Source organism: Oryctolagus cuniculus, chromosome 13 (genome assembly GCF_051225735.1).
Source record: "Oryctolagus cuniculus isolate XC-2025 breed Fujian yellow rabbit chromosome 13, ASM5122573v1, whole genome shotgun sequence".
NCBI lineage: Eukaryota > Metazoa > Chordata > Mammalia > Lagomorpha > Leporidae > Oryctolagus > Oryctolagus cuniculus.
Window position 1 is genome coordinate 113,309,241 of NC_142879.1, and position 144,179 is coordinate 113,453,419.

Below are 144,179 nucleotides of genomic sequence, written 5' to 3' on the forward strand. Positions count from 1 at the left end.
GCTGGCCACAGTGGCCATTGGAGGGTGAACCAATGGCAAAGGAAGACCTTTCTCTCTGTCTCTCTCTCTCACTGTCCATTCTGCCTGTCAAAAAAAAAATGATCTTGAGAAAAAAATAGAACTCTGTAACTCAATTTTCAATAAGGAAGCAAGGAAATGAATATTCCAACTGAGGAAGCAAACCACACATTTAACTGTATTAATGAGAGAGAGAACTATATGGGTGTATAATGAAAGGATAAAAGTTGATATTTCTTACTTACTGGATATTATGTTTAGTGATGCATTAAGCCTGTGATTATAGAGTGCACTAAAATTACATTTTTGCAAAAATTTAAAAAATAAAGAAAACAAAAGGGAGGAGTTGAGCAGGGGAAAAGAGGGTTGGAATTAGGCTTATGTTCTTAGAATTATGCATGAAAATACAAGAAATCTGTTCTCCTTATATTATTAAAATTTAAACAAATGCATTTTTAAAAAGTTAATTGATTTTAATAAAAATGAAGGGGGATCGTGTTTGTGGTTTACTGGTTAAAGTGGCCACCTGCAGTGCCGGCATCCCACATGGGCACCAGTTCAATTCCTGGCTGCTCCACTTCTGATCTAGCTCTCTGCTGTGGCCTGGTAAAATAGTAGAGGATGGCCAAAGTTCTTGGGCCTGTGCACCCATGTAGGAGACACAGAAGAAGTGCCTGGCTCCTGGTTTCATGTTGGCAAATCCTCAGCCATTATAGCCAACTGGGGAGTGAACCAATGGATAGAAGACCTCTCTCTCTCTCTCTCTTTCTTTCTGTCTCTCTCTCTCTTTCTCTCTCACTCTCTCTCATTCTGTCTTCATCTCCTTCTTTCTGTGTAACTCTTTCAAATAAATGAATCAATCTTTAAGCAATGACAATGAATTCTATTATTAAAAATTGTTGAGAAATAGATTTAAGGAATTCTAACTTAAAATATATGCAAGGTGATCAGTATGTAGTTGGTGCTTTTGGTTCCTTTGAAGAAATTCTTAGAAATGAAATTACTTTGTCAAAAGGTGTGATAAGTCTAATTCTTCATCACACAGGAAATATTGTCCTTAAAAGTCATGGTTCTTCATCTCTGGGATTTGAGGAAAGGTAAATTAGTAATTAATTATTTTGGGAGCAGTGATCTTACTTTTCTTTTGATTAAGAACCACTGTTTGGCTGGTGCCATGGCTCACTAGGCTAATCCTCCACCTGTGGCACCGGCACTCCAGGTTCTAGTCCCTGTGGGGGCAACAGATTCTGTCCCGGTTGCTCCTCTTCCAGTCCAGCTCTCTGCTGTGGCCCAGGAAGGAAGTGGAGGATGGCCCAAGTGCTTGGGTCCTGCACCCCATGAGAGACCAAGAGAAAGCACCTGGCTCCTGCCTTCAGATCGGTGCAGCACACCGGCTGTAGCGGCCATTTGGAGGGTGAAGCAACGGAAGGAAGACCTTTTTCTCTGTCTCTCTTTCTCACTGTCTAACTCTGCCTGTCAAAAAAAAAAAAAAAAAAAAAGAAAAAAGAACCACTGTTTGAGCATTAGTAATAGCCACAGCTGACAAGGGAAATTTTTCTTTTCAGAGATTGTTACAAAGATGATGTGAAAGGATAGAGTTATAAGTGAAGTACTTTAAAGCCTAAGCATATATGTACTACACCATAGTAAGAATAATTAATTGCTCAGATAGTTAATTGGTTTATGGAAGTGAAACTTTACACAGCATCAAAGTAACCTCACACACTTGGTTACAAGGGAGGAATAACAATAATGATACGGTATTGGCAGCAGTTTGTCATCATTACTTTGGTTAATTAGAGAAGCTTTTATATGTCATTTGAATAAAGTAGTAAGCTTTAGAAGGAAGGATGGAACCCTTGGTTAAATTTGAATTTCAGTTAAACAACATCAATTTTAGTTTGAGAGGCCATCACTGTGGCAGAGGAGGTTATGCCACCATCTGCAGTGTGAACAAGTGTGTGGAAGATTATCCCTTTTTCTCTCCCTCTCCCTCTCCTTTTCTCTTTCTTACTCTCCCTTTCCCTTCCACCCTCTCTCCTCTGGGTCTCCTCTGTAATTCTGGCTTTCAAATAAATAAATAAATAAATATTTAAAAAGATAAAATTAGCTTGATCACATTCCAGGCAGTATTAGAGTGCCCTGTATTTTATCTGGCAGAAACACTTTTATAGCAATGTAATGTGTAATACTACAATGCATATACACATTGTCTTCCAGTCAACATGTTACACATCAAATAAATACTTAGCTTTAAATTTGTATTCCTGAAGGATTTTCAGAGCATAGAATAAAAATATTTAAGGACAATCTAAAAGAACTGAGACAAAAAGATGATGATGAGGTAGAGTTTTAGGCAACTGGCCTTTATTTCCATTAGGTCAATGAAATGTTAAAGGGAATGTGTAAGACTAAATGAAAGAAATGGGCCAAGAACATATCCAGTCATTTGCACTGCTTTGTTACTTGGACATGTCTGTATCATCCATTCATTGCACTGGAAACTGACAAGAAATAGATGTGTTTCAATTGGGTTAAAATTTTGCAGGAAACAAATTTTGCAGGATAAAATTAACCATCCAGGTCATGGAGCTGAAATAGGTATTTAGTTGAAACACATGAATTTGACTTTTTTGTGGGTCAAAATAATTTGAATTATGTAATTCCTTAAGGTTCAACCCAATAATACTCCTAACATAATTTTTCTAGTCTCCCTCCTGCCATGAGAACCTGCTGTCAGTAGTAGGGACTCACTGGTCTGGAAAGCCCATTGCTTACTGTGCAAGCATTTCCTCCTACAGTTTTTTTTTTTTAATTTCCATCTCTCTTCAGGTGGTTGCAAATAATTTTTGCACTTCTGTTAAGCCCTTGTTGACATATACATGGTCATCCTAGTTCTTGAACGGAACTCTAAATATCAAGTCAGTATCTGCACCTGGGGAGGAAGAAGTGGATTCAGTGTCCAGGTATCCCTAACAATATCCATTCTGCTGGTTTCCTTGACCTTGATAAGATCCCACTGGTAGGACCACTTCATGGGCAATGTACTCAGCATTCAACAGCATTCATCTGTTGTAACAATCAGGCTAGGTAAAATAGTTTACCCAGAGCCAATAAATTTGAAAAGTCAAGTCCACTTTACAGTGAATACACTTACTTCTTTTCATCAACCAATAGTCCAATTTAATCACTATAAATATTGAAGTTTCACTTGACCATGGTGGCAGAACTTTGATCAAATCCTCATGAGTTTGAGTTCCCAAACATAGAAAGCAACTTTGCAAAGATTGTAAATACAAAATGTTTTAACACAGATTTCTGTGGTGGTGTTTTTTTTTTTTTTTAATCAGTATAGGGAATACTTTCTAGTAGATTTAAGGTCAAAGAAACAAGTAAGAGACTGTCCATGATGTAGGAGAAAGAACACTGAGTTTGGGAGTTTCGTTTCCTGGGTTCAAGACCCAACTCCACCATTTAAAAGCTGTGCTAACTCAGACATACTTCTTAATCTATAGATTGGAGATTACTCAAGTGCAACTTGAGTTGACATATGCAGTCTGAGGCCCCTACAATTTTAGAAATGCAAGGCATCCAATAATATTATTCTCATATATTTAATTGCAGAGTACAAATAGCTGATCACAGTGAGAGCTATTAATTATTATATTAGTATTTCATAGTGATTAAGTAATTAGCCACTAGATCACCATAGATCTTGAAGATACAAAGAAATAAAATCTCTCTGCTGACAATACTAATTGGTGTGGTATTCCTCAATCAGTCCTAATTTATGCCTGTAATTCCAACGTAATTACTATCATTTATCTCTTTCATTCTTAAAATAGTTGCAGTGAAAATGATAAATTATGTGGCCACTTTAAGTAAAATGTAAGTAGAACCTGATGTTCAAAAAAACAGTATGATTAAAATCCTTTATTAGTACATACTGTTGATTTTATGTGTACTAGAAAATAAATTGTCCTGCCCTTATTATCACTTTACAGTTGCACAAAAGATGATTGAAAATGTTATTAGCCTAAGGTCAAGAGTCTGTGGGTCATAATAGGATACAGAGTTATTCTCCCAATATTGAGATATTGTTTTAGTCATTAGGCTACTTTTACTTGCCAAGTGTAATAGGGTCACTGTATTTTTTAGTCAAACTCAGCAGATGTTTGTTCTTTTTTCTCTTTGTTCTTTGTTGCCTCTGGGATGAATAACTCTAGAAGAAACAGCCTGCTTTTGTTGCTTCCCTGAATTGGAAAGACTAACTCGAAATGAAATTGGCTGGTTTTACTCAAAATTTTATTAATTATATTTAAGATTAATATGTTGAGTGTCCTTGCTGTATATTTATATAAGAATTCTGAATATCCAGGTTTCTGAGGAATCTCCAGACAGACTTCCATAGTGGCTTAACCCATTTGCATTCCCACCAACAGTGGGTTAGTGTCCCTTTTTACCCACATCCTCTCTAGCATCTATTGTTGGTAGATTTCTGAATGTGAGCCCTTCTAACCAGGATGAGGTGCTGAAACTTAACTGAAAATTGATCGCTGTTAAATATGAGAGTGGGAATAAGAGAGGGAAGAGATGTGCAATTCGGGACATGCTCAAGCTGACTTACTTCAAACGGTAGAGTTAGAAACATACCAGGGGATTCCAATTCAATCCCATCAAGGTGGCATGTACCAATGCCATCTCACTAGTCCCAGTGATCAATTTCTGTTCACAATTGGTCATAATGATAGGACTAAGAGCCAAAGGGATCACATAAACAAGACTAGTGTCTGCAAATACTAGCTGATAGAATAAAAAATGGAGAGAATGATCCAACATGGGAAGTGAGATACACAGCAGACCCATAGAATGGCAGATGTCCTAAAGAGCACTCTGGCCTCAGAATCAGCCCTTAAGGCATTTGGATCCAGCTGAAAAGCCCATGAGAGTATTTCAGGCATGGAAAGCCAAGACACTCTGGGGGAGAAAAAAAAAAAAACTAAATGAAAGATCTCTGCGAGTGAGATCCCAGTGGAAAGAACAGGTCGTCAAAGAAGGAGGTACCTTTCTCTGAAGGGAGGAGAGAACTTCCACTTTGACCATGGCCTTATCTAAATATGATCAGATTCAGTGAACTCAGGGGGCTTCCATAGCCTTGGCAGCTCATGACAAGAGCCTAGGGTGATTACTGATGCCATAAACAAGAGTGTCAATTTGTTAAGTCAACAACAGGAGTCACTGTGCACTTACTCCTCATGTAGGATCTTTGTCCTTAGTGTGCTGTAGATTGAGATTTAATGCTATAACTAGTACTCAAACAGTATTTTTCACTTTATGTTTCTGTGTGGGAGTAAACTGTTGAAATCTTTACTTAATGTATGCTAAACTGATCTGTATATAAAGAGAAAGGAAAATGAATCTTGATGTGAATGGAAGGGGAGAGGGAGCAGGAAAGGGGAATGTTGCGGGTGGGAGGGACGTTATGGGGGGGAAGCCATTGTAATCTATAAGCTGTACTTTGGAAAGTTATATTCATTAAATAAAAGTCAAAAAAAAAGAAAAAAATTGCCAGGTATGATGTAATTGGGTTCATACATTTAATATAGTGACATCTTCCTGTTGAACTGATCTGTTAATCATTACATACTGCCGTCTTTGTCTCTTTTAACAATTTTTGCGTTAAAGTCTATTTTGTCTGATATTAGGATGGCTTGACCCGCTCTTTTTGTTTTCTGTTAGCATGGAATAACTTTTCAGTCTTTGTGTATATATTGTTGGTGATATGTGTTCGTTTTAAGCAGCAAATAAAGAGCTCTTGTTTTTTAATCAATTCAGCCAGTCTGAATCTTTTAACTGGAGAGTTGAAGTCATTTACATTCAAGGTTACTATTGATATGTAACAACTTGACCCTGCCATTTTTCCATAAATATTACTATTGTTTACTTTGTATTTCTATTACTTTTTGGAGATTTATTTATTTATTTGAAAGGCACAGTACAGAGAGGCAGAAGCAGAGAGAGTGAGGTCTTCCATCCACTGACTCCTTGGATGGCCACAATTGCCAGAGCTGCACCAATTTGAAGCCAGGAGCCAGGACCTTTTAGCAGGTCTCCATGCAGTTGCAGGGGCCCAAGGACTTGGGCCATCTTCTCTTTTATAGCCAGCTCCTGAAACAAGTTCTGATATTCGTGAGATACAAATAACCACTACAATTGGATCATGCCTGGTTACTGGGAACTTTTTGGTCAGGTCTGTTTCTGAAGCTGCTATATAGCTGGATTTGGCTACTTTACATTAATTTATACAATAAGTGCCTTTTATAAAAAGATATAGTATGATGAAATAAAAATAAAAATAACTAAGAAGTACACAGGAAATATCTTATATATTTTAAAGTTATATATTATGTAAGCTTATAGAATAAGAACTCCCTTACCACAGTCTAAACCTTAACTCATTAATGCATGACTTAATTGTCTGTAAGACTAACAAGTCACCTGTTAATCACATCAAGACCTTATGTGGGAGGAACACTCAGAATGTATGGCATAGTCATTATTTTCTTGGTGAGTTAAATATTTCTTACCAGGTATACATGGAATGCTGTCTGGAAATGACTTAAGTCATAATTTTTTAGAAGAAAAGTATTCAATATTTCAAAGGTTTGAATAATATAAAATATATCATCTGGTGATTACAAGTGAAACTAGAGACAAATAACAGCACAAAACTTGGAATATCTGTAAATATGCAGAAAGCAAATAACAATCTTTATTTAAAAATATTTTATTCTTTTCTGAGCTGCAAACCAGTTTCTGGAAAAACAAATATGCAAGGGTTTTAATAAATAATGCTATTATAATTACCTTCTGGCATCTTTTGTTATAGAAAATAAAGTTATAGCAAAGTACATATATAAGTAGAGAACCATTTTCTTGCAATGCAGCAGATATATAGAAAGATGCTCAATATCACTAACATACCAGGTAAATGCAAGTCAAATATACAATAATATTTCACCTTCTTTTACAGTGCCTTTTGTCAAAAGGATAGGAGATGACAAGTGTAGTCAGCGATGTGGATAAATAAGAACCCATCTATATAATTAGTGGAAATGTACATGGGTACAGCCAGTATGAAGACAATATGAAAGTTCCTCAAAAAGTAAAAATAGAATAACTATAGGACTCATCAATTACTCTACTGGGTGTATATGCAAAGAAATCAGTCAGTCATCACCTGGTAGAGATATCTGTGCTCCCATGTTTATTGCAGTGTTTTTACAGTAACCAAGAAAGGAAAAAACACTCTAAGTAATCTCTGATGGATGAAGAAATATTATAAATAAAGAAATGGAGAATCAAATATTTTATAATGGAATGCTATTGAGAGAAAATTATTTAGCCATTTGCTACAGCACAGATGAATCTGGAGTATAAACCAGATATAGAAAAAAATGTTTAAATTGCTTTATGGTCTTGATTATATGTAGAATTTTTAGGATCCAAATGCTGTACATAGAAACAGTGCAGAACATTGGTTACTGGGATAGGATTGAATGATGTAGAAAGGGTAGAAATTGTTTTTAATCATTATTGATTTGAAAGGCAGTGACAGAAATTTATCCTTTTAGTTTATTATCCAAATTACCACAATACCTAGGGCTAGGCCAAGTCAAAACAGGAGCCAGGGACTCAATCCAAGTTTCCCCTGTGGTGACAGACCTACAACTTCAACCATCACCTGCTGCCTCCAAACATGTATTAGCATGACTCCAGAATTTAGTGCAGAGCCAGGGCTCAAACCCAGACCCTCCAATAAGGGATGTGAGCCTCTCATGTGGCATCTTAACTGCTCCACCAAATGCCTGGTCTATGTATAAAGTTTTAATTCTGTAAGGTTAATCAGTTTAGAGATCTGGTGAACAGCATGAGAACTCTAGAGAATTATATTATAATCTCCTAGAAATAAATTCTCAGTGTTCTTACCATGTACTTTAAAAATTTAATGTGAGATAAACATTGATATCATATTTTGTCAACATACCACAAAACATGAATTGCAGTGGTATAAATCCATTTTACTCTCAAATATAATTTGCTTAACTTTAAGAAAGATACATATACATGAGGACCTACATGCACATAAATGCACATTCTTCTAATTCTCTCAAAAAATCATTAATAGAAATTATTTGAAAATGCTACCAAGCTTTTAAGAAAATCATACAGTTTTACATTAAATATTTATGTTCATTGTGTTATCAAGACTTTAAAAATATGTTAAAGTGTTGTACCTCTCTTGTAAACACTAGCAAATTATCTATTATGTGGTGATCATATAGAATGAAAATAGATAATTCAGTGTTCCAAAATAAATATAGAATGATTACATGCAGTGGAATGCATTACAGTTTTATGCTTTTAACAGTTCTCAGATTTTCATGAGAAACATGTGTGTTTTTTAATTGTAATTTTAATTTTAAGTTTTCACACATCATATAACATATCCAAATCTTGAATATACTATTCAGTGGTAGCTATAAATAATCCAGAGTTTAGGAAATGAGTTAGTTTTCATCTATATTATGAGTGCTTTTGCAGGGCCATAAACAAAACACACTTAAAGGGAGAGGACATTTCTAAATGGAATTATCTCTACAGGCAAATGTCTTGGGAAGAAAATGTGAGAAACAGAAAATAGTAATCAGAGAAGGCCTTATAAATGTGCTGACAGTAAAACCCTTCCAACTCTAAGAGGTATATCATCAATTTATTTGGGTTTCTAAGACCTGGAGTGTTTTTAGTTCTAGTATGATAGAAGCAACACTAGTATCCCTAACTTGATGCAGGCCTATGCAGCAGCTCTGGGCTGCTTTTCTGTTGTATGTGCAGATGTGCCTATCTGAGGTTGTGCCTATGTGTCCGTGCTCCTATTTTTCTCACCTCCCCAAAAAGTTCTTCTTAATTTTATCACCTGCTCTCAGTTGCTTGTGGGAAGTAATGTCAATAGCACCAGCTATTCTGATGACTGGGATCACAGTGTGTCAACCAATCACAGAAACCCCGTGGTCACAGTTGGTGTCATCCAGGACAGGGCGAGGGACAGCAGTAGTCACTAACAAGGTGTTAGTCCTTGTTGTCCATTTATCATGAGCAATTATAAGTTCCAGAGTATTCTGCTGCCCAGTCTTCAGTGTTACCATTATACAATAGCTCATTTCACACTCAATGGCTAACTCAAAGAATGCTGAGAGTACAGCAAAATGAAATAAGGGCTCAGAATATTCTAGGGGACTGGCGCCATAGTACAATAGGATAATCCTCTGCCTGTGGCACTGGCATCTCATTGGGCACCGATTCTAGTCCTGGCTGCTCCTCTTCCAATCCAGCTCTCTTCTATGGCCTGGAAATGCAGTAGAAGATGGCCCAAGTCTTTGGGCTCCTGCACCCACGTGGGAGACCAGGAAGAAGTATCTGGTTCTTGGCTTCAGATCAGTGCAGCTCCAGCCATTGCAACCATTTGGAGAGTGAACCAACGGGAGGAAGACCTTTCTCTCTGTCTCTCCCTCTCACTGTCTGTAATTCTACCTCTCAAATAAATTAATAAAATCTTTTAAAAAATCTTAAAAAACAATATTCTATACAAAATTCCCACTGAAAAATATTAAAAATTAAATATTTATTTTTTAAATGTATATATTTTTCTGAAAGGTAGAGGCAGATTTTCCATCTAGTGGTTTATTTCCCAAATGCTCCCAACATCTGAGATTGGACCAGGCTGAACCTAGTATCCAGAGACTCCATATGAGTCTTCAATGAGGGTGGCTAGGGGCCAAGTACTTGGGCCATAATTTGCTGCCTTCCTGAGGATATCTGGGGAGGGGGACAAGTGCCTGTGGGCCTCTTAGACACAGAAAGAATTTCTGACATAATCAGGTTGCAAATGTGCAAGCAGGCTGCAAGCTGTGGCTGGAAAGCTTGTTTTACCTGCTGGCATCTCCCCCATGATAACCTCCTGTTCAGTGTATGTGAGCCTGTAGTTCTAACCACAACGTCAATCCTCTACCCAGAGCTAGTACAGGAGAGGCCTGAGCCCCTAAGGGGAATCTGGCTGACTTCATGAGACCCCCACTATCTCCTTGGGTGGCCCCAGTTCAATCAACATAGACTATGTGAAGCCCCTGTCCAATGGGCATCCCCATAGATTGACCCAATTAAAATGCAGTAATGCCATAAAAACCCTGGGCACTTCCTGAAAGCCATTGTCCTGCTCTGGCATTCCATCTGGTCTCCTGTTGGGCTAGATGCTTTACTGTTGCTTTGCAAACTAAATAAAGATTTTGCATCTTATTTGCAAATTGTTTCCCATGTTTTTATTTCTATGCTAAGCTGAGGAAAAGCACACATGGAGCTTGCTCAGGTAACCACCCTCCCCTCCATGACCCATAACACTTCCCAGGAACACTAGCCAAAGTGGATCAGAAGTAAAGCAACTGGGACTTGAACCAATGCTCTGATATGGGATACTGGCATCACAAGCAGTGACTTATCTTACTATACCATAATGTTGGCCTCTAAGAATATTTAAGTAAACTTGTTAAGTAAAATTATTTAAATAAAATTCTAGATTTACACTATGAGAAAATATTGAAAACATAGATTTTAATTGATTTTTACTACTAGTTTAGGAGTTACTTTTGGTCCAGATAGTATCACAAATTGATATATTTATAATAATGTATAAATACATATATATTCTGCACAACTTCTGTTATTTGAATATTTAACCAAAAATGCACCACATAGAATCCAGATGAAAGATAAAATAGACCTATTAGCCTTAGAAATCATACGTTGCATACACAGAATACATATGTTATGAAATCATTTACATATCTGATGCACCTTCCTGTAAATAATAATGTGAATAATATATTCTTCCTCTCTTGAGTGTGTACTTTCATAATTCAGTCTTCTTCCAGATGAGACTCAGTCTTATCAGCTTAAATTGGAAAAGCAGAATTGAATGTTAGAATATCTGACTTTAATAAATCACAGCATATTTTTCATCTACCAATACATTTTAGAAAATGACATATTCAAAACACATACAGAGTTATATATTTCCTGACATTTTCTAAAGCATTTATTTTCAATGCCACTATAAGAAACTATTATAGAGGCCGGCGCCGCGGCTCACTAGGATAATCCTCCGCTAGCGGCGCCGGCACACCGGGTTCTAGTCCCGGTAAGGGCACCGGATTCTGTCCTGGTTGCCCCTCTTCCAGGCCAGCCCTCTGCTGTGGCCAGGGAGTGCAATGGAGGATGGCCCAGGTGCTTGGGCCCTGCACCCCCTGGGAGACCAGGAAAAGCACCTGGCTCCTGGCTCCTGCCATCGGATCAGCGTGGTGTGCCGGCTGCAGCGGCGGCCATTGGAGGGTGAACCAGCGGCAAAGGAAGACCTTTCTCTCTGTCTCTCTCTCTCACTGTCCACTCTGCCTGTCAAAAAAAAAAAAAAAAGAAACTATTATAGAGAGAAGAAAAATTGCTCATCCAAAATCCAAAATATAGAAATCTGTACAACTTTGCCACAATCTGTACAAATTTATACCAGTTCCTAATTTACACAACAAAACATGACTAACAAAGTTAATGAAATAGATGGTGATTTGTGGAAAAGACTTTTAAATAATTAAGTCCAAGGAGAGTTACAAACCAGACCTACACTTTCTAAAATTAAGTTGTTTATTCAGTCTTAGAAAACTACAAACTAAGAAATATACAGAGAGCTGGCTGGTGCCTGGTATTTTCTAAAGAGTCTTTTTTTTTTTTTTAAATCCTGTGGCCATGGAAGATTCTGGTCACTTGCTACTTTCAAGGCAAAAAAAAAAAAAAAAAAAAAAAAAAACAAGAGCTGACCATTTCCCCAGGTCATGCTTACTGGTCTGTATTTGTGTACATTTATAGATATTTAAGTGCTAGCTAAAAGTCTTGTCATAAAATTCCCAGTACTACCATTTTAAAGACATTTATATTTCCTATTGAGATACCAAAAATTAATGCTAATTTTCAAGCATTAATAGTGAAAACTTATCTGCAAGATATACTGCAGAGAAAGATTCATTGAAATATTGATTTTCATAAAGTGACTGATATAAAACTTTAGGTTTAATGCCTTGGAGAAACTGAAACATAGGACTTCACTCCCTAGGAAATAAAATGATCATTTACTTGGTCTCAAAGGCTACTAAGTCATTGAAATGGACTGTACAAACCATGGCTTTTGACACTTAAAATTATTTTACCATTCTATTTTGTGCAAGATCTTCAAAGCTGTGACATGTTTTAAGTTCCATAATGTATCCTCAAGAAAGCTCACCCAAAGCAAAAATCAAATTTGTCCATCCATTATAAGACATCTTTCCATAGCCTATATCTTAGCCTGATAGGCATTATCTTATAATTTTTAGAAGGTTTTTTTTCTACTTAAGAGAACCCTCCTTTGAGCAGATTCTTCTGTCTACCATTTGCACCTTGGTGCTGTTCTGAGTGCTTCCTCCTGTTGGTGAGACTTCCTATAGCATGCTGGTGGAGCCATCCTGTCCTACTCTGTAGGACACTTCATAGGCATCAGCCCAGAGTGCAAGTTAGTGTTCAGGGAGAAGCCTGAATAGCTCTTGACTGCTCAGTGCAATCAGAGGGTCCAGTTTCTGGTTGATGCTCACAGGAATATGATGTAACGTGATCCCTTGCACAGCTTCTCTGGGAGCCAGTGGAGTGTGTAATGCTCTGCCCACGTCTCCTGCAGGCTGTGACTGAAGGTCTGCAGCTATCACTTGATCATGAGCCTCTTGGTGTGGAGGAACATGGAGATGATGAACTTGGTGGTGGCGATCTCGCCTATCATGGGGGTGGCCCAGGTGTAAAAGGGATGCATGGGGTTGCATCCAGGTGGCTGAGACTTCCCCTGGGATCCCTCCCAGGTGAGAGAGCTAAGAGGGAGTGAAGCACTGATGGCTACTGCCCTTGCCACTTCTTTGGAGTAAAAAAGTTATTTTCAAGACAAGAGGTGATGGGAGAGAAGAGAGAAGCGACAGCAGCCTGGTTACAGTTCTGGGAGCCTCCCAGCCACCTATGCCTCCAGCTCTTTAACCTTCAAAACCTCAACAGTGGTGTTTCCACCTCTGAGTGGGAACAGCCTGATTTGTAGAGTGAAAGACACCTTCAGAGAAGTAGGACTCGAGTATCCCATCTTATTAAAAATAGGCCTGTCTAGTGATATATAATGTTCTTGAGATGGCAAGATCATTTTATGGAGATAATTTCATTTTATGAATATTTGAGCTCCTTTACTTGTAGATATTTCTGAAGGGAAGCAAGCACATTAGTTGTAACTTTTGGATCCTATAAGGGCTTCAAAGTGATCATGAAATAAAAACACAAATAAAGGGGTTTCATACAGTATAGATTTCTGAGTATGTTAATAAGTTATAAAAGCATGTCTAGTTGTTGAGAAATATAAAACATAAACAGTATGTACTTAGGGTCTGTCCTGAATGACTTCCATCTGCCCAGCTGAGTCAGTGAAATATCTCATGGCTGCCAAGTGTTAGTGCTCTCCCAATGCACAGCTGACATTGGAAAAAATTCTAACCACACAGGGTACTGTTTCACAGTTTGCATTTGTCAAGAAGAGCAACAAAATAAAATATTTGCATTTATTATTAAAGTAGACATGTCATAATTTTATGTCCAGAAATGCATTTATAAATTATTAATACAATATATAGATTCTGAAATGTAGGTGTAAGCCAGAGAAGCATCAACCTCAGTTAGAAAACAAAGAAAATGTTGAAATTACTACCTTGTACTTTAAAAATATTATTATTTAAATATAGATAAATTATGAGTCATGGAAAATATAATATAATTATGGGCATACAGTATGATAATACATCATAACCAGAATCTATTGTTAAACTGACAGCTTCCTTTGCAGATGCTTTCTATTCATAGTCATTTTTTATGTAACTGGGTTTATATTAATGAAACATTTTATCATTCACACAGTATCGGTCAATAAATGGTGTTAGAACTATAAAAAATAAGAGTTATATGATTAGATTTATTATTATTTGGATAGCTTTAGATCATGTTATTCATGCATCATTATGAATTATAGCAAAAATGCAGGAGTTTAAGTGTCAAAATATTCACAATTAGCTATATACATATATTTCCATCTTGTGGTATAATTTGTATGTGATTTTATTCATTGAAAAATTACACTATGTACAAGGGATCCAACCATCACTATGTTTCTCTATGTGTTTGGAATTCAGAGAGCATGCTAAATTATCACGTGCCTTTAATCAATCTGTAATTCATAGATATTGTGATTCATATTTACTTTGTTTACATTTGTAGGCATAATAAATAAATTTTCATACTGAAACTCAAGATGGTTAACTTTCAATGATTCCAAGTATTTCTTATGTTTTCCAGAGTATATGCATTTAGCTTCCAGTTTGTTTGCAACTCTTTTATTTCCTTTCCTATTGCTTTTTATAGAAAATGCTAGAGAACATGGATTAGTCAGAATTCTAAGTGTGTCATTCAAATTAGAATTTTGAAAAAATATGCAAAATTCTTTTTAAGTAAAATATGAATTTGATTCAAATTCTCAGAGTTAAAATCAAACCGTAAGGAAAAATACTATTTGCTTGATTATGAACATTAGTGTTAAGGAAGTGTTAAGTGGAAATATGCACAACATATATGTGTAACAGGTGGTAAAAATTCATGTTGCTGAATATAACTGAGATGGACAAACTATCTTGAATTCAACAAAAATGTATCTGAGATACTTATTCTAATTGATGCCATTATTTAGACAGAAAGAAAGTTGTGATTATAAAAATCAGATTTCCAGGTAATAGATGAACAACAATTCATGGAAATATGACAGATCTGAATAATTAGAAGGCATGCTTGAGGAGAGAAATAGTAACAAGTTTATTGACTATGTCTAAATAACTCAGTGTCATTGAATTCTACAATTCAATGGTGATGGGTTTAGAACCTAAATGTTCTCTAACAAATAATAGACAGTCTGAACCAGAAAAATTATAATTCCTTTAATTCTTCTGGAAAAAGGGATCCGCCAGGTTCCTGTTGTTCTATGATTTCAGTCATACTGAGTTCTCAGACTATATAAGGAAGGGCTGCATAAGTAACCATCAATGAATAAAGTGAACTAGATGGTCATTGTGGCAGCTTGTCCATGCTTAATGTGGGCAGCTGTGGACTGCAACTGGGATTCTTAGTTGAAATTTCCTTAAGCTTAAATGTAGATGAGTGTATTTCTCAAAACACTGCAAAAATCTAACAGCAGCTGCCTGTTAGCTACACAGTTCATGTATTTGATTACCAAAGGCACAATGGCAACTAATTTCAGATATAGGAATTCATATACATTTTCATCATTCATGCCTCTGAAATTGTCTTATTTATCACTTAAGAAACACCCCACATAATTTCATGATTTGGTTTCTGTTTCAGGATTTCACCTGGCATATTCCTCCCATTGCCAGTAGCAGAGAGTAGTGTTCGTCACAAAGTAGCTCCTTGCTGTAGATTATATTTAATTCCTAGTTGTGTGGCATCTCTTACAATTTCTCAGAGAAAAGTCGTCTCCATTTTGGAGATGGAGGGACTTAAATACTGGCTAGAAATCTAAAGTATGGAAACATTTATTCTCTTTTTTTATCCTTATATAGTCAATAAGAAATTAATCTTACTGAAAATGCTTTTGTATATCACCCTTTAAAATGCCCACAAAATGCTGGAAGTTGTAGGCACAATACAGTGGGGATATTGCAAAGGTACTATCCTCATAACTTGTAGGATTGCAAGACAGCTGAAATGAAAAGAGATGTACTGCTTTAGGCAAGGACAAAATAGCAGAAAAAAATGGAGGGATTGCATTCCCAGGAGAGAGTTGGAGACAAAACTGCAGTTGAAATTCTACAGATGTAAGAGTGACACTATGAGATAGTGCAGAAGATACAGCAATGAGTACAAACACAATATAGGATCCCACAACCAGGAGCAACAGGACACTGCCAGCTTTGGAGAGTGAGGTGAGAGCAGCCTGCATGCAGCAGCCTATGCCTCTTGTGATATTGCCAGAGGGAGAGCCTGGCAGACCACACTGTCTTTGATTCCATCCTGGGGTCCTAATAGGAGCAGGGTACCATCTAACACAGTGAAGACAAAGGACATTTCTTTCTCCCTTACCCCAACCAAGGCACCTGGTGGAAGGAGCCATTTTGACAACAGCGTGGATGTAGCAGTACTTGTATGTGCTTGTGAGCCAGGGATGTTACCAGAGGGAAAAATCCATGTTCCCCACAGACTTTTAGTCTGGCTGGGGGCTAAGCACCCATACAGGATTGTGAGGTGCCCCCAGCCTCTCAACATATTACAGGTTCCAATGCTCAGTATGCCAAGGAGGAGCACCCTCAGGTAGCTGGCTCTGGGAACATCTCTACTTTCACTGTGGATGGGAAATGAAGAACATATTTTTTGAAAAAAGTAAACAAAATTGATACACACACCATTGGCCCAACTAACCAAAACAAAGGAGAAGACACAAATCAATGGAATCAGAAGTGAAAAAGGGGGTGTAACAACAAACACCACAGAAATAAAAAGAATCATCAGGAATTAACTACAAAATGTTATATGCCAGCAAATTGGAAAATATAGAAGACTTGGATAGATTCCTGGACACATGCAATTTACCAAAATTGAGTCATGTGGACATAGAAAATCTAACAGAATAATAACCAACATTGAGATTCAATCCATAATAAAGACCCTCACAACAAAGAAAAGTCCAGGACCAGTTGGCTTCACTGCTGAATTCTACCAGATGTTTAAAGAACAGCGTTTAATTCTTCTCAAGCTATTCAAAACATTTGAAAGGGATGTAATCCTCTCAAACTCCTTTTATGAAGCCAGTATCACCTTATTTCATAATCAGAAAAAGATATAACAGAGGAGAACTACAGACATCCCTGATGAACATAGACACAAAAATCCTCAAAACATACTAGCTGATCAAATCCAAGAACACATCAGAAAGATCATTCACCTGAACCAAGTAGAACTAAAGGCTGATATGCAAGGAAGGTTCAACATTCACAAATCAATGTGATCAATCACATTAACAAACTGAAGAACAAAAAAAAGAGATTATCTTAACAGTGACAGAGAAAGCATTTGATAAAATACAACATCATTTCATGATGAAAACCCTAAGCCAATTGTGTATAGAAGGAACATTCCTTAAGATAGTCAAGGCAATTTATGACAAACCCACAGCCAGCATCCTAATGAATGGGGAAATGCTGGAAGCATTCCCCCTAAGATACAGAACCAAACAAGGATGCTCACTCTCACCATTGCTATTCAATATAGCCCTGGATGTATTAGCTACATCCAATAGGCAAGAAAAAAAAATCAAGGGTCCAGTGCTATGGCTCAGTCAGTTAACACCCTGTTCTGAAGTGCTGGCATACCATATGGGTGCCAGTTCGAGACCTGGCTGCTCCACCTCTGATCCATCTCTCTGCTATGACCTGGAATAGAAGTAGAAGATGGCCCAAGTCCTTGGGCCCCTGCACCCACGTGGGAGACTTGAAAGAATCTCCTGGCTCCTGGCTTTGGATCAGCACAGCTCTGGCCATTGTAGCCAATTGAGGAGTGAACCAGTGGATGGAAGACCTCTCTCTCTACCTCTCTCTGTAACTCTGTCTTTCAAATGAATAAAATAAATATTTTTTTAAAAGTGGCAGTATATAAAATTAACACACAGAAGTCAATAGCCTTTGTATAGAAAAATAATGTCATGGCTGAGAAAGACGTCTTAAGTTCACTCCCATTCAAAGAGACACAAAATAATTTAAATGCCTTGGAATAAATTTAACCAAGGATGTGAGCGATTATATGATGAAACTTTTTAAAAAATGAATAAAATAGAAGAAGACACAAAAAATTGAAACATTTTCTATGTTCATGGATTGGAAGAATCAATATCATCAGAATGTCCATTCTACCAAAAGCAAATTACAGATTCAATGAGATCCCAATCAAAATACCAATGACATTCTTCTCTAATGTAGAAAAAAAATGATACTAAAATCATATGGAAACATTAGACACCCTGAAAAGCTAATGCAATCTTATACATAAAACCAAAGTTGGAGGCATTATGATGTCAGATTTCAAGACATACTACAGGGCAGTTATAATCAAAAAACCTGGAACTGGCAAAAAAAAAAAAATATGAGTAGACCAATGGAACAGCACAGAAACTCGATTAATCCATGCATCCACAACCAACTTATTTTTGACAAAGGAGCTAAAATCAATCCCTGGAGCAAGGACAGTCTCTTCATCAAATGGTGCTGGTAAAGCTAGATTTCCACATGTTTAAGAATGAAACTAGAACCCTACTTACACCTTACACAAAAATCCACTCAAATGGATCAAAGACCTATCTATGACCGAATACTATCAAATTATTATAGAACAAACTTGGATAAACTTTGCAAGCCTTTAATATAGGCAAAGACTTTTTTGGAAAATATCCCCAGAAGCAGAGGAAATCAAAACCAAAATTGACAACGGGATTACTTCAAGCTGAGAAGCTTTACATTGAAAAAAAAATTCAGCAATGTAAAGAGGCAACTGACAGAATTGAAGAAAATATTTTCAAATTACACAGTTGACAAAGGGCTAATACCAAGGCTGTATAAAGTGTTTGAGAGATTCAACAACAACAACAAAAAATACACTTGAGAAATGGGCAAAGGGCTTTAGCAGGCATTTTCCAAGAGAGAAAATTCAAATGGCCAACATATACTTAAAAAATGTTCAGGATCACTAGCCATCAGGGAAATGCAAATCAAAACCACAATGAGGTTTCACATCACATCAGTTAGAATGGATGTCATACAGAAATCAGCAAATGACAAATGCTGGTGAAGATGTGGGGCAAAAGGTACCCTGGTCGACTGTTGGTGGGAATATAAGCTGGTTCAAACACTGTGGTAGACAGTGTGGAGACACCTTGGAAGCCTGAATATAGACCTAGGATATGACTCAGCCATCCTACTGCTGGGAATTTACCCAAAAGAGAAGTCAGTATAAGAAAGAGTTATCTGTAACCCCATGTTCATTGCAGCTCAGTTCACAATGCTGTAAATGTTCAAACCAAATTACCCAATCAAATGTCCATCAACCATTGACTGGATAAAGAAATCATTGTATATATACACTATGGAATACTATTCAGCTATTTAAAAAATCAAAATCTGTCATTTGCAACAAACTGGATGCAACTGAAAACCATTATTTAGTGAAACAAGTCAATCCCAGTAAGAGAGATACCATATGTTTTCCCTGATCTGACATAACTAATAGAGTACCTAAAATGTAATGTATTAGAGTGAAAAGGGCATTATAAGATTTGATGATTGTTTACAGCCCTTATCTCTTCTAGGTTTTTTTTTTTTTTGCTCTCCATACTATTTGTTGAACTCTTTTATTAGTGTAGGATTAACCTTATGGTGATTAAGTAAATTGAAAGCAGATCTTTGTAAAAACTAAGAGTAGGAATAGGAGAGGGAGGAGGAAGAAGGTTTGAACAATGGGTGGGAGAGATGGTGGTGTGAGAAGTATCACTATGTTCCTTAAACCTTATATATGAACTACATGAAACTTGTATAACTTAAATACATTTAAAAATATATGAAAATTAAAGAAAACCCAAAATAAATAAATCTTAACAGATAAATATTTTATAGAGTATGCAATAATTTAAATATTTTGTTTTTCATTTGGTTTAACATTAATATGTGTATATATGTGGATGAATATTTAGTAAAATTGTATTGATTCTTTAATAGGCATCTTTGACACTTCTTTTCCCCTTAGCCCTAAATAAGCCTAATAGCTCTGCCTCATGAATATTTCTCAAATACACTATTATTTCTGTTTCTACCCATTACTATTAACCCCAAATTATTTTTCCTTATAAATATTAGAAAACTCCAAACTAATTTCTGATGATGTGAAAAATGACTTTCCTAGCAAATAGGCTAAAGGAGAGGGGGACTTAGAATTGAATGTAAATCACAATTTTTAAAGCATTTCTATGTATCACAAAAGAGATGAATTTTCCTGACATGCAAGAAACATAAGAGTATAAACATAAGAACATAAACAAAAGAGCAATAAACTTTTTAAATGCCCATATATCAATATTAATACATCTGTTAAATCAAACAGTAATCTGGCACTGGGTTATATGTTCTAAAGATAAAAGAAAACTTGAATACTTCACCAAATTGCTTACTAAACAATGATGATCTGACCCTGACAAAACTGTGTGACTTTATCCTCCAAAGCCTCCAAATCCTGAGATGTAACTTCTGAAATGTTCATGGTTCTGCAGGCTGCTTTCTATCTTGTAAGAGTAGAACGCCAAACTTTATTGTCAATGTGACTGTTAATCTTTCTTCCATGGTCTTTAACATGTTTAGGGAGGTACCAACACAATTTGGCAACACTTTCAATGCTAGGGACCAGAGCTCTTCACTTAGTGATTCTGATTAATTTTTTGAGTAAAGGATGCTCAGGGAGGTGGTGAAGCATTATTTCCAAGTATATCTGAGGGTATTTCCAGAAGTGCCTAACATTTGGATCAGTATGCGTAAAGATTCACCATCATTATTGTGGGCTAGTGTTGTACAAACCACTGAAGGTCCACACAGAACAAAATAGGAAAGGGAAAGCCAATTCCATCTCATTACTCTTGTGCTGAGACATCCCTGTTCTGTCCACTGACACCAGAGTTCCTGGTCCTTGAGCTTTGGCAATCTCATTCTGTTGAATGAGACTATGACTATAATTGGATAAATCATGAATTTGAATTGTGGTAATAAAATTAATGGCTAATAATTTTGGACTTGGCAGGTATACCAATAACACTGTAAGGCAGAAACTATAATTTTTTTGTTTTGCAAAAAGAAACTAGACCCAGGGAGTTTAAGTAGCATGTGAAGGTCAAAAATGCTTTTCTTTTCTTCTCCAGAGAGAAACTATTGTACATAATGCATTTGAGCATGGGGTTTAGAGGCTTACAGATCTGGAATTATGCCTTATCCCTCTAAGTGCAGCAACAGTCATTTCTCATTTGTTTTCCACAAATGGTGGAGAAATAGAAATTTAAAGAAGTATATACCTCTTCCTTATCTACTCTGAAAACATTTTGACTTACTGGAAGTTTAGGTAGTGATTAATGGATAGATACAGACACATGGGTGAGTGAATAAAGACCTTTAGCTTTGTTATTTTCTGTCACTAGATGACACAAAAATGCCTAAACAAGTTTAAAGTCTTCTTTCTGGGACTCACAAGCATACATAATAGTAAATAATCATTAGACTTTAATCCTAACCACTGAAGATTACAAGGGGATTCTACATTTCACAAATATGATGGAAAGACTAATTTGATTTCCTATTCTGTCTTTTTCTATGTATTCAGTATAATTTTAAAATTTTCCCTTCATTATTTCAAAATATTTTTTCAATTCTTTTTGATTTTCATTAATGTAAAAAGAACAGATTTAATATATTTCTGAGGTACAATTAGTGAGATAACCATACTTCACTCCCTTCCTTCTCTCCATCAACCAATGCTCCTCCTTCCGTTCTTTTTTTATTTAATCTTTGCAAAAGCACAATTTCAATCCATTGTATATTCACAGATTTAATATACCACTAACAATAATAAGGTAGAAAGACCATAGTTCCACAGAAGTATGAACAAAGGCTAAATACATCAAATTGTAAGATGTCCATTTCATTCCTATACATCTTTCATGCTTTATAATAACTACAATATATTAGAGAAACCATGTATCTGTTTTTGGGATACTGGCTGATTTCACTAAGCATAATGTTTCTAGTTGCATCCATTTCTTTCAAAAAGCAGGATTTCATTAATTTTTAAGGCTGAGTAGTATGCAATCATGTACATGTACTAAAAAATCTTTTTGAAGATTTATTTATTTATTTGAAAGGCAGAATTATAAAGGGTGAGAGAGAGAGAGAGAGAGAGAGATATCTTCCTTCTGTTGGTTCACTCCTCAAATGGCCACAGAAGCCAAGGCTGGGCCAGAATGGAGCCAGAAGTTTCTTACAAGTCTCCCACATGGGTTCTAGATGCCAAGAACACAGGACATTTTTAACTATTTGGCCATGTGCATTAGGAAGGAGCTGGATCAGAAGTGGAGCATCAAGGACTTGAATGGGTGCTCATATGGGATGCCAGCACTGCAGATGCCAGTTTAACCTGCTGCAGAACATCTGTGGCCCACATGTTTTCTTCATAGAGTCATCAATTGATGGATATCTGGGTGGATTCCATGTGTTAGCTATTTGTGAATTCATCTGCAATGAACATAAGGTTCATTTATATGATGATTTCATTTCATTTGGGTAAATTCCCAGGAGATGCATGACTGGATCATATGATAGATCTGTTTTCAGATTTCTGAGTAATCTCCCTATTGTCTTCAATACGATTGTGCTAGTTTACATTACCACCAAAAGCGTATTAAGGTAACGTCCCTGCGTCCTCACCAGCATTTATTATTTTTCTGATTTTTGGATTATTAACATTGTAACTGGGTGAGGAAAAACCTAATGTGGTTTTTATTTAAATTTTTCTGATGGCTACTGATCCTGAGCATTTTTTTCATTTGTTGTTATATTTCCTCCTTTGAAAAAATGCCTGTTCATGTCCTTTACCAATTTCTTAACTGTATCTTGTTTTATTGTTGTTGAGATTTTGAGCTCTTTATAGATTCTGAAAATTAACTATCAGTTTCATAGTTCACAAATATTTTCTTTCATTCTGTTGGTTGTGTCTTCACTGTGTCAAGTTTTTATTTTATATCGCAAAGGCTTCTTAGCTTGATGTAATCCCATCTGTCTATGAGTTTTGATTGCCAGTGCTTATGGGTTTTTTTCCAAGAGTTCTTTGCCTATGTTAATGTGCAGAATTTCCACATTGTTTTCCTCTAGTAATTTGATGGTATCAGGTCATAGATGTAGATCATTGATCTACTTTGAGTTGACTTTTGTGTAAGATGTAAGGTAAATGTCTTATACTTCTGTGTGTGGAGATCCAATTTTCCCAGCACCATTTGTTGAAGAGACTGTCCTTTCTCCAGGGATTGATTTTAGCTCCTTTGTCAAAGTTAGTTTAGATACATGGATTAATTATGGATTAATTTCTGGGGTTTCTATTGTGTTCCATTGGACTGCATGTCAATTTTTTTTGCCAGCACCTAGCTATTTGATTGTAACTGCCCAGTAGTATGTCTCAATCTAGTATTCTGATGCCTCTGGCCTTTTTGTTTGTTTGTTTGTTTAAGATTGCATTAGCTGTTCCAGGTGTTTTGTGTTTCCATGTGAATTTTAGCATCATTTTTTTCTAGATCTGAGAATATTATTGGTATTTTGATTGGGATTGCATTGAAGTCTGTAAATTGTTTTGGGTAATATGGACATTTTGAATATCTTAGTTCTTCCAACTCACAAACATGGATGAATTTTAAATATATTTTTGTGCTTTCTTCATTTCCTTTTTAATGTTTTGTAATTTTGATTGTAGAGATCTTTCAAAACTATAATTTATTCCAAGGTAGTTAAATTTTTTGTAGTTATTATGAGTTGTACTGAACTTACAAATTGTTTCTCAGCTATGGCATTGTCTAGGTATAAGAAGGCTACTAATTTTTTGTTTTGCTTTTATACCGTTCAACTTTACCAAACTCTCTTATGAGTTCCAATATTCTTCAGTGGACTCTTTTGGTTCCTTTATATATAAGATCATGACATCTACAAACAGGGATAATCAGATTTCCTCCTTTACAAATTGTATATCTTTGATTTCTTTCTTTCTACTTTTTTTTTTTCCTAATGGCTCTGGTTAAAACTTCCAGGACTATATTGAATAGCACTTGTGAAAGTGGACATCCTTATCTGGTTCTGGATCCCAGTGCAAATGCTTGCAACTTTTCCTCATTCAGTGCATTGCTGGCTGTAGATTTGTCATATAGTTCCTTGATTGTGTTGAGGAATGAATGTTCCTCTATATCCAATGTGCTTAAGATTTTTATAATGATAAAATGTTATATTTTATCAAATGCTTCATTTGCATGTATTGAAATAACCATGGTTTTATTCTTCAGCTTAATGTGATGTATCCCATTTATTTGCATATGTTGAAACATAAATCTCACTTGGTCCAGGGCAAGTGAGATTTATGACCATTCTGATGTGTTGTTGGATTCAATTAGCTAATATTTTATAGAAGATTTTTGCATCTGTGTTCATCAGGGATAGTGGTTTATAGTTCTCTTTCTTTGCTGTATCTTTTTCTTGTTTTTGACTTAAGGTGATGTTGGCTTCATAGTAGGAACTTGGGAGGAATCCCTCCCTTTCAATTGTGAAAATTTCAGAATTAGAATTAGAATTAGTTATTCTTTAAAAGTCTTGTGGAATTCGAGTGTAGCCATCTGGTCCTGGACTTTTCTTTGTTGAGAGAGTCTTTGTTACTAATTCAGTCTCCATCCTGCTTACTGTCCTATTTAACTTTTCTGTGTCTTCATGACTCAAGTTTGATAGATTGTAAGCTTCTAGAAATCTATGCATTTCTTGTAGATTTTCCAATCTGTTGGCATATAGCTGTTTGCAGTAATTCCTGATGATTCTTTATTTTTGTGGTTGTTGTAACATTTCTTTTTTCTTTTTTTAAAGTTTTTTTTTTTTAATTTATTTGAAAGTCAGAATTACACCGAGAAAGAAGGAGAGGCAGCGATAAAGAGAGTTGTCTTCCTCTGGTTCACTCCCCAATTGGCTGCATTGGCTGGAGTTGTTCTGATCTGAAGCCAGGAGCCAGGAGATTTTTATGTCTCTCATGCAGGTGGAGCGGCCCAAGGATTTGGGCTACCTTCTAATGCTTTCCCAGGCCACAGCAAAGAGCTGGATCATAAGTGGAGCATCCGGGTCTCAAACCAGCAACCCTATGGGATGCCAGCACTTTAGGCAGCGGCTTTTTCATCTTTGATTTTGGTAATTTTGGCCTGCTCCAACCAAGGAGGTATGAATTTTATTTATTTTTCAAAGCACTATTTCTTCATTTCATTGATTTTTTGCATTTTTACATAATGACCTTATTTTGTCTTTTTTGATGGTTTCTTTTTGAAAAAGGATTTATTTATTTAGTTGAAAGTCAGAATTACACAGGCGGGGGAGATTGGCTGCAACAGCCACAGCTGCACCAATCTGAAGCCAGGAGCAAGGAGCCAGGAGCCTCTTCCTGGCCTCCCATGTGGGTGCAGGGTCCCAAGGACTTGGGCCATATTCTACTGCTTTCCCAGGACATAGCAGAGAGCTGGATTGGAAGTGGAGCAGCCGGGCCTTGAACCAGCACCCATATGCTGGCACTTTAGGCTAGGGCATTAACCCGCTGCACCACAGCACTGGTCCTTCTTTTTCTTAAGATTTATTCATTTATTTGAAAGTCAGAGTTACACTGAGAAAGGAGAGGCAGAGAGGTCTTCCATATGCTGGTTCACTCTCCATTGGCTGCAATGGCCAGAACTGCACCAATCCAAAGCCAGGAGTCAGGAGCTTCTTCTTGGTCTCCCATTTGGGTGCAGGTCTACAAGGACTTGGGCTCCAAGGACTTCTACTGCTTTCCCAGGCCATAGCAGAGAGCTGGATCAGAAATGGAGCAGCTGGGACATGAACCGGCACCCATATGGGATGCCAGCACTGCTGGCAGTGGCCTTACCCTCTTTGCCACAGCATTGGCCTTGACAGTTTCTGTATTAAAGTCTATTTTCTCTGGCTTGGCACCCACACAACTGAGCATACTCCAAGTAGGGCTCTGGTGACTCACTGCTGGCAGACCCTTGGGCTGAGGCCAGACACTCTTCATCCCTTCCACCTCTGACATGCTGTTGGCTTAGTCTGTGTATGTGTGGTAATACCATGCCTGCTCCACTGTAAGCCATAGTGCCTTGCACCAGGAAGGATGCCACTGTGGTAATTTTCCTTCATGATTGGAAGATCCTGGACATGGATGGGCAGAAGCCTTTGCAGGTAGCACAAGTTCACATGCCAGATGTATCAGCCTGCATGTACCCATTGTGCCTGTTGCATTAAATATAAACATGGCTATGCCTTTTTGGTTTGATAATATTGGACTTTCACCAGACTCACCGGAGGATGAATCTAGAATTAAACAAGCAACAGAAAATGTAAAGGCTTTGATAGATCAAGAGGTGACGAGTAGCATTGCTTCTAACAGAATTATTTTGGGAGGATTTCCTCAGGGAGGAGCTTTATATACTGCTCTTACCACATAGCAGAAACTGGTGGTGTCACTGCACTCAGTTGCTGGCTTCCACTTCGGGCTTCATTTCCACAGGGTCCTATCAGTGGTGCTAATAGAGATGTTTCTATTCTCCAGTGCCATGGAGATTGCAACTCTTTAGTTCCACTCATGTTTGGTTCTCTTACTGTGGAAAAACTAAAGACATTGCTAAATCTGGCCAGTGTAACCTTTAAGGCCTATGAAGGCATGAGTTACAGTTCCTGTCAGCAGGAAATGATGGATGTCAAGCAATTCATTGGTAAAATCCTACCTCCAATTGATTGAGTCATTAAGAGGACTGTGTAGAAGTACACCAGTATCACTGACTCTGATAATTTTTAGACAAGGCCATGGTCAAAGTGGAAGTTCTCTCCTCCCTTCAGAGAAAGGTACCTCCTTCTTTGATGACCCATTCTTTCCACTGTACTCAAACAGTATTTTTCACTTTATGTTTCTGTGTGGGAGCAAACTGTTGAAATCTTTACTTAATGTATGCTAAACTGATCTTCTGTACATAAAGAGAATCGAAAATGAATCTTGATGTGAATGGAAGGGGAGAGGGAGTGGGAAAGGGGAGGGTTGCGGGTGGGAGGGACGTTATGGGGGGGGGAAGCCATTGTAATCCATAAGCTGTACTTTGGAAATTTATATTCATTAAATAAAAGTTTTAAAAAAAAGAAGTACACCAGTATCATTGTTATACAGTATAATCCTTTTCCTGTGCTCAGCCTTGAAACTTCTGTTTGCAGTGTTAAAATGTTTCACAATTAAACACCTATGACACTGACTAAATAACGTCTCCTCATAGGAAACTTGTGATATATCAGTTTCTACACGTGTATTTGTAAAATATGATCCAAAATACCTGTTATTAATATAGGTGAAGCAGCTAGCTTCTTTTTCTTAACTGGAATTTAGAAAAATAATTAAGCATTTCAGTCAGATTTTTTATTATATTATTTGAAATTTAACAGTATGCTTAAGAAAAATTTATGTAGGTATGAATGAACAGTTAAGAAATGAGATTTTTGCATGGTGTGACTTAGTCTATAAATTTGTTCCAAAGTTGCTTAGTCACCATGCACTCTTTGGTGTTTTTATATATGCTCTCATGTGTAATGATTGTAATGCATAAGAGGGAGAAGGTATTACATTATTCCTAATAGTGGGGATAATGCTTTTAAGTGTCAGTAAAGAGTAATATTCTTCTCTTCAAGTAATGGCCCTTTTATTTTGGGGAACAGACTTTTCCCTGGGTATCAAGAAAAAAATGTTCTTGCCTGATTGTCCTTCATCGCAGACCAAATACTGCTTTCCTGCCATAGAATGTGTGTCAGTAATGCTGTAATTTGACATTCTGAATCATAGATATATGGTATTGAAAATCTATTTGCACTTTAAGAGAAAGAAACTATTACTTAAAACTTTCTGTATAATATTTCAAGTAGCTGTACATTAATCTAAACTTGGACCCATTCAGTGATTAGAATCTTCAATCCAGGTAATAAGTCATTCTGTGTTTTTATTTTTCTGTATATAATTAAAAGAATAATTAGATCACATTCTAGTGTGTTCTGAAATAATTAAGACCAATCTTAAAAACTAATTTCTGGGGGCTGGTGCTGTGGCGCTGTGGGTTGATGCCCTGTCCTGAGGCACTGGCATCCCATATGGGTGCTGGTTCAAAACCCAGCTGCTCCACTTCCCATCCAGCTCTCTGCTGTGGCCTGGGATAGAGGTAAGAATATGGCCCAAGTCCTTGGACCCCTGCACCCACCTGGGAGACTTGGAGGAGGTTCCTGGATCCTGGTTTTGGATCAGCACAGCTCCAGCCCATGCGGTCAGGTGGGGCATGAACCATCAGATGGAAGACCTTTCTCTCTCTCTGTGACTCTCTCTCTGTGTAACTCTGACTTTCAAATAAATGAATAAATCTTTAAAAACAAACTAATTTCTGAGATGATTTCATCTCCTGGTAGTATAGATTCTCTTTTCTGTACATTTGTTTCAAACCAGCTACTGTAGGAAATAAACATTCCATTAGAAAAATGTTTTTTGTTTGGGCCGGTGCCATGGCTCACTTGGCTAGTCCTCCACCTACAGCACCAGCATCCCATATGGGCACTGGGTTCTAGTCCCAGTTGCTCCTCTTCCAGTCCAGCTCTCTGCTGTGGCCCAGGAGGGCAGTGGAGGATGGCCCAAGTGCCTGGGCCCCTGCACCTGCATGGGAGACCAGGAGGAAGCACCTGGCTCCTGGCTTCAGATCGGCCCAGCAATGACTGTAGCAGCTATTTGGGGGTAAACCAATGGAAGGAAGACCTTTCTCTCTGTCTCTCTCTTTCTCACTGTCTATAACTCTACCTCTCAAAAAAAAAAGTGTTTTTTTATGCCAGTGAACTTAAGTTTTCATTTAGCAAAATGAGTTTTAACGATTAGCTTTCTGTTCTGACATAAAAATAGTGATCATTCAACTATAAATAGTCAGAATTCCCAGATTACTGGAATAATTTTTGAAAACAAGTTTATGGATAATAAACATTAATCAGAACTATGTACTGTGGTCTAGTTACCACAGTTTAATATGTAGCAAAAATGGATGCTTAATATTTCTGAAGTGTTTTAATTTTTCTGCTGTATTCCAACAGACCAAACAATGTTAAGAATGCATCTTTATAAATGGGTGCTAATTGGTAATGCAAATAATTTAATACAGTATTCTAGCCTGACAGTTTTGTTTTTCTTTGAGGACTTGGACTATGTCTCTCTGTTCTACCCTCTTCTGTAGAGTTTTTGATGAGAAATCTGTCAAAATAGAGCTCTTTTAAAGATAATCTGGCATTTCTGCTTGTACTTTTTAGCATCTTTTCCTTGTGTTTTACATTTGAAAGTTTGAATATTCTATATTGTGATTAAGACCTTTGCCAATCATGTCTATCTGGGATTCTATGTGCTTCCTGTACTTGAATGTTCATATCTTTGTCCAAATTTCAGAAATTTTCTTCTATTATTTCACAGTAAGTTTTCTAAGTTACTTTGTTTTTCCATTCCTTCGGGAATGTCTAAGACATGTGTAGTTTGGCCTTGATGGTATCTCATAGACTAAACACTATTTTCATTTTTCTGAATTTATTTTCTTTTTTTGTCAGACTATGATATTTCTTTTTTTTAAAGATTTATTTATGTATTTGAAAGTCAAAGTTACATAGAGAGAGGAGAGGCAGAGAGAGAGAGAGAGAGAGAGGTCTTCCATCTGAGAGTTCACTCCCCAGTTGGACATAATGGCCAGAACTGTGCCAATCCAAAGTCAGTAGCCAGGAGCTTCTTCTGGTTCTCCCACATGGGTGCAATGACCCAAGGACTTGGGCCATCTTCTGCTGCTGTCCCAGGCCATAGTGGAGAGCTGGATTGGAAGTGGAACAGCCAGGACTTGAGCCAGGACCCATATGGGATGCTGGTGCTTCAGGCCGGGGCATTAACCCACTGAGCCACAGCTCTGGCCCCAAGACTGTGATATTTCAAAACCTTAGTCTCTCACCATGGATATTCTTTCTTTGGCACCACTGAGAATGGTGTTCAGGCTTTTCACTGTATTTTTTACTTGACGTATTGAATTCTTCATTTCTTAATATTTCAATTTGGTTATTCTTTAATATTTCTATTTCTTGGATGAATTTCTAATCTGTGGCATGCATCAGTTTCTTTAACTCATGTAATTGTTTTTCTGTATTTTTGAGTAATCTTACAATAAGTCTTTTGAATGCCTTTTCAGGCATTTTGTCAAGATCCTCATCTTCACAGTCCAATATTGAAGTATTATTGTGTTCTCTTTGGTGTTTCATATTGTCTTCCTTGTTAATATATCTCATATTTATGATTTTTACACATCTGGAGAAGCACTTGTGGATATCTCCTTTGAAGTCTTTGTTATTAGGAATGTGCCCCTAAGAATAGGGAGATGCCTGCACCTTCAGTGGATATCTAGAGGTGTGTGCTGAGTGGGATCTGGAAGCTCTGGTCAGCATTTGTGTGTGAGGTCAAAGTCCAGGGTAACACCCAAAATATGCATGGTAGCTCTCCTCTGTATTCAGCAGAAGAGAGTGGATGATCCCCCTGGTTGTTGTGGTCACTGCCTCCACCCTTCTCTGTGCCAAGATGAACTTCTCTGTGCCTGCACCCTGCCCCCAACTCACTCAGGTGCATAAACTGCACAAAAATCTGTCCACTATGTAGCCTGAACATGGAGTCCTCCTGGCTTATAGCATAAGACCTCCATTCCCAGTCACAGAGTGTAGGGTTCCTGCAGTCAGACTGTAGGGTATCCACTCTCTGCCCTTGGAGCCTTTCTACCCAGAGACCTATTCTCTCCCTGACCTTGGGATAGGGCAGGAAGGCAACATACTCTCCATTCCCTGAGCTAAATGGGTGCCCTGCCCCCACCAGCTCCTCTTTCTGGACTCAAAGTCAGTGGAGATTGTAGATTTCTCTCTGTGATAAAAACCCCAGACATTCACTAGCTGTGGCAGCCTCTACTCCCATTACTATGAGAAGGTGGCACTTTCCCCCCTGGTGGGGGAAGGGGCAATGTGCCCTCCATTCACAAAGTTAAGTGGACACTGTCCCTGGATAACTCACCTCACCAGAATGAGAGTCAGCAGGGACCACAAATCTCGTCTCCAGACAGGATCATCAATGATGCACAGGCTTGTACAGAATCCTCTCAACTTACTCTGGGAAGATGGCCTCACTGCCAGATAAGGCCTGCAGGAGCTGCAGCCATAGGAGTAGCTGGTGGTGTCCCCTGAGCTGCTGTGTGTCGGTGCAATCCTTGCTGCTCCACAGAGTGTCTCTTCTTACTGTATGCATTTTATTTCTATTTCTTACTTTACTGCATTGGCTAGGACTTTCAGTAACATGTTGAAAATTGGTTGTGAAGACACACGCTTATTTTATTCCTCATTTTAGTGGAAAAACTTGGGGCTTTCTATCATTCTCTATAATGTGAGCTGAGAGGTCTGTGTAAATGTACTGTATCAACCTGAGGACATCCTGGGCTGGAGGCTCTTACTTAATTTTTGATCCATTTGTTTCATCACTCATGGTGTTAGACTTTGTCAGGATTTTCTGTATTCATCAAATTGATAAAATTGTGCTTTTCTTTTTTTCCATTGATTTAGGAAATTAAATTGCCACCAGTTTGACCTGCCTTAAATATCTGGAACTAATTCCATACATTTATCAAACATCACTCTTATAATACTTTATTGAATTTTATGAAAAATTTTAAAATATGTGCATCTATGTATAAGAAAGACACTGGCCTTTAAATTATTTTCCTGTACCCTTTCTGTATGGTTTGGATAGGGGAGCATTTCTTCAAGTTCTATCTTCCAGAAAACTTCATAAATAATTACAGCAATTTTTTCTTAGATGTTACATAGAATTTCTCAGCAAACCCATCAGGGCCTGGTGCTTTCTGTTTTAGGAGATTGTTACTGAATTAATTTATCTTTAAATTTTGTTTATATTTATTTTTTATCTATTTATGTGAAAATCATAAAGAGAGGTCTCTTCTCTTGCAGTTCAATTCACCAAATGACCACAACAGCTGAAACTCAGGAAGCCTGCAGTTTGGAGACATAAACACAACCCAGGTCTCTCCATATTAGTATAATCCAGATCTTTGATGTGAGTGATAGAGACACAGAAATTTTAGACATTGGCTTTTACCTACCAGTGTGCATGTCAGTAGAGAGTCTGAATTGGGAGTGGAGCTGTTACTTGAACCAAGGTAGTCCACTGTTGGTTGCAGGCATATCAAGCAGCAACTGCTGTGAAAACATCTTTTAACTGAATTTCTTTAATAGATATAGAAACTTTTAGGATATTTATTTCTTCTGATGCAAGTTGAGGCAGATTGTGTATTTTAGCTGGTCCATTTCTTCTAGATTAAAACTCCAATATTTTTGCAAGGGCAATTTGAAAGCCATGAATTCAGCATTTTATATGATTTCAGTGAGGAGATTGGTCAATGTTATTTCATTATTTCACCAGGTAACAGTTTTATTTGACTCCTATGTTCATATTTGTACTAATAGGTAGCCTAATTACTGGCTTGTCACCTTGAATTTGTTTAGTCTTGGTTTTTCAGCTTTTCTATAGTAGGCCTGACTATATGTCAAGTTTTCCATAAACACTATTAGCTTTGAAGGTCTTGACCTCCAACATTTTATTTCCCTTAACATCAAACCAGGGCTATTTAACATACTTTTTTTGTAGAGTGGTCTAAAATAAGCATTATTGTAGTGTGTGGTTCTTACTTATAAAGTACAGCCTTTAGGTATTTCACTTACATGCCTGTGAAGTTAATAATATGTCAACAAGGTCTTACTTGGGTTAGAACTTAGATACCCTCCAAACCAAATAATCTGAAATATATTTTTACACTCCCACCTCAGGATCAGTTACTCTCTGGTGAACCTCATATAGTTTCACTTCATTGATGCTCAAATTATCTCATGCTCAAGGGCTTGTGGGGACTTTACATATCCAGCTCTCAAGTTTTCATCTGTTCAGTTATATTCATTCCAGTTTCTTCTTTGGAAAGTTCTTGCTGTCCTCAGATATGGTAACTACTGCATCTCAATAGCAACAGGTATTGACTGGAATCCAGCTCATTGTATTGTTGAAAAGTCATTTTTCCCAGCAGGAACCCATATAGCTGTACTGACTGCTTGTCAAATTTTCTTTTCTTGGTGATCTCAATGTTTTATTGCCTGTTGTTTGCCTTACATCTTCTCACAAACTTTCCTCAATGCTTTTTGTTGTGTTTTTTAGTGTCAAGAGATTTTAACCAGGTATTGAAAGTAAAATCACCTTATTTCATTTCTACATTCATGTTTTTTGTCCACTGAGAATATTTCCTGATATTTCATATGAGAAAAATGCATTTTAGTAACTCCTTTTGATACAATGTTAAATTTTGAAAGTCTGTCACATTTTCAGATTTATTTGAAAGGCAGAACAACAGAGAGAAGGGAGAGGTGAAGAGATTTTACTTCTACTGGCTCACTGCTCAAACAGCCACAACATGCATGTGTGGGCCAGGCTGAAGCCAGGAGCCAGAAACTACATCCTGGTCTCCTACATGGGTGGCAGAGGCCAAGTATATGGGTCATCTTCCACTGCTTTCTCAAGCACAATAGCAAGACACTATATTGGAAGCAGAACAATCAGAACTTGAAGAGGCATTCCAGTGCAGGATACTGCTGCCACAAACAGGGCTTAACCTGCTGTGGCACAATGCCAGACCTTCTTTTAAAATTAAGATTCAGTTAAGTGGAAGCCAAAGTAAGAGAGAGCAAGCTATCACTTTTATTAGTTTTTCCTAAATAGTTGCTTATCACAGAATAATAAAACAACATTTCTATTACTTATTTTTCTATTTTTATATTTTATATAACTCACAAAATAATGATTGTATAAAAACTGACACCAAGTTAGCAAAGCATACGATTTCCAAAAATGTCCTGAGTTTTTGGTACATTCAGTTTCCAAAGGATGCCCTCAACTCAATAGTTAAAATGCAGACATTATGCGGTATTTCATTACCTTTGGTAAAAAATATCCTCATTAGTCTGTCTCCTCACAGTATTAACTCTGGGATCCACTTGATGCACAATCTGCTAGTACTAGAATGTCAGAAAAGTTTAAGCCTGGAATGACAAGAGGCAGATATTGTCAAGAAGCAGTGTCAGCCTTGGGCCACACTGCTACATTAGTGTCATATGTCTACACAGATGGGCAAGCTGAGAGCTCAGGGGCCTCCATCCTGGTGTCTACAGAGGCTCTCATTTGGGCAAGAAGCAAATTTTGGGGGGTAAAATGGAAACAAAGGCCATCTCTAAGGAACCCAAGTTGCTGTGCTGTGGTGTGGTTGGACTAGTGACACCAACAAAAGAGCCAGTGTGGGTGCCGGTGCTGTGGCATAGCAGGTAAGGCTACTGCCTGCAGTGCTGGCATCCCATATGGGCTCTGGTTTGAGTCCTGGATGCTTCACTTCCAATCCAGCTCTCTGCTATGGCCTGGGAAAGCAGTAGAAGATGGCCCAAGTCCTTGGACCCCTGCATCCATGTTGGAGGGCTCTGGAAGAAGCTTCTGGCTCCTGGCTTTGGAAGAGCACAACTCTGTCCATTGTGGCCAATTGGGGAGTGGAGGTAAACCCTGCTGAAACACCCATACAGGCCCTAACTACGGCCATTAACAAACAACACAAAGAAGTCTAATGACCCTCCAGTTTGTTGGGGATGCCAGGAAATAGGACACCTACAGTGAAATTGCCCAAATGCTGACAGATAGGGCAAGCCCAAAATGCTGTGTCCCAGATGTAAAAAAAGCTTCAATTGGACACCTAGAAGAAGTCCGTATTCTACACCAAAAATTTCATGTCAGCAAGCAACATAAAATTGCTTTTCCCAGAGCTAAAAATGAGCCAATGCAAACACCTAGTGCACTCTTGCAAGAATTGTGCACCCGTTGCCCTATTAGGCCCACTGCAACAAGCAGGAGTGAACACGCGAGGCCTTGCTCCTCATAAGCTCTGGCAAGTGGACATCACACACATTAACTCCTTTGGCAAACTTAAGTTTGCCCATGTGGTGGTAGATACTTATTCAAAGGCTGTATTTGCAACAGCCCAATCTGGAGAAAAGGCTAGTAATGTGATAAAGGCAGTTAAATCAGCCATGCTGGTCCTTGGTGTCTCCTGGACCATAAAGACTGACAATGGGCCAGCATATACATCACAAGAATTTAATTCCTTCCTGAAATACTGGGACATACAGTCTGCCAGAGGTATCCCATACAACCCACAGGGACAGGCAATCATTGAAAGAACTCATAGGATGATTAAAGATCTCTTACAAAGACAGAAAAACAATCATATGCCCCCAGACCCACAGCTTGCTTTGACTGAGGTCCTTTTCACTATCAATTTTCTTACTTTTGATTCCCAAGCGAAGAGCCCAGCTTACAAACACTGGGGATCCTTTCCATCCCAGACCCCAGCCCCTATGGTTAGGTGGAAAGACCCCCTGACAGGAGAATGGGAAGGACCACACCTTCTGCTAACCAGGGGTTGAGGATATGCTTGTGTCTTTCCAGAGAATGCAGGACAGCCCATTTGGGTACCAGCCAGAAACATCAAGCCTGCAACTGACAGCCAACCAGAACCAGCTGAACAAGACTGAGAATCTGCCTTGTTAGCAGACATACCTGCCCTATCATCCTACCCTGAGAAATTGCCCATAGCCATCTGTTACTATTTTATACGCCACTAGCTCTGGTCAGCCACTTGAATGGCCCACAGCCTGCATGTGGTCATGCCATTCCTGATAACAATTGTTCCTCATTCCTAACCCTATCTGAGCAAGCACTCTTGTGGTCTCTCATTTTGAGTGCTGGTTAGTCAATGATGGGAAAGATCCCCTGGGGGACAACCTAAGACAGACACAGCTGTGTATGGAGACCACCTGGAAATGGGGTCAACAATGGTATGGCCAAGAATCATGCCTCCAGTTGCTCAATAATAAATGAAAAGGGGGAAATGTGGTGGAATGAGAAGGTGAGAAGGTCATGAGCAGGTGAGAAGGTCATGCCAAGATGGCCACTGACAACAGAAACTGCCTGGCAACAGGCCATGATTGGATGGCTTTGGAAACCACATGACAACAGAGATGGACTTACAACAGGCCATGATTGGATGGTTTCAGAAACTGCCTGGCAACAGAGCCTGACTGGCAACAAGCTGTGATTGGATGGCTTTGGAAACTGCCTGGCAACAGGCTGTGATTGGTTAGGGCATAGACTGCCCCTTGACTGGATTGGATGCCTTGGCTATATAAGCAGCTGTAGCAACTGAAATAAACGAGTCTGCAAGCTGCTTGCCTCAGGCCTGCTTTCATCCAACTCCCAGGGTCTATGTGGTGACCCTGTGCCTCTTTCCTCCACCATGCTCCTCCTTTTAGAAACGAATCCACAGCAACAGCAGATGGAAGACCTTTCTGTCTCTCTGCCTTTCCTCCTCTTTGTGTGTAACTCTGACTTTCAAATAAATAAATTAATTAAAAAAATAAAAGATCCAGGGTATCCCCACTCTCTGGTTTCTTATTGCTGCTGATGTGATGCCCCTCCTGAAAACTTGAAAGGGAGGTTTGGGGCCAATGCCCAAAAGGTAGGGGGACATTAGCACTTGTGAAACTAAACAGGACTTTATTCCCTGTAATATGTTTGTTATGTAGACAACACATGAAATGAAGCAGGATTTGAACGCTTAGTGCATTCATGACTATCTTCATACATTCTTCAAAACTTACTGGGCCTGGCACCATTATACAGTAGGTTAATTCTCTGCCTGTGGCACTGGCATCCCATGTGGGCACTGGTTCCAGTCCTAGCTGCTCTTCTTCCAATCCAGCTCTCTGCTGTGGCCTGGGGGAGCAGTGCAGGATGGCAAAAGTACTTGGGCCCTGCACCCGCAAAGAGACCAGGAAGAAGCACCTGGCTCCTGGCTTCAGTTTGGCATAGCTCTGGCACAGCTCCAGCCATTGTGGCCATTTGGGGATTGAACCAATGGAAGGAAGACCTTTCTCTCTGTCTCTTCCTCTCACTGTCTTTAACTCTTTCAAAAGTTACTAACAGAAAAGGATGAATACTATCACATACTGTGACTTAGTGTTTTACTCAATGTCAAGTTGTGTGCTACTTCTTTAATCCTCAAGATAACAAGGCAAAGACAAAAGGAAAAAAATAGTGAAAACCAAAGAACTAGATGAGTCAAGGATGGGGGTTGCCAACAAATTTCTGGAACACAGTAAATTTTGAAAAAATGAAGTATTTTATACTTTTGCTGCTTCATGTGAAATACACATACACACACCACCAGCATCATGACCACTGTCACCACCACCCCTCACTGGAGCTGCCTGTGTGTTGGAGAATTGAGGACATCATACAGGCAGGACACAGGAGCTGCAGGCATTGTCTGACAGTAAGGAGGCCATGAGACAGCTCTCAGAGCAGACCCATCTCTCTTTACTGAACATAGCTGTGGGATTGGGGGAGCAGAAGCCCTGTACAAGGAAAGTGTTGAAGAAATCACCAAAATAGTTTGCAAAAGTTTACCATGATCTAAGTTACAGAGAGATGGTCTTAATTTCTATAAACTGTTGGTTTTGTCTAATGTGAGTAGTCAGGAAATTTTAAAAAAAATGATTTATCAATGGATTATGCTGCAGAAGTTCAGGGTCACAGTCTACCTGTGAGAACAGGATAGTTTTCTCATGGCTTGGAATCCTGTCAGATGCATTCAAGTCACTAGAACATATTCCACAGGATGCCTCACTGGTAGGGCTACTTGGAGAGAGCTGTAGCTGTCTTTGGGTAGGGCCCATGCATGTGTGTTGGTGCACAAGTGTGCATTCATGTGTTAAGGAGGCCAATGTAGTGAGGAGAGTCTCCCAGGTGCTCCAGTCCCTTCTTCCCAGGCACACAAAAAGGTGAAATCACTATCCATGCAGGTCTGGTTCATCTCACTTAAGTTTTCGACTAACAACAAATGTGTGTATATGTATGTGTGTGTTTTTGTGTGGTTGACAGTGTGAGTGTCTCCTTGTGCATTTCAAAATCCCTATAACTTAGGCTTGAAGCTTCAACAAAATAACCGGCAATGGTGTTTACAATAACCACACATTGCTCAAAATCCAGGCTCACAGAAGAAAAACACCTACTGTGTGTAGGCAGAATTATGACATACAGCCCCTAGAATACAGTGCATATCAGGGATATGAAGAAAACTCACAGGCTAGTTCTAGTACTTCTGCATTTTAAAAGTTATTTTATCTGAAATGCAGAGTTACAGATAGAAGCAGTGAAAAAGGGAGAGAGAGAGAGAGAGAGAGAGAGATAGAGAGAGAGATCCTCCAGCCACTGATTCTGTCTCCAAATGGCCAAAATGGCTGGGCTGGACCAGGTCAAAGCCAGAAGCCAGGAGCTTTATCTGGGTCTCTAATGTGGGTGGCAGGGGCCCAAATACTTGGACTGTCCTCCACTACTTTTCCAAGGAGATGGATTGGAAATGAAGCAGTCAGGACTTGAACTGGCACTCATATGGGTTGCTGTTATGGCACGTGACATCTTAACCAGTTATGCCACAATGCCAGGCCTTAGTATTTGCAATTTAATACTGTAAACTATTAAGCCATGAAGTTAGTAAATCTGTAGCCTCCCACAAGGGTTTTAGGACTACACTCTGTGGATCAGTTAATGTCCCAGGCATCTGGGACTCCTTACTAAGTTAGGGTTTCACTGTTTCCTCTCCCTCTTAGGCCAGGCATGTGGCCCCCAGGGCAGGTTGGGCAAAACTATTGTTTTTCCAGACTTGGCCTGATGGGGAAGTTTCCTGTTCCAACTCCTGAAGAGCAAGCTGCCAGCCAGGCACAGTGTGGCTTTCCCAATCAGTAAGGAGGGAAGAGACACATGCTCGAAAATAAGAAATGGGGTAGGGGTGGGCCAACAGGGCCTAAACATTTTTTTTAACTTTTATTTAATGAATATAGATTTCCAAAGTACAGCTTATGGACTACATTGGCTTCCCCCCCCCCCCGATGACTTCCCTCCCACCTGTAACCCTCCCCTTTCCCACTCTCTCTCCCCTTCCATTCATATCATGATTCATTTTCAATTTTCTATATATACAGAAGATCAGTTTAGTATACATTAAGTAAAGATTTCAACATTTGCACCCACATAGAAACACAAAGTGAAAAATACTGTTTGAGTACTCGTTATAGCATTAAATCTCAATGTACAGCACATTAAGGACAGAGATCCTACATGAGGAGTAAGTGCACAGTGACTCCTGTTGTTGACTTAAACATTCCTGAGCAGACCGTGGAAAGAACACAGGAGCCTTTCTGAAACCACCTATATCCTTCCAATGTCAGGTCTCCCAGTGGGCCCTAGCTCACGCCTGGCCCTGGGGAACAAGGATGCATTGCTGCCTGGAGGAGTTAACACTTGAGTCTGGGGAAGTCAGTACACAGCTCCCAGAGCTTGATTTTGTACAAATACATACAGAGAGATTAAACAGTTCTCAGTGAGCCCAGAGAGGCTCAACCCTTAAATCAAACAAGAATCAAATGCCCATAGACATTCCTTTCCAAGGAAATATGTCTGCCCCTCCAACCAGCACCATGTATGGGGAGAGAATGGGGGTCATGAGAGACACAATTCACATCCATCTACATTCATGTTAGCATCAGCATTAGCCAGTGTTCTCTGGAGTGTGCATAACATTCTAACCCAGATGGCACTGGAAGACAGACTAGGACGCGTGCAACCTTCCTGGGCACTACAGCAGAGAGGCAACTCAGACACGACATCCTCCCTACTGCTGTGCAAGGGGGCAGCTTGACCCTTCTCAACCCAGTAGGAAAAGACAAATCTCTTAAGCCACCTGGAGCCATCATGTGTGAACATGGCACTTCTGAATGTTCCATAAATCATAAATCATGAAACATATTTTTTTTAAAAATCTCAGTAACTGAAGTCATCTTATGGTACTTCATCTCAAGTATTTAAAATTTTGTTTTCTAAATAAATTGTACCCTTAAACCTCAGGAATTTGTTTTCAAAAATTAATTTCATTTTAATTAAAACATAGGTAAAATGGAGCATGCAAAATGTGGGCAGAAGAACAAGACAATTGCTGATTTGCATTTTGAACTGCCAGGGGTGGGCAGGACACAGCCAGGAAGAGAGGACCCCATTCCTCTTGCCCCTCAATCCCACAGTTCAACTCCCCCCAACCTCAGCTGCACCATCAGGGAACACAGGCAAGAAGTCAGAATCACAAGACACCAAATTCAAGATTTGTTTTCTGTACTCCGTAGGTGTTTACATCTGCAAATGCAGGGAGCCATGCTCCAGAATACAAGGTACCAGTGTGTGGACATCATACACTCTAGAACAGTGCTCAACCCTAACAGCAACCACTGCTCAGCCTAACATCTCCTAAATCAGGAAGTAGATGGGTTCAGTGCCACTCACTGGCCCCTATGCTACTTCAATCCTGCTTCTGGGGCTTGCTGATGAGAGTGGGAGTGGCTGTTCCTGGGGTTTGCCATCAGGAGCTCATTGGTGCAGAGCAGGTTCCAGAGAGTGGATTCTTTGTTTCCAGGAGCTTGTGTGAGATGCCATACAAAGAAGCAGCAGTCAAATTGTGTCTTTGTTGGGCTCCTCCTTGTCTGACCTCTCCAAGCCCAAGCTCATGCTGGGCTGTGCTCCCTTGCTGCAGTGGGGTGAGCTGTTCTCCAGGTTCCTCCTGCCAGCCACCTCCTCCCATGCAGCTGCCCACTACTGCTGGCTTCTCCTGTCAGCTGGAATACTGGAGGGCAGTCCAGGGCAGCATCTTCAGCCTCCGTCTTCACCTTCATGGTGTTATTGCTTAGAACTTTCACATCTTCACTAAGTTCAGTTGAGTCCATCTTCTACTCCATTGGGACGCCAAGTTCTGGGGTTTGCAGGGAGGATGCGGGTCAGCAGTGGAGCCTGCACGTAGGGCCTGTCTGAGGCCCCTGAGTATTTTCCCCATTGGGGGTCCATGAACTGCACTAGTGCACAACGTGGCAGGACTTTTGAGTGTCACTTCCCCACAAGGACACAGGAGCTCCTCACTGCAGTACAACCACATGTCTGCTGCCCTTGGCCTAGTGGGGCACATGCGGGACCATGGTGGGGGCTCACTGTGGGGGCCAGGGCAGATACCACTCCACAGGCCTGGTGTGGGCCTGCATTCATGAGAAGGTGGGGGCTGCAGCTGTGCACGCAGGGCATATGGGGTGGCACCCTGTGCTCCCTGGAAGTCACTTCTGGAAAATGTGGCTTCTCAGACTTGGGAGTGTGGCCCCAAGTGATGTAGGCAGGCACATGGGTTAAAATTGATTAGATTTGTGAGCTGGAAGACCATGCCTCACCACACCCCTGTGTGACCTCATGCCCTACCTGGCCACACCTGTGCACACAATGGCCAGTCAGGTTAATTAACCATTCCCCTTTGAAAATAGTTTAAAAGCCTGGTACATGGTGTGTCCAACCTTTCCTATTCCTTGGCATCTTGCCAGTACAGGGCCTGTGTGGCCCTGAACCTCCAGGGTGCATTGCCTTTGGGCCACCTTCCCCATGCTTCCTGGCCCAGATGCTCTTACATGTGTCTGGTTCCTGGTACTTGGTATGAGCCCAGATTTACCTCTCTTCTTTAGGCAGGGCCCTCACTCTCCTATGCATCTTTCACACTGAATCACTGAATACAAGTTTAAAATGCACCAGGCTGCCTCATTCATTTATGCCAGTATTCAGAATTCTTCTCTAAATATTAGGCAAGAACCCTCATGGGCTTATTAATATTGGGAATTTATCAATAAGCATTCAGTGATATTGTATGGCACTCCAAATTCTGGTTACATAAGGACCTCCTTTTCTTCCTCTGGTCCTCCCCCTCCTCCCCCTGCTCCTCCTTTCCCCTCCTCTCACCTCACCACCTCCTACACATCCTCCTACACCTCCTCCTACACCTCCTCCTCTGCCTCAGTTTTTTGCCTTTGCTAGAAACATGTTGCTTTTTTTATTTTTTCCATGCATATTTGAATCAATATATACATCTTATTTTGTTCCTTTATGCACTAGTGTCACACTGTGTGAACATTATTACAGAGCCATTTCTCATTGCTCTTCTTTTTTGCAGGGATTTTTTTTTTTTTTTACTATTTTCAGCTTGAGTGTTCTAAACATGCCTATAATAATTTTCTGCAGAAAATAAAATATTCAGGGATTTTTAAATTAATAATTTATAATTTATAAATCATAAATAAATTTTATAAAAATGCACCTTCCATATTTACATATTTAAAATTAATGTGGAGTAAAAAAGTTTTTATATTAAGCCAATATTCAAAAACATGATATTTTCCCCTTTTACAATGATACATATGTATAAGCTTCTAACATTTTATCTTATTTAAAATTGTTTTTAGTAAAAATGGGATCTTCTATTCCATCATATCTTGTAATTGGTGTATGTTGAAAAGCACAAAGACTATTGTGATTTGGATATTGATTTTATAAACTGATTCATTAAGTTATCTTGCTAATTTTAGCTTTTCCAAGATTCTTTTAATTTTTTTCTATAACCAAATAATTTTCAATAAAATACTTTCTTCTTCTTCTGAAGTTATCATGATTCTAACTTGATTTTTTCTTCCCTATTTCCATGGTTAATAACCTAATAACAATGAAAACGGTAGCATCTATGTCCAACTCCTAAGTGCAATACACTTCTGTTTCAAAATTCTTAGTGTATCAATGCCATTATAAAGATAACTTATTTCAGAATACTTTACATTTATAAAGCAAAAATTACAAAATAACCACACAGTTCCCATATATCCCACTCTCAGAATCCTTACTGCTAACATCTTATACTAGTACGATATATTTGTCACAATCAATGAGCCACTCATAGATTTCTCTATTTTTATCTCACTAGTGATAGTCTGTCACAATTAGTGAACCATGCCAGTTTTGCCAATTGTTTACCCAACTCCCTCTATCCAACCCACCACTTTCAGATTCTAACACTAACAGTTATTTGTTGAGATTGAGGGATTTTGGGGGTCCTACATCTGAGAAAGATTTTGTTAACACATAATCTGCCTCTAATTATCGATGCCAACAAAATATCTGATGTTCTTTATTTGAGATTGAGTCTGCATTCTCTTCCTCTGACTCTAAGCTACTATGTGAGTGCCTTGACATGAGATTCCACTATAAATGATGTCATGCCAGTTTCTAGACCTGGCCTTCAATGCAATGCAGCTCTAGGCCTTACTGAAATCAGTAGAACTACTCTATTATGGGCAATGCCTGGAGAAACCAAGAGAGGAAAGTGTGCCCAGCTGATTCCTAGCACCCTAGCCTCCTCAATGACAACACACCAGTTATGTGTATAAATTGTCTTAAACATTCTAGATCAGCTGATACCCAACATGAGTATCCCAGCATGATCTCAATCAATGTCATGAGAAATGGACATATTTGCCAATGAATTAGTGCCTGTATTTTTGACTGACAAGATCGTGAGATAATAAAATATACACTGTACTCTATTGAATACTGTACAGCAGTCAAAAAAAAACAAAACCCCGTCATTTGCAAAAAGATGGAGGAATTTGGAAAACATCATGTTGAGTGAATTAAGCCAGTCGCAAAGGGACAAATATCATAGGTTCTCCCTGATTGGCGACAACTAACTGAGCACCAAAGGGGAAACTTATTGAAGTAAAATGGACACTGTGAGAAACAGTGACTTGATCAGCTCTTGTCCTGACGTTTGATGTACAATGTAATACTTTATCCATTTTAGTATTTTTTTTGTTCTAGTACCATTGGTTGAACTCTGTAATTAACACACAATTGTTCTTAGGTGTTTAAATTTTAACTGAAACGTGATCCCTGTTAGGAATTTGGAAAACATTATGTTGAGTGAAATAAGCCAATCCCAAAGGGACAAATACCACTTGTTCTCCTTGATAGGTGACAACTAACTGAGCACCAAAAAGGAAACCTGTTAAAGTGAAATGAACACTATGAGAAACGGTGACTTGATCAGCCCTCACCCTGACTGTTGATGAGCAGCTTAATATGTTATCCCTCTTAGTATTTTTTGTTTGTTCTACTTAATACTTTTAGTTGAATACTGTAATCAATACACAATTCTTCTTAACTGCTGAAACTTAACTGAAAAGTGATCGCTGTTAAATATAAGAGTGGGAATAAGAGAGGGAAGAAATGTGCAATTCAGGACATACTCAAGCTGACTTGCCTGAAACGGTGGAGTTAGAAACATACCAGGGGATTCCAATTCAATCCCATCAAGGTGGCATGTACCAATGCCATCTCACTAGTCCCAGTGATCAATTTCTGTTCACAATTGATCATTATAGGACTAAGAACCAAAGGGATCACATAAACAAGAATAGTGTCTGCAAATACTAGCTGATAGAATCAAAAAGGGAGAGAATGATCCAACATGGGAAGTGAGATACACAGTAGACCCATAGAATGGCAAATGTCCTAACAGCACTCTGGCCTCATAATCAGCCCTTAAGGCATGCAGATCCGGCTGAAATGCCCATGAGAGTATTTCAGGCATGGAAAGCCAAGACACTCTGGGAGAAAAAAAAAAAAAACCTAAATGAAAGATCTCTGCGAGTGAGATCCCAGTGGAAAGAACGGGTCGTCAAAGAAGGAGGTACCTTTCTCTGAAGGGAGGAGAGATCTTCCACTTTGACCATGGCCTTGTCTAAATATGATCAGAGTCAGTGAACTCAGGGGGCTTCCATAGCCTTGGCAGCTCATGACAAGAGCCTAGGGTGATTACTGATGCCATAAACAAGAGTGTCAATTTGTTAAGTCAACAACAGGAGTCACTGTGCACTTACTCCTCATGTAGGATCTTTGTCCTTAGTGTGCTGTACATTGAGATTTAATGCTATAACTAGTACTCAAACAGTATTTTTCACTTTATGTTTCTGTGTGGGAGCAAACTGTTGAAATCTTTACTTAATGTATGCTAAGCTGATCTTCTATATATAAAGATAATCAAAAATGAATCTTGATGTGAATGGAAGGGGAGAGGGAGTGGATAAGGGGAGGGTTGTGGGTTGGAGGGACGTTATGGTGGGGAAGCCATTGTAATCAATATTCTGTACTTTGGAAATTTATATTCATTAATAAAAGTTAAAACACACACACACACACACACACAAAAGAACCTAAATGTCTCCCACCGAAGCTGGGCGGCACCAGCTGGCATGAACAGAGAAATCAAAAAAAAAAAAAACTCAAATAACCTATATAATCTATGGATGAAAAAATCACAAAGAAAATTATAATTTATGTTGGACAAAACTAAAATACAAAATTACAATCACATTTCTGGTAGATACATGGAGGCCAGAATGTCTTTACAACTCTAACATCTGAGGTGGAAATTACTGCCCTTTGAATGTAGCCTGGCCTTTGCCTACTGAGTCAACACAGCTTGGCATGTTTAAAACACTGAAAAAGATATCTACAGAGCTTTTCATCCCACAGTAGCAGAACACACATTCTTTTCACCAGTGCATGGAACTTTCTCTAGCATAGACCATATGCTACACTGTACTGAAACCCTACCATGAATCTTCTATGGCCACAGTGGAATTAACCTGGAAATCAACAATTCAAGAATCTCTAGGACATATGCAGACAAATGGAGACTGAACAACATGCTCCTGAATGAACAGTAGGTCATAGAAGAAATCTAAATATTTCTGGAAAGAAACAGTACAATACATCATACCAAAATTACATCATACAAAAAAGGAAGTGCTGAGAGGGACATTTATAGCAATGGGTACCTCCATAAGAAATTGAAAGACACCAAATAAGTGAGCTGTCAATGCATCTCAAGGACCTAGAAAAAAAAAAAACCAAAGTAGTAGAAGAAAAAAATACTTAATATTAGAGAAGAAATACACAAAAACAAAAATACAAAATATCATGAAATGAGGAGCTGCTTTATTTGAAAAAATACATAAAATTAATACACTACTGGCCCAACTAAGAATAATGAAGGAAAATATCCACATCAATAAAATTAGAAATGAAAAAGGAAATATAATAATAGATACCATAGAAATAAAAAAGAATCATCAGGAAATACTACAAAGAGCTATATGCCAATAAATTGGGAAACCCTGAAGAAATGCATAGATTTCTGTACACATATAATCTAACATAATTGAGTATGACGACAGAAAAACTAACAGACCAATAACCAAGACAGAAACCGAAGCAGTAATTAAACTCTCCCAATATAGAAAATCCCAGGACTGGATGGTTTCACTACTCAATTCTACAAGATATTTAAAGAAGAATTAATTCCATTCTTCTCAAGCTATTCAAAACAACTGAAAGAAAGGAAAACCTCCCAAACTCCTATGAAGCCAGCATAATCTTAATTCCTAAACCAGCAAAAGAAACAACAGAGAAAGAACACTATATACTAATATCCCTGCCGAACATAGATGCAAAAATCCCCAACAAAAAATTAGCTAATTGAGCAACACATCATAAAGATCATTCACCCAGACCAACTGGGGTTTATCTTTTATATGTAGGGATGTTTCAACATTCCCAAATGAATAAATGTGATACATCATATTAACAAACTGAAAAACAAAAACCATGTGGTTATCTCAATGGATGAAGAGAAAGCATTTGATAAAATACAACATCCTTTCATGACTAAAACTTTAAACAAATTGGGTATAGAAGGAACATTCTTCAACACAATCAAGACAATTTATGACAAACCCATAGCCAGATCCTACTGAATGGGGAAATGCTGTAAGCATTCCCCCTAAGATCCAGAACCATACAAAGATCCCCACTCTCACCATTGTTACTTAATATAGAAGTTTCAGCAGTCTATCAAATTTGGGTTCAATGTCAGCAAACTGGGCTTGCTTTCTGGAAAAATTCTAAGTACACCTTTACTTACCTTGGCACCCCAGTCTTTATTAATATATACAAGTCACACATCTCCCAGCTCATTTTGGATTATCAACATACCACACGTAACCTGTTCCATTGCCTGGATAACAACCATGGCTTTCCTCCGGCCAATCATTTTGTAGTTGCCCAGCTTCTCGTTACAGTGGTGGATCAGGTCGTCCATGCTGCTCATCAGCAACCCAGCGGTTTCACAGCTGGCTGGCTGTGAACTTGCCTGTGCAGTGCAGGGCGCACATCTCGTCGCATATCTTGTCCAGGAAGTCATCCACTACCCAGATGCCACGCTTGTTCATGCAAGGCAGTGCGGAACTGGCTTCATCTGCCCTTTGGGCTGCAGACCACAGCTATGGCTCAGTCCCTCGCAGGGCGTGTTTCTAGGCGGGTACTGGTTCGCTTGCTCCTGATACGGCGATGGGCGGCTCAGCAGTTCCTCCTTCCCTGGCTCCACCTCTGCCACTGCCGGCCCTGGAGGCCAGGGTTCTTGTTTATGGCAGGGTGGGCCATGGACTTGGCCTTTGCCTTGGCCGCATCTCCTGCAGCCGGCCCGAATCCCTGGAGGCAGTGGAGGTGCTGTAGGGACTAGGGATGAGCAGCTCCTTTCCTGGCCTATTGGGCTCTGGCCCCACGGCCCTGGGCCGTGGTGTGGTGGGAAAGGCCAGGGTGCTGGTGCGGGCCTTCCCCGTGGCCAGAGGCGCCCTCCCTGCCCTGGCACAGGAGCTCCTGCTCCTTCCAGTTCTGGCGCTGGTGCGGCCGCAGCACAGCAGGCTCTCCATCTCCCCACAGGGCTCACAGTACCGCTGGTCCCGCTTGCTCTGGCCCTGCCCCCCAGGCCCGCCACTGTCATTGCCCATGGTGGAGGCATTGGTGGTCCAGTAGGAGAGGTGGGGGCTGGACTGCCTAGTTCGGGGCCAGGGAGCAGAGAGCGGCAGAGAATGTTTCTGCGCCATGCACTCGCTGCCCCTCTATTCAAGCAGGCCGGCGCCAACGTCCTCAGCCAGGCCACTTTCTCATCCTTGGGGACAGCCCCGCAGCGCCAGCGGCTGCTTCGGTGCCTCATCACGCAAGGGTTGAGGGTGTATGGCCTGCGTGGGACCAAGATCTCCGCTCTGGGCGCGCTAGACCATCAGCCTTCCAGGCCGCCGCCTCTCCATCCCGGGTGGCCTGGCCCAGCTTGTGCAGTAGCGCAGGGCGTGCAGGCGCTACTTCCTCTGCGCGCTCTCCAGACACCACTGCCCGGTGGCGACCAGGGCAGGGGCTCGAGAGGGCAGAGGAGGGGGAGCAAGGGCCCAGGGCAGCGCTGAGGGGGCGGTGACCGTGCACACGATTGGCCTACTTGGATCTCCTGCACTCTGCGGGAGGTGGCCTCGGCGGAGCCCTTGGGTGACATTCTGCGTCGGAGTGGGCCGGGGACATCAAGAGGCTGTCGCACTGCCACCACCCTCTGTGGTCTGTGAGTGGGCACCCCGCAGACAGATTGGGGAGCCTAGAGAGGAGGGGGCAGAGGCAGGCTGTGCACATACCTGCTGAGAGAGGGTGCTGGCCTGGGGAGGGTCACAGAATGGCAGACTCATAATCCTTGCTGCTTGTCCTTTAGGCCGACTCGGGTTGTGCTAGGCGCACTCCTAGACATTGAATTGCAAGGTGTCCATTGAGAAGGAAATGGAAATTCATAGAAGTAAAGCAACTTGCCCAAGGTCATGCTGAACTGGGATCCAGGAATCAGCTTTGTTAGATTCCAAGGCTATTTTTCCCATTACACCATGCAGCTTCTGCTTGAAGAAAGTTAATTAAACACAGAGTCTCAGAGCAGGCATTTGGTCTAATAGTTAAGACACCTCTGTCCCACACCTGAGTGCCTAGGTTTGAAGCCCAGCTCCAGCTCCAGACTCTAGCTTCCAGCTAATGCAGACCCTGGGAGGCAGTGGTCATAGCCCAGGTAATTGGATTCCTGCCATGCACGTAGGAGACTTGGATTGTGTTGTTGGCTCTTGGTCTTTCACTTTTAGAAGTTACATATTCTGCCTCCAGGAGTGTGCATCCATGACATGTGTAGATTCGCTTCTGCTTTCAGGCATAGTACAAGGAAGGTGTGGCACCTTGTGGACGTGAGGGCTCCCCATTCATTTTTTAAAAATATTTATTTATTTGAAAAAAGTTACACAGAAAGAGAAGGAGAGGCAGAGAGAGAGAGAGAGGTCTTCCATCCACTGGTCCACTCCCCAACTGGTCACAAAGGCTGGAGTTGAACCAATCTGAAGCCAGGAGCCAGGAGCTTCCTCTGGATCTCCCACGTGGGTGCATGGGCCCAAGGATTTAGACCATCCTCCACTGCCCCCCCCAGGCCGTAGCAGAGAGCTGGATCAGAAGTGGAGCAGCCGAGTCTCGAACCAGCACCCATATGGGATGCTGGCACAGCAGGCAGGGGCATCATCCACCATGCCACAGCACTGCCCCCCCATTCAATTTTAACACATGAGTGCTCAGGGACTTGTGAATTATGTTTGCAATTACCACCTAGTAATTATCCATTAGCTGCTAAAAATAAACTCAATAAGTTGCCAATATTCTGTGAATTTAGCACATTATTACTGATGCACTTTGTTGGCTTTGAACAAACTAATGTGACATATATGCCAATTTAACATTTTCTCACAAGTTTAGTAATAGTCATATCTACTTCACCAAATTTGTAAAATAATTACAAGAATTATAAGCATATGCCTGCAGTGCCAGTCTCCCATATGGGCACCAGTTCGAGTACTGGCGTCTCCACTTCCAATCCAGCTCCTTGCTAATGCACCTGGAAAAGCAATAGAAGACAGCCAAAGTGCATGGGTCCCTGTACCCACATGGGAGATCCAGAAGAAGCTCCAGGTTCCTGGTTTTGGATTGGCCCAGCCCTGGCAATGGTGGCCATTTGGGGAGTGAACCAGTGGAAGGATAATCTCTCTCTCTCTCTTTCTCTCTCTCTCTCTCTCTCTCTCTCTCTCTCTTTTCTCTGCCTCTGCTTCTCTGGAACTTTATCTTAAAAGTAAATAAATAAATCTTTAAAAAAATCTAGCCATGATTTTAAAAATGTCATTATGTAAAACTGGCAGTGGGGTCGGCACTGTGATGCAGTGGGTTAAAGCCCTAGCCTGAAGCATGGGCATCCCATATGGGCATCAGTTATAGTCCTGGCTGCTCCTCTTCCAATCCAGCTCTGCTGTGGCCTGCAAAAGAAGCTAGAAGATGGCCCAAGTCCTTGGGCCCCTGCACCCACGTGGGAAGCCGGGAAGAGGCTCCTGGCTCCTGGCTTTAGATTGATGCAGCTCTGGCCGTTGTGGACATCTGGGGAGTGAACCAGCAGATGGAAGACCTCTCTCTCTATCTCTACCTCTCTGTAATTCTTCCAAACAAATAAAATAAATCTTTAAAATAAAACTGTCAAGGAATTGAAAAATCCATACTGAACCACTCTGCAGTTACTTTAGTAGATAATGCTTGAAGATAAAAGGAAGCATTAAACCTGTTCCTATAATAACAGATTGATACTCTCTCAGTACTTATATTCCCTACTTGTCATATAATCATAATTTCAAACAGATTAACATTAATTCAAATTTATAAAATAATTAGGACAACATCCCTCTTGTAAACTGGTCTGTATTCCTGTAAAGAATAGTTTTAGTTTTGTTTCTCATACTATGATGCATGTGTTTTCTGAACGATGAACGATGGAATCACATGTACTCTTATATAATTACGTGTGTTCTCATTTTCCTATTTCTTTTCCATTTTAATATTTTCTAATATTCAACTTCATTGGTTACTATGTTGACTTTATCTGAATGCAACATTTAGACATTTATATTTTTGTATGCACACACAGGAGTTTGTAAGTGTGTGTGTGCATATGAGAGACAGCATAGAAAATAATATTATGAGGAATCCTAACCCTCATTTCAAGCATTAAGCCCTCTGAACCTGGCTTCTTTGAAGCAGAGCACCGGGACCTCTCACTGTAATGGGCTGAACTGATTCTCCCAAAAGTGAATATCTTGCAGCCCTAATCCCCAATGTGATTGTTTTTAGAGACAGGACCTTTAAAGGTGTAACAGAAGGAAAATGATATCAAGTGTGAGACGCTAATCCAGGCTCACACCTGACCTTATAAGGAGAGCCAGCAGGGATTCACATGGACAGAGGAAATACCATGTGAACATATAGCAAGTTGCTGGCTGACTGGAAGCCAGGGAGCGAGGTCCCAGAAGTCACCAAGCCTGTAGACACCTTGATCTCAAACTTCCAATGTGCAGGACTGTGAGAAACAACATCTGGTGAATTAAACCATCCCATTTGTTGTAATGTGTCATGGTGACTTTGGCAAAGTAATCTACCCAATCACTACCTGCTTAAATTGCACCCACCCAGAAGCTCCACAAAAAAAAAAAAAAAAAAAAAAAAAAAAAAAAACTTTCAAAGAAATATGGAAATTAAAAACTGTGGTTTTAGGTACCCAAATACCTAAATGAGAAAAGGAGAGAAATAAGATGAATGAAAAATAAAACACTAGAAATATGTCCATTAAAATCTAGATATCAGAGAAAGGGAAAGAAAATACAAAAATGAATAAATTATTCTTATGTATATGTGTGTGGTTTTAAAAAGCTAATACTTTGATCCAAGTAGAAATTATAATGCTTAATGATATAATAAGCAGATTTAAAAGGACCCTGATGGACTATGGTGTTTCCATAGAACAGGGTCTAAATTAACTCTTGAGACCAGCATTGTGGCTTAATGGGTTAAGCCAGAGCCTATGATGCCATCATCCCATATGAATGCTGATTCAACTCTTGGATGCTCCACTTCCAATCCAGCTCCCTGCTAATGTGCCTGGGAAAGCAATAGAGGATGGCTCAAGATCTTGGGCCCCTGCATTCATTTGGGAGATCCTGATGAAGCTCGTGGTTCTTGGCTTCAGCCTGGCCCAACCTTGAGCATTGCAGCCATTTGGGCAATGAAGTAGTAGATGGAAGATCTTTCTCTGTCTCTGTCTCTGTCTCTCTTCCTCCTTCCCTTGTGCCATCCCCTCCTCTAACTCTGCCTTTAAAATAAATAAGTCTTTATTAAAATTAATTTTCACAGCTTCCAGTATATACCTATTTTCAAAATTTCATGGGCGAAATCCATAGTGTGGCCCAAATTACAATTGTAGCTATGGATAGCTCTAAATTTAAACAGAATACAACATATGATCTTAGGAAAATTACAAAAAGAAAAGAGAAGAAAAAATAAGGTATTCACTTATTATACTTATTTTTAATTATAACAATGCTTCAATTTTCCATGGTCAAATGAACTCAATTATTCCATAGGAGACAGAATGACTCTAAAAGAATAAGTAACAAATTAAAAGTAAACTAAGTTTTTGGAGGTTAAAATTTGCCTAGATAAAGTGGAAATCCACAGGCCAAATTAAAATGAGTAAGATGGCCAAATATAAGGAAATTCAAAGGCTTCAAGTATTGCAATTTATGACAAAAGAAACAATTAACAAAGAGATGAGTATTCCCATTGCTTTCCCTTGCTTTGTTCTTAAAACTAGAAAGAAAAATGGCACTCACATGGTGGTGGCTCAACTAACTGAACCACAATACCAGACCCCGTGAATAGCTTTTGTTACTTGATGTTGGAGAGTTTCCGTATCCTATTCCTGACATGTAGCCTTAGACAGCAAACACTGGAGGCCATCCTCTCTGGCAGTGGTCACCTCCCAGCATGAAATGACAAAAGCAATTTAAGGCCTGGCATTTGACTCAGCTGGTTAAATCAATGAATGCAACATTGGCATTCCATGAGCCCAGGTCCAAGACCTGGCCACTCCATTTCAGTCCAGCTCTCTGCTGATGTACCTGAGTGGGTATCAGGGGATGGCCCAAGTGCTTGGGATAGTGCCACCATATGAGAGACCTGGAAGTATTCCCAGGCTCACAGCTTTGTCCTGGTCCAACACTGACCATTGCATCCATTTGAGGAGGGAACCCTCCCTCCCTCCTTCGCTGTAACTCTGCTTTTCAAATAAATTATGTAATAAATCCAAGGAAAAAGCTATCCAAATACATTTTCACACCATTCTTCTGACTGTTGATTGTATTATTATTGGTCTGGATGCATGCCTCAGTTTGCAAACCAAGGACCCAAACTTTTGTTTTTCCCAAAGAAACCTTTTATTTAATGGGTACAAATTTTATAAGTACAACTTTAGGAATATAGTGATTCTTCCCACTGTACCCACCTTCCCACCCTCACTCCACACCACTTCCTCCTCCCTCTCCCATTGCCAGTTCCATTCTCCATTAAGATTAATTTTCAATTAACTTTATACAGAGAAGACTAACTCTGTACTAAGTAAAGATTTTAATAATTTGCACACACACACAAAACTGAGACCAAGTTTTATAGTTAATTATGTTAATACAACTCATTGAGGACAGGACTGCATGGGAAGCAAGTATACAGTGACTCCTGTTGTTAATTTAACAATTAACATTCATGTATTATATCAGTGATCACCCAGAGGTTCTTAACATTAGTTGCCAAGGTTATGGAAGCCTTTTGTATCCCAAACTTTTTTTTTTGGACAGGCAGAGTTAGACAGTGAGAGAGAGAGAGACAGAGAGAAAGGTCTTCCTTCTGTTGGTTCATCCCCCAAAGGGCTGCTACGGCTGGCGCACTGCGCTGATCTGAAACCAAGAGCCAGGAGCTTCCTCCTGGTCTCCTATGTGGGTGCAGGGCTCGAGCACTTGGGCCATCCTCCACTGCCTTCCTGGGCCACAACAGAGAGCTGGACTGGAAGAGGAGCAACTGGGACAGAACTGGCACCCCAACTGGGACTAGAACCCAGAGTACTGGTGCCACAGGTGGAGGATTAGCCTAGTGAGCTGCCACACCGGTGAGACTCAAACTGAAAATGAAGCATTTCTAGTGCCAGTGGGGGCTAAAATTTAAAAATAAAAAACATAAACAAAAAAGACACTCCTGTATCAATATCACTGCAAATGTAAATTTGTCAAACTTTATATCTTTGACAAACCAATGGTTAAGAATGATGTACTACAGTTGCAATGATCTGTGATTATTTTAATATTTACTGTGTATAATTGAAATGGATGTCATTTTATTTGATTTTTATTTATAGACTTGTCAATATTCCTAATGAACCATGCTGTTTTTATTTTTTATTTGTTGAACTCTTTATTTTGTGGAGTGGCACATTTTAGGAAAATGAGACAAAGGGATAAGCAGAGTCTTCAACAATAGCATTTGGATTTGCCAGTATCCTTCTTTTAGTAATGGATTTCACAACTATGAAACAGACTGAAAAGGATTTGGAAGATTTGAATATGATAAAACAACAAAGTTAATTGATATATACCACACTAATCAAGAGAATATGCCTTTCATTTAGTGTGCATGCAACGTTTTCCACAGAAAACAATTTGCTACATCATAAAATCACCTGAATAAACCTTGACGAACTGAAATCATTTAAGATATTTTCTCTGACCACAATTAGGAGTATTCGGTCTAGTGGTTAAGATAATGTGTGTAGGGGCTGGCACTGTGGCAAAGGGGTTAAAGCCCTGGCCTGAAGCACTGGCATCCCATATGGGCACTGGTTCTAGTCCCAGCTACTTCTCTGATGCAGCTCTCTGCTATGGCCTGGGAAAGCAGTAGAAGATGGCCCAAGCCCTTGGGCCCCTGCACCCATGTAGGAGACCTGGAATAAGCTCCTGGCTCCTGGCTTCAGATCAGCGCAGTTCCAGCCATTGCAGCCATCTGGGGAGTGAACCAGCAGATGGAAGACCTCTCTCTCTGTCACTGTCTCTCTCTGTAACTCTGTCTTTCAAATAAAATAAAATAATTTTTTTAAAAAAAGATGTGTGTTATATCCAAATCAAAATCAGAGCACCTAAGTTCAAGTCTTGGCTCTGCTTTCATTTCAGCTTCCTTTTAATATGCATCCTGGTAGGAAGCAGGTGATGGCTGAAGTAATTGCAGCATTGTCACCCATGTGGAAGACTTACTGGCTCCATTTTGCCTGGATGAACTCCAATAGTTGTGAGTATCTAGGAAGCTGTGCAATCTCTCTCTCTCTCTCTCTCTCTCTCTCTGTGTTTTTTTTTAATAAATTATAAAAAGCAAAACCAAAATGATACTTGAGAAGTTGTAATATAAGTGGAAAATAAGCAGTACATTGTGGGAAAAAATAAGTAATGGAGTGGAAAAAAACCTCAAGGGAAATTATAAAATATGAGGAAATGATAGAAAATTAAAACACATTATACAAGAACTCGTGATTAAAGAGTCATATATGGAAGTTATTAGATCTAAAAATATCTATTTTATGAAGAAGAAATATATAAAATCCATAAGGCAGACTTCCCATTTAAAAAAAGCTAGAAAAAGCTGGGAAAACTAATCATCTCCATGAGCAGCTACACAAATGACAGCAAACAACAAACAAGTGAGCTCCTAGCCACTTTCATTGATGTTCTCTGCAGCACCTGGGCTGTCTCAGCCCCCAGGATCTGTACCACATCACAGACCAGACTCACAATCTGTGGAAGATGTATGAGGTCTGGGCTATGTCTTTATGCACAATCCAAGCTTCCTGCAATGTGCTGTATCATCCCCAGTTGCTCCATCCTCTTCATCTTATCTCCATGAGCATACCCACCTCCCTTGCCCAGTGGCACCCAAGGGTATGCTGGCCTCTGTTCAACTGATGGTTCTTTTTGGAGGTTGGATTCTCACTTTCCAAAGACTCTATGGGGGGCTGGCACCATGGCATAGTAGGTTAGCCTCTCTGCAGCATCAGCATTCCATATGTGCACCAGTTCAAGTCTCAGCTTCTCCCCTATAATCTAGAAGTCTGCTAATGGTCTGAGAAAGCCGTAAAGATGGTCCAAGTACTTGGGACCTTGCACCCACATGGGAGACCCAGTAAAGGCTCCAGGCTCCTGACTTGAGATTGGCTCAGATTTGGCTGTTGTGGCCATCTGGGGACTGAAAAAGCAAATGGAAGGTCTCTCTCTCTCTCTCTCTCTCTCTCTCTAACTCTGCCTTACAAATCAATCAACCTTAAAAAGAACACTATGGGTAGTAAGGGATTCTCACAGCTAGTGGAAAGCTCTTTTACTGGAATGATGCTCCAGAAGGGACCAGCAATAGATTGGCAGGTGTTGCCTTACAGTGGGCTCCCAGTAGTATTTGGTTAAGCTGCCATAAAGGCCTCTACATAAGGGATATCTATTTACCACACACATGACACAATAGTTCTAGCTATAAAATGGTATTACAATTTAAGTTCCAATTATCTAGCTGTGTTTTTTCCCTCAAATTTACTGCAGCCAAGGAATACTACAAAAAATGATGGGTCATTCCTTTAAGGTCTGGGGATCAAACCATGAACAGTTTTTATACAATACAGTATTATCATAAAGCCATGGGTTTCACCTGTCAGAATAAAGGAAAAATAATGGCAATAAGATAGGCATTTCTGCTCATTTCCAACAAATAAGGGGAGATAACAAGCCATTTCTGTTTGATCTCCCAACTGAGGAAGAACAGGCCTGGCAATACTTCTGGGTTTATGGAATCAAATAATACTAGTGAAAGAATCAACTAGTCCTTACTGAATAACCCCATCCTGAATATTTCTAAATCTCTCACAGAGGGTCCTTCCATATGTGGAAAAACCTTCCATTTTTTAAAAGATTTACTTATTTGAAAGGCAGAGTTACACAGAAAGGAGAGACACACAGAGAGGGAGATAACTTCTATCCACCGGTTCACCCCTAAAATGAGAGAAATGGCCAGAGTTGGGCTGATCTGAAGCCAGGAATGAGGAGCTTTTTCCAAATCTCCCACATGGGTGCAGAGGCCCAAGGATTTGTGTCATCTGCTGCTGCTTTCCCAGGCACATTAGCAGGGAGTGCATTGGAAGTGAAGCAGCCAAGGCATCAGCTGATGCTCCTATGAGATGGCACTGCAAGTGCATTGGCTGCAGAACCTTCCACTTTTAACCCCTATCCTGACCTAATGATGCCCAGTCAGGCCATGAGAAAGAATCAGCCTTGAAACTCAGTTCCAAGTGTGATGGTTGACCCAGGTACACAGGTAGCATTGTCAACATGTGGGAGGGAAAGCTTGAAGACTCTGAAATATCCCTAAATAACTTGACAGTGCATTATATACAATATTATTACTCAAGAAATCCAACGGGAAATTCCAAAGTTCAAAGATTTAATTTAGAATTTGGATATGAAGAAAAAATCCCACAATCATCTGAAGTTTAAAACATTTCCTCAAAATAAGACTCCTCATCATTGAAAACATAGTCACTCATTTAACCAGGATGCTTTGATCAAGAAGTATAGACCAGATACAGAGTTTTAAGATCACTCATCTTAGAAAAATAAGTTGATAGTCTTAACTTTTTAAAAAGAGATTTATGTATTTATTTGAAAGGCAGAGTTACAGAGAGGGAAGGAGAAGCAGAAACAGAGACCTTCCATCCACTGGCTGGGCCAGGCTGAAGCCAGGAGCTCCAAAACATCTTGATGGTCTTCAATGGGGGTGCAGGGGCCCAAGCACTTGGGCCATCTTCTACTGCTTTCCCAGCATCATTTGCAGATAATGGGATTATGGAATTAGTAGGGAATATGGGATACTGGTGCTGCAGGTAGATTTACCTACGCTGGCAGCACAGGACCTGGGATCCCTCTGGTGATATTATTCCCAAGCTCCCTTATCCTCATGGTCCTCAACTCCAGCTGGCAGCATCATGCCTTGGGGCGCAGTGTGAGGCCAGAACCACTGGGCACTGTAGAGGGCCAGCCCTAGCTGGCCATGGAGCTTGGAGTCGAGGTGGCCATCAAAGTCACAAGGTCACTCAGAAATTGGGGGTTCCTGTTGACCCCAGGTGGCTGCAGCACAGCTCCAGGTTTGTGCTGGTTCCCCAGCAAGGAGAGCTGGTACCCATGGGACCCACCTCACCCACATCCATCACCTGCCCTCTAAGATGTAGTAGACTCCAGGCATCTGGTGCCACTGAATCCTGCCTCTCTTTAAGGAAAGGAGAAAATTGTGGGCATCCAGACAGTAGCAATAGATGATATGAGAGCCAAAGATGCATCATCCTGTTGTTCTCCCATTGCCCATCCCCTCTTTCCTGACTCATGCACCCACCTCTGCTCCACCAGCCCACTGCCCATTTCTTGTCTCCTTTATGCCCCAGGCACACTCAGGACACTGTCACTACCCACCCTCCACACTCACCAGCCTGCACCTGCACTGCTGGGAAAGCTCTCATCAGCCTGCTGCTTTCCTCCTCCTGGCTGTCAGATTTTCTCTTTCCTCCTTGCCCTCTACAACATTTCAGGGCCAACCCATGCCTTTCTGAACATCTGCCTTGAAAGTCTCAGTCTTCCATCCCCATTCCTTTCCATGGTCAGCTCTGGTCAGCTCTGGACTAGGAAGGCCTCTGACTGCCACTGGGCCCCTCAGGTTCCCTCTTCTGCAGTTAGCACATAATCCTTGGCTTCAGCTTCACCCTGCACTGCCTCAACCCAGAGCTCAGATTAGGAGAGTTAAATAGGGGAGGGTGCCCCTCTATGCCTAGCTGTGCCTCCTGTTCTGGGAGCCCACCCCTGTGTAAGACTAAGGCCTGAGACAAATTTCATTTGCCCTGGAGGAGAGCACTGAGGTCAGGAATGCTGCTGATAGAGTTCACAGCTTTAAGATTCCCCCAGATGACCTGGGCCAGAGGGGGGAGCCACAGCACTCCCTTTTGCTTCAGTCTTCTCCTGACTTCCATCCACCTCTATGCCAACTCTCTGGATGAAGCCAGGAGCCAGGAGTTTCTTCCAGGTTTCCCATGTGGGTGGCAGGGGCTAAACAACTAGGACTTTTCTTTTTGTATTTTGATTTTTTAACTTTTATTTAATAAATATAAATTTCCAAAGTACAGCTTTTGGATTATAGTGGCTATTCCCCCCATAACTTTCCTCCAACCACAACCATCCCATCTCCCACTCCCTCTCTCATTCCATTCTTCATCAAGGTTCATTTTCAATTATCTTTATATATGGAAGATCAACTTAGTATATACTAAGTAAAAATTTCAGCAGTTTGCACCCACAGAGATTTAAAATGCATCCCCCAGGCCATTAGTGAAATGCTGGATTGGAAGTGGAGCAGCCTAGAGAACTGGAGCCCATATGAGATAGTGTTGCAGGCTGCGGCTTTACTTCATAGGCCACAAAGCCAGTCCCTGGAAGGACTTTTTGAATTTGAGTAAGGACATGGCTGTCATTTCTTTTCCAGTGAAAAGTTGCCATTAGGCTATACTATAAAATATGCATATTATGGTGTATCAACACCATACAATCAATTGAATAGGCTACATGGGGAAATCCAGAAACAAAGCAGAATCTACTTCAGTATTGGCAGTGACTTTCGTGGATGATGGAATCACAGGGTTATTGTTCATGTTAATGCTTTTCAGAATTCCCTTTCTCCAAAATGAACAACATTTTCTTTAGAATAAAGGAAAAAAAATCACCCATGAGTCTGCTAGCTTGATAAAATCTCAGTTATTACAGTTTGGACACCTTTTCCTATCCAAGTGTTTTTATACAGGTATAATCATGATGTACATACATTGTTTTATTCTCCTTTTTAACAAGACGTGAATTTATTTATATGAGAGGTTTTATATACAGCATTGAATGCATGATCCATAAAATATAGAATGTGAGCTGTGTTAACTAAAGGTGTTCTCTAACATATTATTTAAATAGAAGATAAGCCCCACAATGGGAGATAACACTTGTAAAACATATATCCACAAGAATTGCCTGCAAATTTCATGAAGCTTGTGACATTTAATAAGGTGATAAATCCTCCAATTTAAACCTAAAAAATTGAGTTGTATTTACATAGGATATATGCAGATTAGAAATAAATACATACAATATATTGAACTTTAGGGAATTATGAGATAAAAGAATGAATGTTCCATAAAATTAATGCAAATTAAATGCCAATGAGGTAGAAACACTACATATTTATAAAATGGTCTTAATAAACAATCATTTTGGTGCCAATTTTTACTAGGATGTAGAGTATTCAAAAATATTATTCATTACTGGTCAAAATGGCTAAATCTTTCACAAGATATCTGGATAAGGTATTTTAAAGCCTATGATAGTATCCTTATACAGTGCAGAAAGGATGTCCTGATAGATTTACCCAGCTAACTGGAAAGCTTAAACCCACAATCTAGGATAAAAACATACACAGCAGCTTTATTCCTAATGCCTAAAACCTGAATGAAATCAAAATGTTCTTTAGTAGATAAACAGAGAGCCAAGCTGTCACAGTAGGTGGAGGCTCTTGAAGGCACATGGAATTAGGAAATATGGGGCCTGGACACTGGACATGGGGACACAAGAGAAAAGGCATGGGCTGGAGTCACAGGGGTTCCAGAGACACAAGGAAGACATTGGCTTCAGGCAAGTAGCAGGCAGACAGCTGAAGGAAGCCGTAGTTGTAAGCAAAGGGCAGAGTGGTACCCACAGGCTTCCATGAACTGGGAGTAAAGGGACAAAGTCACTGCAGGGCAGGAGAAAGGTCGCTCTATACAGAGAAAGACTGGAGACACACAAGTCCTGACAGGTTGTATGGACAAGGGAGGTCAGCACTTAGGGAAAATTAGGGCTACATACAGAGTGGCTGGGGACCCATGGGGACTGGCATGGTGTGCAGGCCCAGCAGGAGACTTGCAGAGAGATGTGCTGTACATAAAAGGGATGAGGACTCTCACAGCTGGGACATGCTGCAGACACAAGGAGCAGAAGCTTTAAAGAGCTGGCTTGGATGACACTTTTTAAATGACAAAACTATCAAAATGAACAAGGGTCCCAGATAAAGGAGATGTTGAAATAGCAAATAACATATGGGCTTTAGGAACAGGATTAGAGATAAGCAAAGTGAGCAGACACATGGAACTGGAAACATTAGGAGGCAGACAGGGCATATTATTATAGGATTTGGAAACACAGCAAAAAATACAGGAGATGCAATATAAATTGTCACAGTAGGTGGAGACCTGCTTAGAGAAAATTTAGAGTCTCAAGTGATTGAGAACCAGTCATTATGGCTTCCTTTTTTAAAACTGATTTGTTTATTTATTTGAGAGAGAGAGAGAGAGAGAGAGAGAATCTTCCATCATTCCACTGGTTCACTCCCCAAATGGTTTTAATGGCCAGAGCTGGGCCAGTCTGAAGCCAGGAGCCAGGAGCTTCTTCTGGATTCCCCACATAAGTGTAGGGCCAAGCATTTTGGCAATCTTTTGCTGTCTTTTCCAGGCCATTAGCAGGAAGCTGAACTGCAAATAGAGCAGCCTGGACTCAAACTGGTACCAATATGGAATGCTGGGGTTGCAGGTGGCAGCTTTACCCACTATGCCATAATGCCAGCTTCCTGCAGTTTCTTTCTTAAGAACTAAAATTAACTATAGAATAAACCACACAAGAGAGGCAAGTAAAAACAGGCAGGCATCAATGAAACCTGTAGAAAAATGCACAATAGAAATAAGGAAAAAAAGTTTTTAAAGCATATTAACAAAATTAATAAAAATTAGTATAAGTCATTAAGGAAAGCAAAGAGAAATACCATACAAACAACCAGCTTCAGGAATCCAAATAGCATCATCTTCAAAAATTTTCTTTTTTTTTTTTTCATTTTAAAGATTTATTTGAAAGTCAGAGTTACAGGGGAGGCAGCAGAGTAAAGAAAAAAAAGAAAAACAAAGAACTACACACATACACATGAACACACACACACACACACACACAGAGAGAGAGAGAGAGATATCTCCCATCCCTTGGGTCACTACCTAAATGGCTACAGTGGATAGGGAGGCAGAAGCCAGGAGTGAGGAGCCAGGAGATTCATTTGGGTCTCCTGTGTTGGTTGCAGGGGTTCAAACACTTGGGCCAGCTTCAGCTACTTTCCCAGGACACTTAGCAGGGTGCTACATTAGAAGTGAAGCACACAGGACTTAAATTGGTGCCTTTATGGGATGCTGGCATCCCTGATGCAGCTTTACTCATTACACCATAAAGCCCCCCAGATACCCTCCTCCATTTATAAACCTTAACAAGATAGTAAGTATTATGAGAAATAGTTTGGAGTAAAAATTTTTTAAAGAGATATCAAGTCACTGAATTTTGGAAACCAATATACCATAACACAGATATTGCATACTGTAGAGAACTTCCATATAAGTTAAATAAGACTAATCAGTAGTTGAAAAATCAAATCAATGAATTTAAAAATTCCACAAGGAAAATTTCAGACTCAGACTTAGAAAATTCTAGACATTCAAGGAAGGTTGTTGCTCATTTTCCCAGATTCATCTAAAGTGGCAATAGACAGAGAATATATTTGAATTTCTTTTGAATTCATTGCTTTACATTAGTGGACACAGATCAGGTGGAAAGAACTTAACATAAATCTTTAATAAAAGATACAGGTATTTGAAGCAAAATATGAAAACAGAAGAGATCAACAACAAGCAGGATACATTAGAAGATGCAAAGATGATTTAACATTCCAAAATAATCCAAGTAAATAATTCATGTGTAAGAAAAATATAAGTAAATCACATGAATGTTGAGATTAAATGTTGAAAAGCTTTTAATAGAACAACTTATAACTATAAAAAGAACAGAAAAAATGATAGCAGTTCCCTAATTGTAATTAAGACTAGCTACAGAGAAGTAATAATAAACAGCATAATTAACACAGAACAATAAACGATTTTTCCCTGGAAATAATCTTGGACAAGGTTTTCTCCCTCTCTCTTTCTTCAACATTGTCCTGGATGCATAATTAGGGAAATTAAACAAACAAAAAGAAATGTGAGGTATTGGGTTAGCTTTTAAGTAATAGAACTCTTAATGTATGTTAATGATATTAGTATATGTAGAGAAAATCCAACATAAGCCAAAACCAAATATGAGCTGATAGGCGAATTAACTAAAATTATTGGGTACAGGATCAATACAATCAAGTAGGTTACCAGGTCCCCGTAAAAAGCAAATAGAAAACAATGGTAACGGACAAAGTACAATCCAGAAAATGAATATCTGTATGAGAAATACTCTTCAAATCCGTATTTAACAAAATCAAATGACCTAACAGAAAAATAAGCCAAGAACACAAAGAGAAAAAGGCCCAGAATCCATAAACAGTAAACTGTAACTCACCTGAGGATTATGGCAAGCTCCAGATTCAAGGTCTGAACAGGTCTCAGGAGATGGGATCCTGCGGGCGGGGCAGCACCCCCTGCAGTCGGGAAGGCCAAGTTTCAGGCCTGAGACCAAGCCCCGCCTCTCACTCCCCCACTCGATGTAACCCCAAGGGCCCGCCCTCACACTAGGGACGATGCTGATTGGGTGCGTCCTCTGTGACGTCATGCAGCCTCTGTGACTGTTGAATCAGGTGCGCCATGGCAACAGGGCAGACCCTGGGGGATCCTCTTCCTGGTCTGCTCCTGAGAGAGCCCTGGTCAGCTCAGACACTTCTACCCTGAACTCCCCTCAGCGCAGGGCCCTGAGAGGACGCCCGGAGTCCCTGGACGCAGGAAGCGGTGAGTGTGAGTCCCAGGCCCACAGGAGGTGAGGGGGGCGGGCAGCTGGGACCCTGGTGTAAGGCCCTGTCTCAGTGTGCAGCGACTCCGCCTGAACCCGGCCTCACCTCTCCAGGTTGTGTGGGGAGAAGGAGAATCTGAACCTCACCCGTGACCTGATTTCCTTGAGTTGGGCACCTGGGTCTCAGGTCCATAGCTTTTCCTAGGGATCTGAATCAGTGTTTTGTTGCTAATGATGTAACAGCAACCACATGTTTTTGGGCCAAGGATGCGGAGCAGGGTGTGGGGACGGACTTTCTGCTGGTGAGGCTTGGGATGGCACAGATCCCACGTGGACAAATGGAGAGTGGGGGAGGCCAACCCCAGGTAGTGTGAGCACCAAGACCTGGAGCCTGGGGAACCTGAGTGTGGGTTCAACAGGCAGCCTCCCAGCGCTCATTCCATTCATGTCTTTTGTAGAAATTTGCTTCCATTTATTCACAGTCTGCCCACTTGTGTAGGAACTGTGTGACATGATTTGAATGTTACACTGATGTTTTCTTTGATGAAACCTGAGTTTATTCAGTGATAAGATTTGAAAAAGGAAAGAGGATCTTTTATTTTCTGCTAAGTTTGATTAATAATGTAAACACTAATGGAATGGCTACCCAGGTAAATAAGTGGGCCTTGGTCAGTTCAGGGGTCTTGTTTCTTTTTGAAGTTTTATTTATTTATTTGAAAGGTAGAGTTACAGAGAGGTAGAAGTAGAGAGAGAGAGAGAAAGAGTGAGAGAGAGAGGTCTTCCATCCATTGGTTCACTCCCCCAGTTGGCCACAATGGCCAGAGCTGTGCTGATCCAAAGCCAGGATCCAGGAGGTTCTTCCTGGTCTCCCATGGGGGTGCAGGGCCCCAAGAACTTGAGCATCTCCCACTTTCCCAGGCCATAGCAGAGAGTGGGATGGGAAGTGGAGTAGCTGGGTTGGGAACCGGCACCTGTATGGGATGCTGGCAATGCAGGCGGCAGCTTTATCTGCTGTGCTACATTGTTGGCACCAGGGGTCTTCTTGATCTCTTCTACCTCTGCCCCCACTGGTGAATGAGCTGAGGTTCTTTTTAATGTTGTGTGTGTGTGTGTGTGTGTGTGTGTGGCATAAAGCTATTACTCTCAGCTGGTGCCGCTGGTGGGTTAGTATGTAATGTGGTTGCAATCATTTTCTTTGTTATGCTTTTTTTAAAAGTCTTATTTATTGATTTTTGTTTATTTGAAAGGCAGAGAGACAGAGAGAGGGAGATCTTCCATTGGCTGTTTCACCCCCTCTGGAAAAAAAAAAAAAAAACCTATAACAGTTGCAACTCAGCCAGATTGAACACAGGAGCCAGGAAGTCCATCCTGGTCTTGCACATGTGTGGCAGGGACCCAATAACTTGAGCCATCCCCTATTGTCTCCCAGGGGGTGCATTCACAGGAAATTGAATCACAAATGGTGTTGCTGAACTCAAAGGTGGCACTCTTATATGGGACATGGTTATCAAAATTGGAGTGTCAATTTGTTAAGTGTCAATTTGTTAAGTCAACAACAGGAGTCACTGTGCACATACTCCCCATGTAGGATCTCTGTCCTTAATGTGTTGTACAATGTGAATTAATGCTATAACTAGTACTCAAACAATACTTTACACTTTGTCTTTCTGTGTGGGTGCAAACTGTTGAAATCTTTACTTAATATATACTAAATTGATCTTCTGTATATAAAGATAATTGAAGATGAATCTTGATATGAATGGAATGGGAGAGGGAGTGGGAGATGGGAAGGTTGCGGGTGGCAGGGAAGTCTTGGGGGGGAGGCCACTGTAATCCATCAGCTGTACTTTGGAAATTTATATTTATTAAATAAAAGTAAAAAAAAAAGGTGTGTTTAGCTGTTGCACCAAACGCCCATGCCGATTCTTGTTTTTAAACATTTTTTGTAATCTTATTTTATATTTTAAAATTTTTTATTAATTTAATTCATTAAAGGCAGAGATACAGAGTGATATACCATGTGCTGGTTCACTCCTTAAGTTTCCGACACTGTGGTATAACAGGTAGAGCTGCCAACTGTCGGTTTATTAATAGTCCCATATTATATATATATATATATAATATCATATTTCTATGATCAATTATGTCTTTTTTTAAAGATTTTATTTATTTGTTTGGGAATCAGTTAGAGACAGAGAGGGAAAGAGAGAGATAAAAGGTCTGCATCCACTGCTTCACTCCCTAAATGGCTCCAAGGGCTGGAAGGTGGTCTGATCCAAAGCCAGGAGCCAGGAGCTTCCTCCAGGTCTCCCACATCAGTGCAGTAGCCAGGGCTTGAGCCATCTTCCACTACTTTCCTAGGCCATAAACAGAGAGCGGTTGGAAGTGGAGCAGCCAGGTGACAAACCAGTGTTGATATGAGATGCTGGTGCTGCAGGTGGAGTCTTAGCCCACTGTCCCACAGTGCTGATCCCCAGCCATGGCTTTTAATTTCTGTGTTTGTCTGATAATTGTGGTGGCCTTCTAATTGGCTGTAGGAAATATAAGCAGAGAAAAGAGTGCATTGCTTTGCTAGGGTGTCCATAACATAATACTGTCGAATATGTGGCTTGAATCACAGCAATGTATTTCTCATTGTTCTAGAGATTGAATATTTGAGAGCAAGATGATAATGGGTTTGGTTGCTCCTGAGACCTCTCTTTGGTTACCACATAGCCACCATGTTGCTGCACTTTTACATGGTATTTCCTCTGTCTATGTGCATCCCTCCTTATAAGAACATTGATCAGTTTGAATCAGGGCTTCACATTTATGATATCATTTGATGTCAATTATCTGCTTAAAGTCTTATCTCCAAATAGGGTCACATTGGTTGTCAGCGTTTCATGATATAAATTTTAGAGAGATACAGATCAGCCTGTAGTACTTAGAAGGACCCAGGGATTTGCCCTGTAGGAAGCTGTCTCCAAGGAAGACTTCATTTTTGAAATGTGTGTTAATGTTTCTCACAGTATCATTTTCTTTTTTTTTTTTTTTGACAGGCAGAGTGGATAGTGAGAGAGAGAGAGATAAAGGTCTTCCTTTACCGTTGCTTCAACCTCCAATGGCTGCTGCGGCTAGCGCGCTGTGGCCGGCGCACTGAGCTGATCTGAAGCTGGGAGCCAAGTGCCTCTCCTGGTCTCCCATGCAGGTGTAGGGCCCAAGCACTTGGGCCATCCTCCACTGCCCTCCCGGGCCACAGCAGAGAGCTGGCCTGGAAGAGGGGCAACTGGGACAGAATCCGGTGCCCCAAACGGGACTAGAACCCGGTGTGCCGGTGCTGCAAGGTGGAGGATTAGCCTATTGAACCATGGCACCAGCCTCACAGTATCATTTTCAATACCGTATGTAAATATTGCTGCATGCATGAACACACATGTGCACAAACCCCTGTATACATTAGATACATTATTGTGAAGATGTTTAATGGTTGCATGGAGGTAAAGTTGATATAGTAATCCATATGATGACATACTGGGGCCAGCAGTGTGGAATAGAAGGTTGAGCCTCTGCCTGCAGTGCCAGCACCCCATATATGTGCGGGTTCAAGTCCTGGCTGCTCAACTGCTCATCCAACTGCCTGCTGATGCACCTGGGAAAGCAGCAGAAGATGGCCCAAGTGCTTGGACCCTGCACCCACATGGGAGACCTAGAAGAAGCCTCTGGATCCTAGCTTCAGCCTAGTGTAACCCCAGCTGTTGCTGCCATTTGGGGAGTGAACTAATGGATGGATGTTCCATCTCTATCTCTCCCTCCCTCTCCCTCACCCTTTCTCCCTCCCCTTCCTTCCCTTCCTCCTCTTCTCTCTGTATCTCTGCCTTTCAAATAAACAAATCTTATTTAAAAATGACACAGTAACAAACATTAAAACATTATGAAAAGTAGAAAAATGATAAAACTGAATAAGTGTGTTATCCAATATCTAATTCCTAAAACATAAACAGCAAACAGAGGAGTGTTTTCTTAACATGGTTAAATTTTTTAAATTATAATTACTCAAAACTTAAACTTTTCATTATAGGGACACAATGGCAAGCTACTTTACCAAAAGCATAAATCCAATGCCACTATAGTAATTTTTCATTATTGTTTCCTATTTTTTCAATATTATCTACTTAATTGTGAATTATGGTGGGCTTTTCTGCTCTTTGAATACCACTTACAGTATTTAAGAAATTTACAAATTTATCATCGATTGTGTTTTTTCAACACAGGCACTGATATTGCCAGTTTAGTGAACACTGGGGTGATCATTGCAGGATTTAAAATGAAATTTATATTATAATGACATAGGTCTCCCTAAAATCTTCAAAGCCTCCAAAGCACATAAATTATCACATCAGTAATTTATTAGAGATATTTGATTTAGTTTTATTTTTATGGTTAATGTGTCATTACTGTTTGGCAGTTAGAAATATAATTGATAAAGCAGGACTAAGAACCAAAGGGATCACATAAACAAGAATAGTGTCTGCAAATACTAGCTGATAGAATCAAAAAGGGAGAGAATGATCCAACATGGGAAGTGAGATACACAGCAGACCCATAGAATGGCAAATGTCCTAACAGCACTCTGGCCTCATAATCAGCCATTAAGGCATGCGGATCCGGCTGAAATGCCCAGGAGAGTATTTCAGGCATGGAAAGCCAAGACACTCTGGGGGAAAAAAAAAAAAAAAAAACCTAAATGAAAGATCTCTGCGAGTGAGATCCCAGTGGAAAGAACGGGTCATCAAAGAAGGAGGTACCTTTCTCTGAAGGGAGGAGAGAACTTTCACTTTGACCATGGCCTTGTCTAAATATGATCAGAGTCAGTGAACTCAGGGGGCTTCCATAGCCTTGACAGCTCATGACAAGAGCCTAGGGTGATTACTGATGCCATAAACAAGAGTGTCAATTTGTTAAGTCAACAACAGGAGTCACTGTGCACTTACTCCTCATGTAGGATCTTTGTCCTTAGTGTGCTGTACATTGAGATTGAATGCTATAACTAGTACTCAAACAGTATTTTTCACTTTATGTTTCTGTGTGGGAGCAAACTGTTGCAATCTTTACTTAATGTATGCTAAACTGATCTTCTGTATATAAAGAGAATCGAAAATGAATCCTCATGTGAATGGAAGGGGAGAGGGAGTGGATAAGGGGAGGGTTGTGGGTTGGAGGGACGTTATGGGGGGGAAGCCATTGTAATCTATAAGCTGTACTTTGGAAAGTTATATTCATTAAATAAAAGTTATATATATATATTGTAATCAATATTCTGTACTTTGGAAATTTATATTCATTAAATAAAAGTTAAAAAAAAAAAGTAAGCATTAAGATTGTATGTTTCCTAGAAAGAATTTTGGCATGACAGTGTGAGTATATGTGTGCCTTCATTTTAGTAGGATTTATAAAAAATGTTTTAAAAAGATATATTACTTATTCATTTGAAAGGCAGAGTGACAAAGGGTGGGAGAGTTTACTCCATCAATGGCCCAAGGATCCAGACATAGCAAGGCCAAAGCCAGTAGCCCCAAATTCCTTTTGGTTTCCCATATGTGACAGGGGCTAAAGCATTTGGGCAATCATTTGTTGTCATTCCAGGTGCATTATCAGGAAACCAGATCAGATTCATAGTAGCTAGGACTGGAACTGGTTTTCTAATGCAGATGCCAAGTAGTTCAAATGGTGGCTTTACCACAATGCCAGCCCTGACAAATTTTGTTTAAAAAAAAGGAAAATTCTTGTACCTTCCCTAGAAATGGTTCCAAAGACACTTGCAAGTAAAGAAATATTTACTGAAGACAGTTTTGTTAAGAGCAGAGAGACTCAGTGCTTATGGATCCAGACCTGTTTCCTACCTTCCCTATCACAACTCAGTGCAATGGAAACTCCACTCCTAAGTGCAACTGAGAACACATGGCACTCTCTCCTGCTAGCTGCCAGCTTGGGATGACATCCTCATTTTTTTTTCCTGTCCTTAGTTGCCTACTGCCAGAACTATGCACTGGGTGAGTGCAGCTGAGAGGTAGGGCCCAGACCACACTTGAATAATGGAGACTCTGTATTGGGCATTAGGATGCTTGGATCTCATCTCCCACAATATGCAATGTCCACTGTAGGCACATCCATAGAAACAGTACATTTGCAGTGACTTTGGGTTGAAAGTATTAGAGATATTAAAGAGACAGCCTTCTTTTTATTTATTTTTTATTTTATAAGCAAGGACAAATAACAATGAAAGAAAGTTTCCACCTGCTGGGTCATTCTCCATTCAAAATAAATAAGACTGAGCTAAGTTAAAATTGGGAGCTGGTAAGACAGGCATGATAACACTGAGAATTAAGTGTTAATTGGGATGCTCACTTCCCTTTTCAGAGGGTCAGTTCAGATCCCAGCCACTTTACTTCTAATCCAGCTTCTGACTATTAGGCCTGGGAAGGCAACACATGTTGGCCCACACCAGTATGGGAGATGAGACCTGCATGGAATTCCTCAGTCCTAATTTTGCCTTGGCCCAACTTTGGCTGTTGTAGGTATTTGGAGAGATGGGGCATAAACTACCAGATGGAAAAATCTCTGTCACTCTCTCTGAATTTCAAATAAATTATTTTTTAAACAGTTATAAATTGGGAGCTAGGCACTCAATTTTGGTCACCAATGTAGCTAGGTGTCCCAACTACTTGAGCCTCTACCTTCTGGGTGATACAGACCTAGGGTGAGCATTAGCAAGAAGCTGGAGCTGAATCAGGATGGAGCTGGGACTCAAACCCAGGCTGTCTGGGATGTGCTGACCCAAGCAGTTTATTAACCACTAAACTCAACCTCAACACTTTAAGGAGATAAAAAAATTATAAGATTGTCAATGGTGATGGTTACAACTGAATGAAAACAGTGAATTGTATAGGTACTATTAACAGATGAATCTCATGGGAATTTGCATTTATATCCAATTATGCTATTTAAGAAAATTATATGACTTAGAATATATTGTATTATTTCAAACTTTTCATGTAATGTATATTTTAGTGTCTCAAACTCCAATGCATATAAAATGTCGACTTTCCTCTGTAGGTTACATTGCGTATTTACATATAAATATGAATATAAATGTAAGACCAAGGGATGACAGCATATTAACTAGATAATGAACAGTGATTGATTCAGGACCAAGGGATATTGGTTAAAAGATGGCATTAATCTTTTCTGTATATCTTTTCTGAGAATAAAATTAAGAAATGAATTAACATGAAACAAACCATGGTCAGACATCAGAGGCATGTGACTATATAATTTACCAGAGATGAATCTGAGAAGACTAACATTTGGGACTGACATTGTGGTGCAGTAGGTTAGGCCACTGCTTGCAATGCTGGCATTCTATATTGGCATGCCATTTGGAGTCCTGGCTACTCTGCTTCTGATCCACATTCCTGTGAGTGTGTTTGGGAAAGCAGTGGAACATGGCCCAAGAACTTGGATCCCTACCAGCCATATAGGAGACCCAGATAGAATGGCCTGGTCCTGACTCCTGGCCCCATCCTGGCTGTTGCAGACACTTGGGGAGTGAGCCACAAGAACGAAGATCCATCTATCTCTTTGTCAGTCTCTCCTGCCTCTCTCCTTATTTCCCTTTCAAATAAATCTTTAAAAAAGAAAAAGATTAACCTCATTTCATAATCCTTGTGATGGAATCTTAATTACCCAATCTCCTTTCTATTCATCTCTCCCTTTATACTACAGCGACTATTTATTCCCATTCATCCAGTACAAATTACTTACTAGAATTGCTGTCATGACTTGGTGCTCAAAAACATGAACTGCAATCATCATATGATATCTATACTTAAGAAACAGATAAAGAAGTTGCTTAAGGTTAGCCATCTATTTGTGAGTATGGTCTTCCCACTTTTATTCATATCAGGACTCCTCATTGAATCCAAATATCTGACCCCAGTAGGAACAGCTCCCATTGAAAGAGGTGTGTGATGACCAAGGGAACAATTCCTGGGAATGGGTATGAGAAACCAGTATGTTGTGTTGCTAAACTAGTTCTTTGATCCCTGAAAGTTCATTTTTTTATTTAAAGGAATGTGTCACAGAGACCCATTTTTTTAAGCATGTAATTTCTTCTGTGTCCTGAGATGAGAGTACCTAGGCTATAAATTCAATTTTGCACAATAGTCACTAAAGGGCAATGGCAGGATCAGAGAAGGCTTGGGAATTTCAACAGGGCAAACCATAGGTGAGGCACAAAGAAAGCCAGGGATAGGCTGTGGGTCAAGAGTCAGTACCCTGTCCTACTCCACTCAAGCCCATCTCAATTCTAGCCATCTTCATATGAGAGCTTCATGAAACCCTCTGTTGGCCTATTTGCCTAGTTTGTAACATAAACCAACAAGTAGAGGGAAAAGTTCAGATCCATTTCTTAGAACAGTAAGTGATTTGTTAGATATTTAGATGGACAGATGGATTTCAGAAGCTCTTAGTTATGTAATTAATGGAGATTGAAACCTTTGTATTTGTGGACACTTTTTGTTTCAAAATATGCACTAGAATAGTTTTCTCAACTCTGGAATATGACCCAAGGATGGAACACTAATTATTTTAGTAGAAAAGACTAAGTATCTTTATATGACCATACTTCCCCTCCCCATACTGTCTATGGATTGTGTGAATCAAATATGTTTATAATGCAAGTTTTTCTCTGTTAATATCAGTTACCCATTTTTTGACAATCATAAATGTTGCAGAGATTTAGTGTTGGTCCATTTCCAATTATTATTTTTTTTTAGATTTTTCTTTTTTTTTTTGATAGGCAGAGTAGACAGTGAGAGAGAGAGACAGAGAGAAAGGTCTTCCTTTTCCCGTTGGTTCACCCCACAATGGCCGCTACAGCTGGCGTGCTACAGCTGGTGTACCACACTGATCTGAAGCCAGGATCCAAGTGCTTCTCCTGGTCTCCCATGTGGGTGCATGGCCCAAGCACTTGGGCCATCCTCCATTTTCCTCCTGGGCCACAGCAGAGAGCTGTACTGGAAGAGGAGCAACTGGGACAGAATACAGCACCCCAACTGGGACTAGAGCCCGGTGTACTGGCACCACAGGTGGAGGATTAGCCTATTGAGCCACAGCGCCGGCCCATTTCCAATTATTTAAAATGTGAGCAAATCAGACTACTGCTGATAATCACTTTGTAAAATATAAATAAAATGCAATACAGTGCCCAACTAGAGTATAAAATATTTCAATATATTCTTTTTTAAAAAAGATTTAGTTATTCATTTGAAAGTCAGAGGAGAGGCAAAGACAGAGAGAGAGGTCTTCCATCCTATGGTTCACTCCCCCATTGGCCGCAATAGCTGGAGCTGTGCTGATCCGAGGCCAGGAGCCATGACCTTCTTCTGGGTCTCCCAGGCCCAGGGGCTCAAGCACTTGGATCACCCTCCACTGCTTTCCCAAGGCACAGCAAAGAGCTGGACTGGAAATGGAGCAGCCAGGTTTCAAACCGGCACCCATATGGGATGCCGGCACTTCAGGCCAGGATGTTAAACCACTGTGTCACAGCACCAGCCCCTCAATACATTCTTATGATATCCAGGCATTTTGTGTGGCAGCAGCCTAGCTGACAGAGTTGGCATGACTCATGCTCACGAACAGGTCTATGTGAAGGTCTCTTGATTGTATATGGCATGCAATTAAATTCTTCCTTACCAAGAGTATATCAGCATTTGATATATAACAAAGCAACAAAAATTTATGTTATAATTTTCTTTGTAATTATTTTTTAAAAGGCTGAGCATCAGAGAAGGGGTGGAGGAGGGAGGGACAAAGGATGAGGGAGAAAGAGAGACTGTTCCATCTGCTGCTTGATTCACTCTCTAATTATCCTAACAGCCAGGGCTATGCCAGGCTGAAGCCAGAAGGAAATAATCTTACCTGCATCTCTTTTGAGGGTTACAGGAACCCAAGTACTTGTCCATCATCCACTACCTCCCAGGTACAACAACAGGGTGTTTTATTTTAAGTATGGAATAACCAGGATGGAAACCACAGATTTGCTTATGGGATGTGTGTCCCAAGCAATATTCTAACCTGCATCACCATATACAACCCTCTCAAGTTTGGTGGTTTGCTCTGGCTCTTGCCCAAACCCTGTGTCTCCAATAGGCAAGTCCCAGACTTCTTCATAATATAAATGTTTAATAAGGTAAACTCCAATAAGCAAGTACTTTTCAAAGTGTATAGGTGTCATATTTACTGATGTCCAGTTGTGTAGAGCAAGAAAAATGGTAATGCCAAGGATCATTGTGATGAAGATTATTTGAAGGCTTGTGTGTTGGGAGGTGTGTTATTTGGGATAATTACTAGGAAAGTATAGTACAATAAGTATGTATTATATCCATTTTTACTGTACAGTTGTGGGTAAAAATACACAGGTTGCTAAATGACTAAATTCTATAGGATTTTCAGTATATGGACGGACTCCTGTTCAGTACATCTGTAGTAATACCAAAGTAGTTAATACCACTCAAGTATTTTTTTTCTGTAGTATGGTTTTAGTGACAAAATGATGTTTATTTCTATGATATACTGAAATTTGTTTAAACAGTCATCCTGAAAATAATAACTTGCTTCTCAGTCATAACTTACTTTTTTATTTAAAGATATATTTTATTTATTAAAAAGACAGAGTTACAGATAGAGGTAGAGACAGAGAGAGAGGTCTTCTATCTGCTGGTTCACTCTCCAGATGGCTGCAATGGCTGGAGCTGCACCGATCCAAAGCCAGGAGCTAGGAGCTTCTTCTGGGTCTTCCATGTGGGTGCAGAGGCCCAAGGACTTGGGCCATCTTCTACTGCTATCCCAAGCCATAGCAGACAGCAGGATCAGAAGAGGAGTAGCTGGTACTAGAATCATTGCCCATATGGGAAGCCAGTGCTTCAGGCCAGGGCATTAACCCACTGTGCTACAGTGCCGGCCCTATCACTAGCTTTTTAAAAATAAGTAGCAACAAAATGATTCCATTAACCTAAGGATAACTAGATTTAATCACTGCCAGTTAGTAAAATTTTGGGTGCTCTTTCAGGATCTTCCCTTCCCCTCATCAAGTGTAAATTGCTAACTCACCACAGAGATTGTTTCTGTTTCTCCAGCTAATATATCTATAATTCTGCATTCATATCTATCATGATCTTCCCTACATTGTAGAGTCTAAGTGCAAGCGAGACCAGTTCTCTCACAACTCCCTGTATTCACTTTGTTTTCCAGGTGTAATTGTAGATGCCACTACATGTTTCGGGGGCCAAAGAAAATGAATACAACACCAGTAAGTTGTTTGCTTATTTCTCAACTTGTTTTACATTGTATTATAGGAGCTTTATGAGCATTTTTAAATTAAAATGGAAACATAAAAGTGATAAACAAGGTAGTATTGTCATAGTTATAAGGTATTAGAGCCATCAGAGCTGATTGTAAATTTGTCTACAGTCTTTCTGATGCCTCAAAGACATACTGTTACATGGTTCAAATCAGAAATTAGAATTTGCTAAATTCTAGTGGAAAATGAAGTCTGGAATAGTATTTATTGGTCATATGATGCTAAAGTGGAAGTGGTTTAGTTCCAATCTAGAAATAAACATACAACATTCTGCACTGGTAAGAGTTGCTAACTGGTAATAAATCAGTTAATAAAGTGTTTTAGGAATTGTGAAAATACCCTTGGGAGACTGTACCAGATTTCTGGATTGGACTGGGGTTGTGTGGAGAGCAGAATCTCTTCAGGTTCTTAAACAGCTCTACATACATTTCTTCCTGCCAGACTATACATGCTGGTTGTGCTGCAAACTTCCCAAAGCTCTGTCTTCCAGCAAATCATTCCATTCTTCATTCATACTTTAAGCTACTCAAAGTACCCTCAATTCAATTAGTCAAACATTTATCAATGTCATTAAGTATATTGTCTGGCTTTTGCCTTGCTTGAATTTTTTACATTTAAAATATATTTACATATTTGAGAATTAGAAAGAGAGACAGGTAGATTAGGAGAAATCAAAGAGCCTCTTATCCACTAACTTACTCTCCTAAATATCCATAGTAACCAAGAATGAATCCAAGAGCCAGGAATGTACTCCTTTCCCCTGACATGAGTGGTAGAAGCCTAATTACTTGAATTATCACCACTGCCTCCCAGCACATGTGGTAGTATAAAATTGGCCTCAAAAGCAAGAGCTGGGAATAAAAACAAGCACTGTTAACTAGAATTAGAATATCTTTTTAAAATTTTATTTATTTATATAAGTAGAACAGATTTCATGTATTTCCTATATATGGTTTTAAGAACATGATGATACTTTTCACTCTCTCTCCCTTCCCTTCCTCCTTTTCACTTTCTTATTTTTCTTTTAATTTGTGTGATAGCACATTTTCAAGTTACTTTATAATCACAAGCTCAGTCCTCCACCAAATAAAGAATTCAACAAGTAGATAGTAGAAACGCCACTGTTCCTGAGGAATATAGAAAAGGGATACAGATGATAATCAGATCTCAAGATGTCAGTTTCACTCATACATTTTTTTCTGCTGTATAGGCTACCAAAAATCAAAGAAAATATTTTTGTCTTTTTAGGGTTGACCTGTTTCAGTAGGCATAATTGTCTTCAATTGCATCCATTTTGTTGCAGAAGAAGGATTTCATTCTTTTTTATGGCTGAGTAGTATTCCATTTTATATATGTGTGTGTACACACATACACACACACACACACACATACCACATTTGCTTTATCTAGTCATCAGTTTATGGACATCTGGGTTGATTCCCTATCTTAGCTATTATGAATTGAGCTGCTATATAAAGTTGGGGGCACAGGTAATTCTTTCATATGCTGATTTTATTTCCTTTGGGTAAATTCCCAGGAGTGGGATGACTATGTCATATGTTATATCCATTTTTGGATTTCTGAAGAATCTCCAAAATGTCTTCCATAATGATTGTGTTAGTTCACATTCCCACCTAAGTGTATTAGGGTACATTTTGCCTACATTCTTGCTAATATTTATTTGGAGGGGCACTTTTGGGTGAAAGCCATTCTTACTGGGGTGAAGTGAAACCTCATTATGGTTTTTATTTTCATTTCTCTTGTGCAAATCTTGTTGCCTTGGCTTTGGTTCTAGGTGAACCCAGGATTGTAGTGTCTGAGTGAGTCCTTTTATTTTAGTGGCTGTCAGCTGTGTCTGTTAGTAACACAATGGTCTAGTCAGCTGCAGTTCCTAGGGATGGAAATGTGCCTTTGAGATGAATAAGTGTTTCTTTGGGTGTGCATCTTTGGTCCACAGATTCTGTGTTAGTCTCCCTGATGATTGTGATAGCCAAGGGCTTGTTCTTGGTGCTGAGGAAGATGAGGATGGCTGGTCCTTGACTTACTGGCAAGCCTGAGTGATACTCGGATTTGTGGCACTGATTTCTGTGGCTTTAGGACTGTGCAATATGGATTGTCCCTTCCTCAGTTCTTGGTAAGAGAGTCCAACTGGTACTTTGTTGTGTAATAACAACAACCCTAGTCCTAGGACTAGGTGTACAGGTTTTACTCTGCAGAGTATGGGTCCAGAGAGGAGGAATGCAAGAAGGTTCTTCCCTATGTCCACTGGGTAGATTTCAGTGGCACTCAGAAATTTACAATAAATTGTTACAGTCCTGGTCTTTCAGGTATAGTGGATCATTATCCAGATCTCCTGGGGTGGGAACAAACATTTTTATGGCCTGCTTCTGGTGGTAGCCCCCAGAAGCTAAGGTGATTTTCTCTGGCTCAGGTAGAGTATGTGAGTGTAGCTCTGCCCCCAAACTCCCACAGATGCAGGATGCAGGGATCTGTCTTTTGCCTTACACATTGCCCTGACTCTACAGTGCTGGTAGGAGCAGAGCAGAGGCTCACTGTGTATCTTCTCTGCTCAGTGTCATGCTCTGCAGGAATCAGGGAGGGGAAGGAAGCAAGGAGGCTTCCCTGCTCCAAGCTCATCAGTTGCTCAGACCCCATCAGCTCTCAGGTTGAGGTAGGAAGTCAGTGGGTGACTGACTTTTTTTTTTTTTACTTCTTTGTCTAACATTTCAGTCAGTCACTTCTCTGGAAAATAGTATTTCCTTTGTTCTGTTCATATCTCAGAGCAGCTTAAGTCATTATGGCTATACCCGATTCAGCCATCTTGGATCTCACCATGATATATTTTTGATTTGTAGCTCATCATTTATTCTGTTGTTGTGAATGTTGGACAGTGATTTATAAATATTATTTTGGTCAATACTGTCATTCATGTTTATGGTTGATGTTTTATTAGTTTCATCAATTACTATAAAATGTAAATCAATTTTCTAACATTACTTTTGAGGATTTTTCTTAAGTTTCTTTTTTAGTTTTGTGGACTTTGTTTCATATCATTTGAGGTTTTGTTTTTAGGCACATTAGCATTTATAATGATATGATCAGCCTGATGTATTATCTATTTATTATGATGAAAAGTCCCTGAGTATTTCTTTAGCCATATAAGACCCAAAAAATCATTTGGTTTGACCCTGCCAAGACAACCACAGGTGGTATTATTAATTCAAGGAGCTAATAACAAGCTAATTTTAAGTTGATAATTTTGTATGGACAGCACATAATGTTGTAATATCCAAATGGCCTTTGGCAGTAAAAAATGCTCCTATGTTCCTAACTCCTACTAATCCAAGTATTCATTTTGTATCATTTTATTTGAAAATGGACTGCTTCTTTTATATTATATTCTCATTTTCCTGTTCAGAAAATGTCTTTTGTATACTTCATGGATTAATGCTTTATTTATTTTTATTTACTTGATAAAAAATTAAGAGCTCTATCTGCTGTTTCACTCCCTCAAATACCTGCAATGGCTGGAACAGGGTCGAGGCTAAAGCCAGGAGGCTGGAACTCAATCCAGATCACTCATGTGGATATCTGTGACCCAGCTACTAGAGCCATCATCTGGCACATACCTGGTGTGCATTATTATGAAGTTAAATCACAAGCAAGGGTAGGAACTTTGATATGAGATGTGAGCATCCAAAGAAGCAGCTTAACCCAATGAGTGAAAATACCTGCCCTTGTTCATCTCATATTTTACAGCAATTACACTACATATAGGATCAAAGGTGGAAGGATATTTTTTTCAGTGTAGTGAAGATTTCTTTCACTAATTTCTGAGGAGAAGTCAGCTATCATTCATACATAGCTGACCCAGTAGGCTGTTGTTTCTTTCACAACATTCAAGGTCTGTTCTTTGTATTTGGAATCCTTCATTTTATTTGCCTTTAGTAGCTTTCTATCTGTTGATTAAGGGGTCACTGAACATTTCAAATCTATAAATTGATGTTTTTTTTAAATAAAATTTGAGAAGCTTTTCACCATTTCAAAATACATATTTTGTTTTTCATTTATTCTCTTCCTACTGAAATTTATTGCAGTTATGAGGGACTTCACAAAGATTCTGGAAAGTTGAAAGAAAAAAGAAGTTTATTTTAGTGCAAAAATGTTAGTAACCCATGCATAAAACTGGTCTAGAAGTTCATTGAAAATGCATAAATGCATACTATAAAACATGATTCATAAAGGTTATGGAAAGTGTGTATTTGTAGATTAAATTTTTTTAACCAAAGTGAACTTTTCTTTTTAATTCTGCATTTTAAATGTTAGATTACTTTCTATATTGTTCCTGGACTTCTGAAGCTTTTCATATTTATGTAGTATCTTTCATTAATTTAAAAAGGCTTTTAGGGGGTGACACTGGCATGGTGGGCTAAGCCTCTGGCTGTGGTGCTGGCATCCCATATTGGTACCAGTTTGTATCCCAGATGCTCCTTTTCCAATCCAGCTTATGGCCTGGGAAGGCAGCAGAAGGTGGCCCAAGTGCTTGGTTCTCTGTACCCACGTGGGAGACCCAGAGGAATCTCCTGGCTTCTGATTGGCTTAGCTCTGGCTAAGCCATCTGGAAAGTGAACCAGTGGATGGAGGAACTTTCTGTCTTTCATTCTGTCTGTAACTCTGCCTCTTAAATTAATACATACAGTCTTTAAATAAAAAAAGTATTTTGATCTATGTCCATCTTAGTCTCTTTGTGATAAGACTGTCAAACAGGTTATTTAGAAAGAAAACATTTTTTGCCAAAATGTATTTACTTTAAAATACTTTTTTCAAAATGTATGTACTTTCTCTTTCTGTTAATAAAAGAGAGAGGGAGAGAACAAGGGAGATTCTATCACCTGTTTCACTCACAATAGGAGTTACAACAGCCAGAACTGGGCAAGGCCAATGCCAGGAGCCAGAACCTCCATCTGAGTCACTGCATGTGTGTCAGGAACCCAAGTACTTGGGCAATTATACATTGCCTTCCTACATGCTTTAGAAGGAAGCTGAATTTGAAGTTGAGTAGCCAGGACTCAAATCAGACTCTATGAGATGAGAGCTTCACCAGTGGTGACATAACATGCTGCGCCACAAGACCAGCCTCAAGAAAACAGTTATTTCTTCTAGTCTGGGAGCTAGACAGTCTAAAGTCAAGAGGCCAATATAGAAAGACCATCTTCCTGCATCACAGTGTGGCAGATAACATCACACAGTAAGAGAAAAAAGTAGAAGTCTTTTAAAATTGATGTTAAGCTGTTCTTTATGATAGCAACTTTTACTTTGTGGACTAAACTTGCATTGTGCTATTTTTTGCTTTTCCTACAAATAGGTTTTCACTGTAATACTGTTACATCTATATAATTTAAATAGCTTATCAGTCTTTATCTAACTTTATATGATTTGTAAATACTGGAAGATACTTGGAGATTCTTTAGGTATCTTGTCTACTACTTTCAACACCTAACTTAAATTTCTTCCTAGTTTTTCTGTCCTTGAGTATAAGTCAGATTTTCATTTTTCCCCCAAGTATAATGATTTTGAATTTTATCTTGAGTATTGTAAGGCATATGTTGCAGAAATTGTGAATACTGTAATATTCTTCAGAATGATTTGCTTTACATTAATTTGCTGTATTAAAATTCTGAACTCCATATTCTTTGCAGTGATCAATAAGTCCTTGCTTCTCATAGTGTCAGTTTCACTTCTACAGGTTTCCTTTTAGGTGCTCAGTTAGTTGTCACAGATTAGGGAGAACATATGCTATTTGTCCCTTTTGGGCTGGCTTATTTCATTCAGCATGATGTTTTCCAGATTCCTCCATTTTGTTGCAAATGACTGAATTTCATTTTTTTATTTCTGTGTAGTATTCTATAGAGTACATGTCCCATAATTTATTTATCCAATCATCTGTCGATGGGCATTTAGGTTGATTCCATGTCTTAGCTATTGTGAATTGAGCTGCAATAAACATTGAGGTGCACACAGCTCTTTTATTTGCCAATTTAATTTCTCTTGGGTAAATTCCAGGGAGTGGGATGGCTGGGTTGTGTGGTAGTGCTATATTCAGGTTTCTGAGGAATCTCCAAACTGACCTCCATAGGGGCTTTACCAATTTGCATTCCCACCAACAGTGAATTAGTGTGCTTATCTCCCGACATCCTCACTAGCATCTGTTGTTAGTGGATTTATGTATGAAAGCCATTCCAGTCAGGGTGAAGTGAAATCTTATTGTGCTTTTGATTTGCATTTCCCTGATGGCTAGTGATTCTGAAAATTTTTTCATGTGTCTGTTGGCCATTTCAATTTCCTCTTTTGAAAAATGTCTATTGAGGTCCTTGGCCCATCTCTTAAGTAGGTTGTTTGTTTTGTTGTGATGGAATTTCTTTATCTCTTTGTAGATTCTGGATATTAATCCTTTATCAGTTGCATAATTTGCAAATATTTTCTCCCACTCTGCCAGTTGCCTGTTCACTTTCCTGACTCTTTATTGTGAAGTACAGAAACTTCTCAATTTGATGTATTCCCAGTTGTTAATTTTTGCGTAGGCTTCCTGTGCCTCTGGGTTCTTTCCCAAGAACTCTGCCAGTGCCAGTATCTTGCAGGGTTTCTCTGATGTTCTCTAGTAATTGGATCATGTTGGGTCATACATTTAGGTCTTTAATCCATGTTGAGTGGATTTTTTGTAAGGTGTAAGGTAGGGGTTTTGCTTCCTAATTCTGCATGTGGAGATCCAGTTTTCCCCAGCACCATTTGTTGAATAGACTGCTCTTGCTCTGGGAATTGGTTTTAGCTTCTTGATCAAATATAAGTTTGTTATAGCTGTTTGGATTGATTTCTGGTGTTTCTATGCTATTCTGTTGGTCTATCCATCTGTTTCTGTAACAGTACCAGGTGTTTTGATTATGATTGCCCTGTAGTATGTCTTGAAATCTGGTTTTGTGATATGTCTGGCTCTGTTTTTGTTTTCTAGGATTGCTTTAGCTATTCAAGTTCTCTTGTGCCTCCATATGAATTTCAGCATCATTTTTTTCAAGATCTGAGAAGGACATCTTTGGTATTTTGATTGGTATCACATTGAATCTGTAAATTGCTTTTGGGAGAATGGAAATTTTGATTATATTGATTCTTCCAATCCATGAACATGATTTTTCCATTTTTGATATCTTCTTCAATTTCTTAAAATTTTGTAATTCTCATCATACAAATCTTTGAATCCCTTGGTTAAGTTTATTCCAATGTGTTTTTTGTAGTTATTATGAATGGGATTGATATTAGAAATCCTTTCTCAGCCATGGCATTGTCTGTATATATAAGGGTGGTTGATTTTTGCATATTGGTTTTGTAACCTGCTACTTTACCAAACTCTTCTATGATTCCAATAGTCTCTTGGTAGAGTTGCAGATCATATCATCTGCAAAGAGGGATAGTTTGACTTCTTCCTTTACAATTTAAATCCCTTTGATTTCCTTTTATTGCCTAATAGCTCTGGCTAAAACTTCCAGTATTATATTGAATAGCAGTGGTGAGAGTGGACATCCCTGTCTAGTACCGGATCTCAGTGGGAATGGTTTCAACTTTTCCCCATTCAGTATGATGCTGTCCATGGGTTTGTCATGAATCATCTTGATTGTAATGAAGGATGTTCCTTCTATACCTAATTTGCTCAGAGTTTTCATCGTGAAAGGGTGTTATATTTTATTGAATGCTTTCTCTGCATCTTTTGAGATAATTGCATGCTTTTTCTTCTGCAGTTTGTGAATGATTTATTGATTTGCAAATGTTGAACCATCCTTTCATACCAGGGATAAATCCCACTTGGTCTGGGTAGATGATCTTTCTGATGTGTTGCTGCATTCTACTGGCTAGAATTTTATTGATGATTTTTTTTCATCTATGTTCATCAGGTAAATTGATTTGTAATTCTCTTTCTCTGGTGCCTCTTTTTTAGGTTTAAGGATGAAGGTGATTCTGGCTCTGTAGAAATCATTTGGGAGGATTCCCTCTCTTTCAGTTGTTTTGAATAGCTTGAGAGTACTTGGAGTTAATTCTTTAAATGCCTGGTAGAATTCGGCAGTGAATCCATCCGGTCCTAGGCTTTTCTTTGTTGGGAGGGCCTTTATTACTGTTTCAGTTTCTGTCTTAGATATGGATCTATTTAGGTTTTCTATGTCTTCATGGTTCAATTTAGGTAGGTTGTATGTGTCCAGGAATCTTTCTATTTCTGCTAGACTTCCCAGTTTGTTGGCATACAGCTCTTTGTAGTAATTTCTGATGACTATTTCTTTGGTGTCTGTTGTTTCTGTTGTTACATTCCCTTTCTCATCTCTGATTTTAATGGTTTGGGTCTTGGGTCTTCCCTCTCTCTCTCTTTTTTTTTTTTTTTTGGTTAGTTGGTCCAATGGTGTGTCAATTTTGTTTATTTCTCAAAAACCCAGCTCTTTGTTTTGCTGATCTTTGTAATTTTTTTTGATTAAATTTTGTTGATTTCTTCTCTGATTTTAATTGTTTCTTTTCTCCTACTAGGTTTGGGTTTGGTTTGCTGTAGAGTTTCTAGATCCCTGTTATGGATTGGTAGCTCATTTATTTGGTGCCTTTCCAATTTATTGATGTAGGCACCTATTGCTATAAACTTTCCTCTTAACACTGCTTTTGTGGTATCCCATAAGTTTTGATATGTTGTGTTGTTATCTTCATTTGCTTCCAGAAAGTTTTTGATTTCTCTTTTGATTTCTTCAGTGACCCAGTGTTCATTCAGGAGCATGTTGTTCAGTTTCCATGTGTTTACATATGCTCTAGAGATTCCTGAGTTGCTGATTTCCAGATTCATTCCATTGTGTTCTGAGAAGATGCATGGTATGATTTTGACTTTTTTGAATTTGCTGAGACTTGGGAAGTGAAACAGCTAATGGAAGATTTTTTCCCTATCTTTCTCTCCCTGTCATTCAGCCATGCAAATACATAAATACTTAAAAGGAGAGAAAAACCTCTAGAATTTGGGTAAAGGACAATGTTTGTTCAGGAAATGTTAACATTTTTCTGTATAGCTTGTGATTTGTAGCCTGATTTGTTGATCAATAGGATTACAATTTTCACTAGCTTAGGATATATTTCTCTGATCCTACTCCCAGTGAGGTCTGCAGTTACATATGTGCCATACCACTTGCCCATACCACTTGCTACCATCCCACACATCACTGAGTCTCCAGTACTTTCATCTGAGATCCCATATTAATGAGACCCATTCCAATGGAAGATATTTGTATCCTCAGCAAAATGAGAATGAAAAAATCTCATTCCTCTGTAGTCATTTTTGGCATTGGATTTAACCTCCCATGCTACATATCTTCAGAATTTGGCAATTGACAATGCACAAAAAAGGCATATCTGGTGATGTTTAAGTTACTAATTTTGTCATTCTACCTCTAAAAATTCTGCTGAGTTTTCTATTCTTGAATTTGAGCTTGCATAGTTTCTGGATATTGAGTTTCAGTTAGAATAGATTTTCCTAATCTAAGATTATTAATCACACACTGCATGTAATTCTCAAGTTGTTAAATACTCAGTGTGAACTGTGGGTTCACTTTTAATTTTATTTTGTGTATGTTTTCCACAAAATTTGCTAAAAAGTCTATAACCCCTAGCCTCCGTGCATTTCTTGCCCCCTTCCATGGACTTAGAGAGATCCATCTATTAAAGTGAACTGCTGTAACAGATGCTCTATTTTTTAGTGTCTCACAACAATAGGGTTGAAAAGTTAGGGTATAATTAGGTGACAAGTGACTCCCAGACACTGCAGGGCTTCCACATTTAAAGTGTGTTTCAGATCTCCTATTTTTCTTCATCCTGCTATAGTGACCTTTACTAGAAATGCTCATCTTTGTGATTGGAAAATATAGAAGCCATTGGACCAAGTAAAGCTCTCCTAGAAGTGACACAATTCATATCTACTGATATTTGCTGAGTGAGAATCATGTGAACTTGTGTGAGTTCTAGACTGGGAGAGGATATGTGATTTTCTCACAAGAAACAATACTGAAGTTGAGTGAGCAGTGGTCACCACACATCAGTTAATCTTATCTCACAAGTGTCTTAACTTCATTCCATACCCAGAGAGACAAACTTAAAAAATACCATCTATTCTCAACTTTGAAATCAAATTCAAGTTCTGTGAATGAAACCAGAAATGTATCATGTCCAGATGTGGCTTCTCTTGATTGTTAGACCTGTGTGTCATGAGCAGACAAGGTGACTGCTTTGTTTTTAATCAGTGTACATGATTTAAAAAGGAGGAGGATAATCACGACAGCCATTCCTTTTTTATAATTTCATTTTAAAAATAATTTAGGAATTCTGGAGGATAGCAGCACTGTCTCATGGCAATATGACCATACTGAGGATACATGTGGAGAGTGGCCTGTGCTGTGTACTTGAGACACAGACTTTGTTGACTCCATTCCATACCTTGGTAGCTCTTCAACCTGTTGTTTTCCAAGGAATCATTGTTTCTTCTCAGAAATAGCTTCTTTAACCATTATCAATATTATTTACATTACATCATTTTTTTGACAGGCAGAGTGGATAGTGAGAGAGAGACAGAGAGAAATGTCTTCCTTTTGCCATTGGTTCACCCTCCAATGGCTGCTGCAGCCGGCGCAGCTGGCACGCTGAGGCCAGCACACCATGCTGATTGATTGCAGGAGCCAGGTGCTTATCCTGGTCTCCCTTGTGGGTGCAGGGCCCAAGCACTTGGGCCATCCTCCACTGCACTCCCTGGCCACAGTAGAGAGCTGGCCTGGAAGAGGGGCAACTGGGACAGGATCCGGTGCCGTGACCAAGACTAGAACCCAGTGTGCCGGCACCACAACGTGGAGGATTAGCCTAGAGAGCCATGGCACTGGCTCCACATTACATCATCAACCAGGACTGAATACAGCATGCTTACTATGGGCTGGGCTGCCTTGTTGGCTTCCTTCTTGTTTATAATATAACTTCTTTATCTTCTGGCACTTTTGAAGTAAATTTGGTTGTTTCTGACAGTATAACCCTTTAGAATGTGTGTGTATGTGTGTATTTGTGTGTGTGAGTGTATTTGTTATTCCAGCCAGGTGTCAGCCTTCTGAAACATGACATTTTGTCTGGTTATGTTACTAGTGTTTTAGCATGTTTTTTAGATGTACCTTGTGATCTCCTTCCTGTGATTTTGAACAATTGAAAATTCTATTGAGAACAACTACTTCATTTACATGATTTAGCAATAGCTGTCATGGTCATAACCTTAATTTTCAAGTTAACATGGATTTCAGTATGAATGTTTTGGCTTTCCAAATTGTTTCTTACTGTATATTTTACTTGTAAGATTAAAAAAGGCAGACTTGAAAACCTTATAATAAAAGCCCAAATGAAAATGCTTTGAGAGTTTTCCATTCCTATGCATCCTCAAGTTTCTGGTTTCTTCCTCTTCCCTTTATCTCTTTCTTGTATGATTTGGATATTTTTATGAGCTCAGCATTTTCCTGTAGACATATGAAGTAGAGTGAACTGTACCTGATACATGTTACTGATATTCTTTTTCCTGCTTCAAACTCTATGTCCATGATGTAAATATTATTTGACCTATGGCCTGGTTACATAATTGTGGTAGTCATTAAGTACACACAAAAATTTATCAAATAATTAATGGAAAAATACATTATAAAAAAACTATGCATAAATTTAAAAAAAGTTTGCAGTAAAATAAATGATTTGATAATACAGAAAAATTTATTTTTTAAGAAATTCCTCATTCTCCCAATTGATGTTCAACATTTTCTCCTGTAACTCATCTAATGTTAATTCAGTCATATGCTTACATGTATTTCTACAGATTGCAGTGTGGGCTCTTTTCAAAATCATTAGGAGAAAGAGCAGTTCCATAATAACGAGCATTCCATTGTACTGATTTTTGAATTATGAAATTAATATAGAAGCAAGACATTTTCATTGTAATTTTGCATTCTGTTGCCATATAGATTCCAAAATCATCTGCATCTTATATAAGAGGCATAGAAGACACACACAGAGAAATGCACTCCTAGTCTTTTTGTGACAGAACTGGCATGATGAACCAAAAAAAAATGCGCTGTTGCAGATGTTGGTGTCATTTGAAGACCTGGCTGTGGACATCACTCAGGAGGAGTGACAGTACCTGGACAGTTCTCAGAGGACCCTGTACAAAGATATGATGATGGAGACCTACAATAGCCTGTTGTTTTTGGGTGAGTGCTATTCCCCTCTCATGCCGAAGTGAAACAGTTACTTCCCATGTGGCAAGCAAATTAATTGTTTAAAAGATTACATGGTGGATAAGCATAGAATTTGAGGCCAAGAAACATGAGGAAAGGATTGAAATCAACAATTTTGTTTCACAGCCCCTGTGAACAAGCTGTTGTCTTTCAAAACTCTAACATAATGATATGATGACACCCAGCATTATTTCCCTTTAACAGGGTACTGCAAAAGCAAACCTGAGGTGATCTTCAAGTTGGAACAGGGGACAGAGCCATGGACAGTGACAAAACCCCTAAATTGGAGCCTGTCAGGTCAGTCAGCACACATGGGACAGGGAGACTGGGATGGAAAAGATCTCAAGGAATGTTGACTGGGTAGAGCATTTCTCATTATTTATCCCAAGTCTCAGTCCTGAGAACAGCTGATATGACGCATCATCTGCTTGTTGTTTTGCTCTGGGTGAATACTTTGTCAGAACTACCAACAATGCAATCAATTTATTTTTAAAATTTTATTTATTTATTTGAGAGGTACAGTTACAGACAGACAGAGGGAGAGATAGAAAGGTCTTGCATTCACTGGTTCACTCCTCAGATGGCTGCAATGGCCAGAGCTGAGCTGATATGAAACCAGGAGCCAGAAATTTCCTCTGGGTCTCCAAGATGGAGAGCACTTGGGCCATCTTCCACCACTTTCCCAGGCCATTAGCAGAGAGCTGATTTGAAGAGGAGCACCTGGAACATGAACTAGTACCCATATGGGTTGTCGATGCTGCGGGCAGAATTTTAGCTTACTGTGCCACAGTGCTAGCCCCATTGCAATCAATTTCTGCCTGTAATGAGACTAATTTTTAGGTTAAATACATCCCCTGTATTCAAACTTGTCCTTCTTCCTACTGTCACATCCTGTTTTTCTTCAGACGTTTATTCTTTTTTTTTTTTTTTTTTGACAGGCAGAGTTAGAGAGGGAAACAGATAAAGGTCTTCCTTCCATTGTTTCACTCCCCAAATGGCTGCTCCAGCCAGTGTGCTGTGGCTGGTGTGTTGCACTGATCTGAAGCCAGGAGCCAGGTGCTTCCTCCTGGTCTCCGATGTGGGTGCAGGGCCCAAGCACCTGGGCCATCCTCCACTGCCTTCCTGGGCCACAGCAGAGAGCTGGACTGGAAGAGGAGCAACCAGGACAGAATCTGGCACCCCAGGCAGCACTAGAACCTGGGGTGCCAGTGCCACAGGCGGAGGATTAGCCAAATGAGCCATGGCACTGTCCTATTCATGTATTTATTCTATCAATGCTTATAAAAATTTGATCACACAGAGGAACTGATTTCTTATTAGTTGCAGAAATTTAGTTCCCACTCATGGTTTTGACCAGGCACAGGCCTTACTGTTGCACAAATTTGAGTACTGAATTAGTGAACGTGAGCTTTCTCATTGTCTCTTTCCTCTCCCTTTTTCTGTCTTTTTTTTTTTTTTAAGATTTATTGATTTGAAAGTCAGTTACATGGAGAAAGAAGGAAAGGCAGAGAGAGAGAGGTCTTCCAAGTGCTGGTTCATTCCCCAATTGGCTGCAGCTGCCGCCAATCTGAAGCCAGGAGTCAGTAGATTCCTCTGGGACTCGCACATGGGTGCAGGGCCCAAGTACTTCTACTGTACATCTTCTACTGCTTTCCCAGTCAGAAGTGGAGCAGCTGGGACTTGAACTAGTACCCACATGGGATGCCAACACTGCAGGCAGTGGCTTTACCCGCTATGCCATAGTGGCATCCCCTCTCTCCCTTTTTTCTGTCTCTGATTCTCAAATAAATGAGTAACAAAATAAATGGCCATTGCAAGCAATTGAAAAGTGAATGAGTGAATGGGCTTTGTTTTTCTGTCCCTATCCCTGTAGTTCAAATAAATAAATCATGAAGAAAATGGGATGCCAGTGTTGCAGGAAGCAGGTTAACCTGCTATAATACTTTTCCTGCTCCTTTTATAATATAATTATAATATAAAAGTTTAGAAATGCATAAGAGAATCAGTTTTCTGTAAAAATGGGATAATTTTGAGCATCTAGCACAAGCATTAAAAGACATAACTTTAAATTTTAGAGCAAGAGTGTATACCAAGAACTCAAAGAATACCAAGTATGCTGGTTTCATAATGAGGTTGAAGTACTTCTCAAAGAAGGTGAACATAATCCTAATGGAAGAACATATTTCCTTAAATTGATTGGAAAGCATACAAAAAATGATGTATGGGACATTTATGGGCCTTCTGTGGTACTGAGAATCTGAAGATACTAGGTTTTCTTAGGAATCTGTGGAAACCTGTCATCATAATGTGCATATAAAAGATTTGGGAAGGGCTGAGATTGTGACAGTATGTTGAACCACTTCCTGTAATGACAGCATTTCATATGGGCACCAACTTGAGTCCTGGCTGCCCCACTTGTGATGCAGCTCCCTGGTACTGTGCCTGGGAAAGCAGCAGATGTTTCTTTGCACATATCTGGGAGACTCATTTGGAGTTCTGTGCTCCTGTCTTTACCCTGGTACAGCCCTGACCATTGCAGCCATTTGGGGAGTGAATAAGTGGATGAATACTCTCTCTCTCCATCTCTCTTTGTAACTCTGTCTTTAAAAAAAAAATCTTTTTTAAAAGTTTTTTTTATTTATTTGAAAGAGAGAGAGAGAGAGAGGTAGAGACAGAGGGAGAGAGAGAGGTCTTTCATCTGCCAGTTCACTCCTAACTGACTGAAATGCATGCAGCTGAATCAATATGAAGCCAAGAGTCCAGAGTTTCTTCTGGGTCTCCTATGCAGGTACAAGGACCAAGTGACTTGGGCCATCCTCTGCTGCTTTCTCAGGCACATTAGCAGGTAGCTGAATCTGAAGTGGAGCAGCTGAGACTTGGCACCCATATGGGATGCTGGTGCCACAGGGCAAGGCTTTAACCCACTGCACTACAGCACCAGCCTCTAAAATAAACAAATCTTGAAAACATTTAAAGGAGGTGTTTTTGCTTAAGAAACTCCACAGATCTCTATAGCCATTCCCCTGGAAAAACTGAACATGCAGCAACCAAAAAATGGATGCTGTTTCTAAGTTATGGTCCTCCCTAGGGGATACACACATGTCCTCTTCTGGTACCTATAAGTAAGTGATCCAATGAAGTTTTCCCATCTTCAAAGCTGAATGATTAAGGAAGCAAGAAACCTCACTTTTATAAGAAATGATGATGGCTGCTGGGAAGTTTGCAGCTTATTACTCAAATAAGATAGTTGGTAAGTATTTTTACTAAGTGTTTCTCAACTTTTATAAATATTTACTTAGTTATGAAAATGTTTATTATGTTCTCCTTGCAAGGCAGAATGAAAGTAACAGAGAAATAGAGAATGAGAGAAAAGTCCTCCATCTACATGTTCATTGCCCAAATGCCTGCAACAGTAAGAATGAGACCAACCTGAAACCAAAAGCCAGTAAATCTGTTTGGGTCTTTTAAGTGTGTGGCAGGCTCCAACACACTTAGAATCATCATTGGTTGCCTGCCAGGACACATTAGCAGGAATCTATATTGGAAGCACAGTAGCAGGACTCATCTGGTACTAATGTGGGATGCATGTATCCTCAGAAATGGTTTGACCCACTGCCTGACATCACTTGCCCCTTCTCTCCACTTAAAACAATTAACATAGTTAAATGTATGAATTTGGGAAAGCTTCCTTTGTTTTATTACCTTAGTGTATTATGAAGAAAAAGATATATAGGGCAACACTGAATACCTTTTACTGACCTATTCAAATGCTATTCCACTAAGAAATCGCATTGCTTTTACTTGAACATTCTGCAAGTAACATTTATATATGGTTCATGGATATAGTCTTTTTTTTTTTTTTCTCATTTCAGCCCACAGAAGGGATGACCTATTGGGAACCAACTGGAAAAGTCAACAAATAAATTTGAGGCAAGTTGTAATCACAAACAACAACTTAACACACAAGAGAGTTAAAAAGCAACACTTAGCTGGTGCCGTGGCTCAACAGGCTAATCCTCCGCCTAGCAGCACCGGCACACCAGGTTCTAGTCCCAGTCAGGGTGCCGGATTCTGTCCCAGTTGCCCCTCTTCCAGGCCAGCTCTGCCATGTCTGGGGAGTGCAGTGGAGGATGGCCCAAGTGCTTGGGCCCTGCACCCCATGGGAGACCAGGAGAAGCACCTGGCTCCTGCCTTCAGACCAGCGTGGTGCACCAGCTGCAGCGGCCATTGGAGGGTGAACCAATGGCAAAGGAAGACCTTTCTCTCTCTCTCTCTGACTGTCCACTCTGCCTGTTAAAAAAAAAAAAGCAACACTTAATTTAAGCTCAGGCCATATTTTTACTGAAAGCTGAGACATATAATTTATTTCACAATTTGCTTCTCCCTAGGAGGCCTGATGAGATGTGAGCTGCAGAGAAATCTGATGGCACTAATGTACCTGGCAACTCAAGTGAACGTTGGGAGCCCATCAGGCAGCCTCACAAGATTCAGCCTTTTCAGCAGGTGTTTGAACACAGTGTAAAAGGCAAAGGGTTCAACAGGAAAAGGGTGTTCTTTACAAATGAAAGGGCTCATATGGGAGACACCTGTAATAAGTCAGTTGGCATTGTAGGAAAGACAACTGAACATGTAAAGAAAACTTTCCAGAAAAAGTCCTACCTCAGTAAACCTCAACAAGCACACACAGGAAAGAAACTTTATGAATCTTTTGAGTATGAGGAAACTCTCATTTACAAATCAGATTTTATCACAAGTCAAAGAACACATACAGGAAGAAAAACCTATTCTTGTAACCCCTGTGGAAAATCTTTCAATTGTAAATCCTGCCTTTCTATCCATCATAGAACTCAGAAAGGGGAAAGGCCCTCTGGGTGCGATGAATGTGGGAAAGCCATTTACCTGAGGTCAGATACTACAAACCACATGACTCACACAAGATACAAATCTTTCACATGTAAAACGTGTGGCAAAGCATTTTATTGGAAGGCACAACTCATTCTACATCAGAGAATTCACACAGGGGAGAAACCTTATCAATGTAATACATGCGGAAAAGGCTTTCATTGGAAAACAATCCTTATTTCACATCAAAGAATTCACACAAAGGAGAAATCTTACAAATGTGATATATGCAGAAAAGCCTTTTCCTGGAAGTCAAATCTCACTGTACATCAGAGAATTCACATAGGGCAGAAACCTTATGAATGTAATAAAGGTGGAAAAGCCTTTATCCAAAAGTCAAATCTAACTTCACATCAGAAGATTCACATAAATGAGAAACCTTATGGATGTGAAATGTGTGAAAAAACCTTTCGCTGGAAGTCAAACCTCACTACATATCAGAGAAAATTCACACAGGGGATAAACCTTTTGAATGTAATACATGTGGAAAAGCCTTTTCCCAAAAATCACAACTCATTGCACACCAGATGATCCACAAAAAGGAAGAAAACTTATGAATGTAGTACCTATGGAAAATCCTTTTTCCAAAAGTCACAACTCACTCTACATAAGACGGAGAAGATTTATAAATGCAAAATGTGTGGAAAACCCGTTTGTTGGAAATCACAACTCTTTACCCATCAGAGAATGCGTAGATCAGAGAAAATTTATGAATGCAATACATGTGGAAAAGTCTTTTGTAATAACTCACAACTCATTACACATCAGAGAGTTCACACAGGGGAGAAACCTTATCAATGTGATGAATGTGGAAAAACATTTTCCCAGAATTCAAACTTCAGAAGGCATCAAAGAACTCACATGTAAGAGATAACTTGTCAGTGCTATGGATAAGAAAAGACTTTTTGCCAGAAGCTACATCTCAACAGAAGGCAAAACTCACAAAAAGGAAGAAACACCTTTTAATGAAGTGATTATGAAAATTCCTGATGCCAGAAGTCAGTGTTAAGCACACATCAAAGAACTCACAGGTGAGAAAGCATGTGAATATAGGAAAACTTTCTACCATAAGCCAGATCTCACTATCAGGGATCTTAGAGGAAGAACTCTACAAAGGCAGTGGAAGTGGACAAAGCTTTTACTCTGAGGCAGATTTCAACAAGCATCAGCAAAATTATCCACAAAATTATTAGTACATAAAATAAGTGCTAGCAAAATTACTCAATATTATTCTGCAAAACAGTAATGAAGGTGGAAAAATACCTGTTTAACATCACATCTCTGCAGGTATTAGGGAATTCACATGAGGGTGTAACACTGTACTGCAGAGGCTGGCTATGCAGTCTTTGAAATCTACATTAGTCTCTGTGCCATATAATCTGCTGTTTTGCCTGCACTTATTATGAGTAGGGGGACGATATCCACATGTAATTTTTTGTAAGTAAATACTCATTCTATACTACTCAGTTTGAAATACAACCCTAACATTTGCAAAGTATTTGGTACAACTCTTTCACTGCCTGCACATGAGTCTTCCTCCATTTATTCTAGTACAGATCAGTAATGTGACCACAGTTGTGTTACCTCACATGCCAGCCATAATGCTGTACTATTAGAGTTGGATGTTGGTTTTTTTTGTCCTAGGTAGGATTTGTCTTGTGGCTTTTTCAGTCATGTGAATCGCAGATTTGTGTGTAGACTGTCTCATTTGTCCATATTACCAATCTATTTATAGATTGAAGTGGATTCATAAGTATTGCTTTGGTGGCCAAATGTCCAAACTATCTTCCTGGGATTGTTTCTGGGCCAATGTTTAATTTTTTTTCCATTAAAAGACAATGACAGAGCAAAACATGTACACAGAGTTCTTATATTCACTACTTCACTACCACAGATGGCTGAAACAGCCATGTCTAGGTGAGACCAAAGCCAGGAGGCCTAAATTCCATTTTAGCCTCCCACATGGGTGGAAGGGCCCCAAACATATGGATCATTAAGTACTAACTTCATAGGAGTATTAGCAATGTAATGACTGAGAAACAAAGTAGCTAGGACTCCCAGCTAACACTTAAATATAAAATGTCAGCATTGCTCACAGCAGCTTAACCTGTTGTTCCACAGTGCTGGCCATAGTTCTTTTTATTTTTGTCCTTGTTTGTTCTGTAGCTCTCTTGCCTCTCTACTGTGGTTATGCCTGTTTGGAGTCATTTACCAATGTTCTGACTTCTGTTTTATTTCATTTTACTATCTGATGATATAGGCAGCTTGCTTTTCTAGTTTTTTACATGCAGTACTATGTTGTAAACTTGCAATTTTCCTGCTTTTAAAATGGCTACAATATCTGTAACTGTGCCAGGATGAAGACAGGAATCAGAAACTTCATCTGAAACTCCCACATGGGTACAGTGGCCCAGACATATGATCTGGGAGCAGTATTGGAAGTGGATCAGCCAGAACTTGAAGTGATGGCCAATATGAGATGCCAGCACTGAAGACAGTGGCTTTACCCTCTAGGCCATAGTGCCTGCCCTTTTATAAATTCTATGAAACATGTAAAAACAATTAACATCAATACTTCTTAAACTATTCAAAAATAGGAGAGAAATAATTCTTCAAAATGCATTCTATAAGGTCTGCATTACCTTTAAACCAAAACCAAAGATACAACAAAAACTCAAATTATAAACTAATATCCTTGGTAAGTACAGATGGGAAAATTTACAAAAATACTAGTACATTAAAAGGATTACATACTACAGTCAGAAGAGATTTACCCCAAGGATACTAGTGTGTTTTTACATACACAAATCACTACACATGACATGCTATAACAACCAAAGTGCAAAAATCGTGTGTCATTCTCAATAGATGTAGAAAAGGCACTTGATAAAAATTAAGAGTCTTTCATAATAGGAACTCTGAACAAATCAGGTACACAATAATGTAACAAAGGACATATACAACAAGCCAACAGCTGACACAATATTGAATGTGGAGAGGCTGAAGAATTCTTCTCCAAGATCTGGAATAACACAAAATGATCACTTTAAGCATTTCTAATTCTTTTGACAGGCAGAGTGGACAGTGAGAGAGAGAGAGACAGAGAGGAAGGTCTTCCTTTTGCCGTTGGTTCACCCTCCAGTGGCCACCGTGGCCAGCGTGCTGTGGCCGGCATACCGCGCTGATCCGATGGCAGGAGCCAGGTACTTATCCTGGTCTCCCATGGGGTGCAGGGCCCAAGCACTTGGGCCATCCTCCACTGCACTCCCTGGCCACAGTAGAGAGCTGGCCTGGAAGAGGGGCAACCGGGACAGAATCTGGTGCCCCAACAGGGACTAGAACCTGGTGTGCCGGCACCGCAAGGTGGAGGATTAGCCTAGTGAGCCGCGGCACCTGCCAAGCATTTCTATTTAAGATAGTATGAAAAATCATGTAGCAATTAGGTAAGAGAAAGAAATAGACATTCAAATTGGAACAAAGGAAGTCAAATTGTCACTGGTGGGAGATGACATGAGCACATACATAGAAAACATCACATACTCTAACAAAGATCTTTTAGAATTAATAAAACAAATTTGCAAAATAAAATGTCAAAATATAAAAATCAGTAGCAGTGATTTATACTAATAGCAAGTTATCTGAAAAATTTTAAAACTATTCTTATTTCCAATTACTATAAAAATACCAACCTAGGACTCAGTTCAACCAATAAAGTAAAAAATCTCGACAATGAGACCTAGAAAACACTGATGAAAGAAATTGAAAAGGCACAAAAGAAATGAAGACATCTATGGCCATAGATTGGAAGAATAGATATCAGTAAATGATCATATTAACCAAGGCTGCATAACGATTTATGCAATTCTTATCAAAATGCCAATGGCATTTTCATAGAACTAGAAAAAATATTAAAATTAATTTAAACACATGAAAGAGCCCCAAATAGCCAAAAATATGTTGAATAAAAAGAATACAACAGGATATATTTATATTACCCAAATTTAAAATATTTTTCAAAGCAAAGTAACAATGAGGTTTCCTCTCACTCCAGTTAAAATGGCTCTCATGTGGATATCAACAAACAACAAATACTAGTGAGGATATGGGGAAAAGGTACCCTAATCCACTCTTATGGGATGTGAACTGCTCTAGCCACTGTGAAAGACAGTATGGAGATACCTCAGAAATCCAAATATAGACCTACCATATGATCCAGCCATCCTATTCAGTGGAATTTACCCAAACTTCCAGAAATCAGCATATGAAGGAGTTATCTGTACCCCTATGTTCATTGCAGCATAATTCACAATAGCTAAGACTGGCAATCAACTCAGATGTCCATCAGTTTTTTTTTTTTTTTTGACAGGCAGAGTGGACAGTGAGAGAGAGAGAGACAGAGAGAAAGGTCTTCCTTTACAGTTGGTTCACCCTCCAATGGCCACTGCGGCCAGTGTGCTGCGGCCAGTGCACTGCGCTGATCCAATGGCAGGAGCCAGGTACTTATCCTGGTCTCCCATGGGGTGCAGGGCCCAAGCACTTGGGCCATCCTCCACTGCACTCTCGGGCCATAGCAGAGAGCTGGCCTGGAAGAGGGGCAACCGGGACAGAATCTGGTGCCCCGACAAGGACTAGAACCCGGTGTGCCAGTGCCGCAAGGCAGAGGATTAACCTAGTGAGCCACGGCACCAGCCTCCATCAGGTTTTGACTAGAAAAAGAAACTATGCAATATATACACTATGCAGTATCCTGTATTTTGCAACAAGATGGGCACTATCAAAACCATTTTACTAAGTGAAATAAGCCAGTCCATAAAGGACTGATATCATATGTTTTCCTTGATCTGAGATAACTAATAGAATGCCTGAAATGCAATGTAGTGAAATAGACATTTTGAGATTTGATTATTTTATAGCTTCTGTCTCTCCCATTAAGGAACAGTGTTTTTTTTTGTTTTTCCTCTTCATACTATTTGTTGAATTCTTTTGTTTTGTGTAAGGTTAACTATATGATCTTTAAGTAAATTGAACATAGATCTTGGTAAAAATTAGGAGTGGGAATGTAAGAAGAAAGAGGAAGAAGGTTTGGAGTTTGGGCAGGAAATAGGGTAGGGATGAGTATCACTATGTTTCTAAATCTGTATATAGGAAATACATGATATTTGTATAACAAACAAAATTTAAAAAATAGAGACTTATTTCCATTGGGCATGTGTGTATATATACATATATATATATATATATATATAGGGGATATATATAAGCCCAATGGAAATAAGTGTATATATGTGTATATGTATATGTGTGTATATATATACAAGTGTGTATATATATATGTGTATATATATAGGGGATATATATATATACATGCCCAATGGAAATAATGGATATATATATCTATATCCCATATATATATATCTATATATATCTATATATCTCCAATAGTGGCATTGCTGGAACATGTAGTAGTTCTTTCAGATTTTTTAGGAATATTAATCCCTTTTTTTTGGGATGTACTTAATTACATTGCCACCAAAGTACACAAAGATGCCCCTTTCTCCTCATCCTCTCCATCACTCATTGTCTTTGTCTTTTGGGTAAAAGGCAATATACTTAGAATAAAATAATAGCTTATTGTAGCTTTCGATTAGTTATAGTGAGCCTTTATTCATTACCCTGTTTTTCATTTCTACATCTTCCTTTGAGAGATTTGTGTTTAAATGTGTTGTTCATTTATAAATTGTATTTTTTTGCTATCAAACTGAGTTTCTCATATGTATTAATCATTAGCACCTTTTCAGATATATTGATTATAAATATTTTCTCCCATTTTTTTGAATTTATCTTTTTATTTTTAGAAATTGTTGCTTCATTTCTTAAAATGTTATATAAGTTATACAAGTTTCATGTATTTGATACACAAAGATTTAGGAACATAGTAATACACCCACCCTAACCTCCTTCCTGCCCATGCTCAAACAATTTTTTCTCTTCATTCTCCCATTCCCACTCTTAATTTTTATAAAGATCTATTTTCCATTTACTGAATGATCATAAAGTTAACCCTACATTAAGTGAAAGAGTTCAGCAAATTGTATGAAGAAAATGATGCTGTCCCTCAACAGAAGAGACAAGGCTGTAAATAATCATCAAATCTCAAAATGTCCATTTCATATAATACATTATATTTTAGATACACTATTAACACTGATCAGGGAAAATATATGATATCTGTCATTTTGTTTCTGAATTATTTCACTTAAAAATAGTTTCCAGTTGTGCCCATCTAGTTGCAAAAGTGGGAAGCCACATCATATGGTAGGTCTATAGTCAGATTTCTGAGATATCTCCATACTGTCTTCCAGAGTGGTTACACCAGTTTACATTCCCATCAACAGAGGACAAAATAAGTCTTTTGAAGATATATTTGCTTTCCCATGTTTATTACAGAACAATTTTCAGCAATTAAGAAATGGAGACAACCTAAGTGTCCATTCACTGATGAATGAATAAGGAAAATATGATACATATAACCAGTGGAATACTATTATGCCATTAAATGATTTAAATCTTTTCATATGTAAGAAGATTGGAGGTACAGGTAATTATTTTAAGTGAAATAAGCCAAGCATAGAAAGACAAGCATTGCATGATTTCACTCATGTGGAATCTAAATGGTTGATCTAATGTAAATTAGGTATATAATGGTGGTTACCAGAGTCTGGGGAGTGTAGGGGGGAAGTGAAGGATGGAGAAAAAATGATAAACTGATACTAAGCCATAGCTAGATAGGAGAAAGAATTTCTGGTGTTCTATTGTATAGTCGATTGACTATAGATAATGACAATGTATTATACATTATTCTAAAATAAACTGGGTGAAGGTTGATTGACTATAGATAATGACAATGTATTATACATTATTCTAAAACAAACTGGGTGAAGGGCTTTTCAATATTTTCTCCATAAAGAAATTATGTTTGAGGAGGTAGATATGTTAGCCCTGATTATACATTAAATTATAAATATATACAAATATCAAATCATAACATGATATTCCATAAATATGTATAAATTTTTGTGCTCATTAACAAAAATTTTTTCAAATTATTACAGAGGACGAAGGAAGGAGAGGGAGGGAGAAGCACATGGGAAGAGGGGAGAAGGGAGAAGGTAGAATCAGGAGGAGGGGAAAGGAAAGTGATGGAGGAGAGCAGGGTGGAAGGAATTAAAGAAGGCAATCAAAGCCAAATATTAAGATTAAAAACAAATGGTGTACAAGAAAATATTGTTACCAGCTTTGTGCAGACAAAATGGAAATATATAAATTCATGCAAATAGAGATAAAATATTAAAATGCACCTCTTTTTCAACATTCATTGATTCATTAATTCATTTATTAATTTTATTAAATTATACAATTTGTATTATCCTATGCCAAAAATTGGAGGAGAGTAAAAAAGACATTGTTGTTTCAAATGAGATACTGTCACTGAGAATGATATTACATTTCCTTTTTAAAAGATTTATTTTATTTATTTGAAAGGTAGAGTTACAGAGAAAAGGAGAGAAAGAGAGATCTTTCACCCACTGGTTCACTACTCAAATGATTGCAATGACTGGGCCTGGGTCACTCTGAAGCCAGGAGATTCATCTGAGGCTTCCATGTGGATGCAAGGGCCCAAGGACTTTGGCCATCTTCTGCTACTATCCTAGGTGCATTATCAGGGAGCTGAATCAAAAAAGAAGCAGTCAAAGCTAGTGCCACTATAAAGCAGCAGTTTTACCTGCTAAGCCACAATGCTGCCCTTTTTGATATCTTTAAAATCATCTTCACTATATTTTCAATATCAGGTAAACAATTGATTGTTTTAAATTAAACTGTCACTACACTGATTGGTTGCTTGCAAAAAGTAAAAGAAAAATTTTTCTTAATAAAGATAGGATCATTCAGAACCTCAAATTATGTCTGCATTTTTTTTCATGCAAAGTATCTAAAATACAACTTAGATTTAATAGACATGCTGGGAAGAAAGATATATATGAAACAGAATGACTGGAGATCTATATATTGGAGTTACCAAGACTAGAATATAGATAACTGACAAATATTCAAGATTCATGATAAAACAGTTTTCACAGAGAAATAAAAATTTAGTATAAAAAATCACATAGAAATACTTAACACAAAAACAGAAAGACTAAAATAAGTCAGTGAATGAGATTAATAACAGTTTAGAAAAAGCTAACGTGAAAGAGAAGTGGAATACTTGCTGGCCTTCAGAATTCATGGAGGATTGGCTCCAATGCCACTCACAGATTTCCAAATTCATGGATTTCTAAATCTCTTATATAAAATGGCATAGTATTTATACATAACATATTCACATCTTCTGGTACACCTTAAATCATCTAGATTTACTTAAATACCTAATAAAATGTAAATGCTATGAAAATAATTATTGTATTATTGAAAGAATAATGTCAAGAAATATTTTTTGACAGGCAGAGTGGACAGTGAGAGAGACAGAGATAAAGGTCTTTCTTTTCCATTGGTTCCCCCCCAAAATGGCTGCTATGGCTGGCACGTTGTGGCCAGCGCACCGCACCGATCTGAAGCCAGGAGCCTGGTGCTTCTTCTGGTCTCCCATGCAGGTGCAGGGCCCAAGCACTTGGGCCATCCTCGACTGCCTTCCCAGGCCACAGCAGAGAGCTGGACTGGAAGAGGAGCAACTGGGACTAGAACCCGGGGTGCTGGCACCGCAGGTGGAGGATTAGCCTAGTGAGCAGCCGCACTGGCCAACAAGAAATCTTTGAATGTACAATTAAATCTAACATGTAGATTTCATTTTTTTGAAAAATTTTTATTTTAATTGTTTTACTTTTCCAAATGCAATTTTTAGGTATAATCACTTAGGTGCTTAAATGAATACATAAAAGACCCAGAGGGGATCTTACCAGTACTCTAACAAGGTGAAGTATACAAATCCCTCTTTTTCCCCTAGCTTCCAGCTTTGCAAGAGGGAACACCTAACAAAATTCAATTCAGTATATCGCTATACTAGTTCTGTGCTTTGAAAAAATATCTGGTGACATATGAGTCTGATACATCAAATGCTGCTCTTTCCCTTAAGACTTCTAACAATAGTTATCATTTCTAGTGTGGCACTTCAGGATAATGAATAATGACCAAGGGATAAAAAACTTTAAGGTAAAAGCAAGACTATATCATGTCTTCCCAGATTTTTTGAAGCAGATTGTCAAATTCTTAAAAAAAAAAGTTTGAAAAAGACTGCTGCTATATTGTTCAAAGAATTGCTTTCCTATAAAATGGACTTGGCCTATGTAGCTCATTCCATAAACACATTTAATATAAAACTCTTCATATTTTTAGCAAGGATAAGTAATTTTAAAGATAAGTAATGGAGTTTTTATTCCATTGTCCTCTGGTATTTTAGTTTATCTTTATTGAATATTTTTCTAACAAACATTTTGAACAGTTTATTATCATTTTCTCTTTGATTACCTACCAGTTACTTAACTATGTGTTTTTGTTTTGTTTTGTCTTGTTTTAAAGACAGAGTTACAGAGAGAAGTAGAGACACAGAGAGAGAGAGAGATCTGGTTCACCCCCCGCAATGGGCAGAGCTGCGCCGATCTGAAGCTAGGAACCAGGAGCTTCTTTCAGGTCTCCCACATGGGTGCAGGGGCCCAAGGACTTGGACCATCTTCTTCTGCTATCCCAAGCCATAGCAGAGAGCTGAATCAGAAGAGGAGAGCTGGGACTAGAACCGGTGCCCATATGGGATGTCAGTGCTTCAAGCCAGGGCTTTAACCCACTGCACCACAGTGCAGGCCCCTCAACTTTTCTTTTCAACATCACAAATACAATAGCTTAGAGTTAGCCTTTCTGCTTTTGTTTTTGAAAGTAGATCCTGGAGATATTTAGAGTCCTAACTGGAGATCTAGCAATTAAATAATATAATTTAATGATACACCACTGTCTCCTGTTTTCTTTTTTAAATTTATTTGACAGGAATAGTTATAGACAGTGAGAGAAAAAGAAAGAGAGAAAGGTCTTCACTCCCCAAATGGCCGCTAAAGCTGGTGCTGTGACTGAAAGAGCTGGACTGGAAGAAGAGCAACTGGGACTAGAACCCGGCACCCATATGGGATACCAGCACAGCAGGTGGAGGATTAACCAAGTGAGCCATGGCGCCGGCCCCAACTACGTGGTTTTAAAAGGTAATCTGCTTTAAATTCTCAAAGTCAATACTAAAAAAAGTATAGAGCTTATCCTAATTGTTAACATTTACAAAACGTATAGTTCATTCAAATAAAAAATAATACTTTTTTTGTAAATAATGCATACAAAGCACAAGAGCTTCTTAGTATATTGAGTGAAGCCAAACATTTTGACATCAACAAAAACATCTTTTTATCTTAAACTAAATTTTCAAACAGCATGCCATTTAGTTCATACTGAACTAAATTTCCAAAACAATATGATTTTTGTTTAATGATTTGCATAATTTAATCTTGATAGGTACTTCAGGAAACATATAGTTTTACTGTCATAGTTTTGATGAGAAGACATAATAAAAATAATATAGATACCACTGGAGGATTAACAGGACAAATAATAGAGATGTTACAGAAGGGCAAATCCATTGAACCGAAAGGAATTCTTAACAGAAGTTCAATACTTTTACTAAGTTCAATAGGAGAAATGACCAAAAAATATGTTTGTAAAAACCTAAGCCCACAAAAGTGTATCAGAATTCAATCTTAATAATATTGCAGATTTTCCTCCAATTACAAAAATCAGGAAAGATGAAAGGTGTTTCTGATTTAGAATTATTTTCTAAGAACATTGGATTCATTCTCAGAAATGTGTTCTAGCCATTTGCTTGATCAGAAAGCTCCAGCTTCAATGTTCATACTTATTTTCTAATGGGGAGCAAAGTCTAGAAGTAATTAAAGTCTGATAAAAATGGATGGTGATCTTCAAGTACAGGCTATTTGGACTTTGTAATGAAGTCATAGTGATGACAGGTCACTATGTCTGAGGTTCATTTCCTATCAGAAGGAAAAGTAAAAGAAGTCTGGTTTATTTCCCCTACCTTCTTAACAATAACTAATAGATTTTACAAATCAAACACCTTATAATGTGACATGAAATCCTTTAAATCTGAAACAATATCTTAACAGTCTCAATTTTTGAAATAAAAATCAGATAATCAATGAAGTTTTTAAGTAATAAACTGTGCTACCCACATTATTTAGGTGAAAACTGGCTCATGAATTTAGGCTGAGTTTTCAATAGAAGATATTTCTTCTTTGATTCATATACAATAAAACATTTTAATATTTAATAAGAATCTCTGTTTCTGTATATTGGATCCAAAGTGTGTTATGTTTTAAGTAACAACTTGCAGACAATTAACTCATATTCTGGATATCCAAATGGTGCCTTCATATGGGAGCCTTTCATCCACGTACAGCATCGATACTTTAATAAAGCATGAATTTACTTTGCTTGAGGATTAAGTCTCATTCTCCATGGTTAATACAGGATTGCTCATAGGATCTTTGCCTCTTCCAGGGCTTATGTTGCTTTCTGTCCAAGACTGCGAGTCAGTGAGAAGGTGGCTCTGGAATTCTCTCTATGGATTTGCAGGAACTGATGGTTTTCAGGATTTTTAGCTGTTGAATTCAGTCCTGCAGGAGTAGATGGTTGTTCAGGATCCTGGTTAACAAGGCAAGTTGGGAAGGAACAGCCATCAGACAGATGTGAAAAAATGGGTAACAACCAGTACTTCTTCTCATCACCAAAAACTTGTCTCATTATTTTTACTGAGACCTAAGCTGAATCCATTCTTATTGGTTCCATGTCAAGATACTGGACTCCTGAATGCCTCTAATGTAGATTTATTTTTGCCGACTAGCCAACAATGATAGCCAAATAGAGAAGATAAACTGACAGAAAACTAGCTGCAGCAAAGAATAGAAACAGCATATGGAACTTGGCTTGAGTCTCTGGTAGACCACTTGTCCAAAATTTGACAATATACTGTAAGTCTGTAGCAGTGATAAAAAGGCAGTACAGCAGATAATAAGCCAGGAAAAGGAGGAAGAATTTATAATCTGAAATTCCCACACAATTGTTCACCCATGGGCAATGATGATCCATCTTCAAAATACATTTATTGCAGATGGAACAATGATGGCAGTGATCTGGTTTTATAAGTTGGCATCTGTCACAGTAGCGGATGGCTCCAGTCATGGTCCTGGTAAAAATGGGAAGATCCTTGGCTGCTCGCCTAAGAACTTCCTGATGGGGTTGTCCTCTTGGCTCTCCAACAATTCTTTCTCTGCATAAGAGAGATGGAATTCTTTGGAAGGATCCATTGGTAATATATAGTTTTGCAGTAAGACCTGACAAACATCGCAAAAAGTAGATGATAAGCCAATAAGCACACAACTTGTTCGCCAGTGTTTTCCATGGAAACTAGGCAGAGCTGGATGGTGGAGGCATAGTAGGACCAGCCCTGGAGGAGGCTGATGAACACCGCTGGGATCCAGGACAGCACCCACCACAACACACGCCGGTACCACCGCCTGATGCTGCGTGGGCCCGAGGGCGCCATCTTCCAGTGACATCCACTTGCCCAGCTCTGGCCTTGGGGCGGGCTGGCCATGCCCGGCGCTCCCCAGCAGGACAGGACTGGGGGTGGGGGCTAGTTGTGCTGTGGCCACTGCCGCCGCCATTGTGGACACCCGTCTCCTCAGCCCAGCGGAGGCTGCAGCCACAGGAGGAGGAGGCAGAGAAGGAAGCTCTACATGTAAATTTAAAAATGTATTTTCTGTCGATTTTTTTTGCTGAACACATGGACGCATAATCTGTTTATAGAAAGCCAAATCCAAGAGAGAATAAAATATTCAGTCTTAAAATGGGGAGAAAATAAAAGATGAAAAATGACAATGATGTATGAATTAAATAAGTCACAGAGAAACTGCTGACATTTTTAAATTGTAGGCCCAAGTGGAAAGGATTAAAAAGGAGAAACAAGAAACAGAAACAATGTTGAAGCAGAAAATCATTGAAAATTTTCCAAAACTTTCAAAAGTCAACAATCATCAACTCATAGATCCATTAAAAGCTGCAAACCATTTTCAAGGTAAACCATACTTAGCCATAGTTTCACTTTTTGAAACTAAAGACAAACAGAAGACAACAAAATATATAATCTCCAAAGGATCTAAAGTGAGAGAATAGCTGACTTATCTGTGTCTGGCTTCACTGTATTAGTTGAGGAATCTGAATTTTGTACTGCTGTCAGTATATGTGTATAATCAGTATTCATTAACACCTATAGACATCATATGTGAAAGTGTATATATATGCAATTTCAAATAAAAATTGAAATGTATCATAGCTGGCACATTTTTACTCAAGCAAATATTGAAGCAAACATTCTGACTGGAGAAAAATAGTCTCAGAAGAACAATGGTGAAGAAATTAATGAATCTTGACTTGAAACTTTTCTATTATCGTTGTGTGTATTCCATATTTTTTGTATTCTATAGTTTCTATCCCTTATAATAAAGAAAAGGTAAGGAACAAGAGATGTTAAAATGAGGTAAAAATGCTGAGTGTAACTGAGCAAGCCTGAGAATCTAAAAGCATTGTCCTGATGTCTTGACTAATCAGTAAAAGTGATAACTAGACAGAAACCTTAGAATTTTCTCCTTATCTCATCTCTGTGTGAGATTACCACAGTAAATTACAGGATTATGCTTTGCCCATAGTAAAAATGGTCTCAAAAATTAAAAAGTGGTTTTTGTTCCAGAGAACAAAATTAGGCAGACTATTCATATCAATCATCTCCAGGGGAGGAGGAGTGGGAGCAGGCCTGGGTGGAGGAAGAGGCTCCTACAGAGTAGGGAGGGATTGCATTTCACACACAAGCAGTTATGCAAACACACACCCACCATGCCTAGAAAAAGAGAAAGGGACACTGAAGAGGAGAGCAGGGGACCTGCTGGAGGACTCCCTAAAGTTCCAAAGAGGTAGAAGACCTGAAAGTGGAAAAGGCCACAGCCACCATACAGGGGAGTGGCCTGCCCCACAGAGGTAGCGAACAACACCTGCTCCAACACAGGCCCCCTGGTATGCCTCAGGCTCCAGGCTCCAGCTTGAGATGCCTCAGGAGGAAGAAAAGGAGGAAGAAGGCTTCCAAGGAAAAGACTGAGCCCCCCAGTGTCAGAGATCATAAGAGACTGTAGCCACCAATATTTCAAGAGGGGCCCCCTCCACATTCCTGCCACTGACTCGGTGTTACTGGGGACTTTGGCCATAGCCTGCAAACTGGGAACCTGCTCTCCTCCTCCACTCATTTTCCTCACAAGTCCAGCCCCTGAAGATTGATCTGGGCTAGGTAGTCCATCTGGCCCTTCCTTGCAGGTCCCCACACACTTAAGATCAGTCAGGGCCATGTTTAAGCTCTGGATGAGATTACACCTCAGTGTGCCTTCTTAATTAGAGCTGTTTCCCAGGGCTTCTCCTGGGGCACCGGTCAGCTCCTTCCACCTCATGATATCCCTCTCCCCTTCCCCCAGGCATTCTGGAGCACTGGGTTTCTCTTCCTTTAATATATTGAAGCTGTGGGTTTATTTTTCTTGTCTAATGGTTCTGCCAAAAACTTCCATGACTATATTGAATAGCAATGGTGAAAGTGGGCAGGCATCTTTATCTAGTTGCAGATTTCAGTGCAAATGCTTCCAACTTTCATCCATTGAATATGATACTGGTTGTGTGTTTGTTATCTATTGCCTTGATTGTGCTGAGTAATGCTCCTTACATACCCAATTTGCTTAATATTTATATCATGAAAGGATGTTGTATGTATCAAATGCTTTCTCTGCATCTTTTGAGATAATAATATGGCTTTTATGCTTCAATTTGTTGATATGATGTGTCACATTTACTGATTTGCCTATGTTGCACCATCCTTACATACCAGGGATAACTCCTATATGGTCCTGGTGAATCATCTTTCTGATGTGTTGTAGGATTCAATTAGCTAGTATTTTGTTGAGAGTTTTTGTGTCTATGTTCATAAGGGACATTGGTCTGTAGTTCTCTTTCTATATTTTTTTCAGGTTATTGAATTAAAGTGATGCTGGCCTCATAGAAGGAGTTTGGGAGGAATTCACCCCTTTCAATTATTTTAAATAATTGGAGAATAATTAGAATTTGTCCTTTTTTAAAGGACTGGTGGGCCAGTGCCACAGCTCACTAGGCTAATCCTCTACCTGTGGCACCAGCACCCCGGGCTCTAGTCCTGCTTGAAGCACTGGTCCTGTCCCAGTTGCTCCTCTTCCAGTCCAGCTCTCTGCTTTGGCCCGGGAGTGCAGTGGAGGATGGCCCATGTCCTTGGGCCCTGAACCCATGTGAGAGACCAGGAGGAAGCACCTGGCTCCTGGCTTTGGATCAGCGCAGTGCACCAGCCACAATGTGCCAGCCATAGGGGCCACTTGGGGGGTGAACCAATGGAAAAAGGAAGACCTTTCTCTCTGTCTCTCTCTCTCACTGTCTAACTCTGCCTGTCAAAAAAAATATAAATAAATTAAAAAAAATGACTTGTGGAGTTCAGCAGTGAAGCCATCCAGTCCTGGGCTTTTCTTTGCTGTGAGGATCTTTATTACTGATTCCATTGCTATCTTGATTATTGGTCTGTTTAGGTTTTTGTCTTCATGACTACAATATGGTAGACTGTATGTGTCTTGAAATACATCCATTTCTTCTAGATTTTCCAGTTTATTGGATAAATGGATTTAATAATTATGAATATGTGGTTTTGAGTTCAATTTCTCAATTAAATAAAAGATCATTTAGCTTGTTGTCCTTCTTTCCTTCTCATCAGTTCAAATATGTGGGTTCCCTGTAGGTTTCACTATCAACTGTGTCAGTGAGACCACATGTCTCAGCTGCCTTTGTTCAGTCCCATTTTGCACCAATCTGGTGTCCTGCACTACTTAAAATTTTCTGAATTTATCATTTTTAACAAAATTTTACTTAATAATTCCATTAATGGAAGTCAAGTCGATTAGGACAACCTTCACATTGCATTTCCAGATTCTGCCATAGAATCTTATTGTGGTATATGAGGCTTTTTTTTCTGTTAATAGGGGTCTCACTTTAACAAATGGTTAAGTCTGCAAGACACTTAGAACAATCCTCCCTCTTTATTGGATCTTTTCTGAGTGCAACATACTTACTATCTCACAAGGGCAGCATGCAGAGCACAAGCTCATAAAATGAAATGTTCCTCTAAAGAAGTAGCTAGGCAGAACAAACACCTTCTTGTTTTGAATAGTGATGATGAGGGAAGGAATTACCTGTTTATCCTGATGCCCCTTTGGTCTACCAGCTCATTGCCTCATGTGACAAGCCTGAGGTTGAGTTGGGCTAGTGGGAAACTTAACATTTTTGGCTATGTACACATGAATTATGTGTATATGGCTTAATAGCTGTTAAGCTATTGCTTTTCTTCTTTTTTAACTATCTTTGAACCACTACTTGTCAATATCATCCAACATAATTACTGGTATTTAACCACTGTTGATGTATATAAGTTTCCCAGGAGACCTTCTGATTCCTGTCTTTTCCCCTTTACAACACTGACTTGGGACACAAAATCCTGACACTGCTACATTAGTGCTCAGTTTCTCCCATGGGTATATGGTCATCCCTCAAACTTTCCTAGATCATTTTCAGGGTAACCACAGCTTGTCTGAGATAGGAAGTTCCAATGCTCTCCCAGTCACCTAAATAATTGTAGTTCATCTTCTGACTTCCCACAAAACACCTTGCAGCAGGTTTTAAAATTACCAAGAACTTCCTTAAGATTTCAAGACAAACAGGAACATAACACAGTCAGACACCTGCACATCCACCTTTTAAACCAACATAAAGATGTTTTGGAAGCTTGCATCAAGTTAGAAGACACCTCCATCTTATATTGTAATGATTCCTTCACACTACACCAAGGAAACACAGCAGGCTTTGGAAACCTGAATAATTGCACCATAGTCATTATATCCCTCCACAGACCCATATCAAGGGGAAATTTGATCCCACCCTACAGGGAGAGAAACAACTATATACATACTCAGCATCTATTGGGCACCACTAAGGGCACAGCCAACATCACTTTCTGCAGCAGCCAGGAGAAATCAGGGCCACCCACCTCAAAGTGAATGTCTCCAACTCAGAAGGAAATGAAGAGAGAAGGTCTCAACTCCAAGTCAATAGTGAGTTATCTAAAAATCAGTGGCCTCTAATTGCAGTGGAATGTGGAGGGGTGTTGGACAACAGTGACATCATAGAACCAGCTCTGTCACAATGGTGCACTTTATGTACAGGAGGGCCAGGGCCAGCCTCCTCAACCCACTGAATAGTAAAAATCTCAAGAGGTGGGGGTCTTGAGGCCTCCCTAAGGCACAGGTGAAAAGATCTTGGACAGGTATTTCATGTGACCAGGTATGCACTGCTCTCTGTCTATACAAGGCCCTGCTATACAAGGCCCCATGTTCCTGCAGGTCTCTACTTTCTACCCATCCTCTTCCTCCAATGCACTTACATTTTACAACAACTTTTAAGGCCTTTTTTTTTTTTTGAATTGACATAGTTACTCACCTGAAGGAGAGAATATGGTATAAGGACAAAATCAGATAAATGTATTATTTTGTATTTTTTCTATGTCAAAACCCTATGGCTTTTGTTTCTATGTCAAATTTCTGTAAGTATTTTACATCCATTGTATTTCCAAATGTTTTAATTATTTGAGAGAGAGAGAATGAATTTCTCACTCCAAATTCCCACAACAGTTAGGATTAAGCCAGAACAAAGCCAGGAGCCAAGAACTCCATCCCAGTTCCCCAGGGAGGTGGTAGGAACCTAAACATACATGCTACACCTTCTGCTTCCTAGGGACATTAGAGGGAAGCAGGATCAGAAGGCCACAATCACTGGGACTTACACCAGGCCCTCTGATATGGGATTTCGGTCTCTGATGTGGAGGCTTAAACAGCTACTTCAAAACAACCACTCGAGACATATTTCGAAACCCCTTATAGATCAATGAAATTTTCCAGGACAATGATGATTTGGGAAATATAGAAAAATGATGCAAAACATGATGAAAATTGTTACTTTATGTTATATGAAAAATTGGAAACTATTCCTTTCGGAGTGCAGTGGGGAATTGCTTTGGGAACTCCGCATCCCACATCAGAGTGCGTGGCTTTGAGTCACGGTTCTGCATCTCACTCCAGTTTTTTGCTAATGCACAACATGGGAAGCAGCAGATGACTCTGGCACTCGTGTCCCTGACAACTCAGAGACCCAGACCAATTCCCTGACTCTTGGCTCTGTCCTGGCCCATCATTGGCAGTGATCCAGTGAATGCAAGATTCCGCTTCTCAAATGAAAAATGAATATGTGAATAAAATGTCTACGGAAAATGCCCTTTTAAAAAGATTTATTTATTTAGAAGTCAGTTACAGAGAAGGAGAGAGAGGAAGACACAGAGAGAAGGATCTTCCATGTGTTGGTCACTACTCAGGTGGCCACAGCAGCCAGTGCTGTGCAAGGCCAAAACCAGGAGTCAGGAGCTTCTTTCCATTCTCATGTGGGTAGCAGGGACCAAGTCACTTAGGCCATATCCTGCTAATTTTCCCAGGCCACTAGCAGGGAGGTGGATCAGAGATGGAACAGCTAACTCACTAACTGGCACCCATGTGGGATGCTGGCACTGTAGGATGTGGCCCCTGGAAAGTATCCATTTAATATCAAGAGAACACATGGTTATATTGTGATGAAGGTAGTAGGTAATATGACAAATAGAAAGTTATGTAACAGTGAAAATGAGACAAAATTACATTAATTTTAGATAGTATGCTGATAAACTTGAAATTCTAAAAGAAATATATATAAACAAATAGCACAAAAAGATAATTTTGCTGGTTGAATATAAATATTTTTCAAACACTACTCTTCATAAGTAGAAACAATAATGAGAAACTATGATGGAAAGAAAGATATAAATGCTTAGAATAAAACAAAGCAGCAGCAGAAAATCTATGGGAGCAAAGGTAAAATATTAATGCCAGGCAAAATAAAAAAAGGGAAATGGAAAAGTTTGAAGGGAGAGAGGAACAGAGGAACAGAACCACTGTGTGTGTGTGTGTGTGTGTGTATGTGTGTGTGTGGTGCATAGAAGGATGCTGACAGTAAGGAACTGGTTTGTGTGACTGTGTAAGGCTGCAAGGTGAAAATCTTCCACAGCTTCTGCCAGGTGGGAAATCATTGAAAGCAAAGGGTACAGAGCTGGTCTGAAGGAGTTGGCTAGTAACGCTGGAATTGCTTCTGATGATTTTAAAGAAAAATGGAGATGATTAGGACACTGAGGGACATTTAGTGAATTAATCTTTTCTGCTTTTTGCATGCTCAATCACTAATGAGAAAAGGGTGATTGTCATATGTGGTGTGTATTTTCTATAAGGTGATTTTAAAGTTCATGGGGAAAATAAGCATGAAGAATTTCTAAAAATAAAACACAATGAGAGGTGACAGTTCTTTCTAGATTTAGACAATAATTTGAAGACACGGACATTTAAACAGAAAGTTACTACTGAATGATCAGATAGAAAAGTCAAGGAAGAATATAGACAACAAATCAAAGAAAATAAATATAAATATATCTTAATGGGAGCAGGTCTAATTTTATCCACAAGAAAATAAACACACATGAAAGAAAACTGAGATTGTCATTTTAGCTAGTGTTTATATTTCTTGTTGGATATTATAATTAATAATTTACTTGTTGAATGTTATAATTAATTAGTGGCAAATTATGTCTTTGAATATACACTGGATTAAAATTATGTCTGCAAGAATTGATGAAGGGAGCAGGGTGGGAGGAGTTTGGGGGAGGATGAGAGAGGGTTGGGGGAGCAGAGGAGTAAGGGGAAGTGTGGTTGTCTTCATGGAACTGTACCTATGGAATGCGTAAGATCTGCTCCCATTATATTAATAAAACAAACAGAATTTATATTCACATTATAAACATATTGATATATGTTTCATGAAAATAAAAGCAGTACCTTCTTACTATAGAATATTTGGATGATAGAAACAATAGAAGGATGAAAAAGGAGAAAAAAGTAAACTGGGATACCAAATACCACAGCATGACAGATTAGAAATGATACAGGAATCAGAAACTCTTAGATATTGTGGAGGAGAATATAAATTATTGAGGTCCACCATGAAGGCCCTCTCTGACACAACTGTCTCCCCAAGAAATATAGTTTGTATCTGTCTAACCCAAGTGTACTGCAGTTTCTGAGATCCATATCAAAGTGATTACCTGCAATGTCCTAATTTTATTATGGCACCATTCAATAAATACAGAACATCCAAGCTGCTGCATTACTCATGTGGCCACGAGGCCTATGCTGGGATTTAAGATGGCAGTTGGGGTGGTGGCATGTGCAGTGGGATGTCAGTCAGTGGCTGGTGTGTGTTTCAGGGGCTGTGGCAGGAAGTTAGATGCTGGCAGAGGCATCTCTCAAAATCCAAAGAGATGGGCCAGTGCCTTTGCATAGTGGGTAAAGCCACCACCTGCAGTGCCTGCATCCCGTATGGGTGCTGGCTGGAGTCCTGGTTGCTCCACTTCTGATCCAGCTCCCTGCAAATGGCCTAGGAAAGCAGAAGACATTGGTCTAGATTCTTGGACTCCTGCACCTACATGAGAGACATGGAAAAAGCTCCTGGCTCCCGGCTTCAGAAAGGCCCAGCTACAGGCATTGAGTTCATTTGGGGAGTGAAGCAATGGGTTGAAGATTCTCTCTCTCTCTCTCTCTCTCTCCCTCTCTCTCCCTCAACTCTGCCTTTCAAATAAGTAAAGTAATCTTAAAAAAAAAAAGAAGCCAAAGAGAGATTCTCACAGGGAGAACTCATACAACTCCACATGCTTCATTCAGAGATCTGACCTTCTTGTTTGATGTTGCTTTTATTGGCTCCATTACGACCATGTGGCTCTGCATGGCTGTGACAGGTCCCTTAACACACTGCTACCATTTCTGGTACCTGCAACAGTGATCACAATTTGCCAAGGCTGGAGATATGCTTTCAGCAACATATCTGTTTATTGCCAACAGGACCCCAAATACAGACATCAATATTATGATCAGGACAAGATGGGCTCTAAATCCCTGAACTTCCTGGATTTGAAAAACCCATTTTTTTTAAACTTTTATTTAATGCATATAATTTTCCAAAGTACGACTTATGGATTACAATGGCTTCCCCATTTTTTTGATACACCGGCATAGAGGCCTTAACACTACCTGGTTCCCATTATGAATCACATGTGAGACCATATGGAACTTGGACAGCTCCTGCAACCTCAGTAATGGGATGGCCATGGCTGGGATGTGCTCTACCCACTACCTGACTGGTGCCACTGGTGGCAGCTCCATTCATAGGCCACAAGGACCTGATTCTTTTTGCCAATGCAGGGATTGTCAGTGACACTGCCTCTTAAACAGGCTGAATAAGGAGCACAGTGATTGTCCTAGTCTCCTCAAACAGTGGTGGTGGTGGATCCAGTACCCACTAGGCAATCACTATCCAATTTACTATGAGCAGCCCTGCCATCTACAGAGCCCACTCCTGTCCATCCTGACACAATGCACTATGGAGCTAAGTGCCTCTGCCTTCAACAGACTGACAGCCCTGTAAACCAGATGAAGGCCCTGACCTGCCTGCTGCACAGCAGCTGTCCACGTTTAACTGGAGGAGCCCAGACATCCAGCCATGTCTCTGCTTTGGGGACTTGGAACTATTTATACCATATTGCTGTTGCTGCCCATGTTCTGGAACTCAGCACATGCCACTGTCATCCTTTACATAAAATCACATCAGGAGATTCCCTCATCACCAACCTTCCACCCTGCTGTCTGCTACCTGAAGCTCATCTGACAGCTGTTGTCACAGGCCTGTTGGGTCTGACAGCTGCACCTGGTGGGCTGGGAGGAGAGAGAACAGGTATTAACCATCCCAGCTGGCCGGACATCCCCTTTCCACCATGAGGCTTTGCTCACCATGGGTGTGGCAAGCTGCTTTTTAGTAAATTATTTATTTTTGACATGAAACACTGTCAAATGCCAGACTCTCTGAGGGACCCAGCCAGCAACCCTCTCTCTCCTCAGACTCAGAGGCTCAGTGGTGAGGAGCAGTCTTGTTGAATATTCAGGGAACATTGGGGCAAAGCCCTAAGGGAACTCTCTCCCAGTTTCCTCACATTTGAGTGTATGGCCCACCCCAGCTGTCTGAAGGCCTCCATCAGCCCCTGCCTCTTGCTGCCCCTCTGTCTCAGAATCCCTGCATCTCCCTCTTCCATCCCACAACAAGATCTGGAACAGGTGGCCAGCAGGGAAGGACACCGTGGACCACATGGGGTAGACACAGAAACATGCACACTTGTCATGGAATGTGTTCCATGCTGTTTCCTCACAGCTAATGTTAGACCTGTGTTTCCTTCCATACCCACAGTTACTACACTCCCTACTGCCATGATGCCATTTTTCTTCCTGCCAATCTGGGAAGGGGCCAGGCAGGGACCTCTCCCTTGTAGTAAGTAAAAATGGAAAGATAAAATCAGCAAAAGAGGAAATGTATGTTTCAAACAATAAGAATGGTATATAAAATGTAACAGCATGTGATTTTACAAAGTTACAAAAGCACTTTTATAGTATTATATTCAAGATTTATCAGTTGGACACCATAACAAAATTCAGACCAGTAACTTTATTCTTCTATTGTTGGTTCTGAAAAAAGGCAATAAAGTATAGGTTAAATGGGTGGAATATCTCTGAAAGTGGAGACTGAAGTGATATCATGCACTGCCTTTAAGGGTGAATACTTACATGATTGAACAGCAAGGAAGATATTTTTCACTATATTAACAGCTTAAAAATAAATAAAAATGTTTCAATCATTAGAATATTAAAGTTAATGCATCTTAACCCCATCACACCACATTCCTTTGTCAACCTCCCAAATTCACCACCTCTGTATATGGGAAAATTATTTTTGCTTAAAACTATGCACACTATAGTATAATGATTTTTATTTTCATTATCTATTTTGATTTTTTGCTTTGTTTCAGTTTGTATGTTTTCAAACACATTTATTTTCCATTTATAATCAGATATTAGCCCTATGACTTTATGTTAATTTCCATTGTAATACCTTCAAGTATGTTAATATTTGATTTTTAGTTTTAACTCATTTTTGTATTTTTTATTTTTAAATACAGCACACGGATTTAATTATGATAATTTTGTTATATTTGTTTCTGTGTGTCAACATGACTTGCATGGTATCTGTTAGCACATCCTGTTTAACTATTACTGTAGTTCAAAGTATTTGAACAAAAATCTCTGTTGTGATGTATTCTCTTGAAAACTAAGGTGAAAATCGAAGTCATTGAGATAATTTCCTTGGAATGTTCATTATAATGGAGGAAGCTTATACTGCAAAATCATTTTCCTTATTCCTTCCTGAAACAGTGTGTTGGTCATACAGCAGCTAATGTGTAGCCATGAGCTAAGAATATAGGGAATGTAAGTCACATTATCAAGATCATGTCACTTTTACACTCTCAGATTACCATATTAGCCACAGATCAAGTAATTTAGGGAGCTTTATTACATAGGAAAAATACCAATGATTTTGATAAGCCCATTGGATCAATTTTCCATATATGTAGGTTTATTCTTAACTGAAGAGAAACAATATATCCTTTTTATTTTGTTTAGTAAGCACAATTGTCATCAGTCAAGCCTCTCATCTCCTACCCAGGTTGTCCCTTATGGTACTTTAGTCTCCCACAAATGAGGCATGAAGTCTCTCTGATATTAAGGAAAAGACTTCCCAGTGTGTGTACCCCTTTAGCTTCAACACAATCCTAGTATTACTTCAGGAATATAACTATGAGAAAGATTTATCAAGTAATATAGATAGCTTGTAGACTATAATACTATTTTAAAGTTTCTAAAATGATGTTTGCTGTTCCTTCTATCAGTTGTATTAAAAGACACTTAATTAAAATTAATCTAAATAAAAATAGCAGTTATGTTTACTTGCTCATGAATTCACTTTTGTAATTTTCTTTCTTGCAATAAACACATGTCTAGAGAAAGTAGTTTTCAAGATGTTTCCTAAAACAAATTTCCTTTAGCTTAAGAGATAGTAGTCTGAAAAATAGAGAAAATAAGGAAAGATAATATAATTTAAATAAATAACTGTGAGAGGGCATAATAACACTTGGCTGTTAATTGTGCATGCACAATTCCAGCTAGTAATACCTGGCTCATTTTGTTCCTTATTATGTATTGTTATCTGCAAAATAGTTGTTATCTTAAGGTAAGTGTTATAGCACAGTAGGTTAAGCTGACACTTAGAATGCACACATCAATCCAGGTTCCTGATAATTTATTGTGAGAAGCAGATACTGGCCCAAGTACATGGGTTGCTGCCATCTACATAGGAGACTTGGATGAAGTTGCTTCTTCTTGGCTTTGGCCTGGCCCAGCTCCAGCTGCAGCTCTTCAGGGCATTTGGAGAATAAAACTGAAAAGCTTCTCTCTCTCTCTCTCTCTCTCTCTCCCCTCTCCCCTTTCCCCTCTCCCCTCTCCCCTCTCTCCTCTCTCCTCTCTCCTCTCTCTGTTCTTCCCTCTCTTTCTCTCTCTACCTCTCCCTCTGTATCTTTCTGTTTCTAACATCCTATCCTTCCAAAAATAAATACCTTTATAATAGAATATCCAATGTAGCCATAGAAACACTTCTATTTTATATTTTTGTGCAGAAATTAAAGCTGAAAGCAGTGTTTGACATGATTTGTTTACCTTTGTATAGAGTAAAATTGCTGTAATTTTCCCAGTGCATTTCTGTAATTATTTAAAAGTCCAAGAGCATTTATCAATATAATTTTTTCAGAATGGACATTTTGATGATATTGATTCTTCCAATCCATGAGCATGGAAGATTTTTCCATTTCTTGGTATCCTCTTCTATTTCTTTCTTTAAGGTTTTGTAATTTTCATCGTAGAGATCTTTAACGTCCTTGGTTAAGTTTATTCCAAGGTATTTGATTGTTTTTGTAGCTATTGTGAATGGGATTGATCTTAGAAGTTCTTCCTCAGCCATGGCATTGTCTGTGTATACAAAGGCTGTTGATTTTTGTGCATTGATTTTATACCCTGCTACTTTGCCAAACTCTTCTATGAGTTCCAATAGTCTCTTAGTAGAGTTCTTTGGGTCCCCTAAATAAAGAATCATGTCATCTGCAAAGAGGCATAGTTTGAGTTCTTCCTTCCCAATTTGTATCCCTTTAATTTCTTTTTCTTGCCTAATAGCTCTGGCTAGAACCTCCAGAACTATATTGAATAGCAGTGGTGAGAGTGGACATCCCTGTCTGGTACCAGATCTCAGTGGAAATGCTTCCAACTTTTCCCCATTCAATAGGATGTTGGCTGTGGGTTTTTCATAGATTGCTTTGATTGTATTGAGGAATGTTCCTTCCAAACCCAGTTTGCTTAGAGTTTTCATCATGAAAGGGTGTTGTATTTTATCAAATGCTTTCTCGGCATCTATTGAGATAATCATATGGTTTTTCTTCTGCAGTCTGTTAATGTGGTGTATCACAGTGATTGTCTTGCACACATTAAACCATCCCTGCATACCAGGGATAAATCCCACTTGGTCTGGGTGGATGATCTTTCTGATGTGTTGTTGCATTCTATTGGCCAGAATTTTATTGAGGATTTTTGCATCTATGTTCATCAGGGATATTGGTCTGTAATTCTCTTTCAGTGCTGCATCTTTTTCCGGCTTAGGAATTAAGGTGATGCTGGCTTCATAGAAAGAATTTGGGAGGATTCCCTCTTCTTCGATTGTTCTGAATAGTTTGAGAAGAATTGGAGTTAGTTCTTCTTTAAATGTCTGGTAGAATTCAGCAGTGAATCCATCTGGTCCTGGGCTTTTCTTTGTTGGGAGGGCCTTTATTACTGTTTCAATTTCTGTCTCAGTTATGGGTCTGTTTAGGTTTTTGATGCCTTCCTGGTTCAATTTAGGTAGGTTGCATGTGTCCAGGAATCTATCCATTTCTGATAGGTTTCCCTGTTTGCTGGTATACAAGTCCTTGTAGTAATTTCTGATGATTCTTTTTATTTCTGTGGTGTCTGTTGTTACATTTCCTTTTTCATCTCTGATTTTATTGATTTGGGTCTTTTCTCTTCTTTTTTTAGTTAGTTGGGCCAATGGGGTGTCAATTTTGTTTATTTTTTCAAAAAACCAGCTCCTCGTTTGGCTGATTTTTTGTAATGTTTTTCTTGATTCAATCCTGTTGATTTCTTCTCTGATTTTAATTATTTCTCTTCTCCTACTAGATTTGGGTCTGGTTTGCTGTAGGTTTTCTAGATCCTTGAGGTGAATTGAAAGCTCATCTATTTCGTGCCTTTCCAATTTCTTGATGTAGGCACCTATTGATATAAACTTTCCTCTTAACGCTGCTTTTGCTGCGTCCCATAAGTTTTGGTATGTTGTGCTGTTATCCTCATTTACTTCCAGAAAGTTTTATATAATTTTTCAAAAAAAACCAGGAATTCAGGCACAACCCATGTAATATTTACAATAAATTAGTAAAGGAAATGTTGATGCTGGCTTAGGTACTGAGAGTTTGTTGGGTTTTATGAGCTAAAAAGGGTGTGTATCATCAAGAACTATGCATATGGATGCTGTTAGGCTCAAAGAAAAGAGCTTATCCAAAATTTTGCCATTTGAAAAATTATTGTCTTTGACTTTAGGCCCACAATCTAGATATAGATGACAAAAAGAATTCCTAAAGTGTAGAGAACATTTTTGCTTCAGTAACTTAAAATGAAATGTGTCAGGTAAAGAGGACACTAGGGTCCTACAAAAGTAGAGTTAGAAGACACCATTTTTCACAGAGGTGTGTTACTTTGAAGCACTAGGCATTGCAGTGAGATTTCCTCACCCTCACACAATCAGCTTTAAAATATGTTCTCTAATATTATTGTGCCTTTTATTTCAATGTGTGTGTGTGTGTGTGTGTGTTTGGGATGAGAAATGGTAATAAGGACTGATCAGTCTAGTGATGGTTCTCTAGGATATCCAGAGTTGATATTAAAGTCAATGGGATGAGTGAGGTCAAAATCAAAGAGGTGGAGATCAGTTAGTGAACAGATGCTTTACATGAATCAGAGCAATTCCACTTCTAGTTAGAAATCTAGCAATAATCTGGGTTAGGTACAGAGAAGTCATGGATAAGGATATGCATAACAGTGTTTTTATGATATCAAAAAACCATGGAAATAGCCCAAAATGTCACCATTGTTAGAGTGAACAAACTAATAAGCACATATTCACATAGTAAAGACTGCACAGTGAAAGTGGATCAACAAGACGTATGTCTACTCTGATGAATCCTAAAAAGTATATTATGGAAGCAAGTTGGATTTGGCACCATGTGATTTTTTTCATAAACAAAATGCAAAATCAGAAAATATTAAACAATATCACTTAAAGAATGTTTATAGTTGGGTGGAGGAAACCTGACAGGCTGCCTCCCTGTGCAGGAGAGAACAACCCACTTAAAGAATGATTATCATAAAATCAAAGAGAGTGACTTCCACTGGGGAAGAATTGTAACAGAGAGGTAGGAAAAGGTTTCAAAAGTATAGTAACATTTAAATTTGTAATTTGGTTAGTGGATTCATCAATGCTTGCAATGCACATATTGTAAATTATATACAAAATATAGAACACTAGTATTGGCTCTCTTTTATTGTGTGTTGTCTCCTGGAATTTTCAGAGTATCAGGGACTACTATTACTTCATTTTATATAAGGGTAAATTTTGGTATGGTTATCTGGTCAAAGTCATATGGGGTAAATTATCCATGAATTCTCCATGAACACACAGGATGGCTGCTTTTGATTTATTCCATAACATTCAATGGACCTGGTAGAATTATCTTTCACTGTTTCCTTAAGATACACCAAGGCAAGGTGGTAAATTATATGGAATACTTGAGGGCAGAATTTGAAGGTTTTCTGTGTTGAGTTGTTCCACATGTATCAAATATGCAGACTCACTATTGTGAACAAAAATATTTGCCACATAATTAATACATTTTCAAAAATTTCTCTACCAGGAGATGATTTCAACATCTTCTTTCCACTTTTCTATTTCCAATTTAGTTTTCTACTTCTCAGAGTACTCTTTACTTGGCTCTATTCATCCTTAAATATTATTTAATAACCTATCACAATATTGTGCATAGTAACAAATATTAGTTTTAAAGATAACTTTTTTTGTATCCAAGGTAGAGTGGCAACATCTTGCTTAGCAGAGGACAACAAGCAAGTAATAAACAATTAAATTATAAAGATAGAAACTTTAGGTATAATTTATTTTTACATGATGAAACTAAGGCCCAGAGAAGTGGTACCATTGACATGAAATATGCAAATGATATGGTCAAGGCCTAATTTCTAACTCTGTATGACATAGAAATGTTTTGAACAACTTTAAAAAGTAGATTTTATTTTTGACTTGATAATGAATAAGGATACCCCTTAGTTTCTCTTTACTCACACCTTTTCAAATTCCTTTCCTGTTACATTGTGTGGGACCTTCACTTCAGAAACAATTTAAGCCACCAAAGGATATATGTGTTTGATATCTCATCTACAAAATCAGTCACAAAGATAACTTTGAATGATTGTCATCCCGTATATTCACATTAAGAATTTTTTGTTTGTTCTACTTAATAATATTGGTTGAATTCTGTAATTAATACACAGTTATTCTTAAGTGTTGAAATTTAACTGAAAAGTGATCCATGTTAAATATAAGAGTGGGAATAAGAGAGGGAAGAGATGTACAATTTGGGACATGCTCAAGCTGACTTGCCCCAAATGGTAGACTTAGAAACATACTAGGGGACTCCAATTCAATCCCATCAAGGTGGCATGTACCAATGCCATCTCACTAGTCCAAGTGATCAATTTCTGTTCACAATTGATCGTAATGAAAGGACTAAGAGTCAAAGGGATCACATAAAAAGACTAGTGTCTGAAAATACTAACCGATAGAATAAAAAAGGGAGAGAACGATCCAACATGGGAAGCAGGATACACAGCAGACTCATAGAATGGTAGATGTCCTAAACAGCACTCTGGCCTCAGAATCAGCCCTTAAGGCATTTGGATCTGGCTGAAGAGCCCATGAGAGTATTTTAGGCATGGAAAGCCAAGACACTCTGGCAAAAAAATGACCTAAATGAAAGATCTCTGCGAGTGAGATCCCAGTGGAAAGAACGGGTCATCAAAGAAGGCAGTACCTTTCTCTGAAGGGAGGAGAGAACTGCCACTTTGACTATGACCTTGTCTAAATATGATCACAGTTGGTAAACTCAAAAGGCCTCCATAGCCTTGGCAACTCATGACTAGAGCCTAGGGAGATTACTGATGCCATAAACAAGAGTGTCAATTTGTTAAGTCAACAACAGGAGTCACTGTGTACTTACTCCTCATGTAGGATCTCTGTCCTTAATGTGCTGTACATTGTGATTTAATGTTATAACTAGTAGTCAAATAGTATTTTTCACTGTTTCTATGTGGGTGCAAACTGTTGAAATATTTTCTTAATATTTACTAAACTGATCTTCTGTATATAAAGATAATTGAAAATGAATCTTGATGTGAATGGAAGGGGAGAGGGAGAGGGAAAGGGAAGGGTTGTGGGTGGGAGGGACATTATGGGGGGGAAGCCATTGTAATCCATAAGCTGTAATTTGGAAATTTATATTCATTAAATAAAAGTTTAAAAAAAGAAAATTAGGCAAGAAAAATGTTAGAAAAGAGTATACATATGTTTTGTGGATTAAGCAGGAAATTATTTGAAAGAAAATATTATGTTTAATTTGTAAGGATCAATTAATACATCCATGAAATAGCAAATTTGCACTGACAGTCTTGGTGAAAATTTGGAAAGCTGGAATCTCAGAGCTACTTGCTATATCACACTTTTCTTGAGAATAAAACATTGGAGTGGTGCACTAGACTGTCTATTCCTCTGTCTGTGGCACTAGCATCCCATATGGGTGCTAGTTCTAGTCCTGGTTACTCCTCTTCCAGTTCAGTCTCTTCTGTGGCCTGGGAAAGCAGTGGAGGATGGCCCAGGTGCTTGGGCCCCTGTACCTGCATGGGAGACCAGGAGGAAGCATCTGGTTCCTGGCTTTGGATCAGTGCAGCTCTGTCCATTACAGCCATTTGGGGACTGAACCAATGGAAGGAAGACCTTTCTCTCTGTCTCTCTCTCACTGTTTATAATTCTGTCCAATAAAATAAAAATCTAAAAAAAATGGAAAGGAAATACTAAAGAAATAAATGAATGTCTCAATTTTTCAAAAGTATAAATGCACTGCACTTTCTTTTTTAAAAAAATTTTTTTGACAGGCAGAGTGGACAGTGAGAGAGAGAGACAGAGAGGTCTTCCTTTGCCATTGGTTCACCCCCCAATGGCCGCCGTTGTGCTGCTGGTGCACCGCGCTGATCCAAAAACAGGAGCCAGGTGCTTCTCCTGGTCTCCCATGCAGGTTCAGGGCCCAAGCACTTGGGCCATCCTCCACTACACTCCCTGGCCAGAGCAGAGAGCTGGCCTGGAAGAGGGGCAACCGGGACAGAATCTGGTGCCCAACCGGGACTAAAACCCAGTGTGCTGGCGCCACAAGTGGAGGATTAGCCTATTGAGCTGCGGTGCCGGCCCACTGCACTTTCATTACAATGAAATACATAAAGCAGCTACCTTATGAAAAGAAAAGGTTTAACTCAATTTTGGATACCCAATGTCCAAATGACATAACACAGACCCCTCTGGTAAGAGTCTGATGCTAATAGCTAAGCCTATATGGAAGAAAGATCACAGGGTGAGGAGGAAAAAGAATTGGAACAGATCAGGCTTTTACAACAAGCTTCTCATGAAGACTGAAAAGGTCACATGGAAACAACCTTCCAAGTGTATCCATCCACAGGACCCCACTTCATAAAGTACCTAAGTTCCCTGGTAACACTGCTTTTGATGTATCTCTTTAAGTTTTATATTGCATATTCATTTTTTCTATGAATATTTTGATTCCTCCTTTTTTTTTTTTTGACAGGCAGAGTGGACAGTGAGAGAGAGAGACAGAGAGAAAGGTCTTCCTTTGCCGTTGGTTCACCCTCCAATGGCTGCCGCGGCGTGCTGTGGCCAGCGCACCACGCTGATCCGATGGCAGGAGCCAGGTACTCATCCTGGTCTCCCATGGGGTGCAGGGCCCAAGCACTTGGGCCATCCTCCACTGCACTCCCTGGCCACAGCAGAGAGCTGTCCTGGAAGAGGGGCAACCAGGACAGAATCTGGCGCCCCGACCGGGACTAGAACCCAGTGTGCCAGTGCCGCAAGGTGGAGGATTAGCCTAGTGAGCAGCGGCGCTGGCCCTTGATTCCTCCTTTTGATTTATATTATGACCCACTCTTCATTCAGGAGCATGTTGTTCAGTCTCCATATATTTGAATATTTTTAAGAGATTCTTAAGTTGTTAATTTCCTGTCTTGCTCCATTGTGGTTAGATAACATACATGGTATGATTTCAATTTTTTTTTAATTTGATGAAACTTGCTTTATGGCCTAGCATATGGTCTATCTAGAGAAAGTTACATGTGCTGATGAAAAGAATGCATATTATTCAACTCTAGGATGAAATGTTCTGTATAGATATCAGATACATTTGGTCCATAGTGTAGTAAGCTCTGTTTGTTGATTTTTTTGTCTAGTTGATCTATCCATTGATGAAAGTGGGGTGTCAAAGCCCCCCATTAATTTTGTACCTTAAGCAAATTGAGTATAGAAGGAACATTCCTCAACACCATCAGATGACAAGCCCGCAGTCAGCATCATATTGAATGGGCAAAAGTTGGATACCATCAAATTAATGGAGGACAATATCTGGGGAAATGCTACAAGACATTGGCATAAGCAAAGACTTCTTAGGAACCACTCCAGAAGCAAAGGCAATCAAAATAAAAAATAGACAATTGGGATTATATTAAGAAGTTTCTGGAGGCGAGGATTGTGTATGATTTATTTTGAAAGTCATAGTTACAGAGAGTGCGGGGGAGACAAACAGGGAGATTTTTCCATTCCCTGGTTAACTCCCTAAATGGCCACCATGGCCAGCACTAGACCAGGATGAAACCAGGACCCAGGAGCTTCATCCAGGTCTCCCATATAGGTGTCTTGGACCCAAACACTTGGGACATTTTCTACTGCTTTTCTCAGGACAGTAGCTGAAAGCTGGATGGGAAGTGTAGTAGATGGGGCATGAATCATTCTCATATGGGACGTTGGTGTCACAGGCAGCAGCAGCTTTACCCACTATGCCACAACATCAGCCTCACAAAAATATTTTTAAGTTTTTAACATCATAAGAATTTTTATTTGAAAATAACATATTCTAATGCAAGCCACATTATGTGCATATATTCAATAGTCTTGACCTTACAACTTCAAGCAGGATGAAATCTACCTAAGTTAAGAAAGCATACCATGGAATTACCATCACCTATATTTGAGGTTTAAAGTTATTTTACAGCCAGATGCAATTTCACAAATTGCATAAGTCTGATGAGATTATTATATATAGTAATCAAACATAAACTGTTACAGAACAATTGATATAAAGTTGTAGACAGATACATATGAAGGTAATAATTCTCCCATCTGTAATATTACAAAAGTTATCAGTAATTAACTTACATTATAAAAAGAAAAAAAATTATGCTCACAAAACAGAACCTTTACATGTAAAAATCTATGATTGAAAACAGTAATTTGAGAACTACTGTTCAATAAAAATTTGATTATCATTGACTCAACCTTGTTATTTAAATGCACATTTAAAATAACTTTCTGAAGGTAAATGTTTATTCTATGCTAGGTACAAAATAAAATCTTACAATACACTTCTGTCTCACAAGTTTACAGACAAATCAGTCAGACTGACCACACATCAGCCTGGTAAGTGTTGTCAAAACTATCTTCCCAGGGAACTACTGAGACAGAAGAGAAAACAAAGAGATCTCACCACAGAATATTGTATGAGGAATCCCTGGTTATAAACCAATTCAAAGAAGTCACCAAACATTTTTCAACTGAGTTCATCTGTATACACAGGGACAATGATATATAGTTCATCATTTACTGTTCTTGGGAGAAGAATTCATGTCCATTCACACTCACTCTGCACAAGGCACTGTTAAGGGCTCAGAGAGACAAAGCACATCCCACAGGGCTCCAATGTGGTTAGGGGGTGAAAAGGCTGAGGATCGCTGGACAAATCATCACTTCCAGTGAGTTCACTATCCCTATCCCTTTAATTTCCTGGCAAGTTCAAAGATTTAAAAAGTGTCTAAACCAAGTCTTATGTTTTGTCATGTATGTTCAGAATGGGATCATTATGCATCAGAATTACCTGTAATGCTTGGAAGTGCCCAAGCCAGGCCTCACTCAAAGTTTAGTGCTTCAGAATCCTCTAGGAGCCTGGCAGTTCTGAGGCATCTTCCTAGTCAAGAGCTCTTTCATTTTAAAGGCTGCTAACAGAAATGCACATGCTTATTAATAGGAGTACACATATGTCCATTCAACTTGTATTTCTTACCATAAAACTCATCATGTGTCACAGACCCATTTAAAGTTCTCATTAAAAAGACTTCCAGTCAAAACAGGAGAGCAACAGCAAATGGTCCACAGCATTGCTGACCTCAGCTGGCAGAGGCCTTTAGGTTCTGATACTGAACATAATCTGTATGTGTGCATCCTTTTCAGGGGAACAAAAGCGGGGCAAGCCAATCAAGGTTATGAATCCCTAACAATATTTTCAATATTAAACTAACCTCTAAAGTAAAGTCCACTGAATACGGTTACAAATATGGTAAACTGACACAGCTGGTTCTCTGAATGGATGATTGTCCAAGGTTAGCTCATGGCCATGTTTTCATTTATTGCACCTATAACATGTGACAGATTTCACATCTGGGCCAGTTGCAGAACCTCAGTAAAATGAAAGTAATAGTGTTTCATTGCTGCAGCTACTATTACATAAAAAAGTCAGAAAACTAAGCATCACACATTATTATTATAAAAGCTAGCACAAGTATAATGTCTCAAAAAATCCCCATTCATATATAATTTTAACACTACACCTGGAAGAAATATTTAATATTAAAAGCAATTTTTTCAGAGTACACAACCACAAAGGAGAGTATAAGGATTTGTCATACAGATATTGTGTTACCTTAGGCACCTCACATATAAAATATGGAAAACAGTGCTACCAGAGGAAAATTTGACTGTTGCATTTGTTGACCCTGTCTAGTTTGAGCGTTTGTAGTTCACCCTAAACTCCCACATGAACCAACGCATGCGCTTCAGCCAATCACATGCTCAGCTGCCCAGCCCCAGGGTCTGGGAAGAGCAACATGGAGGCTTCTCCCAATGTGGAGGCCCTGACTGCACCTGGCACTGGGGCCATGAATCGACCTTTCGCGGACAAAACCAGCTTCCTTCCCCGTGACCCCAGGTGTACTCCGCATCCAACGCAGACCATCCCTTCTCCCGCTCACTGCAAGAGCCCAGACTCCTGCATGCTGCCCATGGCAGACATGCACCCTGTTTGAAGGCCGCATTGGCACCAAATTCGGAGGTAATGTATAAGAGGGTGTAGCTGGCCTGGAGCACAGACAGGGAAGCGGCTGCGAAGGCTGAACCCGGCACCTTCTTTTGCTAATAGGCAGTGGCAGCACTCTCAGTGCATAGAAGCCACTCTCCTCTCTGCCCAAGGCCTGGCCAAGCAGGAGGAGGGACCCTGACCGGCCCCGAGGATCCAGTGCAGAGCCGGAACCCGGCCATCCTCCTTTAGAGGGCCGGGCTGCTCACCTCCATGCCCACGGCCGGGCCAAGCAGGAGGGCACACCCTGACGAGCTCTGCTGGAGGTAATGGCCACATCCCGCCTACCAGTTGCCACCTTTTCCCGCCCCTGTCAGCGCTGACATTTTTTATCTCTATGGAAATGGTTGTGGCTGGGCCAGGTTCCTCTCCGGCTTCTCCACTTTCTCCTCTTGCTTTTTCTGTCCTCGTAGGCTGTTCTGTAGTCCCTCTTCCAGCACTTGCTGGCTCCTTGCCGGGCCAATCACCATGTTGTCTGAGGGGAGCATGAGGATAAAATATTTGTGACTTCTCCTTGGAAGTCTTCAAAGAAAGGTCTCTGTAAGTCAAACCAATGGTAACTTTTCCCTTTCCCCATCACTGGTAGACATTGTTTTAGATAATGTTAGTAAAACAATAAAATCACACTTTTGAAGCGGTTGTAGATGCTCTCAAAAGTGCTTTCACACAAACTCTCAGCTCCACTGTGACACTTACCCACCGGCATTTCTTTTCTAGCTAAATTGTTATTAAGCCCTGTCTTCTTGCTTTTGATTAATGAAGGACTTTTCATTTTCTTTTTGGGAGCAAAGGAAGTAAAGAGTAGTGATGTGGGGAATAAAATATATTAATTTACACATCTCTTTAATCATTATGTAAGGTTCACACTTGAAATACAAGTTTAATAAGATCATACTTTCTGCCAATCCATGTATCATTTGTTCTCAAATAGTAACTCTAAAAATAAATATACCTTTGAATTTCATTCTCCACAAAATTTAATAGAAGTGTATGTATACATGATACACATAAAAGTGTGTAAATGCAGATTATATTTTAATTAAACTTTATTTTTTTCAATTAAATAAAAAAATAAGAAATATAATTAGGGCTATTGGTAGGTTTTAAGCATGGAGATTTTTATGTCAGATTTTTAAAAGATCACATAGATTGTTGAGACTAGACAGCAGAGGGTAAGTGTAAATGGTAATACCAGTTAAGAGATAGTAGAAGTTTTTCCAGGGAGAGCTGATGGTATCTTGAACCAGGGAGGAACAGTGGGGAAACTGAGATCCTCACTGTATTCACAATATATTAAAAAAAAAAACCTCAATCATAAGATTAGTGAGTGATTTTATGTTACAGAGTAGTCATACTTAAATATGACTCCTAGGTTTTTATATTGGGCTGGAAGGTGGTTTTGATTTGCCTGAATAAGGTAAAACATAAAGAGGAGTAAAGTTAGATAAAGTGGTTAGGAATTACTAGTAGAATAGGAAGTTGATAACTTCTGACTTCTTGGCTTATATCCCAGAGAGGAGTGGAGCTGTTCACTTCTCAGAGACATGGCATGGCACAGCATTCACAGCCTTGCCAGTGTTCTTGGTCTTTGTCAGCCTGTTCTTTACTGCTTGATGGCAAATCCACTCCCAGAGTTAGATCCTGATCCTGGAATGGCTTTGTTGATTTGGGCTTCTGTTTCCTCTTCTTCCAAACTCTCAGAACTGCTAATGGTGTCTGACACATAAGTATTGTCTTGTAGTGGCACATCTTCCTCTGCCTTCTGATTCCAGCTGGGCGCTGAGGTTGGTTTCCCATGCATATTCATGTCCAGGAGGTTATAGGCTGAGTCAGGAACCACCTGGCCTCTCTGTTCCTTCACTGGTATCTCTCTCTCACTCACCCAACCACACACACACACACACACACACACACACACCTTCCTCCACTGATACATAACAGTGTAACACACACACACACCCTTCCTTCACTGATAGATGACAATGTAACACACACACACACACATCCTTCACTGATACATAACAGTGTAACATACACACACACCCTTCCTTCACTGATACATAACAGTGTAACATATACACATACCCTTCCTACACTGATAGATGGCAGTGTAACACACACACACACCCTTACTTCACTGACACATGGCAGTGTAACACACACACACCCTTTCTTCACTGATAGATGACAATGTAACACACACACACACCCTTCCTTCACTGATAGATGGCAGTGTAACACACACACACACACACCCTTCCTTCACTGATACATGGCAGTGTAACACACATACACACCTTCCCTGATAGATGGCAGTGTATCAGATCAGCTCTCATCGCCAATCTGAAGCCAGGAGCCAGGAGCTTCTTCCTGGTCTCCCATGCAAGTGCAGGGGCCCAAGAACCTGGGCCATCTTCTACTGCTTTCCCAGGCCATAGCAGAGAGCTAGACTGGAAGAAGGGCAGCCAGGACAAGAACCTGCACCCACATGGGATGCCAGCACTGCAGGCAGAGGATTAACCAAGTGAGCCAAGGCGCTGCCCCGACTAACAGCATTTTCAATTGAAAATGGGTTAATGAGTGAGAGCTTTGGTGGTGAGGGAGGTGGCGGCAGTGGGGACCAGTGCGGGGAGGGCAGAGGTCCTGCCTGGGCCTAGTGGCCCCCTCCCACCTCCAGCACCTCCAGCCCTGGCTGCAGCCCAGCCTTGCTGCCCCTTCCCGACTACACTCACCTGCTGCAGCAAGGATGAGGAAGCCAAAGAGGAGCCTGAAAGCGGTTGCAGGAACCCAGTGGGCTGCCAAGGGGCGTCTGTGCCTCCACTGCCCTCAGCCACTGCCACAGCAGCCGCAGCTCCATGGATTGATCAGCCCCGAACTGAACCCCTCAGGGCGGCCACCACCCTCAACAGCAAGGTCCAGGGTGTGCATGGGCACCCCGGCAGGAGCTCCAAAGTGACTGCAACAAAAGGAGCTCAGTACCCTCGGGCAAGAGGCCCCCTCGCTCCCGCTCCAGGGATGCAAGAACTGCACCCCCCAGCCCAGCAGAAATGGCATCGAGCGATCCCATGGTGGCCCACAATGGACTGGACTGGCCAAGGGTGAGGAGGAGCAGGAGGAGGTGTGGCTGCTATCTTTGTCCCTGACCTCAGGCTGCAGTTTAAGAAGCACCTCAGGCAGGGAGGTTGAGCCAGGGGAGGTTCTGATGATAGGATAGGGTAGTGCCAATAGGAATCTGAGCTCCAGATGCCTGATGTGATGAGACTGAGCACCAAACATCTGTCTGAACCCTACTCCATTTATACTTATAGAGATTTTATCCACAGCTGGCCACAGCTGTGCTTCTTGGCCATCATAGGGGAGGAGTGTGTAGGTGTCATCATTTGCAAGTTGGATATGCACAAAAAGATGTTCTGCAGAGGTTATATAGCCATGTTAGCTGTGGATTCCAAACCCAGGAGTAATGGCATGGGTACTAACTTGCATAAGAAAGCTATTTATGCCATAGTTGAAGGAGACTGTGAGGAGGTTGCTTTGGAAACAGAAATAACAAATAAGTCTGCTTTGAAACTTTATGAAAATCTTGGTTTTGTTCCAGATAAGAGGCTATTCAGATATTATTTAAATGGAGCATTTGTTCTTAAATAAAAGAGATTGTTTTAAACTTCAGGTGTCTTTTGGTATGAAGAAGATGTGTCAGTTGATAGCCAAGATTTGTTTGTTAATTTGCAAAGTCTGCTGACAATGCTATTTACATAGTGATAATTTTATCACAGAACCAGTAAGTGGAACACGGTTTTTGTTCTTAAAAAAAGTCACCATAGGCCGGCGCCATGGTTCAATAGGCTAAACCTCTGCCTGTGGTGCTGGCACCCCGGGTTCTAGTCCCAGTTGGGGCACTGGATTCTGTCCCAGTTGCTCCTCTTCCAGTCCATCTCGCTGCTGTGACCTGGAAGTGCAGTGGAGGATGGCCCAAGTGCTTGGGCCCTGCACCCGCATGGGAAACCAGGAGAAGCACCTGGCTCCTGGCTTCGGATCAGTGCAGTGCGCCAGCTACAGCAGCCATTGGGGGGTGAACCAATGGAAAAGGAAGACCTTTCTGTCTCTCTCTTTCACTGTCCACTCTGCCTGTCAAATAAATAAATAAATAAATAACCACCAAAGATGGTAAAGTCTCTAAATATATTAACATTTCACACAATACCTACCATAATTTTCTGAAGGGGGTGGGAGAACAGCTTCAATTTTAGGTTTTATTATTATTTTTCAATATTAGATTTCCCAGTCTTGAATATTGGTACCTCATTGATCAGTGAATGAGAAAGTGTAGAATGGGGTATGTCTTACGAGTAAAGTTAATTAAGTTGTGTCTGCCAGTGCCTGTGTAGATAAAAATGTGTGTCTTCATCTTAGCTTTTGAATGCATGCTCTTTTTCTTTCAGGCTTTTACAAGTAAACTTTTGTTTTCATTTAAATTCTAAATTTGATAATAAATTATTTCAGGGTTTTATAATTTGGATACTTTTTCCAGGTGAGTGACAGAGTGGTTGACTTTAGACGTCCCTTCTTTCATTGCACTAAGAAGTTGAATCTACTTGGAAAACCTTTGAGGAATGGCCCCAAGGGGATGACAAAATTTGATGGAGGGCCAGTGCCGTGGCTCACTAGGCTAATCCTCCGCCTTGCGGTGCCAGCACACCAGGTTCTAGTCCCAGTTGGGGTGCCAGATTCTGTCCCGGTTGCCCCTCTTCCAGGCCAGCTCTCTGCTGTGGCCAAGGAGTGCAGTGGAGGATGGCCCAAGTGCTTGGGCCCTGCACCCCATGGGAGACCAGGATAAGTACCTGGCTCCTGCCATCAGATCAGTGTGGTGCGCCGGCCGTGGCGGCCATTGGAGGGTGAACCAATGGCAAAGGAAGACCTTTCTCTCTGTCTCTCTCTCTCACTGTCCACTCTGCCTGTCAAAAAATAAAAAAAAGTTGATGGAGTTGGGAATTACTTGGTTTTGGACTAAAAAGTCAAATGATTACCATATTGTTCCACTGGTTTATATTGAATATCAGCATATAACATACATCTTTAATTGGGTATGTAAAAATTGTTAAGTAGCCTAAAATGTTCAGTTTTAGCATGATAACTCAGCACCAAAATTAAGTCTCCAAGTTGAGGCAAACATCAAATATTATTTTTTGATATTAGGCATTCATTTGTCTGATACAAGTTTAAATACAATTCAATTATAATTTGATAGAGGGGGTTCACTTGGCAAGAACTGAGCAAAATTGTTGCAACTTTCTTTTAATGGGGGTTCTGTCTCTTTTTAAGACTGACTGTGCTATCCACTGACACTGGTTTGGCAGTTGGTACTGCTGAACATTTCACTACATGCTACCATGAAGCTGTATATGCTAGTGCTGAAGAGGCTAACGGGTATACTACCATTTTTGATGTGTGGGCTGATCATAATTTCCCTTACACTGGGATGAAACTACTTTAGAGAAGTTCACAGATCAGAAACCAGACAGTAGCTTTTGAATTTGATGCCAGTAAAAAAGAAAAAGTTATTGATAAAAATTGGTTGTAATAATTTCTACTTATTACCCAAATTACCTTCCACACTTGCTTGACAAATCTATGTAAAGAGGTTTGCCGCATTTTAACCTTACCATGCATGGGAGCTAAGAAATAATGTTGCATATTAGAGTAGAAGAGAAAAGCAAAGGCTTACATTCATCTTCCAACAGATATTATTTAAAAGTGATGGTTCAGGGCCTGCCACTGTCACACAGTTGGTAAAACCACTTCCTACAGTGCCAGCATCCAGTATGAGCACTGGTTTGAGTCCTGGCTGCTCCACTTCTGACCCAACTCTCTGATGATGTGCCTAGGAAAACAGTGAAAGATGGCTCAGTTCCTTGAGCCCCTGCATCCATATGGGAAGCCTGGAAGAAGCTCTTGGCTCTGGGCTATGGATCAGCCCAGCTCCAGCCATTTCGGCCATTTGGGAAGTGAACCAGCAGATAGGAGATATTCTCTCCCACTCTGCCTCTGCCTCTCTGTAACTCTGCTTTTCCAATAAATAAATCTTTTTTAAAAAAAGAGATATGTCAGTAAAGGCAATTTACATAAAAATAAGATGATGGAAGTACCTTTATAGAACCACTAAACATAATAACATCACTTAGAATTGCTGTCTCTGGGGCTGCCATCATGGCATAGAGGGTTAAGTCGCTGCCTGTGATACCAGCATCATGTATGGGTGTCAGTTCAAGTTCAAGATGCCCCACTTTTGATCCAACTCTGTGATAATAGCTTGGGAAAAGCAGCAAAAGATGACCCAAGTGTATGGGCCTGTGTCACACTTATGGGATACCCAGAAGAAACTCCAGATGTCTGGCTTCAGCTTAGCTCAGCTCTGGCTATTGTGGCCATCTAGAGAGTGAACCAATGTATCAAAAATCTCTTTCTGTCTCTCCTTCTCTCTGTGTAACTCTGACTTTCACATAAACAAATAAATCATTAAAGAATTTTTGGATGTGAAATGACCTACCTGTAAGGAACAATAGGTTGAATATATTTTCTGTTGTACTCAACATGGTATCAAGAGAAGTTGCTGGAGAGCTGACATTGTGGCACAAAGGATAAAGTCGTTGCCTGTGATGTGGGCATCCCATGTAGGTACTGGTTTATATCCTGGATGCATCACTTCTGATCCATTCCTCACCAATGGCCTGGGAAAAGCAGAAGATGGCCCAAGTGTTTGGGCCCCTACAACCCTTGTGAGAGACCCAGATGAAGCAATCATCTGGGGATTGAATCAGCAGATGGAAGATCTGTCTCTCCCTTTCTCTCTATGACTATTTTAAATAATTAAATAATCTGTCCTTAGGCCTGTAGGTCATACCAGAAATCTTTAAGCCTAAAATGTCTTTAAGATATTTCTAAAAATATCTAGACATGTCAAAAAGGCTACATGTCACTGGCATTTGCTTTTCTTTATCTAATCAGTAGTGGTTTATAGTTAATTCAACTTGAGAATAAATTGATACCTGAACAGTCTCACTCCTGATAATGAGAGACTTTTTTTAAACTTTTATTTAATAAATATAAATTTTGAAAGTACAACTTTTGGATTATAGCAGCTTTGCCCCCCATAACCTCCCTCCCACTCACAAACCATCCCATCTCCTGCTCCCTCTCCCATCCAATTCTTCATCAAGATTCATTTTCAGCCCGCACCATGGCTCAATAGGCTATCCTCCACCTGCAATGCTGGCACCCCAGGTTCTAGTCCTGGTCGGGGAGCCGGAATCTGTCCCAGTCACTCCTCTTCCTGTCCAGCTCTCTGCTATGGTCCAGGAGTGCAGTGGAGGATGGCCCAAGTGCTTGGGCCCTGCACCCGCATGGGAGACCAGGAGAAGCACGTGGCTCCTGGCTTTGGATTGGCACGGTGCGCCGGCCGCAGAGTGCTGGCTGCAGCAGCCAGTGGAGGGTGAAACAATGGAAAAGGAAGACCTTTCTATCTCTCTCACTGTCCACTCTGCCTGTAAAAAAAAAAAAAAAAAAAAAAAGATTCATTTTCAATTATCTTTATATACAGAAGATCAACTTGGTATATACTAAGTAAAGATTTCAACAGACTGCAGCCACACAGACATACAAATATAAAGTACTGTTTGAGTAGTAATTTTACCTTTAATTCGCATAGTACAACACATTAAGGACAGAGGTCCTACATGCGAAGCAAGTATACAAGTTGATCTTCTGTATATAAAGATAATTGAAAATGAATCTTGATGAGGAATTGGATGGGAGAGGAAATAGGAGATGGGATGGTTTGCAAGTGGGAGGGTGGTTATGGGGGAAAAACCCACTATAATCCAAAAGTTGTACTTTCAAAAATTATATTTATTAAATTTTTAAAAAGTGCCGTTTCTCAATTTCTTACAGTCTGTGTTGTCAAATGAGCCTTCTTTGAAAATATTTCTGCTCTCCTCCTGTAAGAGCAATGTTAAAAATATAACATAAGGACCGGTATCATGGTGTAACAGATAAAAACACTGCCTGCAATCCCAGTATCCTATATATGCATTGGTTCATGTCTTGGCTGCTCCACTTCTGATCCAGCTTGCTGCTAATGGCCTACAAAAACTAGTAGAAGGTGGCAAAAGTGTTTGGGCTCCTCCCACCCATGTGGGAGACTCAGATGTAGATCCTGGATCCTAGCTTGTAATTGGTTCAGCCCTGACCTTTGCTACCACCGAAGAGTGAATCAGTAGATGGAAGATACTATCTCTCTCTCACTCTCTCATTCTCTCTCCTCTTTCCTCCTCTAACCCTTCCTCCCTCTCTGTAACTCTGACTTTCAAATAAATAATTAAATCATTTTATATATATATATATATATATATATATATATATATATAAACACTGCAAGACATTGGTATTGACAAAGACTTCAGGATAAGACCCAAGAAGCACAGGCAATAAAAACAAAAGAAGGGACCAATGGGATTACATCAAGCTTAGAAGCTTCTGCACAGCCAAGGAAGCAATCAACATAGTGAATAAATAACAGACAGAATCGAAGAAATTATCACAAACTATGCATCTAATAAAGGTAAATATACAAAATACATAAGGAGCTCAAGAAAACAACAAAACGAGCAATAAGTTAAATGGCCAAAGGCATGAATAGGCATTTTTAAAGGCTTAAAAACAAATGGCCAACAGAGATAAAAAGTTCTCAGGATCACTAGCCATCAAGGAAATGCAAAGAGAAACAATGAGTTGTCACTTCACCCCAGTCACAATGGCTATCACCCAAAAATAATAAATGCTGCTGAGGATGTGGAGAAAAAGATACACTAACAAACACTGGTGGCAGTGTAAACTGGTACAACCTATAAGGAAGACTTTATGGAGATTCCTCAGAAATCTAAAAATAAATCTATCATATGACCAAGCCATCTCACTCCAGGGAATATACTCAAAGGAAATGAAGCATATAGAAGAGGTATGTGTACCTATCATGTTTATAGCAGCTCAATTTACAATACATAAGATATGGAATCTACCCCAGTGTCCATCAACAGATGACTGGATAAAGAAAATGTTTGTATACAAGAAGGATGGCTACTCATCCATAAAAAGACTGAAATCCTATCTTTTGCCACAAAGTGGATGTCGTTTGACACCATAATGCTCAGTGAAGTAAGCCAGACTCAAAAAGATAAATAGCACATTTTTTTCTGATTTGTGGTAGCTAATATATATAGTACAAAGCTAAAATATATATGTTGGAAATTTATGTCTTGGCATTTTATTATTTACAAGAATTTTCTGTATGCCTTTTGAACATTGTTCTTTCTACTTTTAATTTGTTCATCCCTTTATTCAGTGGAACATTAAGCCTATGATTATAAAGTAAATTAAAAATGTCATTGAAGAAGTTATAAAGTTGAGAGCAGAAAGGATCTAAGAATTATATCTGTGAACTACTTATAATCTTAATAAAGCACTTTAAAAATAAAGTTGAATTAAGTTGTTATAATAATATGTTGGATGAAACAAAATGCTTACACTTCTTATTCTGTACACCTTTTTGAAAACAGTATCAAAAGGAACCATTGGAATTTATTGTTGAGATCTCCAGTGATTACCACAAAATAAAGCAGCTTATCTGGAAATGGATATGGATATATATATATATATATATATACATATATATGAATAACTGTATATATATATGAATATATATAAATAAATGTTAAAGTGCAGCCAGGATATAGGTGATTTCTCTGTTATAAACCTCCTATTGGAGCAGACATTTGGCTTAGTAGTTAAGACACTGGTTAAGAGGTTATACCCCCACATCAGAGTGCCTCAGTTTGAGTCTTCTCTAACTCCTGACTGCAATTTCTTGCTAATGTAGACCATGGGATTAATCCATCATCACTCAAGTAACTGGGTTCTTACCACCTACAGAACAGACCTGGATTCAGTTTCTAGCTCCTGGTTTTAACCTCTCACTTGGCTACTGAAGCCATGTAGGAGGTGAACCAGGAGATGGGAGTTCTCTGTTTCTTTCTTTGTCTCCCGGTTAAACAAATATTTTTAAATTAAAAAGAATGTAACATATTCTACCTAGAAACCTTTTTTAATGCATAAAATTTCACACATTTCATAAGTACAAATTTAGGAACATCGTGGTCTTTCCCACTCTACTCTCCCAACTGCACTCCCACCCTTCTTCCTCCTCCCTCTCCTATTCCCATTCTTATTTTTTACAAAGATCTGTTCAGTTAACTTTATACACATAAGATTAATTCTACAGGAGTTCAAGAAACTCAGCAAGAGCAAAAGAAACAAAACAGCTCAATAAACAATATAAAAAAACTTGTTCAACAGTTAAGATAAGGGCTGTTCAAAATCATAGCCTATCACAGTGTCATTTCACTTCTGTAGATTACCTGTTAGGTGCTCTATTAGTTACCACAGATCAGGGAGATCTTATCAATTGTGAACTGAGCTGTAATGAACATGCAGTTACAGAAAACATTTTCATATGCTGATTTCATTTTCTTTGGGTAAATTCCTAGGAGCGAGATGACTGGGTCATGTGGTAGGTCTTTGTTCAGATTTCTGAAGTATCTCCATACTGTATTCCAAAGTGGCTGTACCAGATTACATTCCCACTAATAGTGGATTAGGGTACCTTTTCCCCACATGCTTGCCAGCATTTGTTTTTTGTTGATTTCTGTATGAGACTCATTCTAACTGGGTTGTGCTGAAAATTTATTGTGGTTTTGATTTGCATTTCCCTGATGGCTTGTGATCCTGAGAATTTTTTCATGTGTCTATTGGCCATTTTAATTTCCTCTTTTAAAAATGCCTGTTTAAGTCATTTGCGCATTTCTTAACTGGATTGTTTTGTTGTAGTCGAGTTTATTGAGCTCTTTATAGATTCTGGATGTTAATCCTTTATAATTTTCCTAGTTTGCAAATAATTTCTCCCATTCTGTCAATGGCCTCTTTACTTTGCTTAGTATTTCCTTTGCAGTGCACAGCTTCTCAACTTGATGTAATCCCATTTGTCAGTTTGGGCTTTGATTGTGTGTGCTTCTAGGGCCTTTTCCAAGAAGTGTTTCCCTATGCCAATGTCTTGCAGAGTTTCTCCAATGTTCCTTAGTAATTTGATAGTCCTCTAGGTTTAGGACATTGATCCATTTTGAAGGATTTTGTGTAGATGTAGGGTAGGGGTCTTATTTCTTACTTCTGCATGTAGAGACCCAGTAGTCCCAAAACATTTGCTGTAGAGACTGACCTTGCTGCAGGGATTGATTTTAGCTCCTTTGTCAAATTTAAGTTGGTTGGAGGCCCATGGATTTGTTTTAGGTGTTTCTATTCTGTTCCATTGGTCTAATGTTTTACCTCTTTTTTTCTTTTTCATTTTTGTCAGTACCAGACTTTTGATTATAACTGCACTGTAGTATGTCTTGAAAACAAAAACTTCCTACAAGCCAAGGGCAGCTGAGGGCCTGGGTGAATCAGAGCGGGGAGCACCCCAGGCAGTGCGCCCACACCCACGTCCTCACCAGCCGAGGCCCAGCATCCTGCGCCAGGTGTGGCGCCATTCAGAAAAGTATCATGTAGTCCTCGGCCACCAGGAGCTCCAGGCTGCTGTTGACTTAGCTGCGTGGGGCAGTGGGTCAGGTTCAGGGTGGCCGCGCCCAGCCCGGGCCTCCCCCATGGGCCTCAGGGATCTGGGTCCCCCCTCAGGCAAGGCGTGGGGCTTGAAGGAGAGGGCCGCGGGCTCTGGGGAGGTGCGGGGGTCTTTGGGAAGGGTCGGGGGGCTTTGGTGGAGGGGGCCCATGGACTCTGTGGAGGGGGCCTCAGGCTCTGGGGAGGGTCAGGGGGCTCTGGGAAGGGTCCAGGGATCTGGGGCAGGGGTCGTGTTCCAGGCCCTCGGGCCCCCTCTGGGCGGGCCTTGGGGGTGAACATGACAACCCAGCTCAGCACACCAGGTACCTGGGGGTCCCCGCCCCGCTGGCCGCCTGTGCTGGGTGGAACTCTGGGGGTCCAGGAGTGAGAGTGGCAGTGATGGACAACTGTCACTCATCCTCCCCATGAAACTGTGACCTGGGGCCGGGGACTGAGCCTGTCCGGGAGGCTGCGGGTGTGGATGTGGTGGGCGCCCGGCCTGTGGCTGCGGCGTGGGAGGCGGTGACGGGTGTGACCGGCGTGTGGTGGTGGTTGTGGTGGTGGTGGTGACAGATGTGTGATGGGGATCAGGGTGGTAGTGTTGGTGCTCACGGTAGTGTTGGTGGTGATGATGAAGGTGATGGTAGTGTTGGTGATGGACATGTGTGGTGGAGGCAGCGGCTGCAGAGACAGGGGTCCAGGGGAAGACCCAGGCTTGGTGAGTGGGGCCAGCAGGGCAGAGAGCCTGGGTGAGCAGCCACGCCCCACGCCTGCCCTGCCCCGCCCACCCCGCCCCGCCGCCTGCTCACAGGACAGGTTCTCCATGACACAGTGGTAGTCAGCGCAGCTGCTGTTGGGGAGGAAGCAGGAGGTGAAGATGATGATGGCGTTGAGGCCCTCGCCGTGGTTGCCTGGTGAGAGGCGGCCGAGGGCCATGCAGGCTCCACCCACTGCCGTGGTGGGGCACGGAGGGGCTGCCGGGCCCAGCAGGGGGGCCAACCTCCAACCTCCGGGGTGACCACGGGTACAGGGGGTGGTCCGACCTCCGGGGTGACCATGGGTACGGGGGGGAGTCCGACCTCTGGGGTGATCACGGGTACAGGGGTCCGACCTCAGGGGTGACCACAGGTACAGGGGTCTGACCTCCGGGGTGACCACGGGTACAGGGGTCCAACCTCTGGGGTGACCACAGGTACGGGGGGGGTCAACCTCCGGGGTGAACACAGGTATGGGGGGTCCGACCTCCGAGGTGACTACGGGTACAGCGGTCAACCTCCGTGGGTGAGCACGGGTACCCGGGGGCCTCACCTCCGTGCGTGACCACCTTCATGTGCAGCTGGATCATGTGCAGGTCGATGCGGTGCTCCTGCTCCCCGATGATGACCGTGAGCCACAGGCGCCCGTTGGCCGCACCGCTGTCCTCTGCCACGCCGTCCCCAAACAGGTCCGCACTGTCCCCAGGCATGTTCTTGGCGGGGGCCACCGGGGTGTCATCTGGAAGCAGCACCCCTGGGCTGGATGCGCTGGCCTCTCGCGGCTGCCTTCCTTCTCCCGACCTGGCCGCCTGTGCCCTGACAGGACCTGGCTCAAGTGCCAACTCCTCCAGAAAGCCTTCTGTGATTGTGCCTCCCGGACATTTGACTCCTAACACTTCCTGGGTCTCTTGCCCCTTAACTGACGCGAGCAGCCAGAGGGTCTGGGGGTTCACGGTGTGCTACTCTGAATCCCCCACCCCTCGGCAGAGCCACCTTGCTGACAGCAGTGGGGGAACTGGGGTCCACAGCTGTGCCATGGGAGTCAGACCCAGCTCCCTTCCGGTCACTCCCCAGACCAGCTATGCTAGGGCGGGAGCGCCATCCGGGCCCCCAGGCCTGCTGTGCTGGGGCACGAGCGCCATCCAGGTTCCCTGTGCCTACTGTGTTGGGGTGGGAGCGCCATCCGGGTCCCCTGGATCTGCCGTGCTGGGGCACGCAAGCGCCATCAGGGTCTTCTGGTGCTGGCCAGGAGCACCCGGGCCACCCATGCAGGCTGAGTCCAGAGAAGAGCTGGGGAGGGACCCAGGATCTGATGGGGGAAGCGGGAGTCCTCCTGGCCTGCCCTGCCCTGGAGTCCCGCACACAGCGCTCCCGCCTCGGGCTCTCAGGCTCTCGGGCTCTTTGGCTCAGCTCAGCTGCTGAGCGCTGGGCACCGTCCTCGCTCTGCTGGGGGCCGCGTCCAGTGGGGACCTCGGGACCCGTGTTTGGTGAGGGGATTGAGACAGGGGCATCCTGGGTCAGACTGGATTCGGATCCAGCTCCCTGCCCATGCGCTCCCTGGGGGCAGCGGTGAGGGCTCAAGTGCCGGGGGCCCTGCACCCGCGTGGGAGACCCAGATGGAGCTCCTGCTCCTGCTCCTGGCTCCAGCCTGGCCCAGCGCCGACCGTTGTGGCCATGTGGGGAGTGACCCAGTGGATGGGAGCGTGCTTGCTCGCTCTCTCTCTCTGACTTTGCGTTTCAAATAAATCAGAAAATCAAATGAAAACCTAGGAAGAGTGCGATTGCCAGAGCGGATCTGTTTACTGCTCTCCGAAATCCTGGAGTGAAGTCCCTCCTGCTTCCTCCCTGGGCCCCGCCCTCACCTGCCCGCTCCTCCCTGGGCCCCCACCCACCACTCCTCCCTGGGCCCTCACCTGCCCGCTCCTCCCTGGGCCCCCACCCACCGCTCCTCCCTGGGCCCCCACCCGCCCTCACCTGCCAGCTCCTCCCTGGGCCCCGCCCCCACCTGCCCGCTCCTCGCTGGCCGTGACCGTGAGATTGTCCTACACGCGTGGACATCAGACCTGGCCGATCCTGCTCCGCGTCTCCCGCCAGAGCCCTCACTGTGGCCACTGGGGTTGTGAGACCTGCGCCTGCCTCCTTCTCCCCTAGCTCCTGCCCGGCCACTCCACCCCTCACCACCCCCCAGGCCTGTGCCGGGCATCCTTTCCAAGGACCCCACTCGGTTACCCTGGCCGGAGCTTCCACCCCCCGGGCAGTGTGGACAAGGGGCCGGGTCGTCCTGGGCTCCCTAGGATTGGAGCAGCATCCCTGCCCCCTGCTCCGTGCCAGCCACACCCACACTCCGCCCTGCCCTCGGTGTCATGGCTGCCCACGCCTGTGGGCGGAGCCGTGTCACCTCCCACCACGTCCCCGCTGTGTCCCCCCGCGTCCCCAGCGCCCAGAGCAAGCGCTCGAAAAGCCGGGCAGGCCGCGGGCCATGGTCCCCTTCGAGGATCTTGGGGAAGACCCGCACGGTGGCGACAGGTGCAGGTGCGCGTGAACCCCGCGCCATTCCGTGGCCCCCGCGGACCCCGCACCCCGTGCCCGTGGCCAAGACTGGGACAGCCCCGTGGCCCTTACCTTCCCACTCCAGCTCATTGTTGTTGCCCAGGAACTCGAGCGAGTCCATCTCGTCGGGGGTCTCAATGTTGTCCACGTTCATGTCCAGGTTGTCGGCGTGTCCAGGAAGTCGTCGGACAGCGAGATGCTGATCTCCGGGGCCACCAGGGTCTTGCATTTCTCTGGTAGGGTCGGTTGAAGTTCAGTGCACCAGGAGGGGCTGGGGAGAGGCCGACAAGACCTGTGGCCCCTCGCGCTCCCCCCACCCCACTGCCCTGCCTGGCAGAGGAGGCGGAGTGGCAGGGCCGGGGCGGGGCAGCCATAGCCATCCCCTGGCACCTGCGGGGCAGCGGGTAGGCACTGGCTGCAGCAGTGAAGGCACCGCGGGTCCTGGCTCTGCGTCCAGCCAGCCCCAGCCAGCCCCCGTGCTTGCACACCCTGGGCCCCTGCACCACCCGTGTGACTCCATGGAGCTCCTGGCTCCCGGCTTCAGCCTGGCCTGGCCCTGGCCATCGCGGGTGTCTGGGGAGTGACCTAGCAGGCGGGGGTCTCTGTCTCTGACTTTGCCTGTCTCCCGTTTAAATAAATACGTAGAAAAATGTAAGAGGTGCGTCCTGGCAGAAAATGGTCAGGTCATCGTTCTGTGCATGTGCTCAGCACTGTGGACTCAGGAGTGGCCTGGTAGGGAGGTTACCGTCCTGCCCAGAGGGCACCTGAGTCCCAGACCTTGCTGGCTGAGACAGGCAGGAGGCAGAGCCCCCCTCTCAGATGGGGCTCAGCGGGAAGCGGGCTGGGCTTGGGGGGCTGTGTGTGTGTCATGCCAGCATCACTCCTCCCCTTGTAGGGGCCAAGGGGGGGCCCAGCAGTGACCCTAACACTGAGGGCTCGTCCTTGCCCGGGAGGCACTGGCCCCTCAGAGTGGCCATATGGCAGTGAGGACAGATTGGAGCCAGAAGGTCACCCCCAAGCCTCACACCAAAGGGACCCGCCCTGAAAAGTAAAACCCAAAGCATCTGCCCCCCCCCCCAGGCTTCGGAGTTATGTGTGTGTGTGTGGGGGGGGTGTTGCTTCCCTCTGCATGGAGCTGCCTGCCCAGGAGCAATAACTCCGGTTTCGTGGTCCCTGGCTGGAGAGGAATTCTAGCCCAGGATAATCCAACCCGAGTCTTGCGCCCCTGATTCCGATGGGATTTGGGGGCCTGAACTTGATGCTGAGTGACTGCGGGCAGACGGTGCCTGCGCGCCTGCCCAGGGCAGGGGCTGCCACGGGCCCCCTCTGCGGCAGCAACACCCTACATCATGAGGCTGGGGCGAGTCCTGGAGGGCAGCAGGGAGGGCTCCCCCGTGGGCATCGCCGTGGCCATCTGGGGACTGAACCAGCAGTGGGGGTTCCCTGTCTTGGCTGCTCAAGTCTAATAAAGTCTTGAAAATGTCTTAAAGATTATTTGGGTGCAAAACGGCCTGCAGTCCACACACTTTCCCAGCATGCACTGTCCTCGCCCTGTGGGGGGGGCTGTTGTGGGGGTGCACGTGGGTGTGGAGGCCCAGGGAGAGGCCACCTGCAAGCCCCGCCCCGCGGGTTTGGGCCTTTCTCTCCTGGGCCCTCGGCTGATTAAAGGAGGCCCAGGCATGTTCTAAGTCCACGGATTTAAACATC

At 40.5% G+C, this 144,179-nt stretch overlaps 1 protein-coding gene, 1 long non-coding RNA gene and 4 pseudogenes across 2 annotated transcripts; 3 read left to right on the forward strand and 3 right to left on the reverse strand.

Annotated features, from left to right (window-relative positions):
- Nucleotides 1-26,147: 26,147 nt before the first annotated feature.
- Nucleotides 26,148-26,832, forward strand: LOC149122886 (acyl-protein thioesterase 1-like; annotated as a pseudogene).
- A 20,276-nt stretch (nucleotides 26,833-47,108) lies between these two features.
- LOC149122887 (egl nine homolog 1 pseudogene) lies at nucleotides 47,109-48,164 on the reverse strand (annotated as a pseudogene).
- Nucleotides 48,165-63,719: 15,555 nt separating this feature from the next.
- Nucleotides 63,720-87,625, forward strand: LOC149122888 (uncharacterized). The gene is made up of 3 exons (XR_016219416.1): nucleotides 63,720-63,925; nucleotides 75,219-75,276; nucleotides 87,491-87,625. It is a non-coding gene; the product is annotated as an uncharacterized LOC149122888 (long non-coding RNA).
- Nucleotides 87,626-104,088: 16,463 nt separating this feature from the next.
- LOC149122889 (palmitoyltransferase ZDHHC2 pseudogene) lies at nucleotides 104,089-105,195 on the reverse strand (annotated as a pseudogene).
- Nucleotides 105,196-127,222: 22,027 nt separating this feature from the next.
- Nucleotides 127,223-131,115, forward strand: LOC127486670 (N-alpha-acetyltransferase 30 pseudogene; annotated as a pseudogene).
- A 7,942-nt stretch (nucleotides 131,116-139,057) lies between these two features.
- On the reverse strand, nucleotides 139,058-142,846 carry LOC103345270 (caytaxin). The gene is given in 8 exon segments (XM_089311284.1): nucleotides 139,058-139,086; nucleotides 139,089-139,109; nucleotides 139,112-139,158; nucleotides 139,982-140,078; nucleotides 140,476-140,661; nucleotides 142,545-142,637; nucleotides 142,640-142,703; nucleotides 142,706-142,846. Coding segments are annotated over 8 exon segments (678 nt in total).
- Between the last annotated feature and the right edge of the window lie 1,333 nt (nucleotides 142,847-144,179).